The sequence below is a fragment of the Mytilus californianus genome, unplaced genomic scaffold (assembly GCF_021869535.1).
Source record: "Mytilus californianus isolate M0D057914Y unplaced genomic scaffold, xbMytCali1.0.p SCAF_44, whole genome shotgun sequence".
NCBI lineage: Eukaryota > Metazoa > Mollusca > Bivalvia > Mytilida > Mytilidae > Mytilus > Mytilus californianus.
Genome location: NW_026262695.1, coordinates 663076 through 807254, shown reverse-complemented (window position 1 = coordinate 807254; position 144179 = coordinate 663076). Strand labels below are relative to the sequence as shown.

Sequence of the window (144179 nt, the reverse complement as noted above, 5' to 3'; positions counted from 1 at the left end):
CACATTGAGAAGATCTAGTTTTCAGTGTTTACAGGGGAGTTGATATCGTGTTACTAGATTTCCCACTGTATTAGGACATTTTCATTGTTATCTAGATAAAAAAAAAATAGATAGGTTATTATCACATCAAACTAATCTTTATTTGAGATATGAATTGGATGATGTATGGAATCGCGTATTTATTTTATTTTCTGCAGCACATCTTTGAACAGTTTTTAGCACTCGTATATCCGATTCCCATTCAGTGATCACGAAGTTATTTCATCAAATATTATTTATTGATATAGAAAGAATAGTATTAAAATTATTAAATTATTTTTTTTTACACTTCTTTTAAAAATTTTTAGAAAAAATATTGTAAGTAAATCTTAACATTAAGAGGTTCTGACGCTACTACATAAGGGTGGTTAAAGAGAAAATTTAAAAAAAACTGGAGACATCTTACATTAATTAACACCGATTATAAGATCGTAGTAAAACTTATTGCAATGAGATTTAATAAAAATGATACATCCAGATCAAAACGGATTTGTCAAATGAAGAAACATTAGTGATGCTACATTTAACAGATTAATTCGGGATATTATAGTTTATGTGGACAACGAATCGAAAATGGAATAATAATATTTTTTGACCAACAAAAAGCCTTTGATAGGGTTGAATGGGATTGGGTGAATTTTGTATTAGAAAAGTTTTATTTTGAAGAAAACTTTAGGCAATGGATGAACATGTTACTTTATGCTGTAACATGCATACACACGAATAAAATATAGAGTTGTCTCATTGGCACTCATACCACATCTTCTTATTATATATGTTTCAAATTATTTTTCAACAACTCCTCCAAAAGCACCCTTATATACAATCTGCAAGCAGAACCAATGGCATGTACACTACGAGTTAAAAAGGAAATTGAAGGGATCTATATACCTTTTGAGGACCCGGAGGGTAAAAGTATTGAAACTAAATTATGCATACTTGCTGATGACAAACAACATTTTTATAAAAATGAGAAATCAATAGAGAAATCTTTTGATGCCCTAACTTTATATGAAAAAGATTCGGGATCTAAAATAAATTGCACAATGGTTTTTCTTTTAGGATCTCTTAAAAGGAAAAAAGTTAATTTTAAATTAATTGCAGGTCATGTAAAATTCCTCGGACTAAATCGTGGTTATGAAATCGATAATGATGTTATATGGCAAAGCTTTATAGAAGAGATACAAAACAAACTGTGCCCACGTGTTGAAAAACTGGATACTTTCATTTAGTGGTAAAAGTTAAAAGTAAAAGCATTCACATTGCCTATGTGCTCTCATGAAATTGAAATGCGGGGAATTTTCGAAAAATATTAAAAAGAAGAAAACAATATTATCTGGAATTTTATATTGGTTGGGAGAGGTTACAAAATAGAAAAACAAGTCACTTGTCTAAATATAACAAAAGGGTGGAGAAGTAATGATAATTATTGATTTATTCTTCGTGAAACGTTAGAAAGCTAGAATGACATACACAGTCATCTCAGTACCAGAATCTATGACAAACGAGACGATTTTAATTTTGAAATTATCAATTTCCCCCACCTTAGTAGCAAAATACCAACTTCACCTGCATATGGGATATACATTTCCCAACTTATTCGATATTCAAGAGCTTGCAGTTCCTACTCAGACTTTGAAAAACGTCACCAGTGTCTGAGAAGAAAGTTGATGAACCAGGGGTATGTCAAAGAACGTCTCGTCCTTTTTCTAAAAAAGTTCATCGGAAGGTACCAAGACCTTGTTGATAAATATTCCGTATCAACTTCACAAATAATACATGATGGTCTTGATGTATAGATTCTGCGTACTGACGTTGCTTATCATCTTAATAACGTGTTATATTGTTCTTTTATTTGTCTTTGTTCTATTATTAATATTACTTTTACTGTTTGGTCTGTTTTCTGTGATATCTATTGGACGTGGCTCGGTACTTATACATCCCGGCAATGTGTTTGTATTATCTTTCATTTTTACTGGTGTGTTTTGTACGTGTCACTTTATGTGTTTCTTTGGAACATATGACGTGGCTCTGTACTTTTAAAGATCCCACCATTTTGTTATTGTTCTGTTGTGATACCATTATGTTATTGTACTATTATATTTTTGAAAATACTTTGAACGACAAAATTATTTTACTCGCGTATTAACCATATGTGGATTCTTAAAAAATCTAAAGAACTTCTTGATAATTTTAAATCTCTGTCTTTTTTTGAAATTAGTTCTAACAATGACTTTTGATTTTTCAACCCTGTATACCACCATTCCCCATGTGAAATTATAATTTTGAAAATACTTTGTACGACAAAATTATTTTATATTTCTTCCAGTGTGACGTTTACATTTTCTGGCGTCAAAAACGACTCTACACTAAGAGTAGATGTGAATGCAGTCACAGGACTTTAAATATTTCAATCCTTTATTGGTTTGATTTATATTACATATATAAGTAAGCAATGAATGTGGTTGTTATGTTTGATAGATGCTTTTTGTGCTTCTTTGCTAAATGTTTGTTTGTTTTGAGATTGTGACACAATGATGACTGCTGTACCCATATTTTGACAATGTTACCTATTATGTCAGTTTTGTTCACGCATCGTAGTAAATATAATGGAATTTGATGCGACTGGCATACAAATGAGAGGTTTAGCGCTATAAAAACAGGTTCAATCCACCATTTTCTACATTTTAAAATGCCTGTACCAAGTCAGAATTATGACAGTTGTTGTTCATTTGTTTGATGTGTTTTATCATTTGATTAGAGACTTTCCGTTTTGAATTTTCCTCGGAGTTCAGTATTTTTGTGATTTTACTTTTTTTTTTGGCAAGCATTGGCTTCTACAAATTGATAACAAGTATTATGAGCAATATTTGTAAATCAGTACTCAAACGTTACCGGACTAAATCTTAAAAGTATTTCCCGTATTTCAGAAAATGATCTATACATGGTCGTTTTTCCTAAAGGCTGGCGATAATCCAAAAACAAAGACAGATGTACTTATTATGAGAATATTAGGTAATTCAATACTTTCATTCCAAAATAATCTATTGGTTTTTTTTCTTTCTTTCTTTAAAGTAACATGAAATATATCATAGATTATGGAATAAAAAAACCAACGAATTTTATAGTTGCAAGTTAATGTGTGGATTAAAAGAAACTTTATATCCGATTTTTCACGAGTTAAAAAATCGATGCCAATCGATTTCATGCAATGTTTTTAAGAACTGGTAGAAATACATGTAATAATGACAAGACATGATAGTACCAGGATGCTGTTACGAAGTCTCCCAAACAAATGTTTTATTTATTGTAAGTATAAACCCATATAAACTCCCCTTGTATTCATTCAATGCGTTATCAATTAGTTTTATCATGTAAAACATTTTCATTATAAAAATTCTCCAAATTAAAAATAAGTTGTGAAAATTGAAAAAAATAGTCACGGTCAAAGGTCAAGGTTATCAGTGAACATTAACCGTTTGACCTGAAGGTAGGCTATATGTTCATATTGTCATTATTGAAGACCCCATGCGTCTATCACTAACTGTTTACAAGTTATAATCATTTGGAATTACTGGTGTCAAATGGTAGCTTACTGTATGTTGATTCCGAAAAATATATTGTTTCTATACACTTTTGTTTGAAAAAAGGGAGATCATTTGTTACGTCCGGTTTGAAAAATGTCACTTCCGGTCGGTTTTTTCAAACTCATATGACTTGCAACCTAATGCAAAAAGTCGCATGGCTTTATCGTGTATACATATGAAGTTGAGGCAAAGGTCAAAATCTAGAACAACAAATTGACCTATGACCTTGACCTAAATTTTAAGGTCATAAACCAAGGACATCGAATCAAAAGACCCTAGGTCATGATTATATATGGTTAATGAGTAATATCACCATACGCGTAATTTTAAATATAAGAGGTGAGAAAACTTAACGTACCCTTTCAACCAAAATTTATGTGTTACACAAAAATTTAGTAAAAATATTTTGTCGCTATCTATATGGTTTTTGAAAAGAAGTGATAATAAGTCAAACATAAAAATTTAAAACATGATCTTGACCTTTGACTTTGAAATATTTTCTTTTTAAATTTGAATAAGGACCTCAAATTAAAAGACCCTAGTTCTCTATCACTTCTGGTTTACCAGTTGCATATTGCATATCACTCAAATCAAATGCATAAAGGGAAATACTCTCATATGGAGTCTCCGAATATCTTCGGTTCAAATAATCATGCTAATCCTGAAGATATAAACGAGCAATTCGGTTAAATAAAGTTGTCTAAAATTTATTTCGGTTGCGAAGGAGAAGTGGACAGTAGAAAAACAGTGTTTGGAAAGATAACTCTTACAACGAAAAGTGTTCGGTTGAGCGGTGTCAGTTTCAAAAGCGTACAATTTTTTTGGTATAATATATATCAAATATCTAAGCGACGAAAATTTTAGGCATGACTTTTATTGGAAAATAGCACGGAGCAACCTGAAAAAAAACTAAGATTGGCAATAAAATAAAAGAATTCTAATGGAAATACATTAACAATTGTATATACACGAAAAGTAGACTTCAGGAAATGAGATTGTCAAACAGAAAATTCCAACTTTGCCAAACGGGTAGTAATACTTTTAATTTGCAACATTTATTTTTTTATTTGCAGTACAACCAATTTCAGTAAAATCAAAGATATTTTCATATTATTGAAAGTTCAATCAAATTATGAAAAATTAGAACATTTTATGATTTTGACAGACAGCTGTGGTCAATGGAATGAAAATATACGCACAAATCTCTTTCATATTTTAACGAATTGGTCCTTGTGGAAAATAAAAATCAAATATAAAAATGTCGTGTACAGATATTTTGAATCTTTGGAAATCAAACATGATAAACAATCAAAAGTCCGTACCCAGCTGTAGAATATTTAAAATTCTTATTACATCAATTTTTCATGAAACAAATACTAAATTTGTATTTTTAAAGAAAAAAGTGGACTTGAACGTTGGTTTTATAGTTAACGTCGATCCTTAGTTTGCATCCTGGGCAACTGTGGGAAATTATAAGCAGGACGATTTTTAAATAAACAAGTATCTACTTGAAAAATAACACTAACGGTAGAAAGGGATAAAGCTGATATTGCACAAAGCTTATGTTATATATCATCGGTATGACTTACCACAAACTCCATGTGCGATATATCTATTCGATGAACAGCTTACTACATACGGACCTTTAATTATATTTGTGGCCCCCGGAGTACATAACATGTACATACAATTATTCTTTTGTCTTTCATATGATTCAGAGTCTGCGTATCCTGAAACATAAAATAAAACTGCGTGCATTTTAAATCAAATCTTTATATTTGAATTGGTAAAAGTAATATTAGCATATAGATAACATAAGAATAATTAGTTTGGTATACTTTGTTTAAATACTATTAATGGCAGTAGTATTCATGTTTTTATCTACCAAGATCTGAATATATCTGGTACAACGTCTGATACAGTGATATCTTCCATAAAGAAAAGGGTCTACACTTAGAAAGAATACAGTTGAAAGGTTTTACAAAATCGCGGTTACCGTAGCGATTTAAGTATTTGTACAATGATGCAATTTTTAATAAAAACACAATGATACTGAAACGGAAAAAGACATGTTATCCACTTCTCGATTCGCATTTATTACATTTAGTAAGAGACCAAATATGCATGGTTGCAAACAAGAACTGTACCACTTTTATTGCACTTGAAGGTCATGTTTGATCATCAATGTCTCAGAGATGCATCAAAGCCAAAAATATATTATTTAAACTTAAGACAAACGTAGAAGAGTCGATGAAACCTTAACGGAAAAAAGTGTAGTCAAAGAGGGATTAAGAATCCGAGCTTTGCATACAGATGATTCATAACTTAAATTTCAATATCCGTATTTTCATGTGAATAAAGAATCACTCGCTACCAATTTTCGTCACCGAATGCGCATTTTGACAATTAATGCTTTGTCAGTGATGCTCGTAATAGTCTATCAGCAGAGGTTTCAAACAAGTGGTATGTACAAAATAAAAGTTTTAATGGAACTTTTTTTTATTGCACATTTGCTATTACCATTTACTACATGTACTAAGTTAACAGCTTTTAACTTGCTATCCTTTGGGTTATATTCCCAAATCATTTAGGGCAGAACTGTTTTGTAATGTATTGCAAGTTAACAGAATCTACATAATATAAAAAAAGTTTAAAAAAATATCGAACTGAAAGGTAAATTCAAAACGGGGAAGTCCATAAAAACTGAAAAAAAATTGAAACGCTAGACTATATCAACCTACTGAACGAATGAAAAACAACTGTTCAAAAGAAAATGATGGGTGTATTATGTATGGTTTTATAGCTAGCTAAACCTCATTTTCCAATTACTTATATATGTTTCAGGCATTTTCTTATTTTCGGCATTTTGTAAAATTATTGAAAACATTAGTCATTTTACAAAATGCTGGCAGACTCCGGCATTTTATATATTGACCATTTGTGAGGCATTTTACAAATTGCATGGAAAAAATTAAAGGCATTTACAAAATGACTGAATTTATTTTATAGACTGAAATGTTTTATAGAATGAAATGTGCCAAAAAACTGAACCGTTGAAATTATTGATCAACAGAGTAGTTTGGCTATAATAAGTACTAAATTTCAACGCTTGCATTTAAAGAATTTTAATGGTAATTACAAAAAAAATCTACTGAATTATTATAACTTTCTTCAAGGGATATTTGTTATTTCATAAGTTTTTTGGATAGCAAATTATGTTACGCATGTGTCCTGATGTTTTGTAATTAAATCGTTTGACCTCCAACCTGGACTTAGTATGACAACCAAATTCGTGAAACACGGACCAGAAAACATCCAGCTGTTCCAATACTGTTTCTAATATCAGTAAAATTTGAGTTTTTTTTTTCCAAATGGAAACAATACGGTGTTTGAGTTCATGATACAGAATTACTACATGCTTGTATGTAATTGAAAACATAAAAAACAACTTCTATTCCACTCTATCATCTCAAAAATAACATTAAACCCACGACGTGTAGCAATTGTTTCCTGACTGCATGTTAAGGGTCAACGTTTAAGTATTTTTTAAAACCTAAACAAATAGTAAATGTACCTGTGATATGTAATGGCATTCTTTACGAATAAAAAAGATAATAAACACAATTGCAGTCCTACGACTCGGATTTGTTTGTCATTTATAAATGTTTGAATATGATAATGATTTGATATTAAACGTTAAGTAGGAAATGTAAAATAAATAACATAACCATAACATTTTAATGTGATATAACTATCACCAAGACAAACAAAATTAGCCAGATTGTAATATTGGAAATTACACGGAAAACATGACACCATACCATTATTTATTATAAGAGTACAAACAAACTTCAACTACTCGTTGCTGCTAACAAGAAATATTTTGACATTTTTTCGTCGTAAAAGGTCACGCAATTAGTCCCATTAATAAAGCGTAATATACTTCTTTATCGGCCTGGTCGCATTAGTTTATCCTGCGAATGTGTAAGGAGTTTGTTGTTTGAATGGTTAGTGTTTTATGTAAAAAAAACTTCGTCTTAGTTTTGCAACTTATAGGTTTTATGCTCCAATCTCCTATCCATCCTCTAAATTTATCATCAATTCAGTTAGTGTTTGCGCCATGACCCAAATTTGGAATATCATGTTTATTAAACTTACTTCTATAAACAATCAGAAATTTGTAAGTGCTTTTTTCACAGTCTCTTGCATCTGTAGAATTGGTTGGCATTTTTGACATGCATTTACACACCGGAAAATCACCTGTCTAAATGAAATAATCACAAATACTCAATACTAATACTACAGAAATTATTTGTAAATTAAAACATACCTGTTATTTTGATTTTTTGCGATGAAAAAATCAAAATTCTTCAGTATAAACTGTTTACACTTATAACTAAAGATTAATTAGTTGTTGATAAAACGGTGAGATAGTCACCGGAAGATAACACATAAGCTGCCATTTCGAAAATTTACTCAATCCTCATACGTACTATCTCAGGTAACATTACCATTCTCAACAAGACTAAAAAACTGGTGATTACTAATCTGTGTTAAAATGATATGAAACTTTTACTATTGATATTGATACAGCAATACGTGCGAATTGTACATCCTTTTATATATCTAACGTGTTTCAACTATTTTTGGGAGAAACAAGTACAGGGACATGAAGTAATTGTTTTAATGACTCTTTTGTATTTTTGACAATTATTATATCTTGATATTAGAGAAATAAGATGATAAATTCGTATAAAAAGTATTGTTCTTAACCAACTTGCATAGCCAAGTGCAAGAGGTAAATAAAGATAGAAGACCGACAAAACTGCATCCTCTATTTCATGTTCAATAAGATAGATTTGTGTTTTATCACGGAGAGAACAACCGATTTCGGCAAGAAAACTGAAACACCTTAACAATTAGAATTAAGATGAAAAAGATGCGTTTAACATTGTCAACAATCTTTGAATTATTTCATGAGAGGACATCATCTACATAGCGACACTTGAAGTTGCAATCTGGTTTTCCTTCTTATTCCTGTATGACGTTTGACCTTATTAATATAATTTTTCTCGTTCTGTTACAAAATACAAAATTACGACATGTTTTATCATTTAAGGGATGGACTCATACGTGACGTAAATTCTTTTTTATTTACCAATAACCAAACTTGTCAAAAAATTTCATCAATGTTATTCTTTTATAATTATAAAACATTATGCAGGAGTTTATTATGCCAGTCTTGTTTAACAATATGTTCAGTGGATCTCTAGACCGGTAAAGACTTTTACTGAAAAAAAATTGAACCAGACACTTTGATTTCAAGAAAGTACGGTGGCTTTTTGACTCCTTCACAGATAAATAGTGAGAATAAATTGTTTACTTGTCAACATATATAGGTAATGTTATCATTTTCTTCTCTGCGTATGCCTCCTTTGCATGTATATTTCCATAGTGGCTACTGCCAAAAAAAATTAAAATATTTTATTTTTTAATGTAAGCTTTCTTATGTTTGTTGGCTGTTATGTAACGCCTTTTTGTACTTTAAAAGTAATGTCTTACCGAAATAACACATGTACAAGAGATTACATATTATTAATTGTACATTGCAATACATATCTTGGATTTTTTTAACTAAATAGTTCATCACAAATCTAATCTAAAGAAAATTATGTTAACTATTGTTCGGGTCTTCGTTGATGATACAAAAAAAAACAAATATGAAACAATTCAATAATGAAAACTAACGGCCTAGTTTATAACAAAACAGTTTACGAAAAACAAATATGACACATATGAACCAACAACAACCACTGAACAACAGGCTCCTTTGGGGTTTGTGATTGCTAAACCATCCCTTAACCTGGTGCAACAGCACAACATAATAGTTATCAAAGGTACCAGGCTTATAATTTGATACGCCAGACGCGCATTTCGTCTACATAAAACGCATCAGTGACGCTCAGATCAAAATAGTTAGAAAGCCAAACAATTATTAAGTTGAAGAGCATTGAGAGCCCAAAATTCCAAAAAGTTGTGCCAAATAAGGCTAAGGTAATCTATTCCTGGGATAAGAAAATCCTTAGTATCTCGAATAATTCATACTTTTGCAAACAATTAATTTATAAAAATGACTATATAATTGATATTCATGTGCTGGCTACTGGGCTGGTGATAAGACTTATCAGTTGAAAAATGCTTAAATAGTTAGATACATGTAGATAGATACAAAGAAATACTTAAAACAAAAACACAGATTGGACGTGGCAGGTTGTATATTCATCCTTCACCCCTAAAAACAAAAAGACACTAAGATCAGATCTGAGAGTACTTGCAGTTACTCACAGCTAGTTCAAAACCAATAACACTAATACGAAAATCATGAATCTAAAGCTAAAATATCAAACAGCCAATGGATTTAATATGAAGATGTCATTAAATGTCAGACAAAACATGACTTTGTGCAATGCAAACTATAGGTATCGACAGACTGAAGTACCATGATAGTACATATGTGTAATAATTAGTATGTTTTACTACGTAATTTGTGGTAACGAAATCCTGACTTAATAATTTACTAGTAATACATAGATTATGATCATTGAGTCCAAAAGGTCACTAGAGACACGAGCATAGTGAACAAGTTGGGACATATAAACACCGTAAGACAGAGCTGAAAGAGCATCAGCGTCAAACAAAGAAATTTTAACAATAGGGAAAGAAAAATCATCCTTTTTGTCGTGAATTTGTGTTTACAATTTCTGATGTAATCATGGTAATACTGAAATATCTAAATCTAGGAATGGACAGTTATGGCTGTAAATATTTGATTTATTTAACGTACGGTCCATTAGGTAAATTTCATTCGTATATTCAGAGAATTCTTGATTATTTAACAAACAAAAATCATCAAGATAACGGTAAGTGTTTTTGAATTTATCAATTAAATTGAATAAAGAATGCTATTTACTGAGTTTGGTTATAAGCTGTATTTCATTACAGTTAAGTGACATGTCTGCTTATAAAGGGGCACATTTGGTACCCATAGGAATGCATTCGACCTCTCGATAAACTGTATTGCCGAAACGCAGATAAATATTGTCAAGGAAAAAATTACAATGTAAGTCCTTTAATCATCTTATCACACCTCCAGTAAGTTTATCTAACATATTTACCTTTTTCATTAAAGATGACGCTACAAACCAGCAAAAGTCAGAAATGGCCTATATCTGTACTCGACTGTACTGATTTTAACTGGACCAATCTGATTTGGTATGAAATTTACTTGATATTACTCGACTGAAGTCTAAATCGTACTCACTTTTAGATACATGATTTTTTTTATTTGTCATTGCCTTTGAACTGGCTGTCAGTAGCTGCGAGTACTCTTCGATTTGTACTTGGTAGATATAAGAAGATGTGGTATGAGTGCCAATGAGACAACTCTCCATCCAAGTCAAAAGTTATAAAGGTAAAACATTATAGGTCAAAGTACGGACTTCAACACGGAGCCTTGGCTATCACCGCGCAGCAAGCTATAAAGGGCCCCAAAAATTACTAGTGTAAAACCATTCAAACGGGAAAATGAACGGTCTAATCTATATAAAAAACGAGAAACGAGAAACACTTATGAATCACATCAACAAACGACAACTACTGAACATCAGATTCCTTGGTATCTTTTTTGTTGTTAGGATGTACAAGTACCCGGTCACGTATACTCTGTTTTTGTTTCTATTTGTATCCATCAGCCTTTTTCAACTGATTTTTATAGTTTGTTCTTATGTACTTATTTTATACTGTTACATCACTGACCCAGGCTAGGGGAGGGATGGGCACTCGCTAACATGTTTAACCCCGCCACATTCTGTATGTTTCTGTCAAGGAGCCTGTGATGCAGTGGTTATCGTTTGTTGCTGTGTTACATATTTGTTTTTCATTCATTATTTTATACATAAAAAAGGCCGTTAGTTTTCTCATTTGAATGAATTTGCATTTGTCATTTCGGGGCCTTTTATAGCTGCCTTTGCGGAATTGGCTTTGCTCATTATTTAAGGCCGTACGATGACCTATAGTTGCTTATTTCTGTGTTATTTGGACTCTTGTGAAGAGTTGTCGGATTGTCCATTATACCACATCTATTTTTTTTATATTTAACAGTCTGAATTTGAACTTGACCTTTACTGGACCAGTACTTAACCATTTATACGTGTTTGATCGATACTCGACGTAGTTTTAACCATTTTCGAACAAGTCTGAATCATTCTCGACCTTGTCTGAACCATACTGAACCAAGTTTTAATCAACCTTTCTGTCTATTATATTTCATCATTTTAGTAACTGTTTTTAAAAACATATATTTCCCCTGGCTAAAAATATGAAAACAATTAAAAATCAAAAATTTATTTAATATAGCACTGAAACCAAAATTTAACAATAAACATCAAATAATCATACAATGCTGATTGCGTAAACGGACAGAAAGTGACAGGACAGAAGGTCACATGACAGAAGGTCACAAGACAGAAAGTCATAAATTTAATAGGACAAAAGGTAACAAAAAACTGTTTTAAATTGTTTGAATATATAAGAGAAAATTCTATATGTAATTTCGTTTTATTACATATATTCAATTTACAGTTAAGGAGGTCGTTCATAAGACTTAATAAATGAAGATTTATCAAGTTTTAAGTTTTCAAGGGGAAAATTGCTTCACACCATGAATCCTTGAAGTACCAAGCCACTTCGACAAATTGTTTTCTTAAAAATTCTATTAACAATTAGTCAATAATTATAATTCCTGGTTTTAAAAATAAGTGTTTTCTTATTCAAAGAAAAAAAATTCTCAAAAGTGAATTGTCACTTTTGTCCTTTGACTTTCTGTCCTACATTCATATACAATGTATGTCACCTTTAAAATAAAAATATAACAAGATGATGAAAGGAAGTAATTTCTGGTCAGAATAAAAAAAAATATTTTCAAATTTTCTTTTTAATGGCTGAACAATATGTATGCATGCAAACGGGTTAAATTGATGGTCACATGAATACGGATTTACTGAGATCAAATTATTCACTTGCAAATGAATAATTCATCACCGATATTTTTTTGCTGATTTTGACACAATTGAATCAAATTGGATGCTAAAAACGAATTATTATTTCTTTATTTTACTTTATTTAATTATTGAACCAAACGAAATCATTTTCCTATTGTTTTAATATCTCGTAACTAGTGCTCCTTTAAATGAGTAGGCCCCAAGCAGAAGGTATTATTTTAGAGGTTGCCACTTATAAGAAGAACTTTTTTGATAATTTCTTTAACCTTTAATTTCTTTAATAATATATTTAAATATGCCAAATTCTAATAAGAATAGATTTATTTCTGAAATTAAGTAACACAATTTCAGTGATTCTGTTGGCTGTTTTTGCCTCATTTAGAAAGATAGTTTTATAACTAATGTATGTAACCATGAAACCTATGTAGTTTTTACTTTAGACATTAAGGTGAATTCAATTATTATTTTTAAACACATGCCAAACAAGAAGCACCTTTATAAGGTTCTTTATTACCCTCAGTACAGGTGTTGTTTTCAGGTAAAAGACAATTTTGTTTTTTTAAGAAGACTCATGCTCTAAAATTAGATAATTCAAGTATCTTCATTTGATAATCTTATAATCATTATAGGATGTAAGAATCTATTTTCATATATCTTTAGTTTATTATCTTTAGTGTATTGTAGCTGTTGTCAAGTCAGTTAAAACAAAACTTATCTAAACTGTTAAAGTATAGGTTATTGATCGAGTATAGTTCAGACCTTTGGTCCAGTATGGTACAGACTGAAAAAATAGGTCGAGAACTGGTCAAGTATTAGTCGAGTACAGGTCAAGATTGGATTAAGACTGTTTCAGACTGGTAGAGTAATAGTTCTGACTATTTTCAGTGGCAAAGGAACGAGTCAAGTATAAATCAGTACAGTCGAGTATTGTTAAGGTTGCGATCGAGTTAAATCGAGTACAATTCAGACCAATTCATAATTATCCTGTAAAAATCTGTACACTTGAGTACAGATATGTGCCATTTCTGACTTTTTCTAGTTAGTATTGAAAAGGTTTTATATGAGTTGCAGCAAATTAATTTGCAATTATATTTATCAAACGACCATTTTACTTTTTATGATAAGATCGTGTAGAAGTGCAGTGTAAAGAGTGGAGAAGCCAAAACTTTCAACCGAATCACATAAGGACAAACAAAGCTACGTACTCAAGTGAATGTGTATAGAAAGTAAGGTTTTCTTAATTGTACGTATAGTAAGGTAATTATTTGGCCAAATCAAAATAAATTATAGAAATTTCATATAGAATCCGTCAAATGTTCTTAACATATTTGAATGTCATATACAAGTACTAAATTCTTAATGCCAAAAAAAGCACGAAACAATTACCAACGTTGTAGAGAAATTCGCGGTATGACAAATTGTAAAGAGCATCCAGATAACATAAGATTATTGTAATTATGCCAGGTACTATCATTTTTAGACGTACCTTATATGCGAAGAACTGAAATCCTTGACATTCTATTTCACAATTTGCTATCGTTTTAACATCGAAAATATTTCCAATTGTATGATCATCAATTATATAGCAACCTGTAAAATTCATTAAAAACAATTTCTGTTAATTAGAATGAGAATTTTTTCAAGGTTTTCATGTACATCTACTTGTACATGTTGTACTAACAATACTTAATCTTTTGGGGATTTCAATTTTATAATATTAACTGGCACTATATATATAAAGCAACAGAACAGATTAATCAAATTTAGTCTGGGAGTATATAATTAATTTTATAGTTGTTATTTGCTTTTTACATGACGTTTTGTACCTTTTGAATATTGTTAGAACGGTACATTGTGTGTTTTGTCTTTATGTCAATTTATTGTGCTTCTATCTAATTTTTAACTGATTTCTACAGTTTCTTCTTATGGTGTGCTGTTACACTATTGACCCAAGGTAGACAAAGAGTGGAACACTCTAAATTTAGATCTATACATACACTTATCTTTTGTTAAGATTAACATCAATGTGTCATTGAAATAATATTCATTTCATAAATAAACTATTTTTTTTACAAACCCGTATTTTTTCATACGTTGTTTTGTTCAATTTAACGGTTAAGATTAACACTTACCTCGAATTTCTAACCACTTCGACAGAAATTCAACGCTTCCTATCCATACCGACATGTTAAAACGTGTTGATGGACCGAACTCATTAGCAGTTATATCTGATTTTAAGTATGCGTTATCGTCTTTACATTTGTCGTATGCCTCTCTCCACGTAAAAGTTGTTTGTGTTGATATTTCGACTGCAATAATTAGAATAAAATATTCGAACATTAGCCAAAGATCGATGTATATATTTTGCTGGTAAAAAAGTACACAAATTAATCAATTATTCCTGTCTTAAATCTTAACAGCGATAAAAGAAAAAGAACGAGATACAGCCAATAGAGACATTTTATATTTAATATTTTAAGAATGTACCTTCTATACCTTTAAAAATTTTCTCCTCACATTTGAAATTTCTCCGTTTATCAAACTTTATAATAAAAATAATAAAAAAAACGAACCCGAATGTAAATCTAAATATAGAAAAATGCATATAGCTTGACAAAAACTTTCGACTTTTCCGAATTAATGTTAGCAAGTTAACAAGTTCATAGTTCACATTTCACATTTACATGTAGACTTTTCACAGTTTCAAGTTAATATTTACAAGTTTAAATTTTATAATTCTAAGGTCAAACTCGACATTTCTTCGTTCCATCTTGAAATTTTTGACATCCAACTTAATATTTTTTAATTCAAATTTATCAGTTCAAATATCCAATTTGACATTTCGCACATCCTAAATTTACATTTTGGCTTTCAAAGTAGGAACTAACAAATGTCAACGTTTTACTGATAAACTTCACATTGATAGTAAGCAATGTCAATTTGATAGTAATATCAAAAAATAAATTCGGAAGTTCGAAAATGGATTGTACGTTAAGTAGGGTTTATCTCTCTTATATTTTTTAAAATTATTTTTGTCTTATTTTTTATAACCTCTTTGTTAGCAATTGAGAGTTGATAAACTATCTGAAGAATTGACAAAGCATCCGTTATGTCATTCCAACAAAGGACTTGCAAAACTAGGTATAAACCCTCCTTGCTTCAGATGCAATAATGTACAAAGAACAATTCCTCTTTTTTAATCAAAAAATCAAAACGTATCATTGTCCTTATTTTGTTTAGATTTTAAAATATCGTAATATAAATTAAAGGTAAGATTTTGAGGTCATTGATAATATACTAGTAAGTTATGGAAGATCTTATAGAAACTTCCTCCTAATGTTTATTTTCAGTGGTGTCGGTGTATATGTAATAAACTTAAAACTGGTAGATCTTACACACATCAGGGTAGTAGCATCTTAATAAAAGGGCTAAACAAGATGAAGCCTGTTTGGTACTATAATCAATTTCAACTACCACCAGACCACAACAATATTGCCCCGTCCATTAACATTGACTCTTATAGATCTGTCATGCCAAAGTGTATTTTTATGGATATCTGATTTCAGAGTTTTTCCAAAGTCAGCATACAAGCCTATTGAAAATATGTACTTCTTTGAACATTTAAGTTCATGGTTAACCTATCTGTAGCCATGAAATCCACAACAATTGGTACCCCATAAAAATAATGAATTCATAGTACGATATACTTAAAGACAAAACCTGACTGACGAAGTTCCTGACTAAGGACAAGAACCGGAATAGGTCAAATTTTAAAGGAGCAGAAACCAAATTATAAATCACACAAATATACAAAAAAAAATACATTTTCTGAAATCTTATAGAACCACTTAATCGTCTTATTTGAAATCACGCTTTCCCTTACAACGTTGTTATCTATCAAATAATTTTAGTAAACACAATATACATGTACTAATAAATGCAACAGTAATATACCGCTGTTCAAACAGTGTGCATAAGTCCTATACTATAACAACAACAAAAAACAGACAACTATTGCAATCACCATACATTCAAATATATGTCGAAAAAGCCGAAAAATGGAAACAAATCTACCAAGTGAGAGATTTACCTTGACAGAAAACCAGGTTAAATCCACCTTTTTCTACATAAGGAAATGCCTGTACCAATTCAGGAACACGACAGGTGTTTTCAATTTTTTAGATGCGTTCGAGTTTTGATTTTGCCATTTGATGAACGACTTTCCGTTTTTGATTTTCATTCGAGATCCGTAGTGTTGATATTTTACTTATTTTAAAAAAAGCATACGTTGACAATGTTAGAAACCTAATTCTAGATATTGATAAACATCCTTGAATTATTGAATTTCAAGGTTAAAATATTGATTTATAATACCAGGGTATTACACTGTATTCTGAATATTCCAAAATATTAGAAGAATATTTGAGTATCGGTGTGAAATTTGTTAGTATTATTTGCATTTTTGTATGGCGAGGTTATTTGTTTTCTAAATGTCACTTGAAAGAGTCAACTTTTCTGTTGCTTATTATTTAGTTTTCAATGAAGTGTTTTGTGGACTGTTGTTTGTCTTTAGTCATTTTTCGTGTTTTGTCATGGTGTTGGCGGTTTTTACAACATTTATGCACAGTATCTTTGATAATTGTTTTCGATTCATAACTGTTCCATTATACAATCTGCCATTTTTTTTTTAAATATGTCTACTTTCATATGTGGAAGTAAATTGTGTACTTACCCGTCAGTAGAATCATCATTACACACGCATTTATCAACATGATCAACATATCTCTACAATATAATTATTCACAACAAAATTCCTTTACAATTAAGATATTCCACATCATGCTATAAAAATCGTTTTGCGTATAATACCTTTTATTTAATCAATGTTGTCCTTAAAGAAACAAGGAAGTAGAGATTCCTACATATTCTAAAATAAATAAATAATATTTAAACTACGGTGGTATCTTATCAGATAATGCTTTGTTTGTATAAAATGTACATTGAAAGGTACACAGATAGGTTAATGGACAGCAAATAAAATAAATAAGAAGTAAAATCTATAATAAAATGATTCTTGTATCGTGTGAATATCTATCATTGTTAGTAGCGTTTTTAAAAGATAAACACATTATGTCTACTGACAGGGTTATAGAAAAAGTCTGCATTACTGTTTTGGCGATTAGATTAATTTAAATGTATGTGTTTATAGTAGTTTCTTCAAGAACTAAAATAGAAATTTCCAAATTCCACGGTTTTCTTCCATTTATGGGGGACATAGATATTTTGTTTATAGCTTTTCAATTTAAGATTGAACACAGGCTTTGTCTTTATGTCAATCTTGGAGTACCATAATTATTTTATGAACTGGAGCAAATAATACGAAAACCTATATTTTTGTCTGTTCCAGCAATATCCCTTTTAATCTGTAAACGGCTTTGCTTCACATCTATACAAAAACGTAAGATTATGCATGTTTTTGTATAGCAACAAAATATTTTATATAAAAGGTATTTAGCAAACATTTAATTTTGAATTGTAAATTTAAACATTTGTTCAGCTTTTTATGTTAATAAAAGATTTAAAGGTGAAAGACTATAGTTGAAATAATATTCTTGTAAAATATATATATCGCCTTCCCAAGCTCGTGCATTATAAAAATCTACTCGGGGAAATATTAACTATCTGATAATGTATTCATGTTGTGAACAAACCAATATACAACTATTTTTTTATCTGTTATCTACCGCACATGGAAATAAACGTTTATATCTATGACATTGCAAAATATCGGGGTTATTATGACTCGCAATGTAAAGAAGAATTTCCGTGGTAAAAATATATCAAATAAACGTTTAACCCTTCGTGCATATACTATTTGTTTATTCTTTGTGGAATTACTTCTTTCATCTAAATATTTGTAAAATCAAACTTTATAGGGGAGATTTTACTTATTTCTTTCTGTAACATGTATGCCTATGTTTGATGAATGGACAGAAAAATTATGTTTAATGAAGAAAAGTTATTTGTATTGTCTTATTCGACCATTCAATCTTAACATGTCAAATACCTTGCTGTGATGGATTATGTAATAGTTAAAGTTCAGTAATAAATTAATGTCGATTGTATGCAAATATATTTGATATGATTGCCAATGAGAGAATAATCCAACGTAGTCTTAATGAAGTGGACTTAAGCAATTGAACATATGTCCTTAAACAATGAGCAAAACCCCTACTGTATGGTCGGTAAAAGACCCTGTATTGGCAAAATGTGAAACAATTTAAACAAGATACAAACAGTCGAAAATATTAGAAAATTCAAAGGAAAAATAATTTGCATGAACTTGAATACCCTAGTATGAACGAGTATGAACGAGTCTAAATTGGATTGACATTATATGATAGATAAACAGTCCTCAAACAAACCAATTAGATCGCCGTAACATGAATCAAATATTAACTTATTACAACTGTTTAAAATGTAAATAAATAGCACTGAACCTATTAACCAAAGTAAGAGGCGACATTTTAACTGTGATCACGACCTTTTCAAATGATATGTTTGACTTTAGAATTAGTTGATCAAAATTCTACGAATGCCTTAGTATTTCACTAAACATTATCCTTAAAAATCCTGTTAGACAACTTGTTATCAATCATACCTACATGTAGAAGGATAAGGTTCTTATGAATATTCGGGTATAACACATTTAGATTTCTAGTAACAGTATATTTAGAATTTAATGCGAGGTTTTCATTTATGCGAATGCAACTGGATGAGTATCGCAATATTAGAACTGATACATAGATTTGTTTGCTGTTTTTCCGTAGATCGCAATAATTAACGTCTCATGTTTTTACTCTAAAAGCACAATACTAATACACACAATTTCTGAACAGTATAAACCATATAAAAAAATAAGAAGATGTGATATAATAGCCAATAAGACAAATTTCAACCAGAAACAAAATTAAATAGAGTTAACAGCCATAGGTCACCGTACGATCTTCAACAATGAGCAAAACCAATACTGCATAGTCACCTACATAAGGACTCGAAATGAAAAATGTAAAACAATTCAAACGAGAAAAACTAACGGCCTGATTTATATACAAAATAATGAACGAAACACAAATATGATAAACAGCAACAAAAAAAAAGACAACCACTGAATTACAGGCTGCTGAATTGGGACAGGCACATACAGAATGCGGCGGGGTTAAACATTTTTGAAGGCGCCAACCCTCCATCTTACCTAGGACAGTGGTGTAACAGTACAACATAAGAAAAAACTACAAGGATTACTATAAAAGGGTTCAACTCATCAGATCGGTTCAAAGCAGAAATACATCTTGAAAACAGACCAGACGTGGCAGAATAGAACCCCACAACAAAAGAGACACTAAGTACAGATTTTAGAGTACTGGCATATTATGTGACATGCAAAATTATGGCATAATACTCACTGACCATTGCGGTGTTCACTATCCATCCTAATCGACTAAGGAATCAGGTTTATCCTTTTTTATTCTTTAATTTTTTTTAACTCAAAACCTTCTGATGTCAATTAATCAAATCGTGTTAAAAAACCTTAATATATCAGTTATATTTTCAGATACATGAGGACTGACTGACTCTCAAACAGTGCATATACTGGGTATTTTTGCAAGATTGTTCATTCTTCAGACAGATTTATTATACAACTCGTTGAACTACTTTTACTACTGAATATAAACAATGATATAGTTTGTAGTTATAATGTTGATATAGGTTTTGGTGTTTTCAATTCTTTTGGCGTCACTGAAGAGACTATATAATTGTCGAAATGCAGTAGCACTTCTCGTTTGTTTTGGAATGAACTTTTCGGTCTTGAACCTGTCTGTCACGGTATGATGTATACGTTTGATAAGAGCCAAGAGAAGTTGTAATAAAACAAAACGTCATTCTATAGCTTGTGTTTCTTATTTTTGACTTACTTTAACGAGATGCTGACAAGATTAAGTTTTGACACAAGGATACGACATAGTAATTTTGAAATCATCCTTTGATATGGTCGACAGTCTCAGATGACCACAAAATTATTTATTATTTTTTTCACAATCCAAGTCACCTCGATATTGATTGTGATATAACCAAATTTTAACCTGTCAAGAATAACACGAAGGGTGGCACAAACGAGATATGTTGTAAAGCTTAGAAAAACTATTTGCATAGTAATAATGATTTACAAAATCAAGTCATTATTTGGGTTTTTTTGGGGTCAATCTTTTTGTTTGAATCAAAATATGTTCGATACATTTAAACTTATTAGACAGTAAACATTGAAATTTTAAATTTGAGCATTTTAAACATGGAAGTAAGTATATTGCACTCCGATATGAATCATTTGTATAATGCTCTTGAAAGAAAGTTATTCACTCCCAACGTGAACGTGACTTCCTTCTCTGTTATTTGAATGAACAGAGTAAGAATAGAAGGACTTCAACATTAATATTTGTTTAAAGTTTATAAGATTTCTGGATGTTTTTTTTTTTTAAATAAAAGATACCGAGAATAAGGTGGCCTACAATACTTTCTCCGTTATTACGAAATTAAAACAAGATTTGACCTATGTCACATCTTATGCAGAGAAACACAAACACAGCTCTTTCCATGGGGAAACGGAAGGAAACTCATTCTAATGTCAAACCGATACTAAATAGCTTTTGAATATAAAAAAAAAAACAATGAAACCATAACCTCTTTTAAAATCGTAGATAGCGAAAATTGTATTGTTTAACCTTATACAGGTTTTGCAGTTTTATCTTTACGATTAATCACTTTCTTTGCCACAGTATGATGTAAAACAGCATCTTTGTGTTCCTCTAAACGTAATGCTAATATCTTATTAGGGTTTTTGTTTTGTTGCAACCAACATGTTTGTTTAGAGGGTTTGAATACTGACTCAGTAAATTCGCAGAAAAGAAGTAGTCAATTACTAAAAATGTTGATAATGATATTGGACCAGTGCAGATATTAAGCTTTATCTTGATTTCTTTTATTTTTTCACTCATGGCAGAGAGCAATTGAAAGCATCTTTAAAGGGCCCTTAGCCGTCAAATTCATGATCACTAATATGACCCAAATTCTTATATTTAATTTAAAACATACTAAAACGAATATCAAATAAACGAAATGTCCAAAAAAAAAAAAACAATTTGCAATGCACTGGGTCTCTATAATGTATCAGCATTTCGTGCGTATTTAAAACCAGACGCCATCTAATTATTCATCGAGATGACCTCCGAAGACTACCGACGGTCGTATAGCCCAATATAAACATATATATAACTCTAAATAGATAGCGAGCAAGTGCAACTGATTTGTCTTTGTCTGTTTGATTTCGTTAAAAATTGATAAGTTAAATATATTATGTAAATCATCGACTTATCTGTAGAAGAAAGATTTTTTGTGGGTCGGACCAGTCAACGGAATGGTTATTCCTGATAGCTTCATGATTTCCGTTTCAGTATTGACCTTTCTTTCTTTTTAATGAATGAACCACATTATGAACTCATGCGCACCCATCTCCTTTAAATGTCAAATTCAAATGTTGTATGCATACGTATTCAAATGAGTTGAATTCACCAGTGATGTTTTTGTTGTAGTTATTTTGACAAAATTTTACCAAACAAACTGCTGGTAGCGACATGTTATTTCTTTGTTCCGCTTTTATAAATTATTGAAACAAAACAAAAATTCATATATTATTTTTGTTTTGTGTCGATTTCGCAGTAAATGCCCCTGTAACAATTTACAAATGTCAACAACATAGAATACTTTAATATTAATTATGACATATAAATCGTTTTTACCATTCATAAAAGTGCCCGTATTTCAATAACAAATTGAATACCACAGGACCAACAAAATATGAAGATAGTGATCGGGTTGGTTATATCAAAATCCTTTCTAAAAGTTAATAAAAAAAAACATAGTATTAGAACGTATGATCTACGTTCCAGCGTCTCTAGTATTGTAGATCATAAGAAGTGATAATTATTAAATCTAACCTAATATTTATCATTGCCTACTGTCAGTTACAAAGGTAAAATTGATTGTTTATTTGTTTATTTCTTCTTTTCTTAAAGTACATTTTGTTCATTAATTAGTTTTCAACCATTTCAAACGCTTGAAGCAAAGGATGTCTGCAAGGTTTTTTAATACTTTTTTTTAAGCATCTAAACAATGTGGAGAAAACAAAATTCATAAAAAAAATAACAAGTTTAATATTAAATGCACGAAATGAATATTTTTACTTCTCAAGTCGCATCTTGAATTAAAGCGTTTGAAAGGCCAAATAATAATGACGCTAAACAGCATTGCAATCACAAAAAATCACCAAAGTGGTGCAAAATCTGGGTATGGCCATATTTGACTTGTGGTAGACACCTTTTGTATTTCGAGTGATTATAACGTTTCATGATCAGTAAATATGCAGAAAATAACCGTATCATGTATATTTCATGGCATCACAAAAGTACTGGATACTACACTGGTGATGTCAACAGAAAAAAAACATACATGCATGTTTCCAGTTGTTGGCATGACACGGGTTATGTTCTTCTCATATATGTTATGATGGTATGATACTAAACCCCTAACGGGAAGGATTGTGCCTGATATTCATATGATGAAGACATAATCTTTCAATCAGTTTAATTGAAGTCTGGAGCTGGCATGTCAGTTAACTGCTAGTAGTCTGTTGTTATTTATGTATTATTGTCATTTTGTTTATTTTCTTTGGTTACATCTTCTGACATCAGACTCGGACTTCTCTTGAACTGAATTTTAATGTGCGTATTGTTATGCGTTTACTTTTCTACATTGGCTAGAGGTATAGGGGGAGGGTTGAGATCTCATAAACATGTTTAACCCCGCCGCATTTTTGCGCCTGTCCCAAGTCAGGAGCCTCTAGCCTTTGTTAGTCTTGTATTATTTTTAATTTTAGTTTCTTGTGTACAATTTGGAGTTTAGTATGGCGTTCATTATCACTGAACTAGTATATATATTTGTTTAGGGGCCAGCTGAAGGACGCCTCCGGGTGCGGGAATTTCTCGCTGCATTGAAGACCTGTTGGTGACCTTCTGCTGTTGTCTGTTCTATGGTCGGGTTGTTGTCTCTTTGACACATTCCCCATTTCCATTCTCAATTTTATTGTATATTTCAGTTTCTTAATCGGTTTTAAATTTCATTGGTACATTGTAATGCTAAATCACGAATTTTTAATGTTTGAAGAAAGCAAATATTTTTATGAGCGTATACGAACACTATGTCAAAACAACTTATTAAATCACCATGAAATTATTTTTCTTAATTCATGAAAACTGGTACCCGTTAGAATTGATGAAAACACAATATTCATAAACTGTATGTCGAATTGACTGTCTGTATTATTTTATTTATAAGATGAATAAAACTCCCTTATCTATACAGACTAATCACTGTCAAGTTTTATCAAACTGTTACTGTATTGCATATAGCAAGAAATAACTGAATTGTATTGAGTATATAATGTTTCTTTTCTAAAACAAACACAAATATCCCGCCCGCTCTTTTTTTTAGCAGTATTTATGTAATATATTTTCATCATTTAATTATCTGTTGAAAACATAAAATTTATACAAATAAATCAATTAACAAATTAGATTCAAACATAACCATGTCTCAACTTTTCACTAAATTACTTCTGTGTCTATACTAAACGCGAGGTGACGATATTGATAAGTTACAACAGTTGAATTGTATGCTGCCGACAGTCAAATGGACACGTTCTTGACATCACATGCGGTACCATAGAGACGCATGACAAGTTCACATGCATGTTTGCAAACAGACAGTCACAAGCAAGGAACAAGATAGAATGTGTATCAAGGCTTGCAGGAATGTAAAATTATTTAAAAATGCAAAGTAAATACCGTTAACATTTAAAGCCTTGTAAATCTGATCGATGTTAATTAAGTGGCATTTTACGTACTTTTATTTTATATATCAATAAGTTGATAGCTACCTGTTTTATATTTTTTGCATTACGATTACTACTAATAGTGACTAAATTTTGAATGGGAAACAATACAGTGAATAACTATTAGAAAATAGTAAGTTTCATAATATTCTAAAGTTTCCACATTATACTCGAGTATTCAACCAGCATGTTCAACTTTAGGACAACAAAAGGGATTGTCATTTTGGGGAGTTTTAAAAGTTTTTGGCACCCACAACGTGTATATTCTGTTCCTTATTTTCTTGACAATGTCAAACTGTACGCAAATATTGTAATATCAATGTCTGAAAATGGAAAATATGGGTAAAACATACAAAATAAGGAGGAGATTTAATCTTAAGTTTTGTTCATTCTTTAATAATGCTATTTTCTCTTATTTTTTTTGCAATATTCAACAAGTATAAAGAAGTATAGTTACATCAGATTTACATATAAGTAATAAAATAAATGGTAATGTGGAGATTTCTTTTGTTGTCATGATATATTTAACTTAGTGATGATAGTTTCATTTAAAAGAACTTTTTCTTTTCGCAAAACATGTAGAAAAAATGTTTAAAAAAATTCCTTGACTGTTTTGTAAAAGGAAAATTTTCATTGTGTTAAAAGTTGCAACAGATCACCATGGGTTTTGATGGGGTTCGTGCTGTTCAGTTTCTAATTTTCTATGTTGTGGTTTGTATACTGTTGTTTGTCTTTTGGTTTTTTTTCTTTTTTTTTTTTGCTACGATGTTTTCAGTTTATTTTCGACTATGAGTTTTTATGTGCCTTTGGTATCTTTCGCCTCTCTTCAATCATCTATAATGCCTGAAGTATATGCTTACAATGCAACAACAAAATTATATGAAACTTACGTGAGCAAACCTTGCGCTTAATTACTCATATGGAATTTTATAAGTTTTCAAAACCTGCATAATTCACTCGTTATATTCCGCTCTTCTACGTTACTACATTTACGTTTGAATGCATAGACAACGAAAGTTCGCCCATCAATCGATATTGATAATCACGGGATTTACCTCTCTTAAGTTAAGCTCGCCAATCAAAATCGGGATTTGCGACGAATTTTAATTTTTTATGGAATCCAGGCCCTTGCTAGTAGGAGAGATCGATTATGGTGTAATACCACTATTGATTTTCCCCTGATAGTCTTTGTTAAATTTGCACTTTTCAAAAAATTGTGCAGAATTTATCTTTGTTTCAAATAAAGAAATACTTGGCATGAGTAAAGTTTTATCCTGTCCAGTACTATAGAAAAAAATTCACATAACATTTCATTGCATATAAGAAAATAACCATCACTGGAAGTTAACCAATCAAATTTTCCCCCTTTTTTAACCTGTGTACAAGCTTTAGTAACCATGTAGCCTCAAGTTTCCAAAATATACTATAGAATCCCAAATAAAGAAATAATGGTACTTTGAAATACCCAAGATATATGTTTATGACTCAGAAATGTTTGACTGCAATGAAATGTAGGATCAATTACCTACAACTGTCAAATTCAAGGGAATTTTTTTTTTCGACCTATTTTCGTATGCAACCGGATGTGACGTACTATGATTTGGTGGTATTACACCTAAAGAAGACTTTTTGTTAAATAAACTGAATGTGACTTTTTTCCTTTGTAATACTGGTTATTTCAAGCATTCCTGTCAAGTTTTGTCATAATCAGTTCAATAGTTTGAGAAAAATCTAGTATAATGTAAGACGACATCTACAGCTATTCGAACAAAATTTCTTCGAAAAATTCAAACCAAGCCGCATCATGATAGAATATAGTGTGGACCAATAAATGATCAAATATTTATCTCATCTGCCTACAAACAGTTGAATATGATACAAAAGATGACTTTAGGATGATAAATACTACTAATGGACCTCTTTGTCTTCCTTATAAGGTCTCTTTTGGTCCATTTATACCTCTCATTTCCTCAAAATTTCTACTTTTTAGGCCAATAAATAAAAATTTTGTGGTAACTTTCACTCATTTATGATAGAAATTTTATTATAAATGATTAATTGAAGTATTCAAGCTGAATGAACTATCCGTATAAAAGTTTACTGTCTCCAAGGAGGTTTCAATAAGTCCTTACGTAAAACTTAAATTTACGCCGCGTTCCAGAGAGGGACATAAAAAACTTCTCTTTTGGTGAATAATTTGTTGTTACTGCTTTAAAAATAATTTCATTTACTTAAAACTATATATTTATTAAAGTATTTCTTAGGAAAAATTTTCTAGTATAGCAGAATATAAGAAATAAGGAGAAAAAGCTCCCCAAGACACTAAGTATGGCTTGTTCTGTCAACTAATATTCATGGTAAAGTCCTATTTCAAGGAAATTTTCTCATAAAATGTATTTTGGAGACTCAATCCACTCAGAATACTTCATTATTTGTAATATTTCACTTAAATAGCAAGAAATTTTAACACATGAGAGTACTCACAAGGTCAAAGGTGAATGTACAGCTTCCCATATTAGGTGTAATACCACCATTGATTTTCCCCTATTAGTTTTTGTTAAATTTGCACTTTTCAAAAAATTGTGCAGAATTTATCTTTGTTTCAAATAAAGAAATACTTGGCATGAGTAAAGTTTTATCCTGCCCAGTACTATAGAAAAAATTTCACATAACATTTCATTGCATATAAGAAAATAACCATCACTGGAAGTTAACCAATCAAATTTTTCCCCTTTTTTAACCTGTGTACAAGCTTTAGTAACCATGTAACCTCAAGTTTCCAAAATATTCTATAGAAACCCTAAATAAAGAAATAATGGTACTTTGAAATACCCAAGATATATGTTTATGACTCAGAAATGTTTTACTGCAATGAAATGTAGGATCAATTACCTACAACTGTCAAATTCAAGGGAATATTTTTTTTCGACCCATTTTCGTATGCAACCGGATGTGACGTACTATGATTTGGTGGTATTACACCTAAAGGAGAAGGACTGAATTATTCGGGTTAACGTTTTATAGGATGTGTTTGTAATAAGTGTCAGACATACCTTTCACTATCGTTGTCCTGGTGTTTCGCTGATTTTCTAATATCTTTTTTGATGTAATTTCTGATGAAAACATCGTTGTGTTAATTACGTGAGCTGTTTGATTTCCTAGTAAAAGTTATTATTAGAAAGAAAAGAATCAAATATATTTAACAATGTCAAAAAATGTGGATATAATACTAAGCCTGCTGTCAAAAATGCTACTGAATTATATTTGTATTCAATATAAATACAACTGATATGGATTTAAGCTTCAGTTTATCTGATGACGAGTCATGTACTATAAAGACTGCGACATCTTCGAATGCAAATATCACCGAAATTTTACATGCAAGGAGAACCACGACTGATGCAAAAAAAAAGTTTGGAACTGCGTACCATTGCTGAACACCTGCGTTTACACCCTGTAAAAGGTCGGGGTCGTGTTACTCAATATATAGGTTCCTGCGTAGTGTTTTGTTGACTGTTAATTTTTCCATTGTTGTTTTTTCTTTCGACCATGATGTTGTTTGATTTTTTGGAATTTTGGTTTTGATTTCCCCTTAGAAGCTTTCCCCTTTTTTAGATCTGTGATAGTATTTTCTAAAATAACATTATAATTGAAATGTAGATGGAAATTGGGATCAACTTCTCATTAAAAATAAGACTCTTCAAATTACATATCTGAATTTGAAGATCTTATAAACCTGATATCTTTTTTATGATGTTATAAAAATTTTAAGAATAAATAAAGGCAACAGTAGTATACCACCGTTCGAAATAAACTATTCTTCAATAATGTACTTGGAATAATTGTTTACTTTTTATACATTGGGACTTGGATGGATAGTTGTCTCATTGGCACTCATGCCACATCTTCTCATTTATATTGGAAATATAATGAATAAAGGACTTGTACAGTAAAAGAGTTAATGAAGTATTATAAGATATTTCTTGATATGATAAAGATAGAGTCATTATTTTCAAAGGGATTGTGGATAATTCACTCTGATAATACAATCAGAATAAGATCAGAAAACAGCTAGACATCTATGATTCTAGTCATCTCACGAATTGAAGACCCCGTATTTTAGTTGTTTTCGCATGCCTCTATCCAAAGAACCAGAACATACCGAAAGGGTCATTTAAAAACTATAAGTCAATAAAACAGACAACATCGTGGTAAAAAATACAAAAATGACAAAACACGGTTCACAAAACACTTCACAGATTGAGAATTAAGATTCATCTACACAAACCCAACTACAAGCAGGCAGTGAATTCCGGTTATCCAGGACAATCAGCAGTTCTTGCTTCATTAGTAACATCCGTCGTGCTAATTTTTTTGAAAAATACTGACAAGCCTTATCGGAGATGCACGTCATTCAGTACCGTATTGGTAATGTATCTTGTCTAACGATATGACATCACCAAATTCCTAACCATCGTTCATGTTAACTCTAAATCTTGAACGAATATGACTGTTTTAAGTGAAAATATTTTGTCAAATGATAGACAAGACTAACTGTTACGTAATAGAGAGTGTCCAAATAACTGTGCATTCCTGGTAAAAAAACATGGAGGGGAGGCCTTTTATTATTTCCCAGGTATGGACAGTTATTTGGACATTCGCCAAAATACACATTAAATATTAAGATCGAATCTTCACATTAGAGCATTTTATAGAATTTTATTTCAGTTTGTAATGGATTTCTTTTCATTTTTCCCGTGTTGTACCCAATAATCTGCAAGCAAAATTTAAGATCAAGCTGACCATCTACTTACTGAACAGTAAAATAATTACTATAAAAAGATCTTGAATAATTTTCATTCAGATGTATGTTTTAATTTATTGGATACGCACCTCTTTTTTGTTGTGGGATTGAAATGATATCCATTTGTAATTTTAAGTGGTACTTCGGGAGAGAGAGGAAAAAAACTAATATTCATGCATATATATTAATGGATTATGTGTGTTTTTCGTTTGATAAATATTGGATGTAGAATGGTTGGAGAAAACGGAAAGGTACAACTAGAACTTCCAGGTAGGTTACACTCTAGTCTATGTTAAGTCACTAATAAGGGTGTGCTCGATTATATGTCATATCGGAAACAAAATATGATTCTATATTTCAAACCATTCTGTTAGATGCAATAAAATTAAACAAGAAAACAGTATTTCATACATCACCCAATATTTTTTTCTTTTCCTTTGCTCATTACAGCGGCCACAACGTTTATGCATTTGTTAGATGAGTCTTAAATAGCAATACAAGCAAACTGAAAATATTTTTCATTCTTCTCTATTATCAGAAAGGAAGCAAACATTTCTAGAAAAAAAACCCGCATGATTATAAAAATAACTGGATTCCGTTTTGTATGTCTTTAGATTTATTAGAAAACTACTTTTTAATAACGCCGTCATTTGCACTGCCGATATAACTGTTATGTTTGACACTGGACACATAACAACAGTGAATGAATTATAGTATGTTACGCGTTTCTGTTAAAAATTTAATACCAACCCCACCCAATATTTAACACGAGCCTTATTCAAATGTTATCCATACCCCTCAAATTATATTCATTAGTACTATATTCAAATTATAACCACGAAAAAGAAATCCGAATACGCATTTTGACCATTTCAGTTCCTTGAACTATTTATTCTATCAAACCACAATATTATTGAAGAAACTATCCGAGTAATTTTTCTGTTTTAATGTATATATTCAAATGCAACAAACATTTTTTGTTGTACAAAATCAAAATACAACATTTTAAATTTCAAGGAAATGATATCTTAAACGGTAAAATTAAAAGCAAATATTTAAATGAAATATACTTTTCTCTAAATTTCTTTTTTGAATAATGTTAATGTGTACAATATTACAAAAGAATTCAACTGAGTTAACACATCTGATAGTTTGTAAATGCACAGAAGAGGAATGGCACTCAATGGAAAATATTCGATGTTACCCGCTTGGATACTATCCGTGACAGATATTCAGCCAAGATTTGCATCGGTAAACAAATTGTGGATAATATTGTTGAATTTCAGTGATTGCGATACTATATATTATACGATGGAATTACGACTCGCAAACAAAAGCTGTTTGTTAATAAAGAGATAATTGGTGTTCATTGTATTACTACGATCCTAATTTTAAAAAAATCCAGTATCAGCCGTTTAATAAGTTTTCATCTTCATTCAGTATCGCATTACGACCTTTAGAATTATTTCCATTGTGTCCATGGAAATCTCCACAGGGCAAAACGTCCGGATAAATAAAGATGAAAAATAGAAAATAACTCTCTATTCCAGAAAAATAATTAAAAGTTTGAAAAAAGATTTATGTCACAAATGTATTTCAACGTTAAGAAAATTAAATACACTGAAAAGCAGAATTACACAAAATATAACATTTAAAATTACTGCAAAACCGACGCGTTCTTTTTAAACTCAGGATCTACGGAATCCCTGCTTTACTAATGACCCCCGTCACCTTTCTAATTGCAAGTAAAACAGTTGACTTATGTGACACAGATATTCGATAGCAGTCAACCATATCACGATATCGCACGTAAAACTTAAAATCACATAACATGATAAACAAACATTTGACAGATGAAACAACAATAAATCAATATAACTTATGACATTTCATCGTCTTGATAAGCAATATATAGTTATGCACAATGAGTATTGGTACTTTATATCGTTAACTTAAAGACATGTGTAGGACTTTCACGTTGCATTTCACGCAAAATAATGAAAACAATTCAAAGAGCATTTGCCATGTTCAACATTTAATGACTCTTGTTGTTTTTCTAAAATATCTAACCTATAAAACACTTGAATTATATCGGAAACATAAGGACATTACTTTTGAAATACACTCCATTCAATATTTATTTGAATAGCAAAATATCCACTTTTGTGATGACGTCCAATAACCCACATACTAGTGAGTGATTGTATCTCACATATCCCAGACTTCAAGCTAGAATATATAACAAACATGATGTTTCAAGCTATTAAATCTTCAATTTCCCATTTCTCAGCAGTATTATATCCTCTTGCACATCGTATGGCGTTTATGTTTTTCATTTGATACGTTACGTTCGTTGTCTTCAAAGTATACGGATTTTTTGTTGCAGGGGTGTTCTCCTATACATGTCCAAGACGAATCCAGATGTCAATATAGACAATATCGATATCGACAATGTCGACACGATATCAAATCAATATCGATGAACCTTTACACTCATGGCATTACTAGATGTCAATTTTGATGATGTCACCAATGACATATCCTGGTGTCAATTTCATTTCGAAGTTGACTTAAGATAATGAAATAAAAATTTGACATACAAAGCTGATTAAATTAAGACCTAATATAAAGATTGATATAATGTCAATCAATTTATTGTTTAAAAAGACAATCAAGTGATCATCTCTTTAAATTACTGTTTCCTTTAAAACCAAAGCACTGCTTTCTTTAAAAAAAAGATAATTTGATCTGCTTGTTATTTGACATTATAATTTAGGTGATAGCTAAGTGAAATATGGTTACATACACAAATCGAAAAATTGCCGATACAGTACAAACATGACTTACTATGTGAAATTTAAATCCATTGGATGTGAACTGCATGGTTTCAATTTCAAACAGGAAAAAAATGGTTTATTTATTGGTTCAAATTATATTTTAACTGAATTTAAATAGTTTTGAGTAATCTTAGATCGGTACTTTGTGATGTTGTCTAATTGTGGTTATTCTTTGTGCCGATCTGAAAAGTCATACCTTTTCCAACTGTTTTTTTATATTTTGTATTTATGTTTTGATGATGTTCTACCGTCTTAGATTTAAGAGCAGGGGTTAACGCTCATAAACATGTTTAACCGCGCCATATGCTCCGTGTGACTGAACCTACTCTAGAGCTATTTGGTTCAGTGGTTGTCGTCGGTTGCTGTCGGCAATATTTCATTTTTGTTTGTCAATTATACATAAATCAGAATGTTTGTTTTTTTCCATTCGACGGTACGGTGACCTATAGTTTATTACATCCTTATTCTTTTTGTGTCTGTTGGTTTGTTGCTTCAATCGTGGACCTTACCCAAATATTTGATTAAGGTACGTAAACTTAACTAATTGAAATCAATAGAGAAACAAATTCAGAAGACATTTCTTAATTTTGATATGGAATTGATATCGTCGACATCTTTAAAAGACAAACCAGGTGAAACTAAATTGTCTATATAGATAACTGTACACATTTGAAACGTAGTTTTTCGATATCGACATCTTAAACAGACAAACCAGGAGAAAGGTAATTGTTTATTATAGATAACTGTAGTAGATCGACATTTGTAACAAAATTTGTCGATATCGACTCGATGTCGTCGATATCGTCGATATCAACATCTTAAACAGACAATGTCTCGTTCTTTTATGTTTTTTCCCTCAGTCTGTGTTTCTTATCTTGATTCGCCTTCTGAATTTATTGTAAAGGAAATAGAAAAATTGTTAACGACAATTTCGTTTTATTTTGATTTCTATATAATTAATGAATTTGTGAGATGTTAACAATAGTAGACTCCTGTTACAAACACTCATTCTTACTCATATGAAAGGATTGACACATGTGTGACAAAACCAAAAACATAGATTGATAAATGACCGAAAACACACTAGATAAAACTACAACTATACCAGACTATTTTGTCAGCATACTAATTATTTAGATTAAAGTTCGCAAAAAGAGATTGATATACAATACCTGGTATTAAATATTTGCAATGCTTCTGAAGGCATTCGTTGATCGTACATACAAATATATAAAGTTGTCTGAAAATTATATTTCATTTTTTTCAAATGTTTGACCATATCGTAAATACTACTCACTATCTTTACAAATGTACCATTTGACGTCGTCATTGCAGTTTCTTCGAGTAAAATATGTCTCCTTTGTTTTATTTCCTGTTTGGTTTAATACACCCGTGTAGCAAAATTTTGGGTTTTGGTGAAGTCCTGAAATTCGAGAAAAAGGGCTATAGAAATATATAAAGTCAAGCTATCAGAATCAAGCTGATATGTACTATAGAAACTAAATACAAAATGAACAAACTTGAACAACTACGTTAACATTAATTTGATAGAAAGTGTGAGAATGTAAAAAAAATTGAAGCCCTTTATATCAATTGAAGAAATAAGGAGCAATGCACTTTTGGTGTAAAACGACAAACAGTTACTGTAATTGTCGTTTTGGATTTTGATTGTATATTTGACATTGGCCTTGCTTGTTTTTATGTAACAGATAGGTTGCAAAAACACTATTACTGCTAACTCTGTATTCAAAATAAACCACGTCCACTGACGTGTAATTAAAATAATACACACACACTGACAAAATAATGCATGCACACGGTACCCACAAGTTCGCTTTTAACCAATTACAATCCTAGAAGGTTGTGTAGGGTAAGATATAGTTGAATACATTTAGCAGTATATAGTCTTGAATTGCAATAAATTGTCAATATTATATTCTTGAAGTAATTCCATACAACACGATAGTGCAGAGGACACTTTTTGCAATAAAAACTATAAAACGACCAGTCTTAGAATACCTCAATTTCCATTTTAGCAAGCTGACCTAATAACAAGGCAATAAAGATATAGTGAAATCAATGAACAAGTATACAAAATCTATTGGTGTTTATTGTTTTAATTTTTCTAAAAGATACAAATAATAGAATATACCGGATTTTTAAATGTCGATGTTTTCTCTAAAAATATTCGTCCATAACCTCACTGCATAAAACAAAAACGAATATATCCCACAAAATGATGACGGTAAAAGAAGTCTGTTTTTTTGCCAACAATAATATCTGCTGTCGTTGTATTTTTTTCCCCAACGCTTGTACTGTTCATTGAAAGGCACTGCAAGAATCAGAGAAACTGTATTTGAAATAATTAACGTTGCCCAATACTTAAAAGTTAACCCACGTTAAAAGGCAAACATATGGTATCTCTTTTTTTGTTTCATATGTAGTTTTAACCAGGTATTTAATTGAAATATGTGTATCTGTGTGGCAAAAGTACACAACATGTGAAAGCTTTCACTGATAATTATATGCACCAAAAATGTATAGTATTTAATTATTGGAACATCAATAGAGATGTCCGGACCTGCAACGTAACTTGTTTTATATTTCAATACTGTACACATATGCATTTCTAAAGAGAATATAATCTTCAATTGACTCTATTTGCGGTATACAATATAACTTATCAAGTTTCATCACCTTATAGGAAAAACGCATTATGCGTTCTATTTTTATAGCTAAGCTTAAATCAAGTGTATCCTATGTCGCAAGTCTAGACAAACGTCTCTTAAAGTGAAGGCCGGACTTTATATATTTGTATGTACGTTCAATGAAACCTGCTGCTGTCAAGGATATCATATGATTGATATGACAATAGCCATATTGTTGATCATTGACTAACTTTGTTATTTTGAAAGGCTTTTAAATGAAGACGAAATAGATAGCCAACATTACAAGGAGAGTACCTGATTAAATTGTACATCTCAGGAACCAGTAGTAAAATGATTATTTTATTGACGAATATCAATGATACTATTATTTAACAAGGAATCTGGTATTTTCTATTGTGCTGACCATATTGCTATATCTCTATATGTGTCAAAATATAGTTGGATCAGGATACCATGTTAAACGAGTCAGATTTATGAACGCTGGCAGGGACAATATGTCAAGAAACACAAAATTTACATTTGTAAGTGGAAGCTTTGGGGAAGGACTTGAGATGCGAGGCAGTGATTTGTATGATGTTTCAAGATAAAGCGATAGAGGTTTATGAAGATGTAATCCTTACTTTGATCCAAATATATCATATTTGTCGATGGAACGAGACGATGTTAAAACTAGTTTTGTTCAGTTGAAACTAGAATATTACAGACGTCTGTATGATCTTACCAAAGGCGAAGAACACAATGGTAAACGTTATTATTCTAGTACATTATATAAACAAATTTCATGACCACTGTAATGATCACAATTCATGGACCGTGTATATCTGACATATGTGGGGAAATTGACAGTGCAATGTGTTTACATTGTAAAATGTGGATATCCCCTGCATCATAGTGGATAACAAGATCAAGTAACTCATGGCCTAGTCATACTGTAAAACAAAGTATTATAAAACACGGAGTACTTTTCGTAAAGATTGGAGTTAAGGGTTCACCAAAATAAGATCTAGATTGGCGATTATCTTTTTTAGTTGGTGAAAAACTTCTAATAAATATCTTTACGCACACTCAACTACTGTGATATGCTCTCTTAAAAATTATGCTGAAAGATATAATAGCTACTAACTCCGAATGTAAAGATTTAATCTGTTCTTATTTTATGAAAACAGTCATGTTTTGGAGGTCTGAAAAACTGCCACAATCCATATGAAAACCTGATAATTTAATGCCTTGTTTTATGCGATGTTTCAAACGGCTGATTTATTGTGTTGAGAGATCAAATTGCTTGCACTACTTATTCCTGAAAACAACATGTTCGAGAACAGAATAGAGGGTCGTGCTCGTGAAATACTTTTAGAGCAACTTTACACAATGCATAGCTATGGTTGGCGTTCATTTTATTTTCAGATCAAATATCTAACTTTGATGTATTAATGTGGAATTTTCCCATCGAACCGCATACATAATATGTAAACGAAGTTGAAAAAATACTGCAATCCAAGTTATTGATTTTTACAGATAATTTCTTAGATCAAGGCTCTGAAATAGCGGAAGCGAATTTATTTTAAAAAAGGAATAACACAGAAGTTTTTGTGTCAATAACACTCAATAAAATACTTATATACATACTACATGTCAAAGTGGTGCAATGGATATGCCTAGAATATACAAGTACAATCCATAATAACAAATATAAATACAAAAAATACAAGTCCTGTCTGAGTACTCTATTACGAAATGTGTATCACGACGCTGCATCAGGATGGCTAAAACACAAAACAATATAGTAAAGCTATACACATCATTATGTATTCTAAATCGAAATGTACACTCACAAAACTGTACCACCTAATGACTATGTCGGATATCCATTACCAATCACTAACACTGCAATCATTCCACAAGAAAAGATTTTTTAATCTGTTGAAAATAATGCTTGCGGATTGTTTACGATTAAGGAGTATTCAATATTATCACCAGATAAACTTCTAATGGATGAATGGAAAGGATTGAATATTTTCCAATCTACAGCGTATGCTTATTGTCTTTGTTTTCCATGACATTATCACCTAAATAATGTCAGACAATGTCAGGATTCCCTTCAAGGTCTACAACTGGTTATAGAAGAAAACTATTTGATAGCAAATAACTTTATATTAGCAAATGCAAACACTGTTTTGGGAATTGTTTCGCAGTTATTAGGCGACTAGGGATCCGCACGACAAGCATACGTACCACTACAAACTGCTCCGAGTCTGAAAAGACCAGTTTTTGTGCTCGACCAGTAAAGTCGAGCACACATTTTTCTCGACTAGTCTCGACATTGTCTCTACAGTACTTAACTGTACTTAATTGTACTCGACTAGGTCTCGACTCTACTTAATTAGTCCGATTCAGTACTTGATGATCTTGGTGAAGTCTGAAATGGTCTCGACCAAGCCTCGACCAGTCTCGACCTGTCTCAACCAGTCTCGACTCAGTCTCAACCAGTCTCGACCTGTCTCGACTAGTCTGGACCTTCAAATTTAGTCTTCACTGGTGTAAATCAGCTCATCTTACTAAATTATATATAGATCTTACAAAATACCAGTCTATTTGGTAGTTTGATTCATTGCTGTGAAATGAAAGAATTTAATTAATAGGTAAAAAAAAATATTAAATTCAGATAGGCATCTTTAATCTTTTTCATAATTTTTTCAAATCAACTTGGATTTTCATCAAACTATGAAGCTATCTTAGTAATATATTGATCTTACTGAATCCCAGGTCATTATGTAGTTTGATGTATTGCTGACAAATTTAAGATTTAAATTAATCTAGGTAAAAAAAGCTAGGATTTGCAGTTTGGACAAAATTCAGATAGTACACTTTAATTTTTTTTATAACTTTTTCAAATCAACTTGGATTTTCATCAAACTATACAGCTACCTTGGTAATATATTGATCTTACTGAATCACAGGTCATTATGTAGTTTGGTGTATTGCTGTCAAATTTAAGAATTAAATTAATCTAGGTAAAAAAAGATTGAATTTGCAGTTCGGACTATATTCAGATAGTACACTTTATTTTTTTTATAACTTTTTCAAATCAACTAGGATTTTCATCAAACTATACAGCTATCTTTGTAATATATTGATCTTACCGAATCATAGGTAATTATGTAGTTTGGTGTATTGCTGTCAAATTTAAGGATTAAATTAATCTAGGTCAAAAAAGCTAGAATTTGCAATTCGGACTATATTCAGATTGTACACTTTAGATTATTTTAAAGCAACTTGGATTTTCATCCAAATCTATAGCTATCTTTATTATATATTATTCTTACAAAAAACAGGTTATTTGGTAATTTGGTTTATTGCTGTCAAATTTAAATATCTAAATTATAGGTATCTAACTGAATTTTGTCAAAACTGAAAATTTGACAGTAATACACCAATATACAAAACAACCTGTTTTTTTGCATGATAAATAGATAATAAAGATAGCTGAAAAGTTGGATAAAAAACCAAACTGATTTGAAAAGGTTATGAAATTTTTAAAAAAGACACCTTTTGTTGTTAAAACAAGAATTTAATATCATTAACTTTCATAACAATCCTTGATAACCTTTTAAAAGAGGAAATTGTTCCAAAGTTACAGTAAAAATGTATTTTAATCATATCCAAAAATATTTTTTGTCAAATTTAAAGACATGGCATTCAAGAACCACTTTAATATGGTTTAAAGCCCTACTTTTCTTAAACTCGTGTATTACTTATCTAGTGAATTCAAAAAGCCCTGCGATTTAAGTTTAACAGGATGTTGCAATTTTGAATGAATGTTATTTAGAATGTAAAACTCTCTGGTAGGTGTGATCTTTTTAATAAGTTTCCTCAAGCAGGAGGTATTGCTTTATACATCACCACTAATCAGAAGAAATATTTTAATAATTTCTTTAAAGTTTGATCCCTTTTTGATATATTCATATTATATATATAATAAAATGCTCCGCTGGGGCGCAGCTTGATACGACCGCAGAGGTCGAACCCTGAACAGTTGGGGCAAGTATGAACACAACATTCAAGCTTGATACAGCACTGAATTTGGATTGTAATTGAATATTTGACACAGCATAGGGTTCTGACACAGAATTAAAGTGGTCTAAGACCTTAAAATTTTTTAATTTACCTATTCAAACCATATCATTATTATTTGCTTTTATATATACATCAGAAATAACCAATTTAAAATGGAAAATTTTAAAGAAAAAAAAAGGAACAAAAAATCCCCCCCCCAAAATTTTTTGAACCCCCTTATGATTCATTACCCCCAAACTCATTCCCAGCCTTCCATTTGTGGTATGGTACCTTGTAGTACAATTTCAGAGAGATCCATACACTTGAACACAAGTTATTGTCTGGAAACTAGAAAAATGCTTGTTTTTTGGCCCCTTTTTGGTCCCAAATTCCTAAACCTTTAAGGCAATTACCCCCAAACTCAAACCCAGCTTTCCCTTTGTGATATGGAACCCTTGCAGTACAATTTCTTAAAGATCCATACACTAACACACAAGTTATTGTCCTGAAACTAGAAAAATGCTTGTTTTTTGCCCTTTTATGGCCCCTAATTCCTAAAATTTTGAGGGAATTACCCCCAAAATCAATCCCAGCCTTCCCTTTGTGGTATGGTACCTTGCAGTACAATTTCAGAGAGATCCATACACTTGAACACAAGTTATTGTCTAGAAACTTGAAAAATGCTTATTTTTGGCCCCTTCTTGGCCCCTTCTTCCTAAGCTTTTTGGTCAATTACCCCCAAACTCAAACCCAGCTTTCCCTTTGTGATATGGAACCTTGTAGTACAATTTCATAAAGATCCATACACTTACACACTAGTTATTGTCATGAAACTAGAAAAATGCTTGTTTTTTGCCCCTTTTTTTCCCCTAATTCCTAAAATTTGGAGGCATTTACCCCAAAAATCAATCCCAGCATTCCCTTTGTGATATGGAACCTTGTGATACAATGTCAGAGAGATCCATACACTTACACACAAGTTATGTCTGAAAGTTACAAAAATGCTTATCTTTGGCCCCTTTTTGGCCCATTATTCCTTAACTGTTGGCACCATAACCCCCAAAATCAATCCCCACCTTTCTTTTGTGATATTGAACCTTATGGTAAAATTTCATTGAGATCCATTCACTTAAACTAAAGTTAGAGTTCGAAAACTAATGTGTCTTCGGACGACGACGACGACGACGACTCCAACGTCATACCAATATACGACCACAAAAAATGTTTTGCGCTCATATAAAAAAGGGATAAAACTTTTAAGAAATTATATAACTATATCATATATACTTTATCCCAAATTATAAAAAAAAAAGGTTTATTTCAAAAAGTTATAAAAAAAATTAAAGATACCTATCTGAATTTAATCTTCTTTTTTTTTACCTACTAATTGAATTCTTTCATTTCACAGCAATGAATCAAACTAACAAATAAACTGGAATGTTGTAAGATCTATATTTAATCTAGTTAGATGGGCTGATTTATACCAGTAAAGACTAAATTTGAAGGTCCAGACTAGTCGAGACAGGTCGAGACTGTTTAAGACTGAGTCAAGACTAGTCAAGACAGGTCGAGACTGGTTGAGACAGGTCGAGACTAGTCGATCCTTGGTCGAGACCATTTCAGACTACACCAAGATCATCAAGTACTGAATCAGACTAATTAAGTAAATTCGAGACCTAGTCCAGTACAATTAAGTACAGTTAAGTACTGTAGAGACTAGTCGAGTAAAATGTGTGCTCGACTTTACTGGTCAAGCACAAAAACTGGTCTTTTCAGACTCGGATCATTTTGAAGTGTATGTTCTTTTAACATATGTGACATATGTGCATTCAGTTGAACATCCGAAATTATATAGTTAGTGTTGTCTACGATGCATGCTAAATTGATGAAAATACAAATTCAGGTTCAATCTATGTTTGCTTCCGTTCAAGAGTGATACGAATCATGTGAATAAATGTAGATGAATACATAATTAAAAAGATAATAGTTAGAAAAAGATGATGTATGTATATGAAGTCAAATGATTTCCGCATTTGTTTTTTTTTTTTTTTTTTTTAATCTTATTTCGATGTAAAGTGTAAATATATCAATTTTATATAATGACAAGAGTCGGCTAGTAGTTTTTTTTTTAATTTTTATAATTATTATCATACACATTGCTCGTTGATTATATCCGTTTGGAGATTATAACAATAGTGAATTACCATATAAATACACGAAGAAATAACTGGCATTCACCTTTTTATTTAATGATTTACATTATATCTTCTGAATTTTTGAAAACAATTATTTTCCAAAAGTTAATGATCAACTTAATTTTGTCTCATTAATTTTAACCTCACCTGTAAAGTATAATCCCTTTCTTTTTTTAATATTTCGTTTGTAAACTACTTCGTTTTTTTAATTTATTAATTCTTTGATAGGGCAAATATTTCATCATTAAGTAAATGTACGGGATATCGAGAATTTCTAACAGAAACAGGACAAGACACAAATATTTTTGAGCAAAATAAGACATGAGTTTTGTCACCAAGTTACCAAAAATGATAAACAGGACATTTTAGGGTAAATATAGATCAATCGATTGGTTAGAAGTTCACAGTTTGTTGGGATGTAAAAGTATGCACCCTTTAAAATTCCTATTCGTCATTCAGACATGTACCTTAGGAAGCACATACAAATACACGCATATATATGATAAGGCGTCTGCGCAATGCTAGGAAGTGTTTTTGTAGAAGTGAGAAGTGTAAAGTACAGGTTACAGCCCCGCTCGGGCAGAGGAATTTGAAGTTAGCAGCCGGTTCGTTATCTGTTATTCGATATTCAATATCCAACCGGCTGCTAGCAGTCCGTTCGATATTCAAATTTTTTAGTTGAAAATAAGAAAAATTAAAATATTCGATAACATTCAAAGCATGATAGTCATAGTTAAAAAGAGTAAACAGATACGTAGGAAATAATTTTAATCGTTTTAACACCCCTTCAAGCGGTAGTAAATATTCGTTGACATCAGATATAAACCCTCAAATATAAAAAAAAAACTATCACTCTAGTAACATTTAAAAAAAAAGAAAGAAATAATTGTGAAAGACAAAAATAAAAGATATTGTCCCTTTTCAGCTAAAAATCGTCAAATATTCAGGTAGAATGACTCAGGGCGATGGCTAAATCTCCATGATCTCTTAATCTTCATAATATGATGCAGATAATAGGTCAATATAAAGATACAAATGACACTAAAAGTAATTTGGGTTAACTTCTTGTGTTCTATGTTTACGGAGGGCTCAAAAAGCTACTTTGATATTCAAAATATATAGTGAAAACCAAGCGAACCCGACTTAAATGACGTCGAGACCCCATGATCTTCGAATGTCCATAAAGTTCAATGATCTTTTAGACTATATATATACAGATCGCATCAAAAGAATTTCCAAGAATAAAGTCATCTTCGATATCTACGGAGAGTTTAAATTGTCTCTGGTAGATTTTCACTATATAATTTGAATATCAAACTGGCACTTTGAACCTCCGTAAACACAGATGACGTAAACTTTACCAAAATAACTTTTGATGCCATTTGTATCGATATATTAACTAACAATATGCATAATATTATGAAGTTTGAGAGATCGGGAAGGTCTAGCCAACACCATGGGCCCTTAATATTGAGTTTTTGACGTATTTTTTTGGAAAGTGACACTTTAAGCTCTCCATAGATATCGAATATGCCATTTTTCTGGGAGTTACTTTTGACAGGATCTGTATATTTACATAGTGTAAAAGATCATAAATTTTATGGACATGGAAAAACTAAGGGGGTGCCACTGTATTTTCAGCGGTCGCTGGTAGGTTTTCACTATATATTTCGTATATTAAACTGGCACTTTGGGCCCTCTGTAAATATAGAATACGAGAACTTTAACTTAACCTTAATTACTTTTGATGACATTTGTATCTATACATTAACTAACTATATGCATAATATTATGAAGATTGCATTAGTGATCATTAAGATCCAGTCAACGCCTAGGGCCTTTAGATCTGTATATATGTTGAATATGAAGTCAATCGAAAGTATCTCTTATTCAGCTTTCCATAGTTGTTTCGTTTAATATTTTCAAATCTACCTAAAGTGGCCGTTTTTTTTTTTCTTTTTTTTTTTTGAAAAATCATCTTTTCAATGTTAATCTTTGATTGCATTTAATTGATAAAAATCTATGTTTCATAAAAATAAATGTTCGATTCACAGAAGGGTTTATATATGAGGACAACGAGAATTTACGAAAACTTACCTATATCTCTGTTTACACATTTTAACTAATACTATCAACATTTAATGCTATTCAAAGTTAAATTTTTATTACTTTCAACTCAGAAAATTGGAATATCGAATAACGAATAACGAACCGGCCGCTAAATTCACATACATCTCGGGTGGAAGTAAAGAATAAGATCTACTATGAAATTGTTAGGTTGATTTTCTTTACACTTTATAAATATTCTAACGCATGGTGTTTCATAAGAAATCCAATGGACATGGTATAATTCACAGTGGTCACTACACAAAAGGAGATATATATATGCCTATATGAATGTAACTTTAACACGCTGAGTGTAATGAAAAAAAAATTGTAATATCTTATATATTCACGCAATATTTGCTAATCAAATTCGCTTCATCATGGGCGAGCAGCTATCCAGGTAAATTCGGATGCTGTTAAGACATTTTTGCAGCTTATCATACATGTCCTTTAAATATATTTTTGCAGGTTATTGTACATTTTATTCAGTGGATCATAACACAATTTCTACTAGTTGAATAGTATGGAGATCGAGATTTAATCCTTTTGATTTTGATTAAACTTCAAAAAGGAGGGACAAACCTGCCTTGTAAATGAGCCCACTCTGATTTAAACAAAAAATCACTGATAAAGAAATTTCTTGATTTCTTACATATTTGTTATTGTTTGGAGGACCTTTATTCAAAAAAACAATTGATATTCCCATAGAATGCAGACAACACCTTGAAAACAATGAAAAGAAGCTAACTTCATACTTCCAATAAAGTAATCACCCTTCAATAAATAATTCAATGTTTGGTAAGTATGTTGAACGCAAATATCTAATTGAACAAGTAATAAGGTATACAATGGATACATATTTGTCTGTCTCATATTGACTTACATCTAGAAATTGACCATATTCGTGTTGTAAACATTATCAATGTGAGAACAGACATATATATATATATATATATAGAGAGAGAGAGAGAGAGAGAGAGAGAGAGAGAGAGAGAGAGAGAGAGAGAGAGAGAGAGAGAGAGAGAGAGAGAGAGAGAGAGAGAAATGATAAGTGGTATGAATGCCAATGAGACGAATATCCAAACGAATTCAATGACGAAGATAAAAGTAGATATAGGTCACCGTAAACCAACGACAACCATGCATTTACACGCTCTTGACGTGGGGCAGACATATAAAGATTGTGTTAAACATGTTCGTAAGCCCTCAACCCCCTAACTGTGTACAGTGGTGTTACAGCACTTAAGAAGAACAAACTGTAAAAATCAGTAACAAATGGCTTTACTCAATAGGCCGGAACGAAGCACAAACAACCCAACTAACATAAAAACAATAGATACACAGTATTGGTATAAGAGTGCTCGCGGTTACTGAAAGCTAGTTCAAAGCCAGTTACAACTTACACATAAATCATGTTTCCCAGACAAAAGTATCAAGCAGTACAATGTCGGACTGAGACGTGAATCCTTAATATTTCATTTGCTTTTTTTCTTTATGATAATTTTGTTATCGTTCTATCAATGGAAAACATAACAATTTTCAAATGTTACTACTGTGATGAGGAGTATGATCAAGCGTATGTTATACTTGGGTCACACATCAATAAAACACCATGATAGTTTTATTTCCATCACTAAGCAGTACTTTAAAATATGAAAATACAGATCTCTATCTCTATTATTTCATATTCCATTCACCATTTACTTTAAAATTTATTGTCTATCGGAAATAGTACAGGGGCGAACTGTTTTTTTTTTGGGGGGGGGAGGGGGGGGGGGGGATGGAGGGGAACTTGTTGGTTCCAGGCCTCTCTTCGTAGAATATTTATGGTATATTGCATTTAACTTCTGTCCCTTCCTTTTCTTAACTTTATTTTTAAAACTGCAGGTTTCGTAACTTTGATATATATATAAATCCCAAACTATTATTTTAAACTGAGAAAAAAGTGTGGCATTAAATGACATTGTGAAAATTATTTATCCCTGGTCTCGGTTCTAAAGTCAGGTTTACAAAAAATCCAGTTATGTCTTATATATAGTAATACTGCAAGATTATGGTTTAATGTTTTCAGAACAGAAAATTGTATTAAACTGAAAAGTTAAATTTGATCAACATAGTCCATTTTAGCTATTGGAAAAATAAAACGATGTATATTATTGCCTTTCGCTAAATTACAGTTACAAACTAGAAAAAGTTCGTTTTTAAACCCAAGATATAATGCCTTCTTTCTTATTCAAATTCTTTTTGAAAAACCAAGACCATTTGTTAAAAAACCGTTAGTTTTAAATGTTGCTCTCAAAAATACACTGAATTATTAATGAACGACAAGAAAACTGTGAGTCGTTTGTGCTTATAACATGTTAAATATTCAGAATAAGATGAAAAGTCATGTAAACCTACCGTGATTAAGCTGATTGGGCAAATAAAAATAACATATAGGATAAAAAGCATGTCAGCTTATCAGCATAAAATATGATTTAAATGTATTTTCTACAAACCAGAATCAAAAGGTAATGATATGCACGTTCTTTGATATCGATGAAATGTAAATAAAGACACCTTTATCTTTTCATTAGATAGCTGAAAAACCGATATGCATTAGTTGATATTATTGATCTAAAAATATATTACATATTGAATGCCAGTATATGCAAGAACCATGTAATTGTGACGAATTTCAAAACATGACTGCAACAACCCAACAGACCCAACCATAATGTTATGAAGATATTCTCATCCTCAGTTAGAAATAGTACTTCTTTTTTTACTGCGTGTCCGATAATTTGAGAAATATCTAGAGGTTAGAATGATATCAAATTACGGAGTAAGCTCCCCTTAATTGCTAATTTCTAGTGCATTTCAACCAACTTATATCTTGAAATACCAGAAAAAAACAATGAAAAGAATGTTATATTCGTGCACAATTATACATTCTGATCTTCAATTAATGTCACTTGAGCGGGTTTTTGTTTGTCATGTTTTCACCAACTTTGTTTCCTGATTCTATAGGCAGTGTGGCACTTAATATGTGCTTCACAAAAACAAACAAAATTATGACGTAATCAGAACCGATTAAAAATAGTTTAAATGACGATGAATTTTTTAAAATGTCCGTAGGTGAATCCTTTAAGCATGAATGAAAGACACACACTCAAAATAAGTCAACATATGAAATCAGGTAACAAAAAACTTGAAATTTATATAGATTAAAGAAACCGTAGGGTATTTGTCAATGAGACTTCAATCTAAAGCCAATTTTAATCATTAATAATGAAAATAATATAATTATTTAAAAAGTAATTCATTTAGATTAAACCAATGATCATATTTCTCTCGGAACATAATATTATTTACATAGTTAAAACAAAATCAATCTCCCAATACATAATGATAGATAATATATATATAACATGTATAATATTAAAGGACTTCTAACAAAAATGTATTAATTCCGTGTTTTATATAAGAACAATCAAACTATCATATAAAAGTCGAGTATTGCCTGATTGTTTGCTATTTCATGGCAAAATTAGATTTGATAAGCATTTCGGTGCAACTTTATGTTTTTACTAAGTAATGATTCGTGGTAAAGTGTTCTTCTATTAACTGAAATACTTCCAGATTCCGTATCTTCCTCAATAGACAGGTTTCGAATACCGTGTTTGTTAAGAATTATTCATGCTAATTATTTTAGAAAACAGTCAATTAAAAATTGCTGAAAAACAGCAATACAATTTTGGAATAAAATAAGCATTGTTAAATAAAATTTGTACATCATGATTCAAGTATTTCCTAATTCTGTTCAGTGACGCTTATGACGAATTAAGATTTTTGATAACATAGTTGATGTGATCAGACCAGGACAGAGTTGTGACAATCTTTAAACGACAAAGAGAGAAAGGTTCCCATTTTAATTTTCAACCCCTTTTAGCATTTTTTAACTTCTGGTTTCCTGCCTTACCGCGAAATCTAAACCTATCTATTTGTATGCATGCTTTAAAGAGAACAAAATTCGCATAGAATAAGTGAACTATACATGACTTTTAAAAACATTTAGTACTTGTATGATTTCCTAGGTCAACGTTGGTTAATTATTTAAAAAATAATTATAAGATATATGAAGGCGTTATTTTGGTCAAACCATACGTGACAAATGATTTTGTTTTAGTTCCCACATTACTAACTTTTTTTTTTCTCTGGAAATTGAATGTTGCAGCGCTACACTGCTTTATCATATACATCATTTTCACTTCTTATTTCTGATATAACAGTTTTTGAATAACCGTCTGTCAATATTGAGTCTGTATGATCATAAACATCGTTATCAAGTTGCAGTTTTCTTCCTCCAAAGTTGGAACTATCGTATGTTGGGTCATTTTCGTTACGAATTCCTGCATGGCTGTCATATAAATTTTCCTTTGATTCTATTTCTCGTTTCGATACACCATTTAATCGATCATATTTTCCGTACGATGTTTCAGCATAAGTTTCGTCAAAATTTTGTAATTTAGAATCCGTTTTTTTAATTTTGTTAACGACTGCATACGTGTTGGTAGAATTGATTGAAGCTAACCCATAGGATTCGTTAGATGTCGGCGTTACACTTGTTCTCACTGCCGGATTTCCTGAATGCTCACAGACTGCTGTTGAGAATTGGAGTCCTTGCTTATCCGTATTAGTCGTTTTGAAAAATCCACATGATCTTAAAATATAACAAGTAAAGTTCTTGTATAATCTGTGAAATAAACAGAAGATACTAATAGTATATTCAAAACTTTAAGTCGAACACAAACATACAATATTATAAATTAAAAGAGAAATATAATAAGAATATAAAGGAACTTGTCGGAAAGTTCACATTATACTGAAAATAGGGAGTGGGCAACAAAAAACACACACAAACACAACTTTCGGTGCACTCATGTTCTCCGGAAAGGAAAGTATTCTATAGCTTCATATCTATTAAAAAAATTGTTTCAATTATGAATTATTCCTTCATATTTTAAAACAAAATTATACGAAATGAGCGAAGTATTACAAAAGTAGTTAAAACACTAAGATAAAAGGAAACGAATAGGCGAAGTTAAAAGGTCTTAAAGACAAGATGATGTTCATTTGCCTATGTCAAGTATAAAAACTCTTCAGTTTTTATCTTTTGTAATCTATCAATGCTATGGTCATATTGTTGTCTTCTTAACCATGAACCTATATTCAAACGTAGCGGACCAGGTGCACATATCAACCGTAGAACGATTAAACATACGTTTACAGTTTCATCTTCCACTGTCAAGAATAATTCAAAACCGCGAATAAATTCAAATGAATAAGTTTTATCTACTATTATTACATGAAATGCATCGTTAGTAATCTGAACTTTAAATACAGAAATGATAGAATAACAATTATTACAGTGACTATAGCATATCTGTGAAGCATTAACATTTCTTAACCTGCATACTTTATTAAGCTGTCAATAGGCTTATCGTTTCCTGCTATGCAAGTATTACCTGCAATGCAAATTCACACTTAGTAAAAAATGTCCTAATCGGGAAAGGACACCATCAACAAAACGGACAAAAATCACTTGATTAATATTTTTTTTCAATTCTGTTGATATTCGAATATCATCAATATCACATTTCGAAAATCATTTAGAGATAAATGAAAGGGTTAATGATGCGCCCATTTCAAGGATAAAACACACAATTAAAGCTCCGAAATACGTAATGATGTGTTCGTACCTACCGATAAATCAGCCAGCAATGTAGCAGAGGTATGTCGTAAATGCTACATCGAAGATCTTCTACATTGAAATGCGTGCTCCACGGAGGGTCAAATAAAAGACCATGCTTAAAGCCTTCTTCTGACACTTAAAGTCCCAACCATATTTGTATGACGTATATACTACATTATAGTTCTTAAGTATGAAAAAGCTCATCACAGACACCAGGATTAGAATTTTGTACGCCAGACGAGCGTTTCGTCTGAAAACGACTCATCAGTTACACTCTATTCAAAAAGGTTGACTTGCCAAATGAAGTATGAAATTATACATTTTCTACATTGAAAGCATTGCGCTTTACAGAGGAACAAATGGTAGATAAGCATATCATCACCTCATCTTTCCTTATGGTCCCTCGCATCGTTTAAAAGTCCATTATATGTAATTGCTACCTCAACTACTCAACATATTCTACTGCTTATCATCTATTCCTTTAACTAATCCCCTTACTACATATATAAAACTTTAAACTGTTATAAAAAAAATTATAGAAAAAATTGAGTGATAAAAAATCTTTGGAATTTTATGTCAAATGATGTGCTAGTGACAGTACTTTCAATTCTGTATGATTTTTTTTCAACTCTCTACATTACACTACCTAGCAATCGTAACAAAAAGAAGGGTTTCTTATTGAATTGAACGGACCTTTGAAACATCTGATTAAAGTTAATTTTTCTACAAGTTTTACAAGACTTTTTTGAAATGAAAATTGTACATGTGCTAAATAAGCGTACTGGTTTTGTGATGAGATTTTTCATTTTTTTTCTTGACAACATGTATGCACGTTTTAGCATGTACATGTTGTTAACTGGTTGCATGTATTCCTATGGAAACTTATTGTGTCGCTTAAATAGCAAACTTTTTTCTATATTCTTATGAATCACAGTTTTTCGCCGACATATGTTACAATCCGTATTAGATCCATTTAATTCAGATTTACTTCATAAGACGTTTTCTATTGGTTAAGTTGTAGCTATCCTTTCGAACATTCTATTTTAAGATACAAACAAAATAATGTGTGCTACAATTTATTTTACGTTTTTCAAAGATTGCCTGGAATGGAAGGATTATCCGCCAAATACACTTTCCCTCAATCAATTTATCACGATTGGAAATAGGCTCAATCGGTAAAATTACAGATCAAACGTTTATTCAGGAATCTTAACATCTAAGACTGAAAAAAACTTATTGCTTGTGAGATAAGACACGTAGTCCTTGGACATTATACAAATTTTTCACTTCAATGCATCACATTATATACATGTAATAATTCTGAACATCCACATAAACAAGGCATAATCGAAAGCAATCCTTATAAAATAATTATCCAAAGAAGAACTATCATTCTTCAATAGGACCAATCGTGTCATAAAGACCAGTAAATTGTTTTTCGTGACATCACGACGAGATTCAATTTGTCTGAACAAAATAAGTGGAGAATGTATACAAAAGGAAATAATTAGATTAAAGTGTCTACATTTATTATATACTACTAATAGTTAACGAGGCCGGGATAAGGTACCGGTATTTGATGTATCAACTTACAAATGTCAAAATTACCAATAATGTATGATTTACTATGGAAAACAAAAATGAATATTCAAAAGTAAATAGGTACGTCATATCCTAGAAAAATATTTACCAAAACAAACTATATACATCGACAAGCTCTGCATGGACGATAAACAATAATGTTTTGGGAAATAAGTGCGACCTGCACCTGGGTCGCAATTCCGAACATTTTGAAATAGGAGAAATCCGTAGCTTTATGGTCCGCAAATAGTAGAACAATATCATAAGTACCTAAGAGCTACGGTTCCGCAGCTAAATAATAATAATATGTTTTGTTTTCTATATTAATAATAAAATTATTCTTAGAATAGTATTAATAACATTGATGATGATGATAATAATGATAATAAATACACTGAGGTCTATTTGGCTTTGTTACAACATATCATATGAAATTATTTTGTCCTGGTTAAAATACATATTTGGTTTTGCTACTCTGATAGGGTTCTTTTCAATTTGCTCTCCAACTTCATATTATTGTGGTTTCAAACATTCAATCTCGAGGGCACCTGATGAAAATTATTCCGGAAACACAAGCGCTGTGCATAGAAATCACATCAGGTTTTGTAGATACATCTTTACTGTACACTTCACATTTATCAATTTTTAGTTTATATTTGAGTTAAAAAAAGGCTAAGTAAGATATATATTAACAGTTAACAAATATACCTTTTTTTTTAAATCTGATATATATAAACATTTAATTATCATAGATGAACTATTAAAACAATCAATAGATACTTACTTTTCATGCAGACAAACCAATTCAGTCTTGATGTACAGCTTTCTTGTGAAATTTGTAAATCTTTAATTTCTGTTACAGATATATTTGCCGATAAGCATCAAACAGAGATCCTGCTATCATTTCCTACGAAAATCATGAATTCCTTTTCAAAGCAATATACATAATATGATAACGCAAGGTAGTAGACAAATATGAAATTTCAAATAAAACATACATAGTTACCTGTTATTTCAAACATAATTCAACAATTTCCGTAATAGAAAAATAAATGTGATTTTCGAGTATTTATTTAAATGACACCAGTAACTAGATTCTTTCAACGCGGTCTAATGTACGGTAACACATTCCATTATCGGAATAACAAGATACAATTGACATTCTCGCATTTAAAGTTCCCTCTGTGTTACAATGTGAAAAAAAAACTGTTTCAAGGATCGTTGCCAAACAAAAATATTAAAAACAACTCAATTCAAATCTGAGAAATATGTATTTGTACGTTTGATCAACTGCAATATTTTTTTGTAGAAATTAAAAATACTAAAACACTTGCAACTGCATTTGAAACCCATAACTAACCGGAAAGTTTAAACATCCGACAGTACAGTACGCTTTACTGACAAGTTAAGTCGTATGTTGTATGAAGGCATGTCATAATTTTGGGTTCGTTTCTGAAAAAATCTTCTCTTTTTTTCATGTCGAAGTAAGATTTGTACAAGTGACCTGGTATATGACTGAATGTCAATTCTATTATTGATGACATACACAATTTTTCGATACATCGTCCGATCAAACAAATATATTACCAAGCACCAATGCACTTATTGAGCTGTAACTTAATATACACAATTATTTTGAAAATTCATAACAATAACTAAATATCTACAGCTTGGAGCCAAACGAACTTCACCATGTTACATATAACATATTCAGAATTTTTTTTTCATGCACTTCATGCTTTGGTCATTAATGTATATGATCACAATAGTTATTGGTAAATATGATTAAGACCACATCTCAAAAACACGATAACAAATTAATTATAAAAAAAAATCATCATTTTACAGAAGTGAGGATGCCTTTCTCAAAGGTATATGTAACTCTCCATAAAATGCTTTTGTATTCAAACTTATAAGTATAATGAGTTTATTATCAACTGAATTAGAACATAGCATTTGGAATAATCCCGTCTCCTTACAACGTTTATGACTATGTTTGATTTTCTTTACCTTCGTGTTGCTCAATCGTATTGTATTGTTTTAATGACTTTCTTTTGACTACGGAAAAGTGTGTCGATTATAGAGTTATGGTCGTTAAATGTCCTGTTGCTATCTTTGTATTGTCCATGATATACATAGGAATCTGTTGTTCAGTGGTTGTCGTTTGTTGATGGGGTTTATAAGTATTTCTCGTTTCTCGTATTTATATTGATTAAACCGTTCGTTTTCTTTTACACTAGTCATTTTGGGGCCCTTTATAGCTTGCTGTTCGGTGTGACCAAAAGCTCTGTGTTGAAGGCCGTACTTTGACCTATAATTGTTTACTTTTTGCAGATTGGGACTTGGATGGAGAGTTGTCTCATTGGCACTCATACCACATCTTTTTATTTCTATATAATACGATTTTTTAAAAATCTTTGAACATAATTGATGCATTCACATAATGTCAATATACAATGTTGACAACATCAATTGATATTTGATTATTACCAGGCGAGTGAGTATCATCCATCGCGGTAATGTGATAATACAAGTCAAAGAAAAATTTCAAATAACAAAAACGTTAAAATTTCACCTCCTGGAATCTCTACTTCTATATTTTCACGGAAAATATTTGTCCATATTCTTTTCCAGAGGGTCCAGTACATACAACCGCTAGAATGCATGAGCAACATTTGTCTATTCTTGCAGTTTTCCAAATGAGTCGAATAAGGCAATCCCCAGTATTCACTAATTGATGAGGCGAGTCCATCTTCTGAAATTTTAAAATTCGAACGATGACACCTCATTCAATCTTTTAATGTAAACATCTCCGAAGAACAATGACAACAAAACTTTTCAAATAAAGTACTCCCAAAGTGCTTTTCGATTTATTTTAAGAAGAAACACTCCATGCTGACCAAGTTATCTTCTAGATTAATAAATACGGGAAAATATATACATTCATATAAATGTAAGATGCATGCATTACATCAATTGGTATTAAATTACATATATTACCAAATAAAGTTAAACAAAATTATACTTGTCAAGAGATTGTACAGTTTTATGATCTCTACGTATTAAAATGTAATTGCTATACAAATAATTCAACACTCATGTCGGGCAGATTGTAATTGATGCACGTTTCTCGAATATGTCTGACGAATTTGTCCGTCGGTACCCTATGATTGAATTGCCAGTTGACTTAAGTTGCATCTATACATTTTTATTATTTCTATTTACTATCAAGCTCCAAATATAACGTTTTGTATTCTAAATAAGTGATTGTACTGAAATTACCTCAGCAGATAAGTCTGCAAATTAACCGAATGATTAAAAATGACCTTATCATTGATTGTCATGTTTCTTTAGTGCTGTTCAGATCAAAATTGATTTACTAACGAATACACACTATGTACCGTTCCTTTATTGAATAAAATGTATGCTTATTATACAAAATGAACTTTCGTTATTTTGAAAATTGCTAATAAATCAATGAATAATATCTAATTGGAAAAACAACCGAGACGTAGTTTCATCGAGAATTGAATAAAGTCAGGAAAACACGAGACTAATCAAAACAACCATGATGTTAAGATAAATTTTAACTGTAATACATGTCCTGTTACCTTAATTATAGACAAAGTTTATATTGCGTATCAATTTTAATGTATGTGTGTATAGATTGTGATATTGTAATATGAAAAAGAAAATAGGTGACAAAAACATTTTAAATTTGTATTCAAAAGATAAACTTTCAATGGCAATTGTATCTTTTCATTACAATTAAAGAAGTAGCTATAAATGATAACATAAATCTTGTGTTGAAGTGAAGCAGATAAATTTTCATGAGAACGTATTCAACATCAAACTGCTTCATTGATGAGTATACTGTTACAACTAAAATACTCATCTTCGATGTGTTCATATTAACCAAATATTGAACTCTGTTATTTCTGATATTTTGTTCAGGTTAAGTTGATTCATTTTTGACATATTTCATCTTTCCTATTGTTAACTTCTCATGTTTCAGCATTTACAAACCATCGGCCGAATTATATGGCGTTTACATATCTTAATTTTTACTTTACGCCAGTGCATGTTGGTTTTATATTCTGTTCATTTACAGGGGCGTACTTCTGACACACAACCATACCAAAAGACTTAAGAACGACTGACAACAACGTTACATAATCTTTCGGTTACCATCAAGAATTGGTTGATCAATTCGATGTGTTTGTGTCACAACCAATTGGTGACATGTTTTTCGATTATGTCCTATAACATTTAGACTAAGTATGATTTTGCATGGCAGTTGGTGTAAAAATAGGTGATCGCACCAAACCTTGCTGATTTTTGAGTTCATGTAATTCATTCAGATTTTGCTTTTACTTCAATCGATTAGCTCTGATATGAACGGACAATGTATGACAACACTTGCAATATACTGTTGCCTCTCATTTTTAAAAGTCGAAACATTTGTATTACATGTAAAACAATAGGTAGGAAATTTCTCCAAGTTACAAAAACTTATCTGTGAATAGCATGTATTGTAAATTATGGCCATTAATCTGTAACACAAGTACAATAATTTCGGTGTGAAACGGTCCTTTTGTTGTCTTATTCGATTAGATTTTCCTTTTATACTCTCAGACGAAGTCATACGAAGGATTAAACATACATTATAGATTTGCCAGATCGTGTAAAATGTGCATTCATGATATTAGGAAAAGCCCCCTTTGGGCTGGAGGCGTTTTCATATTGTTTAATAACTATATTAATATGTAGGACTCTAAACCGCGATGGTTCTCCGAACCGCGATGGTCACGCTATTGTGTTTTTGTTTGACGCTGACGTGCGTTTTTTATCACGCTGAAGAGGCATTGTTACACTAACTTGTTGATATCTAAGCCTAAATGCGATTATGGTAACGCGGAAGTGCGATGGACTACATAAACTATGTCCAATGCTTTCATGTCGATGTAGAATTCAATTTGTTTGATAAAAGCAGATTTTTTTTGTTTTGTAGTTAACAAGGCGCATTTACAATTTTAGTACTACGGGACAAGGTGTGTGATTGGATTTGTCGAGATGGCGAATTTGTTCTTCTACAGCGATTTATGTTTCTTTTAAATTTACTTTAAGGTTCTTTTTACACGTACGATAAAACATGGCTTTTTCTAAATACATTACATTTGGTAAAACAATTCAAACGAGAAAACAAACGGCCTGATTTATGTACAAAATTTTCAATTAACAAAAATACAAGTATGACAAGCAGCAACAAACGACAACCACTGAATTAATAGTTCCGGACTTGGGACAAGCACAAACAGAATGTGGCGGCTCCCTAACCTGGGACAGTGAAGTTATAGTACAACATAAGAACAAACTATGAAATCAGTTGTAAAGGTCTCAACTCATCAGATTGATACAAAACAGAAAACATCTAACAAAAACACAGACCGGATATCTATACATCCCAACGACAAAAAAGACACTAGGTACAGATCTTAGAGTACTCGCAGTTACTGACATATAGTTCAAAGCCAATAATAAATAATTAAAAATCATGCATTTACGACTAAAATATTAATTAATACACATCCAACATGGATTTAGTGTAAAGACGTCATTGACAGACAGAGAAAAACGACCTAATGCGATGCCAAGATTAACCAAGCTCTGTTCTTTACCTGGGAATACATTACATCAAAATTTCGAGGATTGCAACATAATTCCATAATGCAGTCCAAATAATAATTGCATATTGTTATTCTAAACTGTTTCCCAAAATTGATCGCCCTGAAGATCATTTTAAACATTTTATATAAATCAAAAATGTCAAGAAAGGTTTTGATTTTGTGAATATTGCCGGTATTTTAATGATCATTCCGTTAAAGAACAAATTCCTGGCTTTTTTGAACGCCCTCTTATTTGTTATGTTTACTTAAAATCTAATACCCGGAAATATGTGTTTAATTATAGGGAAGTGTGTGAAGATGTTAATAACAGTGGCAATTCACCTACGTCATGAAATTGTAGTAATACAGAATACATTTATGGACCCAGATCCCATGTTGTAACAGGAGATCTCAACATCGTTCATCACCGAAAGTTCAAATCATTCCTCAGTTATTGACCCCCCCCCCCCCATTTTCCCGTCAATTATTAATTGGAATGAGTGTGGTAACATCCTCCACGACTCACTCCGTACTTACTGCTCGAAATGGATAACATGAGAAAAAGCTGACAAAAAATCCTTAGATTCTTTTCATAATTCAGTAATGAACATAGTTGATATACGTATAAAACATTTTAGAGAACATAAAATTGAGAATGAAAATGGGGAATGTGTCAAACAGACAACAACCCGATCATAGAGCAGACAACAGCCCAAGGCCACCAATGGGTCTTCAATGCAGCGAGAAACTCCCGCACCCGGAGGCTTCCTTCAGATGGCCCCTAAACAAATATGTATACTTGTTCAGTGATAATGGACGTCATACTAAACTCCAAATTATACACAAGAAACTAAAATTAAATATGATACAAGACTAACAAAGGCCAGAGGCTCCCGACTTGGGACAGGCGCAAAACTGCATGTTACTCCTAACAACAACCATAATAACCCTATTTCTCGTATCAAACATAAACTAAACGAAATCGCCAAAGAATTTGTTTTTGTCCCGGCTGATACGACTGCTTATAATATCATTAGTGTTTGATGTAAATTTTACATTGAAGTTCTGCAAAAGGAAATCACGAATTCACTCACATTCCAACTAACTCCATTTTCGGAAAATGACATCTGTAACAAACATAAACTTTAAGCTACCTCTTTACAAGCAGAACCAAATACAATGAAAGTTCCAACTTAATACTGGCTTCCGAAGCTGGACAAAACACCTTACAAATAAAGATTTATTTCGTCTTCAGGCCTTTGTTCCACTACTTAATTGTCTATTCTACTTACTAGTACACTTGGTACAATCGAAAACATTACTTTTATAGTGTCAAATATTCGTTGGAAGTACGTACTTGATAAATTGCATGCTTTTATGTTGGTGATTTAGAATCTTTTCAAAGTACCCTATACACCACTTTGCCTAATAATCAAAATTCACACACTTAATTAAATAAACACTTAAATAGTCGGAATGCAAGGTTTTATGTTCAAACTCTTGTAGGTCATGTTTTAGTAACAACAAACAAAAGAACTATGTCAATTTGAACAGCTTTGATGCGATAACTGACCTTGAATTTTTACTAGATATCATTTTTGTTCGCTATGGAGATTCCGTATATCGTCAAGTTATCGAATTCCAATGGAGACTTACTGTGCACCACTTATTGTGGACCTGTTTCTGTATTGTGATGAATTACAATTTATGACTAAAATCAGCAAAGACCCATCGAAACAACATCTGATACAAAATTTAATAACACTTTTAGATATTTGGACGATATATTAGTTCTCAATAATGACGACTTCTGACTATACACTAAAGAGATTTATCCCACTGAACTGACTTTAAATAAAGCTCATACTAACAATGGGCATTGCCCTTTCCTGGATCTTGATATTTGTATCTTTAACGGGAAGCTAAATACACATATTTACGATAAAAGAGATGATTTTTTATTTCCTATTGTTAATTATCCATTGTTAGATGGTGAAGTTCCCTTGTCACCCTCGCATGGTGTTTATATATCTCAACTTGTTCGATTCGCTCGTGTATGTAACAACGTATTTGATTTTAAGTAAAGAAATCTCTGTTTTACTGAAAAATTATTACACCAGGGTTTTCGATATCACAAACTAGTCAAAACATTTACCGAATTTTATCATTGATAAAAGGGCACCATTCGTAAATATAAATAAACATGCAGACATCTTATACGTTCAGGTATTTCACAGCTATCCTTTTATGGTAATATTCTATACAAAGCAGAAAAATTGCGGCATTCACCTCAAAAGCTAACCAAAACTTTAAACAGACTTATTCACAAGGTATACAGTTATGATATTGTTGTTAGGTCATTAAACATGGCATATTTTGGTATTAATATAAATTCACTCATAGGGTCTTTGCATTGGAAATAAACACAGTTATTCTAAAACCAGTTGTTGGCATGATACGGTTTATGTTCTTCTCATATTCTATGATGGTATGATACTTAACTCCTAATAAGAGGGATTGTGCTTGATTTTCATATGATCAAGACATACTCTTTCAATCAGTTTAATTGAGGTCTGGAGCTGGCATGTCAGTAACTGGTAGTAGTACTTGGTTAATTTATGTATCATTGTCATGTTGCTTAGTTTCTTTTGTTACCTATTCAGACATCGGACTCGGACTTCTTTTGAACTGGGTTTTTATGTGCGTTTTGCTGTGTGTGTTTATTCTACATTGGCTAGAGGTAAAGGGGGAGGGTTGGAATCTCACAAAACATGTTAAACCCCGCTGCATTTTTGCGCCGGTCCCAATTCAGGAGCCTGTGGCCTTTGTTAGTCCTGTATTTTTTTTTTTTTTATTTTTTTTTAGTTTATTTAAATGTTTTAGAATTTAGTGTGACATCCATTTTCACTTAACTAGTATACATTTTGTTAAGGGGCCCGCTGAAGCCCGCCTAAGAGTGCGGGATTTTCCTGCTGTGTTGAAGACCCATTGGTTGCCTTGGGCTGTTTCTACTCTTTCGTCGGGTTGTTGTCTTTTTGAAATATTCCCAAATTTCTATTCTCAATTTTATCGACAGATTGTAGAGCCATGAACGTGCATTTGTTTTTTAAAATAATAAGATTGATTTTAATTTACTGATAACAAAACCAATGTTTATACCAATAATGCAATATTCAAAGATCTAATGACAGTGTTGAATTGGTAACCTTTTATGATAATTTTATCAAAAGTATCGATAAGTTTATCTTAATCTTAGCTAAATTTCCGGGCTCGGTAAACAACATCTTTGTAAAATAATTAATAACTTATTTTTATGCAAATGACTGAAATCTTTAGCTTTTATTCTTATTTAACTCTTGCCAATCCCTTTTGGGAGCCTTTTCACTAGATCCTTTGTTGTGTGGCCATTGGTAAAATTCTAACCAACACGTCACAGTTTTACACATTCTTGCTTATCAACACGATCGATAAACAAGATTTTATTTGGGATTTTATCAATTTTCCCTCCCCATTTTCAACTCCTCTTTTTCTAATTTTTTTTTTTTTTTATTTACTGGGTGAGTTAATTTGTTTGTTATGACATTTTTTGGTTTGTGAACATAACTTTTTCTGACCATTAATGTCGCATGTGCTACTATTAGTGTTTGTTTTGTTTTATATTGACTTTTTTACCCCTTTCTATGCCAAAGTGTTGTATTATGTAAAATGTTTTTATTTTATTCTCATTTGATTTATACATTGCCCATATAATGTCAATAAGGGCTTCTCAAATAGTTCTTACAATTACTTCTTATCAGATTGTTTGTTTCGGTTGTAGGAGGATTGCATAACATATCCTTCCTAATTTATTCAAGAAGCTCCTCTTTGATTTTTTAATTTTTGAGAGTTCCTGTTTACTATAAATCCAGCATAGTAGTAACCAAATGTGAATATTGGTACCTCAATATAATTTACTGGTATCGAATTTCAAAAATATCAAATATGAACATTAAAGTATAAGACACATGTTATCATTCCATATTGGTGCAATCAATGGACCTTTCCTTAAATATTGTCTCAAACACCCCTTTTTGACACAAAATTTTAATGCCTTTTATGATAAATACTGTAAATTCAGAAATTTTTGCCACGTTTTTTTAAATGCGAATAATGCGACTGTGTGAGTATCGCAATGATAAGAACTCGCGTTCTCATATCAATACATATACAATGTATATTTGCGGAATCGCAATAAATAATTTTGCATTGCTGTCCATTTTTGAAAAATCGCCAAAATAAATGCACGCAATACCTTCTGAATTTACAGTATTAGTTTGAAGATGATCACACCATTTTGATTTCCTTTGATCACTTATCAAAGAAGTATTTCTGAAATATATGTAGTTGTTTGAATCATCTTTATATATAGACTGACTAAATGCAGGGTATGTTTAATTAGCCATATTCCATGTGAACTGTCATTCACGTCGACCATGTACAGTTGATAATCTGTCGATGATATGTGGTCACTTTTGATTAAGTTAAAAGCACAAAAACGACATTGTTGGCAAAAAGTAAAATAACAAAAATACTGAACTCCGAGGAAAATTCTAAACGTATACAAATGTCAAAATCAAAAGCCCAAACACACCAAACGAATGGATAACAACTGTCATATTCCTGACTTTGTACAGGCATTTTCTTGTGTAGAAAATGGTAGATTAAACCTGGTTTTATAGCTAGCTAAACCTCTCACTTGTATAACAGTCGCATACAATTCCATTATATTGACAACGATGTGTGAATAAAACAAACAGACATAATAAGTAAAAATATCAAAAATATGAGTACAGCAGTTAACATTGTTTTATAATTTTAATCACTTTAAAAACAAGAATAGTATATTGACACTTATGAAGACTTTAAGTTGTGATTATTGACGATGAAATTTTGCTTAATATGTCCTTTTCATTTGAACTATGACGGATAGTTGTCTCCTTAGAAATCATACTACGGCTACTTATTTTTATATCAATCTCACAGATTTGTTTGCAAATTCTACGAAAATGATCAGCTTTATAGTCACAGTATCCGAACATACTGCCCAATAATCAAATCTGTAAATTCATTATTTGTTATTTCAATTGCAGTACAACTATCAATGATTATAATAGTTGTGACTTCCATGCAATCAATAAATCTGATAGGTTTTCAATTATTGAATAAACAATCATGTATTATTATGCAAATGCATAAACATGCATGATATAATTTGTACACTTCAATCATTATCATCATAAAATAGTAACATACTAACTGCACAAGCCTTGTATACTTTCACTGTTATTCATGCAATGTGTTTCATATAGTTGTGATATATTTCCTCCATTACACATAAAGGTCATACACATCTCTTCATCTTTGCCACTTCTTCGATAATCACCCTTAAAGACTAATAATCAATAAGAACTTTCCAATTCAGATATAGAATTTTTGTTCAAAAAATACACGGAACATGTGTTTGCTTTTTAAATTCCATTGTAGGGATATTGTTTTGAATTAAAGGCAAAAGTAGTTTACCGACGGTCAAATCTCTTTACGGCATTTAGCATAACAAATCATGCTTTAAGTAAACTTTTGGAAAGATGTCAAAAAAGCAGCAAGACCAGGTGAACAGACATTAAATGACATGCGTATGACTGTTTGTTTGTTTATTCCACATAGATTAGATGTATATGAAGGGGTTTTAGTTTCTTTACTCAACATTGGCTAGAGGTAAAAACAGAGGGCTGAGACCTCACAGAACATTTTTAACCACGCCGTATTTTTGCACCTATCCCAATTCAAGAACCTCTAGCCTTCTTAAGTCTTGTGAGGTTTTTTAATTTTGGTTCATTTCTATGTTTCGGAGTTGAGTGTTGCATTCATTTCGTTGAACAGGTAGACATTATCGGTAAGGAGCCAGCTGAAACTCGCCTGCGGCTGCTGGATAATCTCTCTGCGTTGAAGACCTATTCTTGGCCTTTGGATGTTTTCTGCTCTTTGTTAAGGTTGTTTTCTCTTTGATACACCACCCGTTTCATTCCCTATTCTACGTTAAGCGTCCTCTTGTGTATTTGTTATATATCAGTTACTAACTAATCCTTGAAGATATATATAACTTGGAGATGACGAACAACCTATATAGTTGTGTATAATGCTTTTGGTATTTTACTGTGTATGGTGTAATTCTGTTTCATGAAGAGATACACATTTGTTTTACATTACGATGTGCATGATGAGCTCTGACATTCGTATATATATTATCTGGTTTTCATGTACCTAAAGTTGTCTCTGAACAGTCAGAATGATTAGTATTCAAAATGAACAAACAAACAAGTTTCCATACGATCGTTTGATATCGCAATCACAAATACGTAGTTGTATTTGTTTTGTCTAACCTGATTTCAGTTAATTTTAATAAAGACTCACCCTTGTGAACTAATACTGCTTGAGAATCGTTGTATTTTGTGCACTTATCTAAACTTAGCCATGATCTAAAGTTAATATTCTCTTTTAAATGATTTAGACAAATGCATTCTTGCAGATTTTCCTAAAACAATACAATAACATATATCAATTGAAAAGAATACTCCAACGCAGATATTCTTTGTAAAATACGTTGTAAGTGTCAACATAAACAAGTCATTTACTGGTGGAAAGTTCGTTTTCTTTTGCATTTTCGCTACAAATAATATTGATGTGTATTCTATCTAAAAAATGATCGAATATTTTATAATTTACCTCACCATACGATTCTGATGTAGTCAAAATGAATATATATTGTTAAATGACATTTACAGTACCAATTTCATTCCAGAAAATGCACATATCGACAAATAATATTGTCTCTTCAGTGATAAACAAGGCCAACTACCTAGTACAAATGTAAGAGGTCAGATACAACCAAAATGGACCAAAGGTTAGTCCAAATCCAAACTAAAAATCCGAGGTATGCATTAATGCGATACATTTCTAAATTCGAAAGGATTTTGAAAACAATCAAATTATTTTATTTACCTTATAACTAAAATAATTCGTATTATTACATTTCCATAAGCATAATCCGGTTGATGACTCAAAAACTATGTCTCTTTGCTCTGGCAACTGGTAACATCCTACAATAAGATGATTTTAATAAAGTGCATATTACAACGGTCATATTAATTAATTAATAGTGTTGTCATTGCATCTAGCTGGTTTCAATATATTGTTCAGTTACTGACTCATATGCATGAATTTGTGTCCCCATCGGAACTCGTTTTCGGGGGACGTAGAAAACTGGGAGTCCGTTTGTCCGTGCGTCGGTGCATCTATCCGTCTGGATTTGTTTTAGGGCTCTCACATGTACAATTCTTTACAGGTTTTATTAAACTTATATCATAGGTTCATATCAGAAAAGTCTCGGAAAAATTGAAAAATGAGTGAAGATCAACTATTCTTTAATGAATTATGCCCCTTTTTTCGTTGTCTTAGGTACGCACGGAATATTTAAAATTATAATCTAGCATTACTCTATAATTTGGAAGCAACACTATGTGATTAAGTTTGGGAACACTGTTTTATCAATTGTTGTAGGCTGTTGTTAGCTGTTAGCTTCTCTGTTATCAGGTTTTTTGAAAGACTGTTATAAATTGTCAGAATTTAAAATACTGAACTGAAAAAGGAAAACAAAGTCAAAAGTCCGTGTTCTTGTTTTTGAAATATAGGCCATTGAAAATTTGGCGGAAAAAAATGTTCACTAGATTTGTCATTCATTTAACGTTTGCACCTTTTTTCAAATACTATGAAAAAGTAGATTTTGTAAAAATGGCGATTGAATTATATGTTATACAATTATGTGCAAAATCATTTACAAATAAGGAACGTATCTCACTCATGCAAAGCTCTGAATCCTAATCCATTAGGCTATTATTGTTGGTCGTTTTTAGGTTTCATTACCTCTTCAACGTTTGATAAAGAAGTGGGTTTTTTCCGTCCTCGAGCAACAATGAAAATACATTAAATCTCGGAATGCTCTTCGGATGTAGAAAATTTGGTTATATCAATCAGTGGATCAGTGCCTATGAAGATGGACACCTACTTCCAGAGGATACAATTTATCCATTCTTTCAGTACGTCGATACTGATAGGACAATACGGATATTAGTATATTAAAATTGCTGTTATCAATAGGAAAATAAATTTAACAAGTGTATTGATGTCCTTCTAGAGAATCTCTGATTCCTGCATTGTCCTGATCTGTTTTTTTCTGTTCTATTCCATCAGCTATTTGGAATCTGTACATGTATTAGGTTTTTCAATTATAAAATTATATTGCCTTAACCACACGAAACAGTAAAAGTGGTATCGTTTAAAGTCAAATTTTCACAAACATCTGAGACAGGGTGGTAAAGGTCAGTTTTCATTGAATAATTAGGTTCTTGAAATTCAAAAATCTCCGACAAAAAAAAAACAGTATATCAAATTTAACAATTTGACGTCTGAGTCTATTAAACTATCAAGTAGGTTTTTATCGTAGAGAATAGTTTGTGCGATTCAAAAAGCCCAACCTGTTCGCAAGTTTAATATTTTTGTCTGACTCTTATCTTCCATAAGGATCAAGTTTTACGTGAAAATATTTGTTCGGCTTTATATCGCGAAATTAGCAAATGATAAACCTGTCGCAAAAACGTCCCACTTAACAGTACACTGTTTAAAGTATATTATTTAATATTCTTTATTATAACGTCAGTATTAAATTAAAAACATATAAATGGCATATGGAAGTTCGTTGGCTAATTAATAAGTTAACTAACTAATATCTGAATATAGTGAATTGGTTTAAAGAAATTTCTGAAATGGTAGTAACTGATCTCTGTATTATATCATCCTACTGACTTTGAAAATTCAACAACAGGAAGGAAGGTGATCGAGGTAAAAACACAAATTTTGATATTTCTTTACTTTGCCAATAAAATAGTAAAGCGCTTTAGAATTAATGAGATAATTTCACTCAGTTGTTTTTGTGAGGCTTTCTTTAGATTATGGGCTTTTAATGGATTTGAAGGAAAACTGAGTTACATTGTTTGTAATCGTACAATTGATTTGATGACGTTTGTGTGTTTTTCATAAAATGCAGATGCATATTTTAAGCAACGTGTCAAAACAACACCCTAAATTAAGATAGGTTACCACCTGATTCATAGTATCGTATGTCCTTATTTGCGTCTAGTTTTCTTGGCCTTTGGGAAATTCGTCCTTCAAAGTATTCCAAAAAACTATTCTGTGTTGCAGTTTATTTTTTCTTCATAAAATATGTTTCGTGTCTTTGGTATTATGGTAAAACATTTCAGCAAGGTAGAGTTTATATAGTATGAACTATCCAAACATTATTCAACATATCTGACATGTTTTATCAAATTGACGATATAAATTAGTATTTGCAATCAGTTAACCGTATAAAGATATATTAAATGCATACATACCCAAAACTTCCATCCAAGGAGTACGTATTTTGTAAATACCTTTACCTATCCAAAACTGCTTATCAAGTAAAATAGACAGGTTAGTAAGAATCGCCTCATCATGTTCAAGTCCGTCTGTGCCACATTTTGAAGTTGCATTCATCCATGTTAAGCTAATATTGTAATTTTGAACATCTTGACATTGTCCAGTCTTGTCTGTAAGATAAATAAATCAAACAAAATCATTTGGTTTAATGAATTTTAAATAAATAATTTCGTCGAGTTTCTGTATGTTTTACTCGTAAAATGATACAATAGGACGGGCGATATCATTCTATATGTTATACAATTTCAAAATTTATTCAATATTTTAGGTATTTCAGGGCTTAGATTTAATTAATATGTATAAGTAGTATCATTATTGGTAAAAAACCGTATATTGCCCTCCTGATGTCTGTTGATTATTTTGTATTTTTGTCGAATGCTTATTCAGTACAAATACACTCAGTTTCCAAATGTTCAGATTGATATCCTTATATATTCTGCTTTGTACTTCACCAACCCGTTGAGTTGAAGTTGTTGCGCTTGAAAATAATGTTAAAAGTTCTTAATAAAGCATGCCTCCCTTTATATTTGCATTATATGACTTTGCGTCGACCCATACTCCTCTTAGTGTAAGTTTGTAAATTTTATGTTTACCCCATCTTCACTTTAGAGTCCGGAAACATTGCATAAGACTACGAAAGCGGGTAACTATAAAGGTAGTATGCCCAATAAAGTTTATTTCTTATGTTTAGTTATGAAAAGACATAAATAAAGGCAAAGAATAACATGCCACAAATTTCAATGGCAAATGCATGTCCGCCTTTAATTCAAAGTCATTAGAAACCAGTTTCTAGTAATTATATTCTATCAGAAGTAAATGCATGCACATATACTGAACTAAGTCCGTTATACCAGTTTTTTTTACAATTATTACGAATCTATAACATGAAATAGACAAAAAATATTTCATTCTCTGATTGTTGATTTCAAACTACTAGTAATTAACTTTCGAGTTTCGTAACATTGATAGACAACCAACACCAGCACACGGAGCACATGGAAAATAAATAAATTGATAGAACCAAATGATATATATTTGAAATATATTTTTCATGCATTCCTATTTGTTAATTCAACTTTTCCTTAAAGTCATATTGAACTTCAAATTGAAAACAAAGGTTAAATATGTTCTATATACTTCAAGTTTTATGCTATGTACTGCTATTGAATTATTGTTTTACCGTACTCTAACTCTTCGTTATTTTCATGTATACAGTGACCTTAACTGCGAGACATCTCGTTAGAACTTCGGCCACCGATGATCTTCCATCTTTTTGAAAAATAGATGGAAGATCATCAAGTGTAGACATAGAACGATGTTAAATTTGTTGCTTTCTATTCATATGAATGACATAAGGCCTATGAATACTTTGTGTTATATCAGCTATAGTCATGATTTTAATAAAGGACGTTTGAAATATGTTCCCTTGTCCCGTAATATTGTCTTTTACACCTAGAGGATACGCTGTCTGTTGTCATTAAATCCAATACGCTAGGATTTGTTTTTATCTGATTGACCTTGTTGTTTCTGAACTAGAATTCAGTATAGTTTTGATAACGCAGGATGGTTTATATCACAGAACTGTAAACTTGCATCAATCAACACTTACCATATTGTATACTATTTTTATTAAAATTATATGCTAGATTAGGATAGTAAGCAGTAAATTTTGCAACCCAGGATTTAAAAAAGGACAAAAATATTGGTACACAATGACTACAAACTAAAAAATGTTGTCCGTTTCAATTTGGAGTGCTAACATTTTTTTTTTATTCAGATACGGAACCGCCACAAAAATAAGTATTTCATCTCAGAATGGTTCGGATTACAAAATGCACCAATCAACATTGGCCTTATTTGTTGTTTTTATTGGAAAGTATACGTTTTTAATATCAATCCGTAAATTTGTAATTGTATAATTTGTAATTGGATTCTATATTATACCTCTTGTAAATGACAGGATTCTAAATAGGTTTCAATTTGACGTAACTTGAGTTTAAACTTTTTCCCTTGGTCACCATTTTGGATTAAATAGTAGATTTTTTGTTTTTGATTAACAAAGTAGAAATATGCGGTCCAGATCCGTTAAATGATTAATCGTTACGAAGTAATACCACTAGCAAAGCTAGAAAAACAAACGTTTCTTAACAACTAGTTCTTATGTCTAGAAGTCAGTACAAAAAGTTGAATTTGGGTAATTTATTAAGGAATTTGTATATGTACAAATGTAAATCTGCAACATGGAGACAACAGGGAAAAAAAACAAACTCAAATTGTGTCAATCTAGAACCTATATATTGACCAACTATCCTGACTATGACTTCAACTTTTGTTTGCTTTAATTAAGAGTTTCGACTTAACATTTTATATCACAATGACTAGTTTTGTTTCCTCCGAATGGTTTGTATAACAAAATGGTCATCCGCTTCAATCAACACTGGCCATAGTTGTTCTTTATATTGGCAATTGTTTGCCGGTATCGTAAATTAATAAATTTGTTAACATATGGTGGGTTTGTTTAACATAAGATTGATAGCGATGGTTATAAAATATGATTTTCATCAATAAAGAGTGTCAACATCTCCTGTTTTTTTTTCAAATACTAAACAGTCACTAAAAATCAGTAGTTGTATTATCTGTGATTGGCTTGAATGCCATTTGATTAGGGACTTTCCTTTTTGAATTTTCCTCGGAGTTTAGTATTTTTGTGATTTTACTTTTTGTTTGTACTACACAAATATCCGCTCGCCCTATATATAAGTATTACTTATTTTCGTTACACAATAGTGTATGATTTCTAATAATAATATTAATTAATTGTATTGTCAACTAAAACTGTGAATCATAAGGGCTACTTTAATTTGCGTCATTTGGAACAGTTCTATCATTGAAGCGATTCTAAAAATTCAAACGTAAAATCGATTAAGACAGTTCTACCTTAGAGCAGGTTATGACAAGTCTATCATAGGACTGGTACTGACAGATCTACACTACAATAGTTTTGGACTATTCTCAAATACAGCTGATTCTGATAGTTCTACCTTAGAACAGTTCTAGTGTAGGATTTCCATAGAGTAGTTTAGAACAGTTCTGTGACAGACTATTTTAAGAGTCATTTCAAAAGATTATAACTTAACCAAATTGAAATTATTTTCGAAATGTTGTATGCAAATATCCCCAATACAACTATAAAGATAGGAATAAAGTTATTTTTCTTATGAAATTACATCTGTTACAACAATTACCTGACGCCTTTCGTATTTAATTAAATTTGGAAAGAGAACACTATTTTGATCCTTTTTAGAACATGTAAACCCTCTAGGTTCTGAACGATATTGCGCTATCCTAAAATAATACTGCCCTAGGATTCATATCTTAACTTCGATGTTTCCCCGTCTCATAATGAAGTAGAATATTTTTTTAATTGACGTCGGATGTATATGATGTATCAATAATGATGAATATATTCTGTTTTTATACTATACAAAACCATAGGTGGTCCATTGTTATCTACCCAGGGAGGTATAAACAACAAGTAAAATAGCAAAAGTTCCGAACTCCAGGGAAAATTCAAATTTAGAATTCCCTTAACAAATGGCAAAATCAAAAGCTCCAACACATCAAACGAATGGAAAATAACTGTCATGTTACTGCATAATACATGCATTCCCTTTTGTAGAAAACGGTGGATTAAACCTGGTATGATAGCTAGCTATACCTTAAAATGTGTGAGAAAATCAAACAGACATAATAGGTACAAATGTCAAAAATTGGGGTACAGCAGTCAACATTGTGTAATAATCTTCATCACTATAAAACAAACAACAATGTCAACAAAGAAAAACAAAATGGCATATAAACACTCTCTATACAAAACACATAAGCAAACATGAAAGACAAGAATACAAAAAAAGACCATAGCATAATATACTGGTTCTCCGGTAAAGCGATTTTTTTATGACGCTGATTTGTCCCACCGTAACAAAGGAAACTAACGACTTCGAGTTATATACCTGTAGCTTGTTATACTTATATCAGAGATTTTTATATTTCTTTATTATCTATATTTTTATTTTTTATAAAGTTTAGTACTATTGCACTGCGATAGTGATCGTACCGGCCGTCATAATGTTTTCTTCGTAAACCTGTAATTTCCGTTAACGGATAAGAGACCAAAGCAGGACAAAATATTTAACACAACATAGAGTGTGATATAAGTTAAATTTGATTATAAGGTTACCATAAATAATTTTGTTTATAACAATGGTCATTTATTCCAAATTATATCAGTCTTAAAGATAAACAAAGTAGAAAACTGCAGAGATTTGTTAAGCATGTAATCTCCGTGGAATGGTCTATTCCAAACAAACACCAATTTTGAAAATGAATTCTACATCCAACAGATCGATATCGGTGTCAACATTTAATTTTAATACAACTTCTCTCTTCAGATATACGTATTATGTTTTATAAATGACGAAATCATCGAAATGTAACCTCCGTGGGATGTCATCTCCGTTGAAGTGCTTTCTTTCACGTCCGCACTTCTATCGAGTATGGCATGCCAAATAAACATTTTAGATAACTATTACGGATGGCGAGTATATAAATTACAGAACAATAAGTTAAACATACATTGTAATTCCGACGATATAAGAAAACCCATCTAAAAATCTTAATTTATCAATTTTTAAGTGTAACAGAATTGCTTTTTTTCTCAGATCTAGAAAAAAACGATCCGAATGGTTTTATATCAATATTAATGGGAGATGTTCGTTGTTATTCTGCGGTTTACATGTTGTAACGACTATTTTATTAGTTATGTGTGCGTTTCTCTGTGCTGAGTGTTCTTGCGTTTGTGTGTGCTGTATTTCTGTCACGTAGTATTGTCATTTTAGCGATAATTTTTTAACATTGCCATATAAGCAGGAGGTTTGGCTAGCCATAAAACCAGGTTCAACCCACAATTTTTTCTTAAAATGTCCTGTACTAAGTCAGGAATATGGCAGTTGTTTTCAAATAGTTCATTTCTATGTATGTTGGCGATTTTTGTTGCACTTCAGTTTTGCTGTTGTTCCATTGCTCTTATAGTTGATGTGTTTCCCTCGGTTTTAGTTTGTAACCCGGATTTGTTTTCTCTCAATCGATTTATGACTTTTGAATAGCAGCATACTACTGTTGCCTTTTTTTAATGTAAGTAAATAATTTAAACCCGTTTTCAATATTCAAGATATGAAACTTTTATTATAAATAAAAAATTAATACCGAATTTAATAAGATTTAAGAATTATGCAAGTAGTCCTAAACATTGCTCTGCCTAATGTGAGAGAAGCTTTTAAATACTTTCTATCATTAAATATATTAATTTCTTTGTAATAACTTGGATGTCTGGGATAATAAGTAGATAAGATGACATTAGGTATATTTGATCATATTTGGTTTGTGATATGAGGTAATAGTACTGAGAAGCTAAACATTCAGTTTTATAACAGAAACAGTACAATTAGTTAACCGACATTAAGAGAAATCTGGAATCTGATAGAGTAAAAATTCGATCCCCTCAACTAGATTTTATCCTTGATAGCCCAACTGTCCAACAAAATATAAAAAAAAACATTGCCTATCAATCAATGGTTTGGAGAATATTAAACTATATTTAACATTTATTGGACGTGAAAAAAAAGGCTTGTTATACCACCCAACAAATCACAGAAAATGTCATCCGTCCTCGAGCATCAGTCTTCGAGACCTTTCCAATAAATTGTTGTTTTAAATTTTAAAGAATTATGGGTCTTACAAATATGAAACTGAAGACGTAGGAATCATGCCGGTGAAAGAGACGTTTTGATTCTGCAGTTCCTTTTAATTGTTCATTAATAAAATTTGAAATTATAAAGAAACTAAGGTTTCAACCCCATCAGGCAAAGTTGACCTTCGACTGATTGCTCTATTTCTTATGACCTTTTTGGTCAACTGTTTCTGTTCTTGTACATCTTTGGCTTTCAAATAATCGTCTTTGAGCGTAAATAATGAAGATAAATCAAGAATAGTGCTTCGGACTTATGAAATTTATAACTTGTTGTTTTCTGGGTTTTTTTCACTTTTGCAAAGTTTTTGGTTGTCAATGGTTATCTTGGTCTAAACTCTGTCACGAACTGTTTTGTCAGTGTTGTAATAATTTCTGACACAATGCAGGAGAAGGATGTAAGGTTAACTTTGTCTGCAATAGTGGACCAAATGATACGTCAAGATTTTGGAGGAAAATACCGATGCTTACGAATGTATATAATTTGTATGGCTAATATCAATGAACCTGTTCCAATTACGACAAGTTCAACATTTCATTCCAAATTAACTACTGGTCTATTGTCAATTATCAATAATAAATTTGATATGCAGAAAACGGTTTTTTTATTCTGTTAATCGTTTATTTCCGTAATCAATATGTTTTTATATTTTATATTTTGCTGTTTGTCCTTTTGTTTTCTCTCTCTGGTCATGGTGTTGTTTGTTTTTTATTGGATTTTTTTTTAAATATTTTTCAACGACAATGCATGCAACTTCTTATTTTGTGTTTGAAAATTCTTCTCTCCGTCGTGAATATGCATGAAATATTTGCCACTCTACCTTCAGAAAACAACAATCAATCAATGCTATCTCCTCTAAAATTGCAGTACGATAGTGGCTTTAAACATTATTAAATAGTTGATAAAATATTCGTTCAATCATTTGATCAGATATTAACACGTGGGTTATGATGATGATGAAGAGGAGAAAGAGGAGGAGGAGAAGGATGATTTACATTTAGCGGCGAATTATATGCTTATTCGGGTCAAAAGCATGTTAATACGATATTAATATAAATCCTGCTTTGTACAAGACCGACATGAGTCGATTTTTTTAGCGTATAAGTTCACAAGGTAAAAGTCCACAGGAAGATATAGCACTCTAATTTGTGTTGAAGAGATTTAAAAAAAAAAAAAGAGACTTATATAATAATGCAGATATGCATTGGCTGAATATTCCTTAGAAAAACGCACGTTAAAATTTATATGAATCAATAAAGCTAACAAAACACCGTAAAGGAAATGATTTCAAAGGTTTCAGCATTTTTTATATTTAAAATCAGATAATGACGTCAAAAGAAATAAAATGACGTTAAATGTGTTTGTTGACATGTTCTCATGTAATCTGTCTCGATCATTACTAATTAACGGTAGAATATTACATGCTGAAATTTATATGGTGGAGATATTATAGACTATGAGGATGTTCCGTGTTCTATATTTATAAGTTTTGCTGCACTTTATATTTTATCATTTTTTACTCGGACGCTGGGCGCTTTACCGGAGAAGTAGTGAATAACGTAACGGCGGGATGTAGAAGTACCGAGCCAGACAAAAGGATACTACCAAAAATGGACCAAATAGTATTAAAGGTTAACAACATACAAAGACAAAATAAGAACATGAAAACAGAATGTAGATCCAATAAATTTACTTTAAACTGAGTCCAGCAAAGCTTCGATGAAGAACACAATCCATTGACAACTTCTAATGTCAGAATCAAGAATTGATCAATCTTTTCATTTATCATCGATACTTTCAAACGTATTCCCCTTCAGGAGCACCTAATATCACCCTTTTTTTTTTTTGGGGGGGGGTTTGGTTTTTGGTTTTCTATGTTATGTTTTGTGTACTGTTGTGTGTTTGTCGTTTTTAGCCATGGCGTAAATATGTCAGTTTATTTTCGACTTATGAGTTTGAATGCCCCTTTGGTATCTTTCATCCCTCTTTTTCAATTGATTTTTGTAAAAGAATTAACCATTTATTCATTTTCGATTGTATAATATTTGTTTTTCTAATTTTGTTGGTTCATAAATTGCTCAGATTTTCACATCGCAACACAAAAAAAACGAATATCAAATGTTACTTGTTAGATAATGAATGGCGTTAATATCAGGCATCTAAAATTAATCATAATATCATGGCATGCATTTCAAGCTAGGTGATTGCTTTATTAACATTTATCAATACGATTAGGTGCATCTTTGGTTTTATTGTTAAATAAAACAAAATGGCATTTAATGAGTGATAGCCAACTGCTGCGCTTGAAAAATGGAAATTTAATGTTTTAAGGAAATATTAAATTGATATATTTATTCATCTCTACTGAACAAAATGCACTCCATTTGATTTATGACGACTATAAAGATGACGTGGCTGATCGTGATCGATCTGCTAACAATAACATAGTATGCACATGATAACACATGTAATTACCGTATATCGGGTTTTTTTTCGCGTGTGTTTAATTTTCGCTTTGTTCGCGAGATCTTCAGGTGTTTTGTAAACGTTTTATAGATAAAACTGCTAATTATCGAGTTTACATAAAATTTATATGTACACTCATTTAACCCTAAAGGTGAAATTACATTTTTATATAAAATCAGTCTTTTGTGTTGATTGGTAGATCAAAAGAGTGTGTATAATTAATTGAGATACCTGTTTTTCTAATAATTAAATTTGCTTATCATACATGTCATATCTTTTGACAACACAGAAGTCAGTTACATGTTCAAAAATGTTAATTACCGACGTCTATTTATTGTTGTCATAACCCGAACATTTTGCATTTAGTGTAAAAAATTAAATTAAAATAAATCACATTTAAACGAATATTTACACAAATATGCTTTCAAAAAGATATGTTATACTAGCACAAACTTGATTAAAACTTCATTTTTTACCATGCCACAATCGACATGATTTAAACGATTATTTAAAGATCTCCGAATATGTGTATTTTAGTTTGTAGTACAAGTATAAATATATAATCGATTACATGTCAGTCATTTACATTTGTTTTATGTTTTACTTTACTTCTTTAACAATACAATACGGTGTTATTTCGCATGTATTTTCCCATTCAACGAAAATTATACACAGCGAAAATTTAACCTGCCCATTTTGTCATCAAATCGCGAACAACTGATATACGGTATTTGATAAAAGATTAACAGTTATCTGTCAAGTTGTAGATATAATTCATAAAGCTATTACAGAACTAAATTTATTCAAGATAAGGACATAGAGCTACAACTCCCAAAATTCGAATCGATACGCAATCTTAAGACTAACGAACTGGTTTATATAAATATATTTTCAGACATGGTTTAAGGATGCACATTTTTTCACTCTAAGACAAGGAAATGTAGTATGATAGCCAATGACACAACTATCCAACAGAATCCTAATGAAGACGATTTAAGCAACTATAGGTCACCATACGCCTGTAGCAATGAGAAAACCCCGTAAAAGGCCCGACATTACAAAGTATAAAATTTAAATGAAAACCAACGGTCTGATTTTCGACAAAAATAGTTAACCAAAAAAAAATGTACTGGCTCCTGATTTGGAACAAACACACATAGAGTTTTAGTACTTTATGACCTGCATGTATGCTTAATCTCACTGAAGTTATATTCTAATACATTTTTATTGAACTTCGAGAAAAAGCTTATTTCAGGATCTCCCTGCATGTTAAAAGATATTATGAAACAACAAGATGTACAGTCTAACAGATAAGTAAGAACCCCCATCATTTGTCCATTGACAATTTAAGACATCGGAAATTGTTGAGGTTTGGAGATATCTTCAGATCTAAATTTATTACGAATATTCAAATTTAACTGATGTACGTAGACAAAACGTGCGTCTGACGTACCATATATCTTGAGTTTTTACAACCACTTGGTTCGATGCTTCTGCTGGTAGACTGTTCGTTCCCGAGGGTATCACCGGCCTTATAGTAAGCACTTCTGTGTTGACATACAATATCTTGGATATCTTTTTGTAATTATTTCTTATTATAGATTTTTGAATCATTCGTATTTGGTAAAATTTTTAAATCTTCGGTTTTGAATGCTTATCGATTCGTTTATTTGGCCTTCTCATTGTTTTGAATCGAACATAACCAATGAATCTGAGGTAGACGAAACACGCTTATGGCGTTCCAAATATCAAACCTTGTATTTTTATTTTCTATCTGCTGCAATACGAAAAGATTTTTGTACGTTAACGTCATGATCTCTTCCCTTGTTTTTTTCATTATGTTATTGGCGTATACCCTACATCAACTTTGATTCATATACATTGTTCATATATAGCAATGATACGTTTTTGAATTGATATTTGTACAAATTTTGAACAGGATATTATTGAAGTTCAGATAAACTAAAAATCAAATGAGAATTGATTTGTTTGTCATTGATTAATATACTATATCCTTTGTTCATTTATATCTAATTCTGACTTACCTAGCACAAAAAGGGAAATGAAACTCCAAAAACATGTATATTTTGATATCATTGCAAATGAAAATATTCGATAATATCCTGTGAAAAACAGGGAAGTAAAGTAAGTAAGTACTTGGTGATTAGGTTGCATATATACATTAGTTACGTCCCCTTTATGATAAAATAAGGAAGTTTGTATTAAGTAACAATATAATACTTAGATTTTCATAAAACTACAGGTAAGTGAAGTTTAAATTTACGTAAGCCACGTAAAGGTAAAGAAGGCAGTTGTGGTCATTAACTATTACAACTTGGCAAAATTGTGTGTTTATTTTATTCGTCTTTTTTTTTTAATTATGACTGTGATGTGCTTTCTCAATGTATCTTACATAAAAACAAATATACGTTTTATTGATTTGTTATCAATTTGTCATCATAATACCACGACAACATTTGGTTCAAAATAAAACAAGGCGTTTGTTTATTATATATGGGGAAACTTGTATGGGAATTATCAATTGGAAATTGCGTTATTGAATACAACTATGCATTTCATTTCGTTCCGAATTGAGGGATATGACAAAATTCCATCAAGGCCTTGATTTTGAGAATATATTTCTAATATATTCCAGAGCTTTCGAGTCCGATTAAGATTCTCTTGATAAATGGTTGCTGTTTACAAAAAAATGTTGAACCAAGGGTGCCAAATTTAAAATAATCCTGCAAAAGTTTTACAGACGACATCATGATTTGGTTTACCGTTCTGGTATAATCAATCTTTTTCTTTGCAGAACGCGACGTATTATACAATTAGTCAAACACGAGTATCGCCAGTGGGTCAAGTACTGCTCACCGTTCTGGAGCATCTGAGTTTACCATCAAGTTTTAGTGTTGTCCGTGTTGTTTAATCTTTAGTTGTTTGTGGACTGTTGTTTAAATGTTAGTCGTTTTCTTTTTTAGCAAATGTATTTTTGTTTTTTATTGGACTTATGTTTCCCCCATGTTTTAGTCTCCTTTTTAATGTCATGTGTTTTATCGATATTGTAATATTTAATTAGCACAGGACTCATGGTATTTGATCAATTTCGTTTTTAAAAAATCCTTTATAAATACCACAACATACAAATTAAAAAAAAATGAAATGAAAAAAATATGATCTAGAACAACAATTAATAATGCTTTAAAATTTATTCATTTGTCTAGGTTTCACTCTTTATCCTCATCTAATTCGTTCCATTTGTATGCTAAAACTGTCTTGTCCTTCACATGCTTCATTCCGATCTTACTTAATTTTTTGTGTAGTTTGTGTGGTGCGACTTTTACTAAACTCTGATATATCACATGTAATATCCTTTTAGTCTTGCATTCTTTCGTATATATTTCCTCTTAATCTGCTTTAACGTTTTTTGTATAGCATTCAGCTGAACATATTGCCCGTACGATGAATCAATATAAGTCTCGTCATCTTTTGTAAACTTTTGGTGCGTTTTTTTCGTCTTATTTCGAGTGTCACTGATGAGTCTTTTAATTTGTAGACGAAACACGCGTCTGGCGTATGAATTTTAAGCCGGTATGCATGATGAGTTTATGTTGCAATAATTAACAGGGAAAACATTCCTATATTTCAAGGGGTAACTGGAAATGTCAATGTGTGGAAGGCCTCAATGTTATTTGAGATCCGTTGCAGAAATAGGATCACCGTTCTGTGTGGTTTTGTCAAGTCTACGTTAGAACATTGTGTCATTAATCAATGTAAGATTTATGTCTTTTAAAATATTAGACAGCTGTATGATTATAATTGTCAAAGCAATAACATTTAACAATAATAATAAAGTAATTATTTGTGTCGATGGAGATTTTAAACATACATACGTAAATTCTATTCATAACGTTTTGTCGAAAATGGAAAAAGTATGTCTTATTATATATTATGGCGACATTATTTCGATTTAGAAAACAAAAAGTAACAATCACAATTGAGGAAATCATATAAATTAAAAAAAAGAGAAAATAAATGCATTGATAGGGTAAGCGTTTTTAGCTATAAATATGGCATGCAGCAACCGCAATTCAAATCAACATTTAGTGAAAATGCAATACCGTTAAAATTACAGATCAAACTACTTACTTGTATCTAAATATCAAATACCACAAACACATGTCGCTAGTGAGCTGAGACATCGCCACATGGTATCGGTCAATCAATTTGTGATTGTAGCGTAGTTTCATTGTTTTCGTTCTTACATATAATGATGTTTGGGCAGTTTTTGTGACAGAAACGCATCCATGTAAATGACCTCTGCACAGTGTGAAAATGCAATAGCGTAACATAATAAATAAGATATGTAAACACTCTACGACGGACAAGGGATAAGTTACTGCTGACAAATGAGAAGTTGACAATTGAAAAAAAAGTCGAATTCATCACGTTTCTAATAGCTAATCGAATGTTAATATCAAGTAAAAAAAAACAAAATATGAAGCAGACCTGCTACTTACGGTTGTATCCTTGATATTAAGTTGACCAGGATAAATAACATTACACAAAATCCATTGAATAATGGATATGAACTGATTGACATTTTAGTCTTAGATACATGATTTTTGTATTTGTTGTTATTGGCTTTGAACTAGCTTTCAGTATGTATAAGAAGCAAGCACTCATTTAAATGTGAATTTTTTAATGACTATTCATCATCAATAGATCTGAAATTGAAATAAAAGAATTTTACAAGATACTGTTTGCGTTTGTCTTTGAAATGGTTCTGTATCCATCCTGCTTTATATGAGTACACCACTGAATTGACCAGTAATGGTGCAAAATTCAAAACCTTCGAATACTGAATGTGTGTCCAAAAAATAAACAACAACCCCCAAAAATAAGACAATGTAATCGATCTTTCAATTTATCATGGACATATATAAAACCACTATACATGCACGCATTTTACTGTGAAGTCTTGATATCTTTAAATAATCATCCATTGAGTATAAACTTCTACTAGAATACATATCAAAATCAGACAATGAACAGTTGATAAATTTTATACAATATCATTACATTGTACATATGTTGTATATTTCAAACATTTCTTTGATGTTATTATTTGAAAGCAGGAAGATAATAACCTTTGTTATCGTTTAAACAAAAACGTCCTTGTGTATTCATATTTTATCGTGATATAAATGTAATACAATAGTGACATATTTTATCATATTGAAATTTTTACAGAATGACTTATAAACGTATCAGTTTTATACTACAACATTTGGTATACCTGATGCAATAGAATCAGTATTTTCACATTGACACCTTTGCCTTAGCACAGTGTTTAAAAATCAAAAAGGGTACATATTTACTTTTAGATATTCATAAGTTCAAATAATTATGATATCTTGAAAGGCTATTTATTTTTTTTACTGTGACGCCTTCCTAATGTCGATAGACAATAGACAATGCGGGTGATGCATAAATGGCAGGACAGGCTTACCATGTGGTAGTGCCCTGTATCGCTTATTTCGCAGTTCATGCGATTCTTTCAGGTTTTTTTTTTTTTTTTCTTTTTTTTTTTTTTGTTACATTAATTTGTGTCTTCATGATCGATTTAAGAAATAAGAGTCTCGGTACACTTCTTTTAGGTTAATTAAACCAAAAATTCCAGTTATTTTAAAAACGTGAAATGTCTGCTCAAAACTATATAATACGTTACATTTAAACCTGATATCTCAACACATTTGTTATCTCAAATCTTATATATCGGACTGGTCAGCTTTAAGATAACGAGAGTAGACTATATCTAATACAAGATATACATCGTTTTTTAATCATCATTTAGATCTAAAATGAAATAGAAATTCAACCATTTTGGGATTCAAGTACCACAATAACTAGGTTAAACTAAATCTACTAAAACTTCACAAGTGTTTTGCACTGTATTTGACATGACCAGAGATATGTTTTTTGTTATTTACATTTCGATTATTTGACCTACGTACGTATTTTCAATCATACTAATAATAACCTATGAAAACAAACGTTTATTGACAAAAGAGTTTTACAATTAACTAAATAACAATTGACGAAAATATTACTTAGTATAACCAGATACAATATTGTGAATTTTCACATTATACACGTACAATTAAAAATGTATGGCAAGTCTCAATTTGATAACTATTTCGCTAAATATAAATAACTATCATAAGTTTGTGACAATAAGATAGCAAACATCCCGTTTGTCGTGTTTTCTAATATATGAAATGTCCATAAATAGCAATTTAAAACAAACATTATGCAGAAGAAGTTGATGTCTCTTGTCCAACCATGTAAATATAAGTTCGCTTAATTATACGAGATGCAGGGACTTAATGAAACAGAATTATGAAACCAACGGAAAGCATCAATATACAAGAAGGAAAAAAAATAAAGGATGCTTTTACACGTTTGTATCGTCCTCACTTTTTTCGTTTACAAGGGATTGTGTAAATTTTGTTTTAAACATCATTTCCATATAAGTATAATTAATGTAACAATACCAATCAGAAATAAAAGCATATGTGGAAATTAAGTTGTCACTGCACATCAATATATTTAACTTCTGTCTGTTAGTTTAGGGTAACTTACCTTGATTTGCCTGTTTAATTTATTCATGAGATTTGAACATCGGTTAACTTCTGTTGCATATATTCGATACGGAATTGAGTATTTTTTGGTGTTTTTACCACCGAATTGTAGTCGAACTATCTAGGACATAAAGAAGCATCAAACAAAACCCTGTAATATAATATCACATTTAATAACAACATATAAAATAATTCTTTTAAAACATGTATCATATCAATCTGATAAGTTACCGTAATTAACCAAGTAACTGTAAAATACGTCACAGTTTAGGAAATAAACAAAAGGTATAATTCAACCTTATCTAATCAAAATATTACTTCATGTGACGTTCGAAACAGAACTTAACTTGTCAAAAGAAACAAAGTAGAAATAAAGTTGCTCATTTAGCAATAACATTATTATATACGAATAAGCCGTTAAAACTATAAACAAAAAGTTTACGAAATATTACAATACCATGATTACTAAAGCCAATAGCGAGAAGCAGATAAGTAATAAAGCTAAACAAAGCAAAATTTCTAAGCAAATAAAATAACAAGCACCTACAAATAAACACTCATTCTTACCTCGTATCAGTTACAAAGGTTATGCCTCAACGTATAACTACATCATATGCATAACTATGTCATAATACCTGTATAACAAATGCTAACATATTGTTACTATGCACATACTTATATAGTACTTAAAATCCATCAATCTGAGACAAAAATGTAAAAAAGACTCAGAAAAGTATTTATCAAGTTACTAGTAACATATTACTCATTTACTCTCGAACTCATTCTGCTCAAATATTCGTCATTCGTTACGTACTTTTACACTTGTTTATATAAGGCTTAAATTATGTAATTCAAATGTAAAATAATAATGTGCCTGTGTTAAAAAATACGTTATCCTTTTAAATAATTTACAACATTCATTCAACAATCACACGATACACATTTTTACTACGGAGTCATGCTAAAATTGGAAGTTACTAGTGTGTGAAATACTGATTAATCCGGTAGCAAAATTACGATGAGAAAAAGATATAGGCAGAATATCTAGAAAAAAGTATGCACACTGACCTGAAATAATGATTGAATTCCTCTAGTACAAATATATGAAATATGAAACAGCAAATACATAAAAGAAAATATATGATACGTGTGTTCGGTTTGAACATCAATCCGGAATTAACTATAGACTTCAATAGAAATAAACCGACAAAAGATATATGACCAATGACATAATAGAAAGTCTACGACCAAATCAAGCGTAAAAAAAATGACCATCAAAATAGAAGAAATGAGTAACAATCAGGACGAAACTATTCATTCGTCAAAGTCTGTGAATATAAAACACAAATGGTACAACTCATAATTACTCACAATCTGGAATTAATCTATTAGAAAATGATAACACAAATATGTTAGGAATAAGATCATCTTTATTTTGAAGTAAATTCAAATGAGAAATTAAATACCTATAACAAAATTATATAAATATTTTTTTAATCATCATTACACACACGCTAGCATAGAAGTTATAGAGATACCTGATTTTCTGCAAAATTGTTAATGTACTTTTTTCCGTGTTTTTTTATTTCACTCATAGCAATTCTACTAATATAGATAACAGAAGAATATTGCTAGTTATCTTGTTCAATCTTGATACATTTCAATAAGACTGTCGCAAAGGATGGCGAAAAAAGGGATATGCAAACAAATAAGTCGATAACAATGCAATGGCAAAAAGCAAAAAAAAAAGTAAGAAAAAAACAACATTACACAAAACACAACAGGAGGTGATTTCATGTGATGTAGAAATGTAAGTATATCATGCACTACATGTTACACCCGTCGTGTTGTTCATGTAAGTACAAGCCGATAATAAGCCTGATTCAGTAGGTCACATTCGAGGAAAACCTTCGCAATTTAGAAAATTAACTGTGGATAGTTTAATAATCAATGGCCTTACCTTCAAAATATGTAATAGTAGTAGCTATTTGTCCGAAAGATTTGATTTTTAATTCGAGGTCTCAATACTCGAGACTGGTACATTATCATAAGTCTATCCGGAATTATGGAATATGAAAAAAAAGCACAAATGTTTTTTGATTTAAATTAGTACGAACTGTGTTTGAATACCTTTATCAGACAAATATCAAAACTTAAACTCTCTTTAGGTGATTGAGACCTCAGTTGATACATATACTCGCTTAGGCTTTCTTCGGTTTTTTTGTTTCGTGTTCCTCAGACATAAATGCATATCTAGCTTTTATCTCAGGTCTCCAAGTATTCCTGGTGAGGGTTTATGAAAACATGATAAACATGTATGTTTCCTTCAAGATTTCGCATACAATTGTCAACGATGACATACATGTACAGAGTTTGAATTTAGAGCACATTAAAATTTTTAATCAAACACATGTACCAATTAATAATATACAATGATATAGTTCTGCATCTCATCAAAGTGTCTTTTTGGATCAAAATTCAAAATACGTCACCTTGGTTTTGGAAAATATTCTGAGTAGATATGCAGAGCGTGAAAGTTATGCCATCATCTAAGATTTATTCATGCCAGCTTTGTTTCCAATCCAAAGACAACGTTAAGAAATGTGGCTTCTAGTTAGATTAATGTCAATTACCATTCCGATATTTATGATGCCTAATCACTTGATATAACGTATCCTAGTATTTTTTAAGACTACCACGATGGCTGTGCTAAACTGTCTGGAGCACATGATACCCCCCGGTGTTTTGGTTGTTTCGTTTTGCTCGGTCTTTAGTTAAGTTTTCTATGTTATATTTTGTTTACTATTGTTTGTCTTTTGATCGTTTTCGTTTTTTGCCATGGCATTGTCAGTTTGATTTCGACTAATGCGTTTGAATATCCGATTGGTACCTCTTGCCTCTATTTTAGAGATGGGCGATACCATATAGTCCATTCTTTTTCTGGAACAACTTCAAAAACATTGATAGATGTAAAATATATATCAATGAGGTGGAAACGTGTAATGCTTGTGTAGAGTGAAGTGAAGTGACCGAACGTCAAAGATTTAATGATAACGTTACTAACATGTAGAGAATTTTTTACTGCATGTCTTTGTATGGATTGTTGTTTGTTGTTTTGTTCATGCTGTTGAATGTTTCCTTTCTTCGAGTAGTGTTTTGTTTTCCTGAGTCATTTGTGGGATGTATGTATTAGTTTTTGATTTGAAGAGATTTATATCGATGATATTAAAATATTATATATGATTTTTATCGATGAATAAAAATTTATAGTTTTATGACATGGATGCAATGGTGGCATACTGTGGATAGAAGAGAGATAAAAACAGTGAACAAAACCCGAATGACAACTTCGGGTCACATATACTCGCAAACAACAAGCAAACAATATGTCAGTTCTAACAAAATAATCAACGATTTAATGTTTTTCCATTGCATTTCTCCCACTCAGCACTCACCTGTCTGACAGGCGAAATTTCTGAGCAATATATTTACTCCTGATATAATATAAACAACTCGAAACCAACAATATGTCCATAAGTACTTACGTTAAAGTAAAGACCGAAAAATAAATATAAAAACATAATTTGGAACGCTGTTGATCCTCACAAGTGACGCTCGAATTGAAACAGTTGGAATTCGAAGTTAAGGAGCAATAAAAACAAAATATTTAAAATAGAATGTGACAAATAATGCTAGAGCCATATATAACTTTATTGGGTAGAAAACCTAAGGGTTTCGAATAATTCTTAAGTATATTAGTTTACAGAAAAAAGACAACAGTGTGTAAAATTTATTTTGAAAAAATGATCAGTAATTTTCGGAAGATTAATAATTCGTGGACAAAATATAGATTATCATTATCTAGACCATTTCATAATTTTTAACTGTAATTATATATTTTTTCTAATTATTTATCGTCTTTTGTTACTTGTAATCACCTACTAGTTTCTTATCTGAAACGGTCCTTGATTTTTTTTACGACGTTGATTACTGAGGGAATTTTGTTAGTGTTATCCTTTTGTAATTCGGAAATCTAATCAGGACAGATAAGATTTGTTTACAGACGTTCAACACCACATATAGTATTTCATTGATAATGTGTTTGTAAGCTGAGTGTTAAGGTGTAATACCACCATTGTTTTTACCCGATAAGTCTTTGTTAAATTTGCACTTTTCAAAAAATTGTGCAGAATTTATCTTTGTTTCAAATAAAGAAATCCTTGGCATGAGTGAAGTTTTATCCTGTTCAGTACTACAGACAAAATTTCACATCATATTTCATTGCATATAAGATAATAACCGTCACTGGACGTTAACCAATTAAATTGTCACCCCAGTTTTCCTGTGTACAAGCTTAAGTAACCATGTAACCTGAAGTTTCCAAATTTTTTTATAGAAACACCAAATCAAATAAGAATGGTGCTTTGAAACACCCAAGATATTTGTTTATGACTCAGAATTTTTTTACTGCAATGAAATTTAGGATCAATTTCCCACAAATGTCAAATTCAAGGGAATTTTTTTATTCGACCCTTTTTCGTATGCAACCGGATGTGACGTACTATGATTTGGTGGTAATACACCTTAATAAGAAATATGTTGAAAGAATGTATTTGTTGAACAAAAGTTTAATTTTATTAAATGCAACACGTAGTTAAGATGCTTTGTCGTATATTCCCATGTTATTGGTGTTATCATGGTTTTTGTATGTCGAATATGAATATTCCCCTTCAACCACTGAAAAAGACTGATCATATACACCGTTACCATCATAGGATTGTCCTTTTCCGAAATCTGAGCTATCATATGTTAGGTCCTCCTCATTTCGCGGTGCACCATGACTGTGATACAAATTTTCTTGTACACTTATTCTTCGAGTTTGTATATCATGTAAATGATCATATTCTCCATACCCTGCATCAATGTATGTCTCGTTTATATTTCCCGATGTCTTTATTTTTTTTACCACTGCATATACTGCTGTACTGTTTCCAGCAAGTCCGTAAGTCTGGTTTGATGTTGGTGTTGTAATTCTTTTCTCTGTTGTACTATTTGAATCTTGGTATACTGTCTTTGAAAATTGCATCTGACTATTTTCTTGTTTATCATGTGTTGATGATTCTTTAAAAATTCCAATTGACCTGTAATCCAATATTACCATTACAAAAGGATATGTATAGAATATGAAAATCTATAAATACAAATACCTAACGGAATATCTATATCTTTCCTCCTTATAAAGTGTATCGAAATTTTGTTAATACTGCTTTTTTAAATTTCCGTATTGTTATATATGATGGGCGGAATTACAATTTATGTACTAACTTTTCTAATACAATTCTCTTCCGCGTGATACATGTGATATATTAATAAAGAACCATTATAAAAAGACGGATATATAGCTTTCCTGACTTTTGCCATTTTTAACTTATAATAGCGACCTAAGTTGTCTTTTATGAACTAAAGGACAATAAAAACGACATCTTTTTATATAACATCAGCGTGAGTAATGTATTTTCTTCTGAAACGATATTGATTACCTTAATTTGCATACAATCAGTGCAGCTAACAAAGCAATTACAGAACAAAATCCCAGTAGTCCACCAATAACTGTACCTATAGATTTTGTATAATTTATAGAATAGATATATGACAAGTGAACATGAATATCAAGCCAGTTAAAACAATTATTTCATACAAATACAAACCTGATAGCTAATGTAGTAGTTATGGGCAATAATAAATACGTGGTAAAAAGTTCAAGGAGTTCACCTGACCGTTGACGGAAATGTTAACAAACAAAGGATGAAATCAAAATAAAAAGTTTTCAATTTCATAACTATTTTTAGTTTTATAACCCAAATCCTATGAACAACCCTCAAGATGAGTGCTACAATCATTAACAGAATAGCTATTTTTTTACCAGAAAACGTTCATCAATAAAAAAAATATGCCAAGTTCAGTTCAAAAAAGCAGTTGGTTTTCAACGATAACCAATTTTATTCTGTTTTCATATAAATCATTTGTTTTTATTCTCCTATCCTTAAATTAATTATCATTGGACTTAATTTCTATTTATCATTAAACAAATGTCTTAACACTTGGTATGTTCGAAAATGATAAGGTACTTCTATTGTTAAGGATAACGTTATAACAAAATAAAATGATAACAAAACTGTCACAAAGATTGTCCATTTCTATTGCGTACTGTCGGGTTACGACAATAATTATTCATGTATCAAATTCAATTGTATTTTGTTTTCAGTTAAAAGTATTATCCTTTCTATAACGTTGAAAATAACCAATATTCTTTTTTGAGTTCAACAAGTTAAACATGACAGTGTTTCTTATACAATAAATGACCCAACAGAGCTCTGTAAAAGTTGGACAGAAATCGTTTTATAATCTCTATCACCAATTGGTTGACTAATGCCATAAGTTTGTGTCAAACTCACTAGCCTCGTTTTTTGCAGTCTTAAATCTCCAGATACCAGTAACGTTGTCCTTGTCTAAAATTTTGCTAATAGTGTACTATTTCCGATTGTGACATTTTGACTAACTCTAGATTCGCATGGCCAGTGATGCTTGCAAATAAGGAGACGCCTTTTCTCGCAATAACTCTTTTTGTGTTCTTTTTTTTTTCTTAATTTTTTACGTCTAATTGTATTTTTGAATACTTGAACATCAGTAAACAACTTTTGCCTCTATTGTTTCTTGATATCTGTACGTAGCAACATGTCAGAGGCATCTGCTTATAGGATGTTCACATGTCCTTGTTGATACAATTTTCAAAATTCTATGGTTTCTTACTAAAATTTTTCTCTTTATGGAGAATTTTTGCTATGAGAAAGTAAATGATCTTTGATATCTTAATGGCTTATATCGAAACTGAATAAATATTTTGGAATTTTACAAAAAAACCATTACCCAGTTGTTGGTACAAAATATGTGTCACAGATGCCCATTGACATCTTGTACTCCGCGTTTCTGCATCAGCGCTCATTTTCGTAATTAAGGGCATATTTAATGAAACTAACAGCAGATATGATATCAGGAAAAACGACATCTGCCACTCATAGAGCAAAAACTGATAACAACTAAAAAGCGCATGATATAAACCCTGTTTGTTTTGGTTTTTTTTTTTTTGGTTTTTTTTAATTCTTAGATTCTTTTGTTTCGTCTTGACTGTTGTAAGTATTTTTGTGTTAGATTATCATTGCCATTGTGTCCTTCGTAAACCTATGACATTGATGATTTTACAATTTTTGATAATACCAATGTTTTACACTGAACCTTATATTGTATATTATATAAGTTTATTTGGAATGGAAATATCAGGTTTTTAATAAAATAATGTTTCTTTCAAGTCTTTTCTCCTTTATATTGCTGCACTCACCGATAATTTTGGAGTTACCTCCCTGTTCGCTATGGCCTTTTTTAAGTTTTGTGTGTTTGCTGTCTTTAGTAAGTCCTGGTGGTGTAAAGGAATGCGTCACGTATGACATTCGTGCTATTATGTTAAAATAGAAAAAAACAAATATTATATTATACTATATTTCAATACCATGAAATATTGTATGTACTATATAAAATTAAGTAAATTTGGTATGATTGCCAATGAGACAACTATCCATGAAAGTTCAAATTAATGGATGTGAGCAATTATGCTTATGCTAGTTTTCTGCTTTCATTAGTATTTGTATATATTATAAATATGTTAACTTTATTTAGTGTGTCATCTTAGGACAACATTTTTTTTTAAATAGTGAAGTATAAAGTGCATTATGTGCAATCTTTATAATTACTTATTTGTAGCTGACCTTGAAAGATCACGTTTATCGTTTTCTTTGTTGTAATTTGTTTTAATAAAATTGAGAATGGAAATGGGGAATGTGTCATAAAGACAACAACCCGACCAAAGAGCAGAAAACAAACCAAGGTCACCAATTGGTCTTCAACACAGCGAGAAAATCCACCACCCGGAGGCGGACTTCAGCCGGCCCCTTAGCGAAAAATGTGTAGTAGTTCAGTGAAAATGGACGTCATAATAAAGCGTTAGTTTTTGTTGCAGTTCAGTGTTTCTGTTGTTTCGTTGTTTTCCTCTTATAGTTGATGTGTTGTCTTTGGTTTTGGTTTGTGACCAGGATTTGTTTTTGTTTAGGCCAGACTTGCGAGAGACACAAAAATGCGGCGGGGTTAAACATGTATTGTGAGATTTTAACCCTCCCCTTTTACCTCTAGCCAATGAAGAGTAAGCAAACACACAGCAATACGCACAGTAAAACTCACTTTAAAAAAGAGTCCGATGTTAGAATAGGTAACAGAGAACCTCAATGAAACTGATTGAAAGATTATGTCTTCATCATATGAAAATCAAGCACATTCCCTCCCGTTAATGGTTTAGTATCATACCATCATAAAATATATGAGAAAACACATAACCCGTATCATGCCAGCAATTGATTTTAGAATGAATGTGTTAATTTCCGATGCAAAGACTCTATGAGTGAATCAATATTATTTCAATAAAATGCCATCTTTAATGACCTGGCAACAGTATTGTAACTATATCCCTTCTGAATAAATCTGTTTTAAGGTTTGGTTAGCTTTTGAGGTGAATGGACATTTGTGTGCTTTGTGCAGAATATTACCACAAAAGATTGGATGTGAAATACCTGAACGTATAAGATGTCTGCATGTTGATTTATCTTCATGAATGATGTCATTGTACCGATGATATAATTTTGAAAATGTTTTGACTAGTTAGTGATATTGGAAACCCTGTTGTAAAATTTTTTCAGTAATATAGAGATCTCTTTCGTTTCGTTAAAGTAAATCAAATTGTTACATACACGAGCAAATCGAACAGTATTAGATTTAAACAACATAAGATGGTGACAAGGGAACGTCTCCATCTAAAAATCGATAATTAACAATAGGAAATGAAAAATCATCTCTTTTATCTTATATTTTGGTATTCAGCTTCCTGTTAAAAATATAAATATCAAGATCCAGGAAAAGGCAGTGGTCATTTTTAGTAATAACTTTATTTCAAGCCAGTTCAGCAGGATAAATCTCTTTAATGCGAATACTGAAGTCGTCATTATTGAGAGCAAATATATCATCCAGATATCTAAAAAGTAAAATAGCAAAAATACCGAACTCCGAGGAAAATTCAAAACGGAAAGTCCCTAATGAAATGGCAAAATCAAAACCTCAAACACATCAAACGAATGGATAACAACTGTCATTTTCCTGACTTGGTAAAGGCTTTTCTTATGTAGAAAATTGTGAATTAAACCTAGTTTTATAGCTAGCTAAACCTCTCACTTGTATGACAGTCGCACAAAACTCCAAAAGTGTTATTGAATTTTTGTATCAGATGTTGTTTCGATGGGTCTGTGCTGATTTTATTCATAAATGTAACTCACAACAATACAGAAACAGAACCGCAATAGGAGGTGCACAGTAAGTCCCAATTGGTATTCCGATAACTTGAAGATATAAGAAATCTCCATAGCGAACAAAATGTTATCTAGTAAAAATTCAAGTGCAGATATCGTATCAAAACAAGTCCAATTGACATACTTTTTTGTTTGTTGTTACTAAAAAAATAACCTAAAAGAGTTTGAACATATATGTTCGCATTCTGACTTTTTAAATGCACATTTGATTAGGTGTGTGAATTTTTCTTAATGAGATTATGAGGTAAACTGGTATATAGGGTAGACAAAATCAAAACTTTGAACAGATTAGAAATCACCAATATGAGCATGCAATTTTTCAAGTGTGTATGTATGATTACAAACGTTGACTTACATGTATGTCTCTTCCGATTTAGTACGCCTATGTTCATGTTTCTTTTATAGACGTGGTAAGTTTACTGAATTTGTATAACACACTTAGTTTGGTGCCGCTTTTCGAAAATACTTATAAGGTCACGTATATGTAAGATAGAATCTGTATATTTGGTAATGGCAAATTGGAGAACGTTTCTCCTTTACTGGTTTTTTCTATATATCCTGATGGTGTTGTTCTGCTGATTCCGTCGTAGATAAAGTATATATTTAGTAAGTTATTTAGTCGCATATCAGATAAAAAAACGTTGAGAACACAAGTACAATAAGGTACGCCAAATGTATTTTCCTTTCTATCACAAATATAGGAATTTATGAAGGAAATATTTCATAAGTGGAAGATACTACTTAGTGTATTTTACATATTCGTGTGAACTACAATCCCGTCCCCTTTTCCCCGAATGTGACCTACCGAATGAGATTCATCACTTTCACGAGGAACACGACGGTGCCACATGTAGAGCAGGATCTGCTTACCCTGCCGGAGCACCTGTGATCACTCGTAGTTGTGAGTAGGGTTCGTGTTGCTCAGACTTTAGTTTTCTATGTTATGTTGTGTGTACTGTTGTTTGTCTGTTTATCTGTTGGTGTTTTTCGTTTTTAGCCATTGTGTTGTCGGTTTTTTTTTCGACTTGTGAATTTGAATTTCCCTTTGGTATCTTTCGCCTCTCCTTTATGATTATAATATTCAAAATGAAAAGTACACTGTGGTTACATATGTTTTTAAATTGATTCCGTTGTTTTCAGCTGGGAATTTTAACTCGCAATAATGTCTTTTACTTATCCCAAATTCAGTATATTGCAAATTTGTAAACTCGTGAATACACAAATATAATCAGAAGTCAAATGACACAAATAAAAAGATTAAACACCTTGATAAATTGCTGAAATATCTTAACATATTGAAATAAAACCGAACTGACCAGTTTTACGAGTACTTCTATTTATATATTTTTGTGTTCGATTCAATGGACTTGGTGATGTGTTCATATCTGTATCTTTGACTTGTGTTACCGTAAACGGTGTTGTTTTACTGTTTGTTGTACTGGTACGGGTCGTTAAAACCAAAAAAAGAGAAGAACAGGATCAAAGGAATTAGAACAGAGAACATGGATACCATAATAAACTGCACCAATTTCTCTTAATTCAAATCGTGCAAGAAGGGAGAAAATAAAAAGGATAGGCGTATTTTGACGAAACATTTTACCGCGAGAGAGGAGATGGACAATCCACAAGTTGCTAAAGATGTTATACAAATGTATAGAAAAGATAGTATAATTTTTAACTTAAACAAGAGGAACATCCGTTTGAATTTTATTCCATTAATATTTAATATAACACCTAAGACCTATTTGAAGGAAGAAACGAGAGCAATCTTAAAATTTTCTGTATAAAGGCTAACAAATAATCACCTCTTTCCAATTCGATTCATCTGATTAAATGCATTATCACTTATTTTAAGTGTACCTAACCTTGTTCTATAGTATCCTTCGTGAGTTCGATGAAACGAGTAATTTTCTTCAATCATTCCATTGTTTTAAGAAATTTTATCTCCATAACCGAAAAGGCAATTTCAAACCAATATGAATTAAAAAACAAATTTCGGACAGTTCACCTTTTTAAGCTATTAACATTGAGTATGAATTACACTACTACATAGTGCCTACTAACTGGTTGATTCTCAATAAGGGAGAAGATCAATTCTCTATTATGTTCTTATTTTTATATTTTCCCTTTTTTATTTAAGATTTTTAACCGCATTACCTGCCCCGGTTGCTTTTACTGTAATGTTTAACATAGTAAAGACAAAAAATACATTATTTTATTATTAAAGTGACTTTTAGGCTAAACGAATTTAATTTAAAATCAAATGAAAGACTATCAAACAGCAAGTTGTGTTATTCTAAGGTATACCTAAAAAGTCAATGTTCATATAAAAAGTAAAATAACTAAATTACCGAGATCCTAGGAAAATTCAAAGCAGAAAGTCCCTTATAAAATGGCAAAATCAAAAGCTTAAACACATCAAACGTACGGAAAACAACTGTCATATTCCTGACTTGGTACGGGCATTTCCTTAAGTAGAAAATGGTCGACCAAACCTGGTTTTATAGCTACATGTGTGAGCAAAACAAACAGATATAATAGGTCAATATGTCAAACACTAGGGTACAGCAGTCTGTTTTATATTCTTGGTCACTATAAAAACAAGCAACTATGTCAACAAAGAAAAGCAAGAGAGCATATAGACGAAGCACATAAGCAAAACTTAAAGACAAAAATACAACAAATTACTAGAGCACAATAACACAATGGCGAGATGTATATAAAAACCGAGCCTCATCAAAAAGATATTACCAAACATGGACTAAACAGTAAAGGTTAAAAATATGCAAAGACATATAAAAAGAACACTATAACACGTAATTAAGATGATAAACAAGTCAGTACCTAGAATCTATATTTCAAGACCATCATGTATTTTTTGTAAAGTTGATATGGAATATTTATTAATAAGGGCTACTTTCGTGCAACAAATGTTTTTGGACCAATTGACGTTTGGTTGTGATAATCCAGACAATGTGCACGAAGCAATCAACTCACAAGTAAAGTAAAGTCATCGCTGACAACAATAACACATTACAACTGAGTATCATAATAATCCTTTCAGTTATTTAACCAGGAATAATGTTAGACAAAAATAAGGTACAAATTGGTAAATGTAATAACGGTTTATATACTCAATATTCTTGAAGGTTCTGACTTTTTCAACACACCAGGAATAAATATATTTCAAAATGAATACATATCAATGCGTCTAGTAAAGGCGAATCCATAGTCATCTATATGTTTTCCCATTTACACAAATTTTGATTGAAAGTGAGTGTTTTTAAAGATCCCTTGTTTGCTAAGAATGACATATGTAACACAAAAAAATGGAGCATTTAATCAGTCATCCAGGTCTAACGAACTCTTTTCTAATAATACAGGTTACATTTTTAAGCCTAGTTTTATCCATCCAATACGATACTGGTTAAATGTTAAAACCATAGTTAAAACAACATAAATATTTACAATTCTTATCAAACACTTGTATCTTTGACAACATTTATGAACGTTTCGGCAATAAAGTTGATCGACAGGTTGTAGGTAGTCCTTTAGGCACCGTTTGTGCCACTTTAATATCAGACTTGTTCCTTTATTGTTATAAATCATAGTTAATGGCCAACTCAGTAAATACACGTCTAAATTCCATTTTACTGATCAATTCAACAACACTTACCGCCATCTTGATGATATATTTTCGTTAAATAAATGCCGAAATTTACCCAAACTAACCTAATTAAGATAAATCTAATGTAAAAAACAATAACTGTCCTTTCCTAGATTTATGTATTTCAATCTCACTCGGGAAATTCTACACACAAAAAATCAATTTTCGTTCCTTTTTGACACCATCTTACGATGTTTATATATCCCAACTCGTTAGATATGCGCGTATTTGAAGTAATATTTGGGATTTCAATGAACACAATTTATGTATGACTGGTAAATTATTGGGGATTTCCCTACCGCCAATTGAAAAAAAAACCTTTCTAGATTCTTTCGAAAATACATAGATTTTGATTAAAAGTTTGGCTGTATATGTATAAAAACGAGATGGCATATCCAAATTTTTACGGTTATGTTGCATACCGAGCCGGTAAATTGAGATACGATCGGGTACACTTATGGATCCTTTCAATAAAATTATTCTGACAGATTACCAATTCAAAACTGTAATTATATCTTTGAATACTGTTTTTATCGGTACATATATATTGATTTTGTTATGAATAATTTGAAACCCAACTATATATTACTGTTATTTGCACATTCACGGTCCTAAAATTTGTCGATACTATATTTTGGCATTGCTTAAGGTTATGGTTTTCTCGGACAAATCATGTCGGTATCTCATTTGAAATAAAAGTACATCGTATTTATAATTATAATACAGAACAAATGACATGGATAGTAAAAACGAGACGGATGATACCAAAAGGCACATTAAAAACTCTTAAATCAAAGAGAAACTAACAAGCCATGTTAAAAATTTCAGGACTTAAAACTGAGCAACAGGATCAATACCAACTACCGGAGGTGATCTCGGATGTTCCGAAAGTTGAAAACTGATCCGACTACACACGTGTCACTCGTCAAGTTGTCCGTGGTTAATACAAATTCGGTGATGTCACAATCGCGTAAAAAGAACCGAGATTATGCTTTCTACAATTGTAATAAATCGGTCAAACAACTCGTGGTGGCGTCCGTAAACATTTGAAAGTGGTGGATTGCACGCTTAGTATATTCTTGTGTTTTTTTAAACCTGTGACGATTTAATTTTTCAGTTACACAAAGTGGAACCAATTTATATATCCCGAAGTTTCCTTTCAGTAAAACAGTTAAATGATGGACACTTTCTTAACCTCATTTCAAGATCACATTGTACAAAGTTTTGTACATGTGGAAAAATATACGATTTGCATTCGAATCGGTTTTTGGAAGCTTGTCAACACCGATTTTGTGAATTCGAACACTGCACGTGGCAGGTATGCTAGATTCCAAAGACAAAACTTACGAAAAACAAAATAGTAAATAGTGCTGAAAATTGCGATTAACACCAATAAATCATGCATTCCTGGAATTATTGTTTTTCAATACACCTGGCCGTACATTTTGTTTATTTCACATCTTCTCATGTTTTGGCCTTTCAAAGTGCATTGTTGAAGGCCATGATGTGATTTAAAGTTTTATCATCCACGTATTTGGATTCGAATGATAAATTGTCTCTTCAGAAATCACACCATATATCCTTTTCTTTTATACAAAAGAAATCGAAATGTGTGATTTTTCAATTCTGACACTTTAGATTATATCCAATATAATTTTGACCTAATACGTATCATGTCAATGCAACCTTATTGACAAAGATAGCCTATCATGAGATGAGGTTGTACCAGACGATTTTGGAAATGTCATCAAGGATTTGAATGGAACATACACAGCACTGGGCGTCGTCAAAGATCCAGTCTCAGCTGTAACGTGTCCAACATTTTAAATTATGCGTATAACTATACACAGTGTTATCATAGATATATTTTTTAAACAATGCGTATTATTATAATTAATTCCGTGGTATTGATGTGTTTAACGTGTTGGGGAAATCATTACCTTCCAAGATTTCTATTAAATGTATGACAAACAAAACGATCCTTTTTACCCGTTTGATAGAAAAAAATATTTGAATCACAGTACACCAGATGCACGTCTTATCTTATCTTATACGCAAGACTCTTCAGTGGCGCTCGGATTGAAAGAGCTGATGGACCAAACCAATAACATAGTTAAAGAGCATTGCTAAGTCTTGTAGAATTACTGACTACCACGTTGGTGTAAACCTCGGGAATGAAACGTCCATCAGCAGTGGGATCGATTCTGTAGTGGTTGATTACAGTATTTACATTTTCATAGATAATTAAGAGCTTTTTTAAACTTTTACCTGGCATGTAAACTCACCGAAATATCTAATTTGGATAAGAATTTGGCTAATCAGTTATATGATTTCACAGTTAAAGTACGAGATGAGCCCTAAGGTAAATTCAAAATGTGTTTTAGAATTTGTTTAACTCGTTTGATCTACACATGGGTTTTTTTTAAACATGTGTGTATTTGGTTAATGTTTTGTAATAAATCAGGCCGCTGGTTTTCTCGTTTATATAGTTTCACATTGTCTCATGTTTGGGCCTTTTAAAGCTGACTATATGGTATATGCTTTGATAACGTTTGAAGGCAACACAGTGATCCAAAATTGATTACATTCACATCATTTTGACTATATTGGATAGATGAATTATTTGCACTCACATCATACATCTTTACTTTCATACAGGAAGTTATACAAGTGTGTCATGGTCAAATAAACTTACTTACATTTTTTGAGACAGAACTTTAAATAGTATTTATATTTTCGTGAAAGTCTATTCCATTAGGCTATGTCTATTTCCTCAGCCAAACCATAACGAAGTATCAATTGTATTTTTTAACAATATCCATTTTTCGGTTTAATAATTTGACAATTAGTTTTCCAAAAATATCACAATTTTACAAAATTTCTCGATGCCAGTGAGTTAACCGACAAAAGATATCGTTGAGAAAGATGCTCTCTTATATTACAATTCCGACACTTCAAATACTAGCAAGTATCCTGTTAACATAGTATGCAATATTTCGTCAATGGAATCTAATTGATAACAATAACCTACCTGGTGATGAGGTTGTACCGGACGATTTTGGAAATGTCATCAAGGATTTGGATGTCAAATATACAGCACTTGGCGCCGTGGAAGATTGGGCTTCAGCTGTAACGGGTTCAACATTTAAGTTACACTTTTAAGCTTTTAAATGCAGAAAACATTTAACATTGTTATTATATAAATAGCTATAAAACAATCCATATCATTATGATTAAATATGTGGTTTTGTGGTGGTTTTGTGGTGGTTTAATGTGCAGGGAAATCATTTGCTTCCAAGATCTTTATCAAATGTATGACAAACAAACTTGTTTTTCTCGTTTGATACAATTATTTTTAAAATACGATACACAGACGCATATATCTGATGCGTGAGAATTAATATTGCAACGAAGTTCAGTTACAAGCTTCATAGAAATAAAGCAATAACTAAGTTAAAGAGAATCGATAATTCCTGTCAAAGAAGAATTGCTGACTTCTTAACTTCCATCATCAGAGGAATCGATCATGTAGGGGTTAATTACAGTATTCATAAATATCATATATAGTTAAGAAATATTTAAAAATTTTCCCTTGCATGATCTCATAAGGAAAATATTTAATTTTGGTCAACTAAGAAGTGGCCAAACTACCAAACTGATGAACATGCGTTTGTTGATTACAGTATTCACAACTACCACATACTTTGAAGAATCGTCTTCAATTTTACTTGGCATGTTTACTAAACAAAAATATTTAATTTGGGTCGAAATCAAATGGTATTCAATGTAATCAATTCATACAACACTGCTTTTGATTAAAACAACTTATGGCGCCATTAGTATACATCATAAGATACCGTTCTTTTGTAATGACTTCACAATCAAATAATAAGATGAGCCTTAAAGTATCACTATCCAAATAATTTCTGTTCCTGGTAAATTAAAAAGGCGTGCAGTTTTAAACGTAACATTTGAATATTTTTTCCAGTAATTTATCATTTCAGATTCCCACATTTTTACTTTTTATCAACTCAAAATATCAAGTATTATGTTTGGTATTTGATTTAAAATTTTCAATGACAAAATTAGTAAACAGGAAAACAATCTGGAATGTAGCTCACTTATTTTCTTGGAAGTGGAATGTATTTTATTAAAAGACAGTCAGTTATGATTGTAAATAACAAACGTTGACAATACACAAGTAACTTCCGGATGTAAGTTAATTTCTTCAAATGTGATATTTATATTGATTTTTCAAAAACGTTAGGACATGATACGATAATGGCACAGTTTGGGAATATCTAATATAATAATTTGTAATTTATGTTCAATTACTTATGTTTTGTATAAGCAGACATGCTGATATTAGACTGTTACTGTAACATTGCTGAATTTAAGAAGGGTTCTCACTAAATGATAAAGTGATTGTTTTTGTGTGCCTTCATGCTGACTCGATATTGTTTGCTATCGTGACACATAAACTTAACTTTTCTATTATTCACTTATAATTGTAAGTCCATATTATCAAGAATGAATCAAACGGGTTTGTTTTACTGGTCCATTTTAAATTAATATGACCTTGCAATGTTCGTGTAAGTTGCAGTTACTCTCTGTTTCTATAGCAAAACAAGACATGGCAATGAGATACGGAATGTAGTTATTAGCTACAACAGCATCCTATATAGACATAACATAAATATATATTTAATGGGGAACAATATTAATCAACAATAAAGTGTTCTTATTGAAAATGGATTTATATGTGTTCTTCATTCATTTTTATAAAACGAAAATCATTGTCTAAAACAATGTTTAAAATTTACCTTTCCTACACAAAAACCAATTTAAGCCAATACTGCAGTTCATTTCTGTTGTATTGAGGCTCAATGTACCATTAAAATCCATTAGTTGACCCGCTATACATCTAAGTGGAGTTTCGTTCCCACCTTCAACTAGAAAAGAAGATACACATAAATGACAACAATTTAAATGATAATATATATTCCTAGGTCGTACATACTTCGCCAGTAACCTTTAAATTGTGCTTACTAAAATCCGTGACAAGAGACTGAAACAAGTTGATGAGTTTTTTTAATAGGAGTTGTATTTACATTATGACCGTATTCAACAATATTCCAAAGAGACCAGAATCACAGAAATCATCGAAGATTGACAGATCATTTATTAAAAAGTGTTGCGGACGTAAAAATGCAAATGCTAATTCTTTTTTGAGAATGGTGTTCAAAGTATATAAATTGATAGTTATAACTTTCACTTGGAGTGTATTGGACTGCCAATATATCGCTTTAGAAACACGTAAACATTTTGTTGTGAAATATCATAATACTTGTAATACATGAGTTATACTCTTAAACGCAACAATAACGTTTATGTGCAGAATTGTTCCGGTTAAACGAGACACAAGAGACCAAGTGACACAGAAAATACCAGCTATAAGTAACCGTACGACCTTCAACAATGATTTAAACCGTATTATATAGTGAGCTGGTATAGGTCACCGTACGGCCTTCAACAATGAGTAAACCCATACCACATAGTCAGCTATTTAAATAAATCTAACAAAGACGCCAACAATACAATGAGCTGTAGTTCATAGTAATATTGACAATGACTCGGATAAAAAGTTTTTGTTTTTGATAGTGCATACCATGTATAGCACACACCTTATCGATAAGGTACAAAATTAGTAAAAGATAAATGCAAGGGTAAAACTAATGGAAACAGCAATGTGAAAAAATCTTTTGCGTCCGAATGGCTCCTCATGACCCACCTACCCAAAATCAAAAACCTGATATCTGGATACATGAATACTGAGTCACGTAAAAAGTCATACAACCAAAAGAAACACAATAGCACGACGAAGAAAAAAAAGGGCTGAAAGGCAAAGGAAAAGACACAACTTCAGCACCGAGAATCTATAACTATAAGACCATTTATTGTGTATTAGACATTGAATATTTATCTTGTAGGTCTTTTTAGTCTCCAGTGAACTTTTTGAGAAAAAAGATGAGACGTTCTTTAATAAAACCCTTCTCATCATTTTTTTGCTCAGACAAGTTGTTATTGATCTAATAGATATGTTAAAATGTGCGCTTGTTTGGACAGCTTTAAAACAGTATATAAAAAGCCAAAGTCTCCATTGAAAAAGACAAACAACCCAATGTGTATGGTGTTCTGTGATACAGATGTTCCTAAACGGTCAATCGTTAATCCTATTGGAACCAACTGTACTCCTCTTCTTCCCGATTTTTCTTTGAAGTATATAACACAGACTTCATACAAACGCTTCTTAACAAGTATGAAACAAAACTAATATTATCCTTTAACTTTACCTTTCACTATTAAGATGATCTCCTTTCATTAGATAATTAAAAGTTTGGTGACCATTTTGAACTCATCTATCATGTCTATCTCATAGAACTTAAAATGAAGGATATAACAGATTCAGTTTTGTCTGCATCATATCTTAACTTATATATATAAATTAACCATGTGTGTCGTCACGACATATAGAGATGATTTCAGCTTCCAAATTTTGAACTTTCCATTTCTAATGAAGTAACATTTCAGCAGAGCCTGTGTATTGAATACATATGTATATCCTAGCTGACACAATATTCCCGAGCTTATGTTCCTATCAAAATTTGTTAGACAGCCGATGTTTAAAATTAATCTATTAACACAAGAATTCCAAGTGCTATCGTTGTATTAAGGTCGATTCACTGTATACCGCCATCTTGGATTGTACAATAGCAGTACACAATCGGTCTAGTTCTTAGCCTACATCTTCAAACTTTGAGACAGATTTGCAATTTATGTTTAAGACTGCTTATTTGTTTAAAGAAAAATATGGGATTCCTTGCTTAATCCAAAATGTTTAAACAAAACCAAATATTTATGTTTTCAGAATCAATTTTTCAACTAGGCCACTTAATGAGTGATAACTTTTATAGTAAAAATTGTATACTGGAATGACAGTGAAATTTTCATTTTTTGCTTGTTACAAGAAAACAAGTTCGGTGACACCATTTTTTTCTTTTTATTTTCTTAAAGCATACTATAAAACCTATCTTCTCATATTTTATTTCAAAATTTTATCTAAAAGATTTCTTTTTATTTACAAAAATATGTTTTATCATGAACAATATATACAATTTTTTGCAATTTTGCACGACTTGTAGCATGAAAAATAGCACGGTGACCCATACTTTTTATTATATTTTTGAAAAAAAAATATTGAAAAATCTTCATTTTGGCAAAGTATAAAAACATTCTATCTGAGGAAATTTATATCGATGATCCACCTAAACACTTCATAGATTTAAAGGAAGCCATCGCGATTCGGTTGACCGTTATGTTATATCTGTTTCTCCAATTGTCGCAGTCATAATACCATCATATGGCCTCGAATGTAACATCAACGAGTTTTTAGTTTCAAGAGCAACACGGATGATGCCGTATATTAATCATGATGATGATGCTTACCCTTCTAAAATACCGTATATCACCCCGGTATTTTGCGGGTTTGTGTTGCTCCGTTTATAGTTTTTCTATGTTGCGCTTTGTAGACTGTTGTTTTTCTTCATGTCATGTTTTGTTTCTTTTGTCATGGTGTTGTCAGTTTATTTTTAAGTTAAAAGTTTTGAATATCCATTTAAAAAATTCTGATTCTTTTCTAAAAGTTATATCGTCCGTAAAACTTTCTAAGAGATAGCAGGAAGAAAAAAAAAGATGTGTCATTGATTTTTTTAAAGATTTCAATGTTATACTTTATCATTTTGATATAATCGCCCATAAGCTAATGAAACTTTTAACATAAGTATGCAGATTCCTCAAATAACAAGCACATCATGATATAACAAAAGACAAACATCGATTAAGTTTCCACTCAAAATGAAAGAAGTGTCCCTAACAAAATAAAATTGGATTGTTCTTTCATCATTAAACATCTGAAATTCTTTAACTATTGAAACAATGCATTTCCACAAAATTTTATTTTTAAGATTTTCCGAACAGTTTTCACGTTTAACGGTAGATTTGTACTTAGTGTCTTATAGGAACTTCATACAGGAACTTCTTGGGAAGAAAGATAAGAAGTTAGCAGTATCCTTTAACTTTACTTTCCGCTATAAAGATGATGTTCTTTCACTACCTAATTCAAAATTTGGTGATATCTGTCTCATCGAACTTAAGATACAACAGATACAGTTAAGTCAGCCTCATATCTTGCAGATATCACATCTAGAAATTGATAATAAGGGTCGGTTGAAAACAAAACTTTACGACAAATGAGATGATTTCAGCTTCCAAATTGTGACCTTTCCATTTCTCTGTAGCAACATTCCAGCAGCGCCTGTATACGAGGAGTATATATCTCTCAGTTGATACGATATTCCAGGGCTTGTATTTCCTATCATGATTTCCTTCATAGAGGATTGCTGCTCATAAGGAAGCTTTTAAACCAAGAGTTCCAAGTGGTGAAGTTGAAATCATCCCTCCGTATGTTTTACGGACGCCATCACGAGTTGGTTGACTGTTATGTAATATCAGTTTCACAGATGATAACAATAGCAACACGTCAAGTGAAACAGGTGGAGCTGGATCTGCTTACCCTTCCGGTGCACATAAGATCATCCCCGTTTTTGGTGGGGTTTGTGTTGCTCAGTCTTGAGTTTTCTTTGTTGTGTTTTGTAAACTTTTGTTTGTTTGTATTTTGTTTGTATTTTTATTTAGCCATGGCGTTGTCAGTTTATTCTCGACTTATGAGTTTGAATGTCCCTCTGGTATCTTTTGCCACTCTCTTATAATCATGACACATGTAGTTGAAGAAGTGGTATCGGTTGTAGTAGTTAACAGTTTTAATGATAGAGTTTTGAACATAAAAGTGTTATAACTTGTATTCTAATACGACAACCTGTATATCGCCAACCAGTATAATCACAGAATATCTACTTTTAGCGCAAACGCAGTAATACACAAAAATTGCTGTTCCGCGTTAGATCTACTTTATCTATACGGTTTCAGTTATAGTTTTATTTTTAAATTTCATTAAACGAAAATTCTATGAAATAATGTTGTCGTCTTTGGCAACTAAACAAGGTGACGTCATATGTATGCTTCAGGCGTCAAATGTTAACACCGACAGTTTTCCGGTTTCTTGTACGCCTCAGAATGTAATAAAATTGAATAAATAGAAAAAATTTAGGTGAGAAATGCGAGTTTTTCAATTTGTTATTGAATAAGATTAATTTTGTTAATGTTATGATACGTTCGGTTAAAACAGAACAGCCAAAACAGTGTCGTGTGTATAGGGATTTTACGGTTGACAACATTTCTGTATTTGTCCTACTAGAATCGATATAATTCATAGCAGCCGTAGATTTGTTTTATTTAAGCAGGAGTTGGGACAAGATACTCGAACATAAATGACAAACATATGGTTAAATTAAAACTAATGTACGACTGCCATGAATACTTTCTTAAATAGCTGATAGAGTAAAAACGTAGTATATGTAATGATTGTAAAATTGAAATTAGCTGTAGTAGTAGATGCATCAGTTTTAGAATATATGTTATTAGGAGAAGGTGTTGTACTTATTAAAAAGTAGTAATATTGATTCAGGTAGAACGCAATTGACATGAAAGTCAGTTTTGAAGTATAAGGAGCAGTATGGAGTTGGTGGTGTTGTTAGTAGCAGAAGAAGTTTCAAAAAAATAAATAGAAAAAAAAGATGGTGAAGGCCACACTTGCAGTTTTTTAGTAATGTAGAACTTGAAGTGATATTATTAGTTGCTGTTGTAGTAAAAATGGAAGTAAAAGTAACTATAGTACTGTAGCAGAAGTTAACAGTTTTCATAGGAATAAGTTTCTATTCCCCTATATTTGATTGTTTTTTTTGTTTTTTTTTTTTATATAAGATGATTTTCTAATCATTTTGCAGTAAACACCTATACTGGATGTGCGTAGAAAAAAAATGTATACCTTTAGTAAGTTCACTCTCATAGACTTTACGGAAAACATTTGTCCACGATAAAATTCCTTGATTTATATGTTTTTCTGTTTCGCAGTATGTTGAAGGTGGTAAAAGCAGCTGATATTTTAACCTGCACGAATTCAGGTTTTCTATAAACGTCTTCTCCCATGGGGGTGTACCTGTGTCTTCATTAACTGCAATAGTAATGATATTTGAATAATGTGTGTTCTTTTCTGATTATATTACTTAAAAGTCGGAATAGTTCAATCAAACATATAATATTAACACAATTTGAATCAAAGATACATAACTATTTTGACATTTGGAACTTAAATTAAAAAAAAATTCATCTAAAATTCAGTGAATTTTAATTATAACATGGATGATTCAACATGTTCAACCTATTATAACTGGTCAATAGCGAAAAGATATAAAAACAAATCGAAACAGAACATATTACACCATGAGCGTACAAAATATAAACGCAATATCATGATCCATATTATACAAAGCAATAGTTTTTGTTTAGACGTTAAACACTATATGGTTTTTTTTACCGAGATTTATTTGGTTGCCGGTTGACATTTGAAGTTCTCTGCGATAAGTATGATGATGCATGATCACCTGTACTTACGCCGTTTCTATTTTTTTACAACAGTAACAGAACAGAAGGCAATAATGGATTAGAAACTGCTGATCTCCAGCGCACCTGTGTTTGTATGTTGTGTTCGTGGTGCTTAGTCTTTAATGTTCTGTATAGTATTGTAAATAGTGGTACTGTCATGGTTTATTCCAGACTTTTCTTAAATTGTTCGTCAATAAAATAAGGCTTCAACTCCCTCAGGCAAAGTTGACCTTCGATGTATTTGGCTATTATTTTTAGGTCTTGTTTGATCTTATAACTCTTAATCATCCTTTGCTTTCAATTATTCGGTTTTGAGAGTCCTGATAAAGATAAACAGAACAGCGCTTCGGATGTTTATAAGTTTTGTGAATTGATTGTTATATAATGTATTCTTTTTTCTTTTCTTTTTCATACCCACCATTGTTTTGTATTGTTTTAATAATGTAAGTATTGTTTTCATCTTGTTACACGAATGTAATCTGTCTGAGTGATAAAATCAAAATTAAAGTTAAAAAAAACGGATACATATTTTTATAAAGTGTTGTTTTCATAATATTTTTGTATGTACTTAAGTCGATTTCATTTGGTCATTGATATGTTTATATTCAAAATAGTGGTATGTTGTCCTCTTTAAGAAGGTTTTCTTTTTAGTCTCTATAAAGTTACCACATCTTCCCGCTGCACGTGTGGTTAAACAGTTAGCGGCTTTAAGATTGTTTTGTCCTCCCATACAAATTAAAGTTGTACAGTGTTCTCCTTGTCCGGCTGATATATTTCCTTTGTACACTGTAAATATGTGTATTAAACTTTTAAAAATTATTAACAATAAAAAATGTGATACGAAACGGAAAATGAAATATTTTTATCATCGAAGGTAAATGGAGGATTTTTAATAGCATCGCCAAAGTGTCATATCATGCCATTTATTTTTTTAATATGCATCATGACGCTTTTTCCAAGCTACAGGTTGTGCTAAATTGACAGATTGTTTGAAAAGTGTATACATGGAGAAACTAATGTTGTGTTAATATAACGAAAATTAAATGAAAGAGTTTTAAAACAAAATATCAGACGACAGCTCTCAGACTTTGTAAAACGTCACCAGTGTTTGAGTAGAAATTGATGAACCAGGGGTATGCCAAAGAAGGTCTAGTCCTTTTTCTTAAAAAGTTCATCGGAAGGTACTAAGACCTTGTTGATAACTATTCCGGATCAACTTCACAAATAGTACACGATGGTCTTGATGTATAGATTCTGGGTACTGACGTTGTTTATCTAATATATAGTATTCTTTTATTCGTCTTCATGAAAATTACTTTTACTGTTTAGTATGTTTTTTTGTGATATCTATTTGACGTGGCTCTGTACTTATACATCCCGTCATTGTGTTATTGTTTTATGGTTAAAAAAAAATGTTTTCTTGTCTTTCATTTTTGCTAATGTGCTTTGTCTATATGTGTTTCTTTGTTACAAATGACGTGGCTCTGTATTTATACATGCCGTCATTGAGTTATTGTGCGATGGTAAATTTTTGTATTCTTGTCTTTCATTTTTTCAAATGTGCTTTGTCTATATGCCTTTTTGTGTTTCTTTGTTACATATTTGTTTTTTTTATAGTGATTGAGATTATTACACAATGTTGACTGCTGTACGCCTATTTTTGACATTTTTATCTATTATGTCTGTTTGTTTTGTTCACACATCGTTGTCAATAATAAGGAATTTTATGCAACTGTCATACAAGTGAGAGGTTTAGCTAGCTATAAAACTAGGTTTAATCCACCATTTTCTGCATGAAAAAATGCCTGTACCAAGTCAGGAATATGACAGTTGTAATCTATTCGTTTGATGTGTTTGACCTTTTGATTTTGCCATTTGATCACGGACTTTCCGTTTTGAATTTTCCTTGGAGTTCGGTATTTTTGCTATTTTACTTTTTTCTAAAAGAGTGCCTTCAGAAAATAAAAGAAAAATAAGGATAACACGTTTTCGTTTTCTAGCTACAAAAAATTGTTATTTTCTTTTACATTCCTTTATAAAATTTTAGTATCTGAGGTTATACCGGATATTAGTTTGTAAAAGCATGAAACTTTGCACAATAGTCGATATATATTTGATAGTCAATCTAAGCTATGGACCCACTTCGAAAAATCCGATATGGCGGCCATTTTCAAGATATCTGACAATCAGTCTAAATTTCACAACCATGTCTAATTAAAAGGAAATAATATTGAAACCAAATCTTTTAAAAACATATAAATGTAATCAAACGTTTCTAGTAAGTCATGACATTATATTAAACTTTATTTTTTTTTTTAAAAGGCGGAAAATTTCAAAATGGCCGCCAAAAAGTAAAAATGAACAAAACTAAGGCAAAGCTTTGCTTATATTCTATCGAATTGCATTTTGCAGTTCGTACAATATTCTAGGGCTTGTATTTCCATGATACATGGATGCTGCTTGCAAGATAATTCAATTAAAGATCCTATAAATGGAAACATTCGAACGTTTTCAGGACGCCATCAGGATTTGTTTGACCATTTAGGTACCATCTGAGTCAAAAATGATAATTTATATGTTTTACTTCTCCTTGTCACAATCGTTCCTTTTTCATCGATTGTGGTAACCTCAAGATGATCAATAAAAACTACTTATGACCAAAATTCTACTTGCAAACGGTAATCATTAAGAGTGCTGCCAGTTGGCCAGAAACTACACACCCTTCCGGAACACCTAGTTTTAATGAAAAGGGACTTGTGTTGTTTATGCTTTCAATGTTGTGTTATTTGCTTTTTATTTTTCAATGTCTGTGTTGTCAAACAACGAACGACTTGCTATCCACCACACAGGCATGGGAAACCTTTTTTCATTTCAAACGTCCACATTTGGTCAAGTTTTGTATAATTTACATGTACCAATTGTTTTATACATGTTTAATATTTTGTGATTCTAAAGGCTAGAAAAGAGACATTTATAAATCCACTATTATATGAAATACGCTTAATTACTGGAAATGATTCATTTATCTATTTACAAAGAGCGCCTAGGCAGGTGTCACTTGTTGAACAGGAACTGCTGACTCTTCTTGAGTACCGGAAATCATCCCCGGCTTTTAGTTGGGTTGGTGTTGCTCACGTTTAAGTGTTTTTTTTTAAGTGATTTCTGTTAGTCCTTTTTTGCGTTTTTATCCATTTTCTTATCTGGTTTTGTTTTACTAATGATTTAGTGCCTATGTATGTTTTGTATCATCTAAACAATAACATATTTTCAATGCAGTGTTCAAAATGTTCTTAAGGACAGCCCATTTAGTCTTTATACAACACAACTGTCCTCGCGCAACTTCATCTACCGTGACATTCATTTTAAATCTGTCAGCCACATTTTATTAGCTCATTACAAAATGCTGATAACTTTTTGATAAATGTCCATATGGCATATGCCACAGTCACTCGAAGTAGCACTTTGGGTAAAAGGGTGAAACATTCCCCGTCTTAAGCTTTCACATGCTTTGAGAATGCTGTGTGTTCGCTTTTAAAACGTTCCTGATGTAGAACATCATGTGGTTTACCTGATCACGTTAAATTATTCTAAAGGTGGATTGAAACTTGCTAATTACTATGGTCATTTATAGACAAAACACCATTAAATGCTGTAGTTGTGCTGCATGTATTGTCAATCTGATTTCCCCACCTTCTCCTTTTAAAAGTATGTAATTCTACGAATAGGCTTAATCTTCCTTTCCATTTTCAAATTACGTTTGCAACTGACATAATATAGCACAAGGGTACTGGAAGCCATAATTTGGAAGGAAAAAAGCAACAAATCAATGAATAAGTAGTATAAAGAAATCTTTATGCACCCAGATTGAGCATTCTCTTAATGATCTCACATCAACATCAGACCAGTTGTGGTTAAGTGGACTCCCAATTTTCCTCTTGTTACTCCATTCTTTGAATTTTACACAGTTCACATCAGGGTCTCGTTCATCAGTAAAACCTATGTCAGGATCTTTGCATATATATAAGAATGAGAAGTAAACCTACTGTAACTTCATGGAAATGTCTTGCTAATAATGCATGAAAGCATCTAAAACATAATCTGCTGTTTATGAAGTACTTTGTTTCCTTGATTGCACACTTGTTCAACCACTGTTTTCGAACAAACCACATAAGATTCTCAACGATACAATTTCTATATGAAGACCTAAAACAAAAACATTTTTTTTGTTCTGCTAGAAATATGTTTACCGAGTTCCAATGTTTCGCTTTTGCAAAAAAAAAAAAAAAGGATTGATTACTAGTGGTAATTGATACATATCTCGGAAAAAAATAACACATTGTTGAATTGTATCCATGGAATGTCGAATCGTTGTGATAGAATTGATCTCTCATTGGTCAATGCGGACGAATATTTAAAGGCGGATAACCATTTGTTTTGGCTCTACATTCGTGGACTGATGTCCAGACATATTTAATGTTTTTATTATCATTTGCTTCAAGCAATCTGTGCTATCTTTTTGTTAACTTATTCTAACCATGTAAGGATAGAGTTCAATTCACTAATTGTACCAGGTTGACATACATGTTTTTCTGGATAAACAATTGACAGAGTTCATGTCCGTAAAACGATAATTATAAGAAGTAAGTATGAAACGCATGGTTATATTTGGTTAGTATTACGGATATGCATTGTATCTTATTCTATAGTAATATATATATATATATATAGGTTTGAACGTTGTTTTCAATTTAGACTTGTTTATATTTTTTCGTTTGGGCTTGTATTATATTTGCCTTCGGGTTTATATGATCCGTTCATCCTATTTTGACTCTTTCAAAATTCAAGAGTCTATCCTAAATTGAGGTAAATTATATGGCCTTCCAAATACCGTTTCGATTCCTTACATCACTGAAGAGACATTAATTGTCGAAATCCGGATATGGTGTACAAATTTTTGCACCTCATGTTTGCGGTATACCATCTTTTCCGCAAGTTTATTGTTTTCTGTTTAGTAATATTTTAATAATAAGATCTGTTTTGTTACATCTTGTGATCCGTTTATTTGGCAATCGCCAATGGCAGTCAGTACGGTTTAAGAACATCAGTTGTTCGACCTGCTAGTCAAATGCGTTTTGTTAAAATATACTTTTTCGCTCATTTGGTCTTTTGGAAAATGTTGTTTGTGCTGTATTTAGACCCCTCTACCAAGAAATTTGTTTTGCATGCACACGTATAAAAATTGCGGTTTTTATCCAACGCAATCATAGGTTTGAACGTTGTTTTCAATTAAGACTTGTTTATATTTTTTCGTTTGGGCTTGTATTATATTTGCCTTCGGGTTTATATGATCCGTTCATCCTATTTTGACTCTTTCAAAATTCAAGAGTCTATCCTAAATTGAGGTAAATTATATGGCCTTCAAAATACCGTGTCGATTCCTTACATCACTGAAGAGACATTAATTGTCGAAATCCGGATATGGTGTACAAATTTTTGCACCTCATGTTTGCGGTATACCATCTTTTCCGCAAGTTTATTGTTTTCTGTTTAGTAATAATTTAATAATAGGATCTGTTTTGTTACATCTTGTGATCCGTTTATTTGGCAATCGCCAAAGGCAGTCAGCAAGGTTTAAGAACATCAGTTCTTCGACCTGCTAGTCAAATGCGTTTTGTTAAAATATACTTTTTCGCTCATTTGGTCTTTTGGAAAATGTTGTTTGTGCTGTATTTAGACCCCTCTACCAAGAAATTTGTTTTGCATGCACACGTATAAAAATTGCGGTTTTTATCCAACGCAATCATAGGTTTAAACGTTGTTTTCAATTGAGACTTGTTTATATATATATATATATATATATATATATATATTATATGCTAGGTTAGAGCAATAATACGAACAGTTGTGCTGGTGTATAATATATAGGTGAAAGTACCAGAAATTATAAAGGAAATAAAATTGAGAATGGAAATGGGGAATGTGTCAAAGAGACATCAACCCGACAATAGAGCAGACAACAGCCGAAGGCCACCAATGGGTTTTAAATGCAGCGAGAAACTCCCGCACCCGGAGGCGTCCTTCAGCTGGCCCTTTAACAAATATGTATACTAGTTCAGTGATAATGGACGTCATACTAAACTCCAAATTATACACAAGAAACTAAAATTAAAAATGATACAAGACTAACAAAGGCCAGAGGCTCCTGACTTGGGACAGGCGCTAAAATGCGGCGGGGTTAAACATGTTTTTTGAGATCTCAACCCTCCCCCTATACCTCTAGCAAATGTAGAAAAAACAAACGTACACCAGTACGCACAGTAAAACTCAGCTTAAGAGAAGTCCGAGTCCGATGTCAGAATAGGAAACAAAAGAAAATAAACAAAATGACAATAATACATAAATAACAACAGACTACTAGCAGTTACTGACATGCCAGCCCCAAACCTCAATTAAACTGATTGAAAGATTATGTCTTCATCATATGAATATCAGGCACAATCCCTCCTGATAGGGGTTAAGTATTATACCATCATAAAATATATGAGAAGAACATAACCCGTGTCATGCCAACAACTGGTTTTAGAATAAATATGTTTAATTCCGATGCAAAGACCCTATAAGTGAATCAATATTAAAGCCAAAATATGCAATCTTTAATGACCTGACAACAGTATCGTAACTATATCCCTTCTTAATTAGTCTGTTTAAAGGTTTTGTTAGCTTTTGGGGTGAATACTGACATTTTGTGCTTTGTAAAGAATATTACCATAAAAGATTGGATGTGAAATACCCGAACGTATAAGATGTCTGCATGTTGAGTTATATTTACGAATGATGTCCTTATACCGATGATAAAATTTAGTAAATGTTTTGACTAGTTTATGATATCGAAAACCCTGGTGTAATAATTTTTCAGTAATACATAAATTTCTCTCGCTAAAATCTAATACGTTGCTACATACACGAGCGAATCGTACAAGTTGAGATATATAAACACCATAAGATGGTGACAAGGGAACGTCACCATCTAAAAATGGATAATTAACGATAGGAAATAAAAAATCATCTCTTTTATCATAAATTTTTGTATTAAGCTTCCCGTTAATGATATAGATATCAAGATCGAGGAAAGGACAGTGGTCATTGTTAGTATTAGCTTTATTTAAAGTAAGTTCAACAGGATAAATTTCTTTAGTATCCATACTGAAGTCGTCATTATTGAAAGCCAATATATCATCCAAGTATCCAAAAGTATTGTTAAATTTTTGTATCAGATGTTGTTTCGATGGGTCTTTGCTGATTTTAGTCATAAATTGTAACTCATAACAATACAAAAAACAGGTCCGCAATAAGTGGTGCACAGTTAGTTCCCATTGGAATTCCGATAACTTGACGATATACGGAATCTCCAAAGCGAACAAAATGTTATCAAGTAAAAATTCAAGGGCAGATATAGTAACAAAGCATGTCCAATTGACATAGCTCTTTTGTTTGTTGCTACTAAAAAAATGACCTAACAGATTTTGAACATATGTATTTGCATTCCGACTTTTTAAATGTCCATTTAAGTAGGTGTGTGAATTTTTTCTTAATAAGAATATGAGGCAAAGTGGTACATGTATATAGGGTAGAAAAATCAAAACTTTGAACAGATTCAAAATCACCAATATATGCATGCAATTTATCAAGTACTTCCAACGAGTTTTTGACACTCCAAAAGTAGTTAATTCCACTATTTTCAAAGGCCTTATTTGAACAATTTATTATCAGGTTTTTGATTGTACCAAGTGTACTAGTAAGTAGAATAGACAATTTAGTAGTGGAACAATGACTTGAAGACGAAATAAATCTATATTTGTAAGGTGATTTATGTAGCTTCGGAAGCCAATACATAGTTGGGACTTTCATTGTATTTGGTTCTGCTTGTAAAGAAGTAGCTAATAGTTTATGTTTGTTACAGATATCGTTTTCTGAAAATGAAGTCAGTTGGAATGTTGGTGAATTCGTGATTTCCTTTTGCAGAACCTCAATGTAAAATTTACGTCAAACTATAATGATATTATTAGCAGCTTTATCAGCCGGGACATTAACAAATTTCTTGGCTAGTTCTTTTAGTTTATGTTTGATACGATAGGTATTTAATAGGATTTTTATGGTTGTTGTTAAGAGTAAAATGTTCTTTAAAATGTTGTATACGTATATCAACTATCTTCATTACTGAATTAAAAAAATAGTCCAAAGATTTTTTGTCAGCTTTTTCCCGTTTTATCCATTTCAAACAGTAAGCACGAAGTGAGTCGTGAATGATATTACGACACTCATTCCAATTAATAATTGACGGGGGACGATATTTAGGTCCTTTACTGAGGAATGATTTTAACTCTCGGTCGCGAACGATGTTAAGGTCTCCTGTTATAACATGGGAAATGGGGCCATAAGTGTATTCGGAATTACTACAATTACATGACATTATGCATATATTTCAAAGCATAAGGTTATGACGTATTTGCCACGTTAGACTAAGAAGATGTTGAATGTAACGATTCTTTATCCGTAGTTGAGCTGTTGTTGTTGTCAGTTTTGTACACGGCTGCTGTTGTAAAACCACCACCAGGATTCGAGGGAGGAACCACATATTCAAATGTTGAATTTTCAAAGATGGAATTTTCTAGTAATCTAGATACATGGATAATTCGGTCATTTATAAACGACAAACGTAAACTGTACATTTTGGTCATTTAGTACCTCTTTTTCTAGTCCTAGCTTTCATAAGAATGCCTATATACATTAAGAGATGGGTTTAATTTAGTTGAATGTAATATTAAAGAAGAATACAGAAAAACAAACAGACGTAACTTTAAAATGGATAGCGTCGTAGTTGCCTCCATAGAATAACTCGACTGCATTTGAATATTTGGCCGAACGATTATCAACTAATGTTTTGATGACTGTGAAAAAAACATTTGCCTACATCATGTCTTTCTGAACTACTCGCATTTTCATCTTTTCTCAAATACCGTTGTCATACAAACAGATTGTTGCGGTTGCTTATTTAAATGCAACACCAACAAAATCATTAAACAGGAGAAGCAAGCACATGCCTTGTTAATGGCCTGGCAAGCCCGAGATTACTGCAATTTTCTCAGATCATTACTATGTCCTCTTCCAATTGATCATAAAGAAAACTGTTTCAATCGAGAAGAATACATTCTAGTTAAGTCTAGCTTAAATATTGTAATAACGCCCGTGTCTATACGTGATCCCTCGTTGTTGATAACTGTTCTGCAAGAATGGTACCGTAGTTACGATTTTCTATACCTTCCTAAAAATGTTTTGATGGATGCCTTTAGTATATAAATGTGGCATGCACTTGGTATTATAGGGCACTTAATGCATGTACGTAAAAAAAACACTTTGTAACCTTCTATAAGGGATGTTTGTTGATATGGTAAACTTATGGCGGCCATCTTGGAAAAAGCCGCCATATATATTCTTTTTTTTTTCTCCTAAAACAAAATTGTATTGACATTCTTACTACATGCGACAAACATCATTATTTATATAGCATCACACACTGACCTTTATGGAATAAGCATCTCATTTACAGAGATAAAATCATTTACAAAATGTAAGCAGATGGAAAATGCTATAAAAATATTTGATCTGATAAAGGGTTAGTGGATTACTTTCTGAATTTTGATAAATTAAGAAGTTATATAGTAGATATGTGTTGATATTTTTATGTAGCCATTGCAAATATGGTTTTGTTCATCTTCTTTTAGTGTACAATATTTAATGTGTGTACGGTTTCCTATATAAAATCATCATCAAAAGCTTTATTTCTGATGGTGCAAAAGACAATGTATGATATGTGCAGTATTTGACCCCTTTATTAGTAAATAAATTGAAAAACAATATACGGCAAAAAAATCGGCCTTGATAACATGTTAAAGTGTTGTATTTTGTATAAATACAATATTTTTTCAAGTTTATCCAGGAAATAAGTTATAAATGATGTTGGTGTCTATACGAAAAATCGGACTTTTCCTACTCTTCTATGATTTATGAGCACAAGTGAGAACATGTTAGATATTTTACATGTGGTACGTATGATGAAGTATTAAGATATATACATATTTCAAAGATGTTCTCAGCTGCCCATATATCAAGATATTTAAAAATTAATATGCACAGTCGTTGATTTTTACATGAGGTTTATTTTTGTCTGACAACTTCCGGTTAAATTTGCCAGTGAAGCTGGATATGATGAAAGACAACATGTGATACTGCTGGTGTTAATATCAAAACAGAATGGTAAATTTGATACTTATTCATCCAACAATTGAGATATCATAAATGCCATATGGGATTATGAATGGGTTCATAGTTACAAACCAAAGAAGTTAAAATTCACGAGAGCACTGTTTCTTTTCAGATGATGATGATGGATGGCTGCTTAACGCAAACATCAAAATATTTTGTACATTAAGAACGAGAACATGTTGATGTTATATGATTAAATGATTTAAGATATAAAAAGTAGACTAGAGAGTTCAATTTCACGTTAAAAAAACTTCCAAATCTTTTCATCCCTGATCAATTTTGTCATTGGACGCTTGGATACGAAATAGTGCGTATGGTAGTATGCTTATTATAGGAAACCGACTAGACTATGCATAGGGATATAATTTATTATTCGTTATGTAATTTACATAGGGTATCAGTGATATATCATATTTCATTTCTCGAAGACTAAACAAATTAGAAAAAAAATAGGTAGCAGTTTCTTTTACAGGAAATGTACACTAAAGAACAAAGCTACTACAAGAAATGTCAGCGTTATATATAAAATGTATATATGGCCTTACGGCAATAGTTGTCTTACAATTCAGTTGAAAAACAACCTATTTTTTTCGCAAAAGTTTTTAATGACTCCTACGTGCATGCATTGAAATATTTTCTATACTTTGTAAAATATGAAAAGACTTTCGATTAAAAGTAATTCAAATCCTGTGCCATCCCCCCAGAAGCCTTACATGATTCTATTCTAAGAACCATCAAACTTAAACAAATAATTGCGCTCTTGTAACCATTGCTTCACACGTTCAACCTTTATGTTTTATTCCCGCTGCCCCCCTTCCTGTACTTGTAATGATGCTTAATTAACAACAATATAAACTAGGAAAAACACATTTAACATTCATTATATTTATGGTGAAATATGTCAATTATGACATGATTGTGAATATAGGAATAATATGATATAATAATCATTATTGTCATAAGAGTTAAAGTATACTACTGATAATTCAGATAAAAGTAATGATTATGATGATAATAGCTTTAAAAATAACATTAATGATAATAATGAGAGTAATAAAATTGTTATTATTATATCATTATTATCAAAAAATACAAATATTCGAAAACGCTTAGGTCATTAGTTTATTATTATTGTTATAATCAAAGAAATAATACAAACATGTTATCAAATGACCTTCAATATATTGTAACGAACCTTGATAGATGAAATATGCACTTGAAGATGTCTTCATCGCACAGTCTTTGATGTCTCTTTTTACTAACGATATATTTTTAGCACACATACACTTATCTGTCGTCTCCTACAATTGAATGAACTTAGTATATAAATTTATTCTGAACGGTATCTTAACTCATAAAATCATAGGTTCTAAAATACCCATTTTTCAGTACAAAAAAAAACACATTATCAAAGATCTCAGGGTAACAATTCGTTAACTCGCGTTATTTGTTCAAGAGACTCTTATGAGGCTTTACCTAAAATACTGAACGATTCATGGTCACGGGAATGAAGTTTAACCGTTCATGACTAATTTCTTAGATACATCTTAATGTAAATACTTTTTTCTAATATCACTATAAGATTTTAGACTTAGCAGCACGAACCCCACCAAAAACCTTGGTGGTTTCAGTTGCTCTGGAGATTTAACAGATCATAATTCACCTATTACAGCTGTCGTGTTGCTTATGTAAGTATTAACCCAGTGATTAAGTCTTATTCTCACATTCCGCTTGGAAGTCTTTTTAAGTAGCTTCCTTGTAACCAGCAACTTGATAAGTGTAAATCTGGATAAGCCGAACTTCTACAATGTATAGGAAGTTGGGTTTTTTTCCAACAAAATAAATGTATTGCCATAAATTTGATTAGTGTGAAACCTCACAATACCAAATAAAGAAATGTTAGAAAAAAAACACAACGATTGAAAACGATCCTACCAAAACTTATTAAAGAAGACCAGACTGGATATGTAAAGAATAGATTTAATGGTTTTAATCTTAGACAGATATAAAATATTATTGATTTCACTGATTTATTCAACATTGAAGGGCTATAGTCTTTTCTCTCGTTTGACTCTTTAGAAGGAATTTTATGTTTTCAGTTTTATACCATTTGGGATTTAATGATTCTTTTATAAGATAGGTTAAGACTTTGTATAGCGATATTCAAACATGTGTTATGAATAATGGTTAGATATCTGATGTCTTTAAAAACACCAGGGGTATACGTCAAGGATGTACTTTATCTGCTTTACTATTTTTTATATCGGTGGAAATTATGGCGTCAAGATTAAGAAGCAATACCGATTTTGAAGGTATCAAAATCAAATTGGATGGCAAAACTCAAAGTATAAAAATTTCGCAACTAGCACCGATACTACTTTATTTTGTTGTTCTAAATACGACGTTCAATTAGCCATGAATGAAATTGAAATCTCTGGTTCTTATTCAGGATTGAAATTAAACAGAGGGGTTATGGGCAGGAAAGCTAAAATCATGTAAAGACAAAATTGAGGGAATCAACTGGAGCAATGGACCAGTTTAAACTCTTAGTATATATTTTGGGCATTGTAGAAAGGAATGTGAAAAAATCAATAGGGAAAATAAAATTGAAAAGATGAATAAATTATTTTGTTCTTGACAGAAAAGATATCCTACTATTTTGGGAAAAATTTTGATAATTAAAACACTAATTGTGCCTATGTTCACTTTTGTGGGAACTGCCTGTATAGTTCCAGAGAAATATTTGAAAGAAATAGAAAAAAGTTGTTTTAAATTTGTTTGGGATAATAAACCAGATAAAGTGAAAAGAAATTCGATCATTGGTCCATATGAAAAGGGGGGATTAGATATGATAGATATAAGAAGTTATTTCATTGCTTTAAAAGCTATGTGGGTTAAAAGACTAGTAAGTGATTGTGAAGGAGATTGGAAAATTATACCTCAGCACTATTTTTATAATTTCTGGTCAAACTGGTTAGTGTTTCAAAAAAACACTGGGAATAAGCCAGAAGAAAGCCTTGAAAAAATCCCAGATTTTTATAAACATATCCATTAATGTTGGAAATTAACTGGTGGAGGTTTAACGATAAAACCTGAAACATTTACAGATATAAGAAAGCAAGTATTATGGAACAATAAATTTATTAAATTTGAAAATAAAGCTATAGTTTTAAAAAAATGGATTAACAGCGATCTTATTTATGTAAATGATATCATAGATGAAAATGGCTGCATTTCACAAGATATTATTTCTAATAAACTAAAAAATAAATTAAACTAGATAGCTGAAATTAATTTGATAAAGAAATCAATACCAAAAGACCGGGCAGCAATCTTAAAGTCGGAAAATTCTATAAAAAGCACTGTTAATATAAAAAGAAACCGATTTATATGGAAAGGTTTACCTATAAAATTAGAATTACTCTCAAACAAACTTTTATATAAGTCTCTGATAATTAAATAATTTGAAACTGCTATTGGACCAAAATAATGGCTGCGTAGACTTGATATAGATGATGTGTTATATCAAAACAATTTATATGAATTTTTATTCAGATATTTAAAAGAAAATAAACTTAAAATTTTCAGATGGTAATTACTACAACATATCTATATTCTACCTACAAAGAAACTTTTATTCAGGTGGAAAATTGTAAACAGTAGTTTTTGTAATTTTTGTACACAAGAAGAAGATTATGATCACTTCTTTATACTGTGTCCGTATTTAGAACATTTTTGGAATAAAATAAATGAAGTTTTGAAGAAGAGTAAAATAACTTTTAAGATAAAATTAAGACATTTGGTATTTGGATATAAAATTTCAGACGAAGAATATTTTGACTTAAACTATTTTTTAACAATTGTTAGTTTTTCAATTTACAAAGCCTATTACTCAATTTTTCTTAATGAATTCAATAGAAGAGTATGATTGACAATTCAAAATAAGTATTAAGCAACCATTAGAAAACATTTGAACAATCATTATGAGTGATATTATTGAATATATATTTGATTTAATATTAATTTTACAACTAATTACTGCCCTGACTGATTAGTGGAATGTAACAGGGAACATCGGGTGAAGCTTGGACTCCTGAAGGATATTGTAACAAGCCAATAATTGAAATACATATTTAATTGTGTTGTTTAAAAAAAAAGAACAATTTTTAATCCTTTGTTGTATGTTGCTTTATCAACAAATATGACTCTTCATCTTAGTGTTAAGGGTAAAACGTTGGATGTCATCAGCAGAATTATTGACTCTTCCGGAGATCCTATGTTCATCCCTGTTTTGGGTTGACTCGTATTGACCAATCTTTTGTTTTCTAAAGACTTATCTTTGTATCTTTTAATTTAACTGTGAGTTACAATGTTATCAGATTTTGTTTGACATATGAAGCGCGGTTGTCTTCTTCGTATTATCTTTCTTTCCGATTTTGGTCACTATGTTATTCAATTTACTTACATATATTGTTTTGCAGTGCAACTGTTGAGATTTATGCTTTGGTAGTTATTATTTAAAGTTTGTGGATTTGACTTTCCAGCTTGGTTCTTTATTTAACATAAGAAATGTGACATCTCGCACATGACTCAACTCAAGTCACTCCTAAGCACTATCTTAAACATGCAGTGATATTAAAGGTATCGTTTCTTGTTGAACGCCTGTATGTGACTTTAAGATAAAAGCGTTGTTCTTTTGTTTTTTTCAAAGTCTGTGAAAGTATGTTCAGTCATGAATTGATACAAACAATCCTCTCCTTTTCATTACATGTCAAAAGAGTTGAACTTTTTTTCATATGTTCAAAATACAAATAGACTTCAATATAGAAATCAGAAACAAATGCATTGAAAATTTAAAAGCAATTGTCTCATCTATACATTTTATTTTATAAAAAAAAATATTCTGAAAACCAAATATTATGAAATCGGTTAGTAACGATTTGCATAAGGCTTAAGGGTAGACATTTTGGTGTGCTGTGTTCTTTTGTAAATTTTTAAGTGTATTGACAAATTGATCCTTGAAGTACGAAAAGTGCAAATGGTGGAAAATAAAACACTTAAATCCTGCCAGGAAACTCCAGATCATTAAATAAGATTGAAAAACTCCATGATATTTTCCCTAGCAATCAAAAATAACATCAAGATTTATTTAAATCTAAAGAGGGATTCTTTTTTTGCAAAAGAATGAGAAGTACACCTACTGTGACTTCATGGAAATGTCTTGTTTGTGATGCATGAGAGCCTCTCAAAAGACGCTGATATTCAATAAGTACTTTGTTTCCTTGATCGAACACTTGTTCAACCACTGTTTCTAATCGGTCACATCAGGTTCTGAAAGATGCCTTTATATATAAGAACCTAAGCTATTTTTTCTGCTCGAAATATGTTTGGCCAGTTCCACTGTTACAATTTTGCAAAAGCAAAAAATCAATTGATAACAAGTGATAATTCATACATGTCTCGGAAAGAATTAACACCTTGCTGGATTATATTCATGGATTGTCGAATCTTTGTGACAAGTTTGATCTCTTCTTGTAACATTGGTCAATGCTGTCTGATTAATAAAGGCTGATGACCATTTGTTGGCTCAACATGCTTGGAATGCTGTCCAGGCATAATTAATGTTTTCATTATAATCGTCTTAAAGCCATTTGTGCTATCATTTGTTCACTTATTTATACCATGCAAGGATAGTCTTGCACAATTGAGTAATTATACCAGGTTGACATGCATGTATTTCTGGTAAGACAATTGACAGAGTGAATGTCCAGAAAACGGTCATTATTAGATGTAAGTATGAAACGCATGCATATATTTCAAAGCAAAAGGTTATGACGAATCGCCAAGTTCGACTAAGAAAATGCTGAAATATTGAAATTGTACTATGAAACGATTCGTTAGCCGTAGTTAAACTCTTGTTGTTGTCAATAGTGTCCACGGCTGATGTTGTAAAACCACAATGTTTCGCAGGACGAACCATATATTTAATGTTGAATGTGTCATAAATGAAATGTTCTAGTACTGTAGATAAATGGATAGTTAGATCATTCATAAACAACAAACGTAGACTGTACATTTTGTGATTTAGTACCCCCTCCTTTCTATGTCCTAGCATTCAGCAGAAGGCCTACATACATAATTAGATGGTTTTAAATCAGTTTAATGTAATGTTAAAGAATAATATATAAATAAAACAGAAGTAACTTTGAAATGGATAATGTCATATTTGCCATAATGGAATATCTCCACTGCATCTGAATATTTGGCCATTATTAACTAATTTTTCTAGTGAATGTTGAAAGGAATTTGGCCTACATTCTGTCTTCCTGAACTACCTGGATGTGCAGCGTTTTTAAGTATCAACGTTATACAAACAAACTGTTGTGGTTGCTTGTTGAATTGCAAAACAGAAATATTCACTACACAGAAGACGCAAGCACCTGCCTTGTTTATGGCCTGTTAAGCCTGATATAACTGCATGTTTTAGATCCGTAACTAATTACGATGTCCTCTACCACTTGATAACATATAAAACTGTTCGACTCGAGAAGTATATATTCTAGTTAAGTTTAACCTAAATACTAGAATTACACCAGTGCATATACGTGATCACTCTTTCTGCAAGAACGGTACCGTAGTTACGATTTGTGTTTACTTTCCTCACAAATCGTTTTATGTCTGGCTTTAGTAAATAAATATGGCATGTACTTTGTGTTATAAAGCACTTAGCTTTACTCAATGTACGTCAGAACAAAACACTTTGTAACCTTGTAATGGAATTTTGTCGATTTTGATATCTTATGGCGGCCATCTTGGAAAAATCCGCCATATTGAAATTTCAAGTTGGGTCCATAGCTTATACTGTTCGAAGCACCCAGTAACTACTAACATGACACATTTGAACTAATATAAGTGATATTTGTTGATTTTGATATTTCGTGGCGGCCATCTTGGAAAAATCCGCCATAGCTAATATTTTTCGAAACAACTAGCACTACTGCCATGTCAATTTTGACCATAAATTTGACCTTGTATAAGTGATATATATGTTGATTTTGATATTTTATGGCGGCCAACTTGGAAAAGGTCGCCATTTTGAAATTTCAGGTGGGTTCATAAATTATATTATTTGAAACACCAAGAACTACTACCATGCCAAATTTGGTGCTTTTATCATCAAACCCACAATTTCATCACCGATCTACAGGACTACAACGGAAAAGACTTTGGTTAAGTTAAAATATCCCAAGTAATGATTAGATCATCAATGAAGTAATTTCAAAAATTAGACGTCAAGGTCAAAACTCATAGTAAAGAAGATATGAATCGTCTTGAAGCAAAAATGTCATCTCGTGTATCAGAAGTTTTGTTTGTGTTGCTAAAAACTTTCAGGAATGGCGGGTCCGCAGAGAAATTTCTATTTGAGGGTTCGATGTTTGTATTATTTGAATAAAAATATTACCTTTGTAGAAAAATTGCTGTCATTACGAAATGATTCAAACTCGTTATGTTTATTTTATTGTGTAGTTTTTGGCTTTGTGATAAGAAATGAACGAAAGACCTTTTGTTTTTTTTTTTTTAATTTTACGCACCGACCAGACCAAAAGAAGGGGCATTGATTTATTTCTAGGGAAATCATTTTTTAACTTAGATAAAAAATTATAAAATTCTTAAAAAAAAATGTTTTTCAACAATTGATAAGAACAAGGATTTTTTAAAACGATATTGTTTCATATTATCTCGAAAAATATTTTATATATCGATGATTTTTTTCCCGGGGTCTTCATATTTCAAAGTTGCGGAAGAGCTCTGAAAGAAAAATTATGTAATGAAATGTCCATCTACCCAGTGCAGAAAGAACCATATCAAATTGGATAAAATTGAAAATTGTCGATACAATATTTTGTTCCTTTCCATATTCAAAACAATTCCCATTATATTAGCCTTTTGGTTTTGTGAGGTAAACCAGAGATAAATTTAAGGAAACATTTTATTGAAGTTAACATTTCCTTTTCGGGGTAAAAAAAACCTGTCAGTTGCTGCTGGAATAAGGTCCACTGTTATAAATTGACACGTATAACACATTCAAAAGTAATTTCGGCAGTGTATTCGAAAAATCGTCATTCGCTGTTGTCCAATAATTCAACCCTATAGTGGTTTACAGTTCAATTGCATTCCGTGAAACTTTTGTCAACAGAATAAAGGCACAGAGAGGTAGAATATTCCCGTAAACAGTAGTAATTCTGAACAGAAAAGAGGGTCAAAAGTATTTCCAATATTTCAAATTGTTTGAAATCGGTAAACGGCATTGTCGACTACTTAAAAATAATATAAATCGAGATTTTATATTTTCTTCAAGAACTTTAATGTATATTTATTTAACAATATGTTTATTGTAGAAAACACACAAATGAAATAAATAATTTGTCAGATATAATAATTGTCTTTAAAACAGTTGTTTTTTTTTTCATGTTATATTTTTGGTATTGCAAATAAACCATCAACAACTAGTTTTAGGGAGGCGGAATCTCTAAAACGTCTCCTGCATGATACTAAGAATACTTAATTGAAGTCAGGAGCCTATATTTCAGTGGTTGTCGTTTGTTGCTGTATATTTTATATCTTTTCGTTTTTGTTTTTTGCATTATTCAGGCTCTTGTCTTCTGGTTTGAATTGCTTTATATTTTGTTATGTGGAATGGGTTTTGAATACTGGTCAAGGCCGTACTGTGACCAATCGTTGCTATAGCGTTTAATTCATTTGGTCCCTGATAAAAAGTTGTCTCGTTGGCAATCATACCACATCTACTTATCTAATATTGTGCTGATACCAAATCATAACATTGTTCTTTAACATTCCATCATGCAGGTCACAGAATTGATATTAACTTGTATACAAAAAACATTTTAAAATAAGATGCTTAGACCTTGATCAACTTTTTTATTGATTTATCGAATCATCTCCTTTCAGTGATTGTAAATATTTTTTCTTGTTATTGGATGCATTATATCACTCTTCGAATATCACTGTGTATCATCGCCACCGGAAACTGGGTACCAAAGAAGCGGAAAGAAAGGAAAAGATCAATAAAAAAGGTAAGAATTCCTTTTAATTTTAGCCATTTCTACCGTTTTGATGAGGTTACCTCTTTTGAAACGATTTTCTAATATATAAGGCTTTTGATTTTTTTATGACAGTAATTAGCAAACAAAGACAAGATTTTTGTGTTTTACTAAAAAAAACTGTGCACTTGGTATAAGACAATTTCGAGGTCTATCGCCCTCTGTCGCTTCGTTGGACAGATATTCAACTGTTTTTCATTCTTTTTTTCCAGACAATTTTTTAGATTATGATAGTGTGACTTCATATTTACTGAAAAGTAAAATCACAAAAACACTGAACTCCGAGGGAAATTCAAAAAGAAAAGTCCCTCATCAAATGGCAAAATCAACTGCTCAAACACATCAAACGAATATATAACAACTGTCATACTCCTGACTTGGTACAGTCATTTTCTTATGTAGAAAATGGTGGATTAAACCTGATTTTAAAGCTAACTTAACCTCTCACTTGTATGACAGTTGCATCAAATTCCATTATATTGACAACGATATGTGAACAAAACAATTTCGGTATCAAAAAGACGTTTTCTAAAGAATATTACCAAAACAGTTGTTTGTTTATTGTACGGCGAATTGAATGACGTTGTACGGCAAATTGCAAAATACCAATTTTTTTCCTGTACGGCGTCTTACAATAAACTAGTAGTACTGTAATATCAACACGATATTTATCACTATATAGTTAATAACAAGGGATGATACATGTATGGTGTACATATCAATGCGTTACCAGCTTACAAATATACGAAATCAACTATATAGCAAAAGAAATTCCGTTAATCTTATTCAGATGTCATCAGAAAATGGTTTCTGCGACCTAATTATCCTAAATATATTCATATGTCGTTATATATAACTAACAACTGTTGTTTTATTTGTTATACGGGAAAATGAACAAAAATTCCATAGTTCAATACAACACCTACCATTTATTTTTTTGTGGGCTGCTTTTTTTTTAATACATTGTTTGATTTTAAATTTCTTGAATAAATAAGTCAATTAATTCCCTGTTAAGAAGGTAAGTGAACATAATATTTTGTTTCCTTTAAAAATTAGGGGGCAAATAAATAAAATATGCGTTTCGAACTAAATTTCTCGTTACTGTGTGTTATTGAACAATAACTTTTTTATTTTGTAGGACGTTAAACATTCAAACTACTATTAAGGCAGGCTATAAATGCGTTGTAACCAAAGTCATATAATCACAGCTCGCGGGCTTGAGGTGTATGCTCTTATGGTGTTTTTTTTTATTTTTGAGATAACTTCTCTTATGTGTGCTACATTATTATCTCACTTTTAGGCCAGTTTGTGTACTAAAATTTTAAAAAGACGCACACCACCTTTTTTGACCTGATTGATTTCTATGTTTAATTTTTCAATTTCAAGCATTTATTGGGGTAGGGGTCAATATGCCGTTATTTACATATCAGAGCGTACTGATTACCGGAACAGGTACTTCTTCCCTCAAAAACAGGCAATACCCAATATATGCCCTCCTTTTTAAATTTCATTCATTTTTTTTTATTATTCAAAATTATCAGTCAATAGGTGTTCTACAAGTATCAGCGACCCGTGGTTGTCTCATTGTTTAATGTGACTGTCGCGATAATTTTTGACAAAGAATGATTGATTTCTTTGCCTGATTTATTTTATAGATATAACTCCATGGCTTCTTCAATTTTCTTCAATTCAGTTGTGGCGTGCGTGATCTTCAATTTGCATGTAATTCCGATCAAACCGGTGCTAGAGGCCGTCTTAAACGTGCAGTGAGGTGAGAGTTTTTGTTCTGTGAGATAATTAGGTATATTTGAACTATTTCTTGAAAAGGACATATGAATATTAAAAAACTAGCAAGTTGCCATATAGTTCGAAAACAAGTTGTCGTACTGTAAATATGTTAACAGGAGCAAGTTGCCGTACTCTAGGCTGGATTCGTTTTTACTGATATTCTTTAAAATAAATCTTTTTTGATAGCGAATTTCAGTAAATATGAAGTCACACTGTCATAATCTAAAACTTTGTCTGGAAAAAGAATGAAAACCAGTTGAATATCTGGCCAATGGGATGAGGGAGGGCGATCAACCTCGAAAATTTCTGGTACCAAGTGCACAGTTTTGGAGAATAACACAAAATCTTGTCTTTAGTTGCTACTTGTTGGCTTAAAAAGATAAAGCTTTATATATCAGAAAATTGTTTCAAAAGCGGTAACCTCATCAAAACGGTAGAAATGGTTAACATTAAAGGAATTCTTACTTTGTTTATTTATTTTTTTTCCTTTCTCTCCGCTTCGTTGGAACCCAATATCCGGTGGCGATGATACACAGTGAATATTTCTATACAAACATCTCATATGTGTTTGCCAAAAAAAATCTTGATAATTTTAGAGTGCAAAATACATTAATTAGTATATGTAGCATATGCAAGGAGAAGCTGTTCGAAAATACAATCTCCCATTAACGTTCTGTGCACACGACAAAAAGTTGTATAAAACGTGTTCTCTACATGACAGTTCACAGTTAATAGGATGTCAATCAATGTATAAAGACAAGACAAACGGTCGTAAGTATCAGATGAATGGTATACTGTGCAAAGTATTGAAGAACGGTCTTGTTCGAACGCTTTGAATGACATTGTCATAAATCAATGACAATGTTGTATAAATAACAAAAGGGGTTACTACATAATCATGGCTGTGTAATCCCAATTCAAAATAAAGTTGATTTCAACAAGTTGTTTTACAACCAAGAAAACGATATCTAATTAAAATAAGAGAAACAGGACTCTAATTATGTATCAAATGGTTTTCGTTAACTAAACCAGGATGTTAAGTATTTTCGTTTATCATGTATCTTGATCTTTCTTGAATTTAGTCAGCGGAAACATAATCAAATCAAAACCATGTATCTGTAGAAGTATTCAGTATTGAATACACTTTGAGTCAATCATTAAGGACTACTTTATGCACAATAGCATCTTTAACGTAGGACAGGACAGACAATTTGATATAATTATAGTTTTAATACTATTTTATAATCCGAAGACGCTATTGGTTTCTGTTTTCCAGCACCTTTACTTGAGTGTGAAGAAATAACCGATCATCAACATGACTATTGGTATTGATTCTGTTTACTACATATTGGAACAGTAACAGCAGTTATTTCTGTCTAATCAAATCACAGGACTTGTAACAAAGTGATGACTGGAAACCTGTTTGACCACTTCGTTACTATATTCATGATATTGGAGACCTTATAAAGAATTAATGGTTACCAAACTAAGAAGCAATCCTAGCTTTTATGCATGCAGTACACACTCAAATAGATAAACATAACCGGATATCTGCTTAAATTCGTGATTAAAATTTCAGTAACTTTAAGCGTGACCTTACTTAGCTCAACCATTATCATATTTATCTTCAAACATAATTTATGAATAAAGTACATGTTTAATACTTACGTTGTACCCAAAATATATAGGTGCATTTTTTGGTAATATAGGCAAGCGTAATTTACAATTAATTTGGCATTCGCCGAGGGATGTAATCTTTGTCAGTTCTGTCATTCTTGATGCGTCTGGCACTGTATAACAACCTATATGATATAAAAACAACCGATTGACAGAAAATTAGCACACTTTTTATTTACCACTAGTTGATAAATTTTGCATATATATATATATATATATATATATATATATATATATATATATATATATATAAACGCCTAAAAAGTGTACACAACAACACCAATAACAAAAAAGGAACTATAAATGTAATTATTTATAAATATTTCGGATAACAGATATCCTTCATCAGTAAATATGATTGTGATGTTGAATGAATCATATATCAGTCTACTTAAATTAAACTATAACAATCTTGAAATTTATACAATAAAAAAGTCAAACCGAACATCAGGTAAGACGCTTGCACAATTCTAAATATGTGTTAAACACGACATATATGACTAATTACAGCAGAGAGTTCAAATATATGCTTTAAATAAAAATAATAATGTGCGATATGAAATAGCACAATTATAAAGCTTTAACGGTGGCGACAGTTATGATGTTACAAGAACGATTGCGTCAATAAGAATTCCAAATAAACAGCACTGAACGATCTAAATTTGTAAATATTTCAAATTTGACAACAGTAGAGTAGTTACAAAAGAGTCTGCGTATTTAAACATCGCAAACAAACGGCCGTTAAAATATGATAATAAATTTTGACTAAGGTTAACTAGTTGAACGTGGCTTGGCACTTTTACATCCCTCAACAAATTAAGCAATTTAAATTGGTATATTCAACAGATTTTAGAGATGAGTAAAGTAAAGAAATAGAAACAGACTGTAACAATAAGTAATATAACCCAAATGTGAAGCACTGCATGGAGTCGAACTACATCTTTTCATTTATCCCATTTGGTGCCAAAGTTGTTAATTTTCTTATCCAAAATCTTTCCCGAGTGAGTCTATCCTCCCTAGACCAAGCAGAGTTGTGGTCAATGATTGTAATGGTCAGTCGATTGAGATCTGCCTTAGTGTGGCCAGGGGATCTCAAATGTCGACTGAGAGGGAGGTCTGGCTTGCATTGGTAGTCGCTACGATGACCGTTCATTCGTTTGTGAAACGGCTGTTCTGACTCGCCAACATACTGTTTACCACATTTACACTGTAGGAGATACACAACATTTGTAGTCTTGCAATTAACATTGCAAAATATGGTGTATTCTGTACCAGTGGAGTGACTGTTAAAAGTCTGGGTAACCAGTATTTGTTTGCAAGTCAGACATCGTTTGTTCCCGCAACCCTTGCAAGAGCCCACAGACGAAGAGCCTGCTTGAGAGGATAAATCAGCTCTCACCAGCAAATCTTTAAGGCTTTTGGGCCTACGGAAAGCCAGTACAGGTGGCTCGGGAAAGATCTTGGATAGTTTAGGATGTTTTTCGATTTCTTTCCAATTTTCGCGGATTAGGTGAGATAAGTTGTCAAATTTTGGATGGTAAGTCAACACAAAAGGCATCCTCCTGTTGACCTTTTTGACTTTATATTGTAAAAGTTCATCTCGGCTGATGTTGTTAGCACGAGAAAACCCTTTATCAATGTCTTTTCTTTTGTAGCCCCGATGTTTTAGGTGACCGCGAAGTTATAAATTTGTTCATTCAACATGCCAACGATGCCCATCCCTCAATAAAATTCACATATGAAATCTCTGACTCTAAGATTACATTTCTTGACACTACAACGCAAGTGAGGGATGGAAACATATTTACAGATCTGTATTGCAAGCCAACAGACAAACATCAATATCTATCTCCTTTGAGTTGTCATCCTAAACATTGCACCAAGAGCATTCCCTACAGCCAGGCCATACGAATAAAAAGGATTTGCTCCACCAACGATATTGCAAAAAAACGACTACAAGAACTTTGCGGTCACCTAAAACATCGGGGCTACAAAAGAAAAGACATTGATAAAGGTTTTTTCTCGTGCTAACAACATCAGCCGAGATGAACTTTTACAATATAAAGTCAAAAAGGTCAACAGGAGGGTGCCTTTTGTGTTGACTTACCATCCAAAATTTGACAACTTATCTCACCTAATCCGCGAAAATTGGAAAGAAATCGAAAAACATCCTAAACTATCCAAGACCTTTCCGAGCCACCTGTACTGGCTTTCCGTAGGCCCAAAAGCCTTAAAGACTTGCTGGTGAGAGCTGATTTATCCTCTCAAGCAGGCTCTTCGTCTGTGGGCTCTTGCAAGGGTTGCGGGAACAAACGATGTCTGACTTGCAAACAAATACTGGTTACCCAGACTTTTAACAGTCACTCCACTGGTACAGAATACACCATATTTTGCAATGTTAATTGCAAGACTACAAATGTTGTGTATCTCCTACAGTGTAAATGTGGTAAACAGTATGTTGGCGAGTCAGAACGGCCGTTTCACAAACGAATGAACGGTCATCGTAGCGGCTTCCAATGCAAGCCAGACCTCCCTCTCAGTCGACATTTGAGATCCCCTGGCCACACTAAGGCAGATCTCAATCGACTGACCATTACAATCATTGACCACAACTCTGCTTGGTCTAGGGAGGATAGACTCACTCGGGAAAGATTTTGGATATGAAAATTAACAACTTTGGCACCAAATGGGATAGATGAAAAGATGTAGTTCGACTCCATGCAGTACTTCACATTTGGGTTTTTTACTTATTATTACAGTCTGTTTCTATTTCTTTACTTTACTCATCTCTAAAATCTGTTGAATATACCAATTTAAATTGCTTAATTTTTTGAGGGATGTAAAAGTGCCAAGCCACGTTCAACTAGTTAACCTAAGTCAAAATTTATTATCATATTTTAACGGCCGTTTGTTTGCGATGTTTAAATACGCAGACTCTGTTGTAACTACTCTACCGTTGTCAAATTTGAAATATTTACAAATTTAGATCGTTCAGTGCTGTTTATTTGGAATTCTTATTGACGCTATCGTTTTTGTAACATCATAACTGTCGCCACCGTTAAAGCTTTAGAATTGTGCTATTTCATATCGCACATTATTATTTTTATTTAAAGCATATATTTGAACTCTCTGCTGTAATTAGTCATATAACTTATGTCGTGTTTAACACATATTTAGAATTGTGCAAGTGTCTTACCTGATGTTCGGTTTGACTTTTTTATTGTATAAATTTCAAGATTGTTATAGTTTAATTTAAGTAGACTGATATATGATTCATTCAACATCACAATCATATTTACTGATGAAGGATATCTGTTATCCGAAATATTTATAAATAATTACATTTATAGTTCCTTTTTTGTTATTGGTGTTGTCGTGTACACTTTTTAGGCGTTTATATAATTTATTTATTGTGTACATGTATCGTTACTCGTAACGATCCAGCGCCCTCGTGGGAAAAATCGTTGACTATTATTCAGACGTTTTATATATATATATATATATATATATATATATATATATATATATATATATATATATATATATATATCTGCAATCATTTCAATCTTCATGCCTAATATACCATGTACTGTGTTACAACCCTAGATTCTACTGACGAGGAAAGGTAACACTAGGCCTCCGAACGCTGAATTATTGTGCAGTCTAGGGACTGAGTTGTCTAGAGCGATGGACACATTGCAGGTGGTGTTGTCTCGATATCCCAGTAGCATGAGTTCGAATCCCAGCAAGAGAAGAAAAAAATTTGCTTCCGCAAATTTGCAGATTTAACATTGTTGTGCTAATATTTAGAGTAGTTATTTGTGTATATATATATATAATAAGTACGTCTGGACCAGTTACAACTCTACGACAAATTTTATCCATCGGATCACCAGTAATGGTGATAAAAGGCTGAAAACACATTCTGTATACATAATTAGTCTAAATAACAGCCCAACGATGTTAGATCTGTAAATTTGCGGAAGCAAATTTTGTGTTCTTCCCTGGCCGGGATTCCAAATCATGCTACTGGGATATCGTGGCACCAAATCGCCTTGCACTCTGCCCGACGCGCTAGACCACTCGACCATCTAAGCTCGACAAATATCAAGCTTTCGGTGGCCGGTTGTTACCTTTCCTCGTCAGTTTTTATCTAGCGTCGCGTCGTAACAAAGGACTGCATCCTACATTAATTTGTAAGATCCTCTACAATAGATAATTCAGCTGAACTGTAATATTCCATCTTCATGCCTTATATATCATGTACTGTTTTACGACGCTAGATACAAACAGATACTTATAGTATAATTATTTCTGTGACTGCATCCTACATTAAATTGTAAGATCATCTACGATAGATCATTCAGCTGATCTGTAATATTCCATCTTCATGCCTTATGTCTCATGTACTGGGTTACGACGCTAGATAAAAACTGTCGAGGAAAGGTAACACCCGGCCTACAAAAATGTTTTTTTTTTTTGGTCGAGCCTAGGTGGTCGAGTGGTCTAGCGCGTCGGGCTTAGTGCAAGGCGATTTGGTGCCACGATATCTCAATAGCATGAGTTTGAATCCCGGCCAGGGAAGAAAATAAATTTACAGATCAAACATTGTTAGGCTGTTATTTAGACGAATTGTATATATATATATATATATTTATAGAAGTCTATAAAAAGGACCAACCAGCAAATTTACTATGTACCGGATCGTCTAGAATAGACGATACTGTGCAGATAAGGAAAAAAATTATATAAGTCTAGAGATTTGCACAACGATACTAATATAAGATGGTATTATACGAAGATGTTGTATCGTATATCAGTATTGTTAAAATAATTGACACCGAAGAAGGCTATTTGTTAAGCCGAAATATTTGTCAACACGATTTATTAACAACATCTTCGTATAATACCATCTTATATTAGTATCGTTGTGCAAATCTCTAGACTTATATATATATTTATATATATACAAGTCTAAATTGAAAACAACGTTCAAACCTATGGTTGCGTTGGATAAAAACCGCAATTTTTATACGTGTGCATGCAAAACAAATTTCTTGGTAGAGTGGTCTAAATACAGCACAAACAACATTTTCCAAAAGACTAAAAAAGTGAAAAAGTTTTTTTAACAAAACGCATTTGACTAGCAGGTCGAACAACGGATGTTCTTAAACCCTGCTGACTGCCATGGCGATTGCCAAATAAACAGATCACCAGATGTAAAAATGGATCTTAATTTATTAATAATATATCAAACAGAAAACAATGAACTTGCGGAAAAGATGGTATACCGCAAACATAAGGTGCAAAAATTTGTACACCATATCCGGATTTCGACAATAAATGTCTCTTCAGTGATGTTAGGAATCGAAACGGTATTTGGAAGGCCATATAATTTACCTCAATTTGGGATTGACTCTTGAATTTTGAAGAGTCAAAATAGGATGAACGGATCATATCAACCCGAAGGCAAATATAATACAAGCCCAAACAAAAAAATATAAACAAGTATAAATTGAAAACAACGTTCAAACCTATGATTGCGTTGGATAAAAACCGCAATTTTTATACGTGTGCATGCAAAACAAATTTCTTGGTAGAGTGATCTAAATACAGCACAAACAACATTTTCCAAAAGACCAAAAAAGTGAAAAAGTATATTTTAACAAAACGCATTTGACTAGCAGGTCGAACAACGGATGTTCTTAAACCCTGCTGACTGCCATGGCGATTGCCAAATAAACAGATCACCAGATGTAACAATGGATCTTAATTTATTAATAATATACCAAACAGAAAACAATAAATTTGCGGAAAAGATGGTATACCGCAAACATAAGGTGCAAAAATTTGTACACCGTATCCGGATTTCGACAATAAATGTCTCTTCAGTGATGTTAGGAATTGAAACGGTATTTGGAAGGCCATATAATTTTCCTCAATTTAGGATTGACTCCTGAACGTTGAAGAGTCAAAATAGGTTGAACGGATCATATAAACCCGAAGGCAAATATAATACAAGCCCAAACAAAAAAATATAAACAAGTCTACATTGAAAACAACGTTCAAACCTATGATTGCGTTGGATAAAAACCGCAATTTTTATACGTGTGCATGCAAAACAAATTTCTTGGTAGAGTGGTCTAAATACAGCATAAACAACATTTTCCGAAAGACCAAAAAAGTGAAAAAGTATATTTTAACAAAATGCATTTGACTAGCAGGTCGAACAACGGATGTTCTTAAACCCTGCTGACTGCCATGGCGATTGCCAAATAAACAGATCACCAGATGTAAAAATGGATCTTAATTTATTAATAATATACCAAACAGAAAACAATAAACTTGCGGAAAAGATGGTATACCGCAAACATAAGGTGCAAAAATGTGTACACCATATCCGGATTTGGACAATAAATGTCTCTTCAGTGATGTTAGGAATCGAAACGGTATTTGGAAGGCCATATAATTCACCTCAATTTGGGATTGACTCTTGAATTTTGAAGAGTCAAAATAGGATGAACGGATCATATAAACCCGAAGGCAAATATAATACAAGCCCAAACAAAAAAATATAAACAAGTCTAAATTGAAAACAACGTTCAAACCTATGATTGCGTTGGATAAAAACCGCATTTTTTTTACGTGTGCATGCAAAACAAATTTCTTGGTAGAGTGGTCTAAATACAGCACAAACAACATTTTCCAAAAGACCAAAAAAGTGAAAAAGTATATTTTAACAAAACGCATTTGACTAGCAGGTCGAACAACGGATGTTCTTAAACCCTGCTGACTGCCATGGCGATTGCCAAATAAACAGATCATCAGATGTAAAAATGGATCTTAATTTATTAATAATATACCAAACAGAAAACAATAAACTTGCGGAAAAGATGGTATACCGCAAACATAAGGTGCAAAAATTTGTACACCATATCCGGATTTCGACAATAAATGTCTCTTCAGTGATGTTAGGAATCGAAACGGTATTTGGAAGGCCATATAATTCACCTCAATTTGGGATTGACTCTTGAATTTTGAAGAGTCAAAATAGGATGAACGGATCATGTAAACCCGAAGGCAAATATAATACAAGCCCAAACAAAAAAATATAAACAAGTCTACATTGAAAACAACGTTCAAACCTATGATTGCGTTGGATAAAAACCGCAGTTTTTTTACGTGTGCATGCAAAACAAATTTCTTGGTAGAGTGGTCTAAATACAGCACAAACAACATTTTCCAAAAGACCAAAAAAGTGAAAAAGTATATTTTAACAAAACGCATTTGACTAGCAGGTCGAACAACGGATGTTCTTAAACCCTGCTGACTGCCATGGCGATTGCCAAATAAACAGATCACCGGATGTAAAAATGGATCTTAATTTATTAATAATATACCAAACAGAAAACAATAAACTTGCGGAAAAGATGGTATACCGCAAACATAAGGTGCAAAAATTTGTACACCATATCCGGATTTCGACAATAAATGTCTCTTCAGTGATGTTAGGAATCGAAACGGTATTTGGAAGGCCATATAATTTACCTCAATTTGGGATTGACTCTTGAATTTTGAAGAGTCAAAATAGGATGAACGGATCATATAAACCCGAAGGCAAATATAATACAAGCCCAAACAAAAAAATATAAACAAGTCTAAATTGAAAACAACGTTCAAACCTATGGTTGCGTTGGATAGATATATACATAAAGAGGGAAAAAAGATGTATCAGAAATGTAGAATGCAAATTAATAACTGATTTTAAGACATACATAAAACATATTGTGACTTTGATGGAGAATTGTATCATTGGCACTCATGCCACATCTTCTTATATCTATAAAAACCCACGTTACTTAAAAGACAATTCGTCGATCGGTTTAGATAGCCATGCATGTCTATAATATTTCTTCCTTTAATCCTAGGCCTGAATGACGCTCGGAGAAAAAGATTAAAAAGAGCATTTCTCACACAACGCATATAGACTTTCTATGTTGTGATGTTACACTATTGTTTCAGATAAAGATGAAGGTTTGGTACCATTAAAACGTTTAAACCCGCTACAATTGATTGCACCTGTCCTAAGTCAGGAATCTGATGTTCATTAGTTGTCGTTTGTTGATGTGGTTCATAAGTGTTTCTCGTTTCTCGTTTTCTATATAGATAAGACCGTTGGTTTTCCCGTTTGAATGGTTTTACCATTGTAATTTTTCGGGCCCTTTATAGCTTGCTATGCGGTGTGAGCCAAGGCTCCGTGTTGAAGACCATACTTTGACCTATAATGGTTTATTTTTATAAATGGTACCTCGGCCATTTCGTACTCTAAATTACCATTTTGTGCCCCACATTTTCCATTTCGTACCCACTATAAAAAACCATTTTGTACCCTATGGGCCAAATTCATCTACCATTTCGTACCTCATGGACTATATAAATGTTTAGCATTTCGTATCATATCTTTGTAGAAGTTCTATTTTTTTTTAAGATGTAAAACATTTTGAGATGATTTTTTTAAAATATAACATAAATAAATTGCACATAGCCGTAGAGTTTTATAAAGACCGATGATTGGTTTGATTAAACAGCACAGCTTTAATTACACTTTGTTTGTTTGCAGGATTTATCTTATCCTTAATTGATTTTTCAACTCTAAAAAAATGAGGTTAATTAACCAACAAAGTCATAAATATCAGCAACTGTTTTAAAGTTATTAACAGTTGTTTTTTGTCAGGAAATGCAGTGAAAAGGGACACAATCTGATATTCAAACAAGAAGACGGCCATGATTAAAACTGTTTGGATAAGAATTTACACCTTATGTGACCAATCAAAGAACTTGCTATTGCTTTTTTAATTCAAACAATGTTTGGCGAATGTCGTTTTTTTAGAGAGTTTTGCATATTTTCCAAAAGTATTGGATTCAAATATGATATATACATTTAAGTCGAGTGACCTTAACGACATAATTTCATTTTTAATGCACCCACCTAACATACGGCTTAATCATATACCATTCAAAAGCATATCATCTGTACTATCTTTTTTGCCCGGTCGTCAAATATTCGAACGGTGCAATTTTTGGTAAATCGCGATGAAAGGTCAAGGACGGACAATTTTTTATTTGACAAGAGGTCAGCATTTTTGCATATTCTGTCTTTGAAATTATAAAATTCTGTATAGACATCTAAAATCTTTAGGAACAGAAACTATTTGTCAATTATCAAACACACTTTAATATACTAATGACGTATTTTTAATAAATAGCGCCTTTTTCCAGAAATTACAGTGAAAATCATAAAAATGATTGAAAACCAAAATATTTGTCTGTGATTCAATTATTAATCACCATAAAACTAAATAACATATTTCATTTAGTGCTAAGAAAGTTTGTGGCACCATCATATTACTGCATTAACGCTTCTTGTTAATTACACAACCAATCATAACAACCTATACAGTTGCCCAAGAAAGCAACCATCTGCAAAATGATCGCTTTTTAGCTGTTTTACGTGAAAACAATTATGTAATCAATTTAAGGTTGAAGAAACACATTTAAAAAATGCAAAAATAAATGTTTGAAGGCAATAATACAAGCGGGATTCATGCTTTTAATGGGAATTTAGGGAGCTAAATGTTGATATTTCAATATGTAGTTGAGTTGCCAGCCTCTTAAAAACTCATTTGTCATTTCTTGTTATTTTGGTTGTTATTTAATGATTATCATTAAAAGAAATAAAGAACTTTATATATAAATAGATACTTACATAGTTAGAAAATAAATTAATGAAATGTTGAATTTCAAATATTTCTCTTAAACAAATCAGAAAAATTGTTATCTTGGTTGCGTCAACTGCATCATGCATTGACGGAAAAAGTAATAAGTAAAAACTATTATATTCTAGACACTGAACATATACATTGTGTCTGTTCGTAGTAGGAAACTCTATTAAACTTCGCAATGTTCTTATAAAAAATCGACATGTTGCAGTTACATGCAGTTGCATTTGAAATTGGCAAAACCTTTCGGAATTTCGAATCCCCAATGCTCTTCAGATTCGTCCTTTATTTGTTTTTTTAACTTTTTTGTTTCGAGCGTCACTTATGTGTCTTATGGAGACAAAACTTGCGTCTGGCGTACAAAATTTAAGTCTGGTATCTATGAGTCTATTTACAACAACTGGGTCGATGACACTGCTGGTGGGGGTTTCCTACCCGAGGGTATCACCAGCCCGGTAGTCAGCGTTGACATGAATTATCACTGATATGGTCATAATTATAAATTAACTGTTTACAAAAAATTGCATTTTTACAAATACTACGTTTTTTTCAATCCCCGGCAGTAGATAACCTTAGCTGTATTTGACAAAAACTTTGGAAATGTTGGGTACTCAATGCTCTTCAACTTTGTGCTTTGTTTGGTCTTTCAAACTTTTTTTGAATCAATTGTGAATGATGTAGTATTTTGTAGACGAAACGTGCGTCTGGCGTACAATGTTTTAAGCCTGGTATCTATGAGGATATTATATACATTGACTTACAATCTATTTCTTTTGATTTGAAAAATTCTAGCAATTCGCAATAATTATAGTTATAATTAGACTTCCTAAATAGTTAAATTATTACATATAGAATAAATAAGGAAAACAAATGTGTCACACCAAAAATTCAACCAATCATCACCAAGATGTTTTGTAAAAGTAGGCAACCTCTGACAAAACATAGCACTTTTCATATTGCTGTTGTTGACCTGGCAGCGATTTTTTGGTGATTTTCATACTTTATTTTCGAACTAAAGGAGAACAAGGTTAATTCTATTGCGTTATTTATTCCATCACAAAAGTCACGTTAATAAATGAGGGGGGTAATAGATAAATAAAAGTTAAATTTATTTTGCATATCAAAAAGATAAAATCTTTTTTAGATTATGATGGGCGTTTTTTCCCCCGTTCCTGCAGAAAAATAAACTAAGTTGGGATATAACTTTGAGATGCTCCCTCTCAGGTAACATCTAATTTGTATTGTATTGATTGTCCTTGATTGGCATGGACAATAGATACATTGTATCTACACATCTATGGGTGAGTTAAAGGTAGTAACTGAGTGGACAGTATCAAATGCAATTCAGGTGTTGTTGTTTTTTACACCTTCTGCAGGAAGGGAAAAAAATGCCCATCATATTAAAAAAAAGATTTTATCTTTCTGAAATGCAAAAAAAATTTAACTTTTATATATGTAGTGGATGCCAGGCCTTAAAACTTTCCAAACTGCACAGGTAAGTCTGTACACAGAGTAGTTTTTTATGTGAAAATACGGCCATATTTGTCCATTTGTTATGATGAACCTTAAAGCATACAAAACATAAATTATATCTGAATAGAATATAGCTATATTTGCTACACATTTTAATTGTCCTCCCACTTCTTCTTATAACCCCTTGCATAAAATCAAAACATGCTAGGGTGTCAAGAATAGGTCCCATTTCTTCATGTTCATCTGCAACATCGGAGTCGGAATCATATTCTGAAACCTGATCAAACTGATCATTTTAATCAACTGAATTTGATGCAACTACTTCTCGCATTGCAACATCAGTCTGTTGAAATGCAACACTGGTTGTGTTTTTGGTCGAAAATTGTTTAATATTTAGTGGTAGCGTTCCAGTGTTGTACATGGTTGTCTGTTGTCTGATAGACCTTTGTCGCACGCATTTGCAAAAATCCATAGCCCACTCACGCATTTCATTATCCTTGACTTTTGTTAGTGTTAGCAATGGCTTTAAGTGAGACATGACTTGCAATGCAGAAAGTGGCATATCATATTGTGGGATCGGGTAATATGAGGAAGGATGAGTGAAATAATAGGCTGCCCAAACCACACTTCTTTTCAGTCCCTCATATACTGTGTTGCTCAAATTACGAGCATGCTCCAACATTGTTGGTATTTGGTACTTAAAATGTCCAAGAGCGTGCAAGTTTTCAACGCAAAATGTAAGGCATGATAGCATGTTGATGGATACTGCTGGATTAATATTCTGTATGATTTCATCCAGGACACCTAGTTCGCAATGCATATGTCTACAGATTTTAATGTCTTTGCGGATAGTGTTCCTTCTGGCCCATTCAATTGTCGTTCAGTGCCTAGATATAACTGCACGCTCCTTACAGTCTGATGGAGATATACTGCTAAGTTGCCTACCATTTCTTTTGCTTCTTTAAGAGATTTTTTTGAACATTTTGGTGTTTCATATGTACCGAAAACGCGTGATATAACAATTTCAAATGATTAAGAAAAGTAACTGTACCATTCATGTCTGAGATCATCTGAACACACCCAGTTTGAGCATCGCATACGAAAATGTTTCTCATTTCAGTACAGATAGAAATAAGTTGTGAAAAGGAAGCCATTTCACAAAGTCCGTCGTTGTTACCAATTTGCCCGGAGCCCGCAATAACCCTTACCGAAGAATCAACAATCTCTTTTACTTGGTTGGACCCTGAATCAATGAAAACGACATTTTTATCATAAAAAGCAACACTGGAACATGAATCACATTCTTGTGTGTTATTAGAAAGTTAAATAATTGTTGAACCAGTTTCCATGTTAATTTTCAATAAACCTCCTGGGTTTCCTTTGTACACTACATATACTTGATTCCCTAATAATGCGATGGCAATTATTTCTCTAACATATTCGGGATAACTTATAATACAATTCACCGTCCAATGTAGAATTACGCCATATGAGTTAAGTGTCACGGTACTTAACTGTCTATTCATGTCAGAACCTACAATAAGCATTTCGGCAGTTGATGTACATACACATGACGGAGGAAAATTCGGGATATCAATTGTGTCGAGCTCTATACGTCTTTGCTTATACTTCTTTTCGAGATCTTGAAGATGCTTTGTAATTCTGTTTTGTAAAATTGCAACAGTTCTGTCAATTGGAAGATTGCGCTTTCTTGCCTCCAAGATCAATTCATCTTTCCTAAGTTTTTCATGTTCAATTTGCCAGTATTTTTCGGGAAGACACTAATTCGTTTTTATGTTCACATATGTAGACCGTACCTCCAGCACATGCTAAATTCCTAGCATCGTTGTATTTGCCAACTACTTTAACTTCAGCTGGAACATGCTATCGAATCTCAAGTAATCTTGATGAGGATTTTGTCGGATTGTAATCAATTACATACAGCTTGCCAAGATCTGTAGAAGCGATTGAAATCGGATGTGGATACAGCCCTACCTTGTCATTTGTGCTTATTTTGTACTTATCTGGAATAATTGTATGAACTATAGCATGCATTGATTCTAGAAATGTGAGAACAAAGGCTTTGTTAAATGTAATATGCAATTAATATCCATTCGATCTTTGTTGGTGACAGAATCTCTTGGTAATATTCGCTTTAATTGACAGGCATGATCGTTTCTTGTTTAAAAGAATAGGTCAATTTGCAAAGCTTGCTTTTAAACTTTTTCCAACGTGAACTGCATCTGATAGTACAACAAATGAGAACAGTGAATCCAATATACCAGCATTTCTGTCCGAGATAAGCATTTCGAAAGCCGTTTTGTTACCCTTTTCATAGTCCGCTGTTATGACTAAGACAATAACCCTCTTGCATTTGATTCCCTTTTCAATGCAATGAGAACATGCACGTAATGCAGGTATGTGACTCAAGTGGTTGTTTTCGATACAGGTATTACATAATTTGTCATGTTTTATGCATTCGGTGCATTTGCTGGTGCAATGTGATGCACTTTCTTTACTAAGGATATGCCGATTACCGCTGTCTTCTTTGACACACCCAAGACACATCTGAACTATGGAGACCTCGTCTAGAAATTGGGTCTTTATATCTTGTCCTGTTTTACCTGACTTTGTTTTATATGTTACTGCAACTGGGAGACTGACTTTATTGTCTATTGTAGAAACGAAAGTAACATCGGCGTCAGTTACAACACTTTGACGTAGAAAATCTGCACTTGGGTTCGGGTGGGTTCTAACAAAATCCATTGTGACAGTTTTGTCAAGACCTACATTAACCTTCTGACGGTCATCGTAAATTATATTGGGCTTCAAAGCCGTCCCATCATTTGCCATTGTAAATCCGATTACTTTAACATTGGAGCCTTCCAAAAATGGAACTATTTCAACATCATCGGTTGCCAATTGCAACATTGAGGTTAACCAAGGTTTAATGACACCACTTTCGGTTGTGTAACCAGATGATTTTTTCAAACGAGCATTAGCTGAAGGTCCACCCAAGTTAAGCTTGGCATCATCAGGATTTTTCGTACCACCGGTGCCTGTTTCGTGCCACATTGGCCCCCTTACAAAATTGACGGTTCTTTCTTCGCCAAGATATTTGATCGTGTTGAAAAATTCTATAACTTCTAAATCATACTGATGATTTGGGTCAATCAAAATGTTTGTAACACCATTCAAGTATTTGTATAAAATTTTGTTCTCAGGAGTTTGCCATCTTTTATTAACGTGTTTAGTTTGACACACATTTCATTTGCAGGTTCCAGTGATACAGGAAAAACAATATAGTTGGGATCAAATTCAGTGTCACTTTCATATGTGCTGGTATCGGAGGACTGTGTAGTTTCTGCTTCATTGTCACTGTTGTCTTTGTAAATGTCAAATGCATTGACTTCTAAATCACTGTCAAACTCAAAGTTGTCATTCATGATTACGCTTTGTCTGTAAAGTAAAGTAATTAAATGAAAAATTCAAGAAAACCAAAAAACATCATGACCATCAAAAATTAGCAAACCACCCTACAGAATCAATTGGGCGTTTTCTTATCCAATGTCTATACATTTGGGTATGTTTATTAAGAAAAAGATGTTCTTCAGCTTTTGATTTTGCCATTTGATGAGGGAATTTCCGTTTTGAAGGGTTCATGGCAATTGCGTTCATTTTTCAAAATCCAAGCTTTCATTTGCGCCGCATTTAACGGAAAAGTTTAAAATATTCATTGCTTCATCACAATCAGATTTTTTTAAAGTATTCTACCTGATACTCATTTCTAATATTAAACTGAGCGTCATTTAGGTTAAGAATTATATAGTGTTCACATTTTTGAGGTGTCTGAATGGACATTGTCAATTCTGAAACAAACAGGCCGTTAGTTTTTTCTCAGTTGGATTGTATCATATTTTTCATGTCGGGGCCTTTCATTTTAGACGACTCGACTCTATTGTAAAGGTTTTCTCATTTTCAATATTATTTGTGGCGTAAATTTAAGATTATTTTGGCGCAAATGAAATTCCAATTGGTGCAAAAGCAAAGCTCTGTTTATGAAATTTTCTCGCAGTTCGGTATTTTTGTTATTTACTTTTTACCACTACGATACAAAATTGAATGTCATTTATAAAAGGACCTACAAAGATAAACCACAATCAACCAAGCATAAACTGTAGGTCGCATTTACTACAATAATTTTGACATGTGTCATACTTTGTATACTACAGGCGATCTTGACTTCACTACCAGTTTTTAGCGGCGCGTTTGTTTCCCACCTTCAGTCTTAAGTGTTAGTTCGTGTTTATTGTTGTGTTCTGTTTTCTGTCTTTTCTTTTCTTTTTTTTATTTTTTGGCCTCCTGTTTACTTTTTATGCATTGATTTAAGATTTTGAACTTCGATGAAATGTGAGCTGTTACACTGTTGTTGAAGGCCACATTTTGACTACTAGATTAAGAATGGCAATAAAAAGCAACTCCCGCAGTTCATTCCTTACTTTTATAGCGGTTTAGTGCCATTAACAATTTTCAGTCTAATGATAAGGCCTAAATATTAAAATTAACCAAACCGGTCCCGACAGCTATAGGCAGATAACCCCATTTATTGTTCTCGTGGGGCATACACAAAATTGTATAATTTGAATGAAAATATCAGTTACATGTAGTTTAATTATGTTTAATAATATAGATATTCATTGACCATTCATTGACAATGCAAACTATGTTTTTTGATAAATCTAATTATTGATTTATATAGAAAAATAAACTCATGCAATTTCCAACTGTCTTAAGATATATTTAATCTATTGAAATCAAGTGTTTTCTCTTGAATGTCAAAACTATATTGCGACTCACTCCAATTCAGTATCATATGGTGTGTTATCAGTATTGTCAATGTCTTTGTCGTTTCCTCCTGATAACTGTTCTTCAGTACTGTTATTTGCGGCGGCTTTTGGTTTTAACCATTGCTGCATCACATTTCTCAAATCCTTTATATCATTTTCTCATTTTGTTTTGTTATCCTTTTTTGCCTTTACTTGTCCACAGAATAGGTTGTTATGTTCTGAAAATCAATTTATTTTGAGTAATTAATTACAAAATGTAGGAATATAAACCGCAATTAGGTACGTAATGCAACATGATTGTTTTCTAGTCTTTGTGTCAGAATATATGTTGTTATAGCACAGTAAAGCTTAAAACATCAGTATAAAACTATTGTATGTCTGCAGGCTTTTTATTTTTACTGCAACTGCATATAATATCACAAGATCTAGGGGTCGTCATGAGCTTACAATACTGTGTGAGTTTATTACCTGCCTTTGAATGCTTCTTTGGGATTTCGAAGGATATTCATGGAGTCATTTTGAGAACAAGTAACTTGGGGACAGGTCAATATTATACCCCGCCCCCTTTCAACATTTTTATGAAGTCTGGTATATT

General features: G+C 31.7%; 2 long non-coding RNA genes across 4 annotated transcripts; both read right to left on the bottom strand.

The window, feature by feature from the left end:
• Nucleotides 1-45116: 45116 nt before the first annotated feature.
• LOC127699914 (uncharacterized) lies at nt 45117-81624 on the bottom strand. Of its 3 annotated transcripts, none has more exons than XR_007981289.1 (8): nt 81392-81624; nt 80826-80975; nt 63373-66014; nt 62785-62905; nt 61631-61765; nt 53244-53423; nt 51453-51575; nt 45117-48055 (listed from the first exon to the last, which is right to left on the bottom strand). It is a non-coding gene; the product is annotated as an uncharacterized LOC127699914 (long non-coding RNA). The 3 variants fall into 3 exon arrangements; XR_007981290.1 differs by lacking the exons at nt 80826-80975; nt 81392-81624 and adding an exon at nt 76223-76346 and having other exon boundaries at nt 63373-63470; nt 65820-66014; XR_007981288.1 differs by lacking the exons at nt 80826-80975; nt 81392-81624 and adding an exon at nt 76223-76346.
• Nucleotides 81625-85362: 3738 nt separating this feature from the next.
• On the bottom strand, nt 85363-88309 carry LOC127699922 (uncharacterized). Its single transcript, XR_007981298.1, has 3 exons — nt 88221-88309; nt 86365-86440; nt 85363-85965 (listed from the first exon to the last, which is right to left on the bottom strand). It is a non-coding gene; the product is annotated as an uncharacterized LOC127699922 (long non-coding RNA).
• Between the last annotated feature and the right edge of the window lie 55870 nt (nt 88310-144179).